This window comes from Hippocampus bargibanti, linkage group LG09, assembly GCF_051943395.1.
Source record: "Hippocampus bargibanti isolate YZ-2025 linkage group LG09, ASM5194339v1, whole genome shotgun sequence".
NCBI classification, from domain to species: domain Eukaryota; kingdom Metazoa; phylum Chordata; class Actinopteri; order Syngnathiformes; family Syngnathidae; genus Hippocampus; species Hippocampus bargibanti.
Window position 1 is genome coordinate 22,780,299 of NC_142742.1, and position 121,896 is coordinate 22,902,194.

The 121,896-nt window shown below is 42.7% G+C and overlaps 3 protein-coding genes and 1 pseudogene across 5 annotated transcripts; 3 read left to right on the forward strand and 1 right to left on the reverse strand.

Annotated features, from left to right (window-relative positions):
• The first annotated feature begins 2,596 nt into the window (after positions 1–2,596).
• LOC148893983 (cytochrome c oxidase subunit 8A, mitochondrial-like) lies at positions 2,597–14,095 on the forward strand. Its single transcript, XM_089005188.1, has 2 exons — positions 2,597–2,798; positions 13,780–14,095. The coding sequence occupies exons 1-2, from the start codon at positions 2,682–2,684 to the stop codon at positions 13,873–13,875; spliced, it is 213 nt and encodes a 70-aa protein (XP_088861314.1). The 5' UTR covers positions 2,597–2,681; the 3' UTR covers positions 13,876–14,095.
• A 22,642-nt stretch (positions 14,096–36,737) lies between these two features.
• On the forward strand, positions 36,738–114,667 carry LOC148893984 (calmin-like). Of its 3 annotated transcripts, none has more exons than XM_089004059.1 (7): positions 36,738–37,457; positions 61,919–61,980; positions 63,780–63,875; positions 63,980–64,063; positions 64,170–64,262; positions 108,214–108,392; positions 113,105–114,667. In XM_089004059.1, exons 1-7 carry the CDS (start codon positions 37,373–37,375, stop codon positions 113,226–113,228), a joined length of 723 nt encoding a protein of 240 aa, XP_088860185.1. In that variant the 5' UTR covers positions 36,738–37,372; the 3' UTR covers positions 113,229–114,667. The 3 variants fall into 3 exon arrangements, with proteins under 3 accessions (XP_088860185.1, XP_088860184.1, XP_088860183.1); XM_089004058.1 differs by lacking the exons at positions 108,214–108,392; positions 113,105–114,667 and adding exons at positions 83,407–83,597; positions 83,701–84,522; XM_089004057.1 differs by lacking the exons at positions 36,738–37,457; positions 61,919–61,980; positions 63,780–63,875; positions 63,980–64,063; positions 64,170–64,262 and adding an exon at positions 98,157–99,419.
• Positions 52,548–53,222, reverse strand: LOC148893985 (uncharacterized; annotated as a pseudogene).
• On the forward strand, positions 90,606–96,244 carry LOC148893986 (uncharacterized; the record flags this gene model as incomplete). The annotated part of the gene is made up of 3 exons (XM_089004915.1): positions 90,606–90,699; positions 94,719–94,801; positions 94,904–96,244. Coding segments are annotated over 3 exons (1,518 nt in total), but the record flags the coding sequence as incomplete, so codon positions are not given.
• Positions 114,668–121,896: the final 7,229 nt, after the last annotated feature.

Consider the following 121,896-nt stretch of genomic DNA (forward strand, 5'->3'; position numbering starts at 1 on the left):
ACGCTTCACGGGTCCCTTCCCCATCGAGGCCATCCTCAGCCCAGTCTCGGTGAGGCTCCGGCTGCCACCCACCATGAGGATCCACCCCGTTTTTCATGTTTCCCTCCTCAAGCCAGTGGAGACCAGCCCCTTAGCCCCCACGCCCGCCCCCCCACCTCCCCCCCGGATATTGGACGACGGACCAGTCTACACCGTGCGGGAGATACTGGACTCCAGGCGCAGGGGCAGAGGAGTGCAGTACCTGGTCGACTGGGAGGGCTGTGGACCTGAGGAACGTCAATGGGTCCCACGTTCCTGGATCCTCGACCCATCCCTCACCCGGGCCTTCCATGCGGCTCACCCATCCAAACCTGGGGGGCCGCCGAGAGGCGTCCCTTGAGGGGGGGGCACTGTCACATCTCGCTGCCATCCGGGGCGCGCCTCCTGTCACCTCCTCCGACATTCTTGGGAGACGGCCCCTCCAATCATCATTCACCTGGGTTCCCACAGCTGATTGTCATTCACTGATTGTGCCTTCTGCCTATATCTGTCTGCCGCTCACTACCGTCTTCTGTCGGAGTATTTTTGGACATTGCCTTTTCCACTTCCGTGTTGCCAGGTCTGCTGTCTTTTAGTTATCTTCCTCCACTCTTCCCTGTTTGTTATTTTTTCATGCGTGCCTCAGTAAAGACTTTTGTATCAGAGTATCTGTCTCGCCGTGTATTTTGGATCCGCACTCCCCGCTGTCCTTTCGTCACTCGAGCCCAGCCCTCGAGCCTCGAGTGACGTGTCAGTGTGTATTTTTCATTTAGTACTTTATACCTGTACTGTGTAGTGTGCTGCAGTTTCTGGGTAGTATGTTGTTGCACTTTGTTGCTTGTGTTATCACACAACATACAGGACACATTCCATAGTTGTTTCACTGTTCTCGTTACATAAGTACAGTGAAACCTCAACTTACAAACACCTTATCTTACAAACTTTTCGTCTTAAGAATGTCAAATTTATGAAAATTAAACCTTACAATAAGCACTATTTTCATAATACACACCCACCACGGCTGGCGGAGTGATCTTCGGCGGAAGCACGCGACCGAATAGCGCTCCAGCCGGCGCTACTTTCCTCACCCCCTCTCATTGAATGCACACGTTGATCGCCTACTTGGAGCTTTTTGCTGATAATTTTACTATGATGGGACCGAAAAAAAAAACACCACAGGCTCGTGTTCAGCCCAAGAAGACACAAAATAAAATCAGTCGCTGAGAAGAAGGAGATAATTGAAAAACACGAACGAGGTGTGCGTTTGTGTGATTTAGTAGCCGAGCACAGCTATGCTAAGTCAACCATTGCTCCCATTTTCCGGAACAGAGAAGCCATCAAAGGTGCGTCTGTTGCAAAAGGTGTTTCCGTGCTCTCAAAGCGACGGTCTCGGGCAATCGAAGAAGTTGAAAAACTTCTGTTAATTTGGATTCACGAAAAGCAGCTATCCAGCGTCAGCGTGAGTAAAGTTTTTTAAAAAAAAATTATGCAAGAAAGCACGGCTAATTCACGCCAATATCGCCATGCGCCAACCTGGAAGTTCGCCGCTTATTGAGGATTTTAAAGCCAGTAACGGATGGTTCGAGAACATCTGAGGGCGAGGAGGAGAAGGCAATGTTGGCAAAGTGGAATGATGTGCAGGCTTTTACCGAACAGTTCCATCCAGAAAAGACTGGCTATGACAATCATCAACATGATGAACGATAATGTGATGCATCAGCTTCGTAAGACCTTACAAGTCAGAAAGCAACAGGTGTCAATTAAGAGGTTTTTAATCAGCAAAAATGATGAGGAGTCTCCAAAAAAAACAAGAGAAGCCACACCAGAGGTTAAGTTACCAACAGTCCTTATGGAAGGTGACTGTCCTTCCATAAGCCATCAATGACCATCAAAAAGGTAAATAAAACTTTATTTTACAGCACAGTTTATTTCTTTAATTACAGTCCACATGTAATGTGCCTCTCTTCGTGACTTAATGATACAATGCAGTGTATTTCTTTCATTACAAAACAATAGCATATTTATTATACATAGAATAAGGTATGTTGTGTGTAGTTTTAAGGCTTATTTAGTTAAAAAACTATATTTTATGGAAACCCGAGAACGGATTATTCCCATTTTAATGCTTTCCTATGGGATTTTTTTTGAGATACACACTTTTCGCCTTAAACACTCTGTCTGGGAACCAATTAAGTTCGTAAGTTGAGGCCTCACTGTATGTTAATATATATATTTTTTTGACTTTTGTTCTGTTGGACTGTCACCATATGCATTTTTTATATGTACTATAACTTGCGCTGACTCAGCCCACCTGTCAAATTTGTAAAACCAATGTGGCCCCTGAGGCAAAGAGTTTGCCCAGCCTGGATATTATCGATGAAAAACGGTAACTATTTTGAAAACGAAAATGTGAGAGATACTTCCAGTTATTGAACTTTTGACTTATCGAGGTCCGCCTGAGGTATCCCCACTCAAGGCAGACCCGATCGTGCTGCTTTAATTGACCTCTATCGTCCTCCCGGACAGCAGACGGCGCTGAAGAAGTCATTTAGGGTTCCGGTGCGCCGGCAAATAAGGGAAGTGGCCTCAGCAGTCAGTTTAACACCACAACCAACAAATCCTTTGCAGATCAGAAGACGCGTGCGTCATTCGAGAAGACAAAGATGTCTGGGCTTCTGCGCACCATCACTTGCCGTGCCGCACCCGCACTGCGAGGACACATCGTTTGTCAGAAGGCAAATGTCTACACACGACCTGCCAAGGAAAAGATAGGCGCTGTGGTAAGTGAACTACGAGGGTGACATTCTGACCTAGCATGTAGTTGTCCTTGACCGGCGAGGTCATAATTAGTGCTTTATCACGGATATGTTTTAAATGTTATGGTATGTAATGTTTATTACGTCTCCATCTTTAAGCGAATCGCACCCATTAAATATAAATCGGCGTTGGTTATGTTATGAGCATATTGTAGCAACATTCAGATTGAAAGGAATTCAATCGAACTAAATAAAGGGCAGAGAAAAAGTTTTGGGCATCGAATTGAATTATGGGTAGAGGGGGACTTCTCTCGAGTACGGTATTTGACGTCCATCATTATGAATATAAACGGTTCCATTTCAAGCGTTGGTTGTTTCCCAAAAGATTGACATTACTAGACAGAATTTAACTTAAATCATAGAAATGCTAATTTACGTAATACTACTTGTTATTTACAGAATACGGAAAAAGCTGTGACTCTTTAAAACAGCCTTGAAAACATGCAGTCTGAGCCATCTAACTTCTGCAGTATTTACTCGTCCCAAGTCTTAAAGGACAACCGGAAAAGTTGCGTCCATAATTTGTGAAATCACTTTAAATGACTTCTACTGACCGCATTTTACAAAGATTCCACCACAGATATCTATATTTTACGTTTTAATACTTGCGCTAAATATTCATTAAGTTTTGTTTTCGCGTTGATGCCGATGCCAGAAGGGACGTCGCTGAAGGAACGCCTCTGACCGAGAATGCGATACACAATGCATTTTGGGTACTTTGTTTCGTCTGAAAATACCGTGTTGATCCCGAACTTGGAAGGAAAACTACATAAATAACGTGATGGTGAATTGTTGTGTGGCAGCCAATTGCGGTAACACGCATAACGAAGGTGTAAGATTACACAAATTCCCAGCGGAAAAACCAGCCATTTTTAACGAACCAGAGCAGTGTAGTGCCAGCCGGAGGCGAATGAGGAGCTCCCCAGAGTGCGCGAGTCCTTGCTTGGATAACCGTTGTCATCCTGTCAGCCTGACGATGGGTAGAAAGTTGCTTCCAATGGTGAAAGAGAGAAATCGTCATATCAGTGGAGCATAATTAAATAAATAAACCGTCCCTTTACATTACAGTTGTGTAAATGAGCACTTAAAATAATAACACTGTTCATTAAAGGACAATCGACGTCTCCGGACAAGTCCATAATTTGTAAAATGGCTTCAAATGACTTCTACTTAGTGTATTTTACAAAGATACCACCGCATATAGCTATATTTTACGTTTTAAGACTCACGCTGAATATTCCGGAAGTCTTGTGACGTCACTGAAGGAACGCCCCTGACCAAAATAAAGACACATTGTAGCAGTCCTTTCATCACGTCAATATATTTTGCTGTACTTGTTTAGTCTGAAAACGTCATGTTGCACCAGAAAGAGCCCGCAGAGGGTGACCAAGCTCCATGTAAGGAATTTATCAGCCTGTGGAAACGGGCTGATTAATTCCTCACACGGAGCTTGGTCGCCATTTTCTGCCTCTTTTTTGGTGATACATTTGCCTCAAAATGGCACGGAATAAATTATTTAATCAATTGCAAACATGTACGCTTTCCTCTTCAGAACTATTTGAATCATATTCATAACTGGATGTCTAACAAGAAAGCATATTCTCCGAATCTGAAGCCATTGTTTTGATTCACCAGCAATGCAAGACGTCTTGGCGTGACGTCACGAACTGGGGGCGGAACTTTCTGAAATTGCCCAATTCGCAGCTCAATTTTTTGCAGATTTTCGACACTTTAAGTCATTTTTATTGGTGTTTTGCATTTGAATAAAAAAATATACTGCGTGTTTTGGGTATTTTAGATGCTATAAAACGTTTTTTCTGATGTCAGTTAGGAAACAAAAAAGTGACGTCGGTTGTCCTATAAACAAAACAAAATATTGAAATATCCAAAAATCACATAAGTGAAAAATTAAGTTTAAATTTTTCAGTAATTCCTAAAACAATACATACAGTTGACTAAATCACAGCTACTGAATCAGCTATTAAAAATAAACTTTCCGATGTAGAGGCAGATGATCTTAGCATTAAAATATCAGCCCTTCTTAGAAGTGCCAAACCACCTCTGCCCAACATAACATTAGAAGAGAGAAAGGTGTTAACTACGCTCCAAAAAAATATTACTATTTTGCCAGCAGACAAGGGTAGGTATACAGTGCTTCTCAACACATCGGATTATGAAGACAAAACAAATAGGTTAATCAGTGATTCTTCCAGTGATTCTTCCAGTTATGAGCAACTAAAAAGGGACCCTTCCAATAGATACACGAAAGAAATGATAGACTGTCTCCAAAAGTTAGAGAAAGCAAAACATCTAGACAAACAGATGTATTTTACATTATACCCGGGGGAGGCCACACCATGTATCTATGGCCTGCCAAAAATACATAAAAAAGGGTTCCGCCTCAGACCCATTGTTTGTAGCATTGACTCCTCTACTTACAATGTAGCCAAATATTTAAAAACTATCAGTTGGTTGGTAACACTGAATATCACGTAGAGAACACCACAGGGCTTGTAGAGAGGATCAAAGACCTCATATTGCAACCTGAGGAAACATTGGCATCTTACGATGTGACCTCTCTCTTTACATCTGTCCCAACCCTAGCAGCAGTCTCAGTGGTGAGGACGAGACTGCTGACGGATGTTTATGCATGAAAGAACCAAACTTAAACCGGACCACATCTCCCCATTATTGGAAATCTGCCTTAATACTACGTATTTTCAATTTTGGGAGAAATCATGGTTGTGCTATGGGCTCACCAGTTTCAAACAGGCCCTCACATCCTTCCCGGGAACCAAACCTAGACACTGGTTTAGATATGTGGACGATACTTTTGTCATAATTAAAAAACAAAAAATTCAATCCTTCACAGATCACCTCAACTCGGTAGACATCAACATTAAATTTACTCGTGAGGACATCAAAGAGAACCAACTGGCCTTTTTGGATTGTAATTATAAAAGAGGACAGAGCGCTAAAAACAGAAGTCTTTAGGAAGGCTACGCACACTGACCAATACTAACTTTTCGATTCTAACCACCCTTTATAACATACAACATATCAGGAGAGCACTCCCAAACTGTTGGTACCCTCAGTGGTCATTTAACAAATGTCAGAAAGGAAGAATAGGGAATGAAACCAAAAATTCTCAAGATACAAAAAGGAGAGGAGTAGCAGTACCTTACATTGCAGGAGTTTCTGGAAAACTACAAAGAGTCCTTTGGCAACACAAAATTTCTATTTATTTCAAACTGCTAAACACTTTAAGGCAAAAACTAGTGCATCCAAAACATAGGCTGCCAATTGAAAAACAATGTAACGTAGTTTATTCAATACATTGTAAGAATGAAAATTGTAAAGAGCAGTACATTGGGGAAACTAAACAACTTCTCAAAAAAAGACTTTATCAACATCGCAGGGATAATACTAGTGGGCCTCAATCGGAAGTACATATACACCTAAAAGCTAGCAACTACACATTTGACGACAATGAGGTTAAAATTTTAGCGAAAGAGCATAAATGGTTTGAAAGGGGGGTAAAAGAAGCGATTCTTATAAAACAACAAAATCCTTCATTAAACCGGTCTGGTGGGGTGAGGTTCAATTTGGATCGCTCATACAATAGCCTGCATATATATATATATATGGCCTAAACTACCAGTAAGACTTTAGTTTGCTGACGAAGTTTCTTGGATACGAAGCAAAACGTCCGACACCTTCAAAGAAGTACAGATGACGGCTGTAGAAACCTTTTCATCGATGGACCACTCCTATATGACTGAGAGCTTATACAGACACTTTAACTGAAACAAACTCTCAATGACAAAAACAATCTTCTTTTCCTTTCGGCTTTTCCCTTTAGGGGTTGCCACAGCGAATCACTGTCCTCCAGCTAACCCAGTTTTGCGCATCCTCTTCTCTCACACCAGCTACCTTCATGTCCTCTTTGACAACATCCATAAACCTCCTCTTCGGGATTCCTCTCGGTCTCCTGCCTGGCAGTTCACGATTCAGCATACTTTTCTGGATATCGTGGCGCTCTCTCTCCTCTGGACATTTACAAACCATCTCAGTTTGGCCTCTCTGACTTTCTCTCCAAAGCCTCTAATATGAGTTGTTCCTCTAATGTACTCATTCCTGATCCTATCCAACCTGGTCACTCCCAAAGAAAACTTCAACATCTTCAGCTCTGCTACCTCCAGCTCTGCTTCCTGTCTTTTCTTCAGTGGCAGAATCAGAATCAGAATCAGAATCATCTTTATTGCCAAGTATGTAGAACACACAAGGAATTTGTTTCCGGTAGAACACGCTGCACTAGTATCGTTGTCAAAAAAAAACTGCTAAGTGGCACTATACAGTTCCATTTTGGCTACTGTTGAAAGAGTTCAAAGAGTTAATGGCTTGGGGGAAGAAGCTGTTTAAATGTCTGCTGGATTTGGTGCGCATGGATCGGTAGCGCCTGCCTGAGGGGAGTAGCTAGAAAAGGTGGTGGGCAGGGTGCGGAGGGTCCAGTAGGATTTTCCGCGCCCTAGTTTGGATTCTTGCAGTATGCAAGTCCTCGAGAGTGGGTAGGGCGGTGCCAATGATTTTTTCCGCCGTCCTAACTGTCCGTTGAAGTCGGATTTTGTCCATTTTTGTGGCGGCCCCGAACCAAACGGTGATGGAAGAACACAGGATGGATTCGATGACAGCCGTGTAGAAATGTTGCAGCACCTCCTGTGGCAGGCCATGCTTCTTTAGCAGCCTCAGGAAGTACATTCTCTGTTGGGCCTTTTTCAGGATAGAGTTGGTGTTGACCTCCCACTTCATGTCCTGGGAGACTGTGATTCCCAGGAACTTGAAGGTCTCAACGGTTGACACCAGGGAGTTGGATAGTGTGAGGGGTAGCTGTGGTGATGGATGTTTCCTGAAGTCCACGATCATCTCAACTGTCTTGAGCGTGTTCAGCTCCAGGTTGTGACGGCTGCACCAGAGCTCCAGCTGCTCCACTTGTTGTCGGTACGCAGACTCGTCGCCGTCTTTGATGAGACCGATGACCGTGGTGTCGTCTGCGAACTTTATGAATTTGACAGCTGGGTGCGTTGAGGTGCAGTCGTTCGTGTAGAGAGAGAAGAGCAATGGAGAGAGGACGCATCCCTGCGGGGCTCCAGTGCTCGTGGTTCGTGTTGTGGATGATATATTTCCCAGTCTGACCTGTTGTGTCCGTCCTGTCAGGAAGCTGAGGGTCCACTGGCAGATCGTGGGGGACACACCAAGCTGGAGAAGTTTGAGGATGAGGAGTTCTGGGATGATGGTATTGAACGCAGAGCCGTAGTCCACAAACAGGATCCTTGCGTAGGTTCCTGTGTTGTCAAGGTGGTCGAGGATGTGATGCAGTCCAATGTTGACCGCATCCTCCACAGACCTGTTTGCCCGGTAGGCAAACTGAAGAGGATCTAGCAGAGGTCCGGTGATGTTCTTTAGGTGGTTCAGCACGAGGCGTTCAAAGGACTTCATGACCACAGACGTCAGAGCGACAGGTCTATAGTCGTTCAATCCCGAGGGTGCTGGTTTCTTTGGAACTGGGACGATAGTAGACTGTTTGAAGCAGGATGGGACTTCACACTGCTCCAGGGATCTGTTGAAGATTTGTGTGAAGACCGGAGCCAGCTGGTCAGCGCAGACTCTCAGGCAGGAAGGGGACACTCTGTCAGGTCCTGCAGCTTTCTTGATCTTCTGCTGCTTGAAGAGCCGTCTAACGTCCAGTTCGTGGATCTGTAGGGCAGAGGGCGGAGATACGGTAGTTTCTGGTAATGGTGGGCAGACCGGGGAAATGGGGGTGTCCTTTTCAAATCGGCAAAAGTATGTATTTAACTCATCAGCCATACCATTGTTGTACACTGCTTGGGGGGAAGGTAAACGATAATTTGTTATTGCTTTCAGGCCATTCCACACCGATGCAGAGTCGTTAGCGGAGAACTGTTTGTTAAGCCTCTCCGCATAACGTTTCTTTGCGATGTTAATTTCCTTCGTCAGTCTGTTTCGGGCGAGTTTGTAAACTGCTCGATCACCGCTTTTAAATGCGGATTCTTTCTCTTTCCTAAGCTGTCTGAGTTTGGGAGTGAACCATGGCTTGTTGTTGTTGAATGAGCGGAAGGACTTTGTTGGTACACACATGTCCTCACAGAAACTGATGTATGATGTTAGTGTCTGTGTATTCATCCAATGTGCCCGTTGAAGTTTCAAAGACGCTCCAATCAGTGCAGTCTAAGCATTCTTGTAGCGATAACTTTGCTTCATCTGTCCATGTTTTAACTGTCTTGACTACCGGTTTTACACATTTGAGTTTCTGTTTGTATGTGGGAATTAAGTGGATTAAATAGTGGTCAGAAAGACCCAATGCTGCATGCGCAACAGACCGGTATGCGCCTTTGAGTGCTGTGTAACAATGATCTAGAATGCTTTCTCCTCTGGTAAAACAGTCAATATGCTGCTTATATTTGGGAAGTTCACGGTTTAAACGTGTTTGATTAAAATCGCCCAAAATGATCAGGGGTGATTCTGGATATTTCAGTTCGAGATGGTTTACATGGTCCACTAGCGTTTGTATACACGCGTTAGCATTAGCTTGTGGCGCGATGTACACGGCAACGAGAATAAAGGAAGCGAACTCACGTGGCGAGTAGAATGGCTTGCAGTTGAGAGACAGCGATTCCAAACCAGGGCTGCAGTGTGCGTCGAGCATCGTGACATCGGTGCACCATTCTTCGTTGATGTAGAAGCATAGTCCACCGCCTTTGGATTTCCCCGATTGCTCCGTATCACGGTCGCCCCGAAGGAGACGGAATCCGGGTAGGTGTAGCGCGGAGTCCGGGTGGCGGTCACTGAGCCAAGTCTCAATGAAGCACAGCGCAGCAGAGCGGGCGAACGTTTTATTGGTCTTTGTGAGAAGCAGAAGTTCGTCCATCTTGTTTGGTAGTGAGCGTAGATTAGCGAGGTGGATCGATGGGAGCGGCGTTCGAAATCCACGCTGCCGAAGCTTGACGAGAACGCCGGCTCGCTTGCCCCTCCTACGCCGGCGTCTCAAAGCTCCGTACAGAGCTGCTACGCCGCTCGCGAGCAGCCCCGAAAAACCTTGTAGATTTTGGTGTGTCGGTGAAAATAGTCCAAGAGTGGATTCCCCAATGCTCAGTAACTCTTCCCTCGTGTAACTGAGTCGCGTAGGATCGCAAAAAACAAATGAAAATGACAAAACCAGGAACAATACTAGGGAGCGTGTGACCGAGGCTGCCATCCGCGGCGCCATCTTGGATCGTATACTTGGATTGTCTCCAGTCCAAACATCATGGCTGGTCTCACCACTATTTTATACACCTTTCCTTTCATCCGAGCGGAAACCTTCCTGTCACACATCACACCTGACATTTTTCTCCAGCTGTTCCAGCCTGCCTGGACACGCTTCTTCACCTCTTTTCCACACTCTCCATTGCTTTGGACAGTTGTCCTCAAGTACTTAAAATCCTCCACCTTCTTTATCTCTTCTCCCTGTAGCATCACTCTTGCACTTGGATCCCTCTCATTCACACACATATATTCCGTCTCGCTGCGACTGATCTTTATTCCTCTCCTTTCCTGGGATTACCTCCACATCTCTAGTTTCTCCCCCACCTTTTCCCTGCGCTCACTACACATCATAATGTCATCTGCAAACATCATGGTCCAAGGAGATTCTTGTCTAACATCGTTTGTCAGCCTGTCCATTACCATAGCGAATAAGAAGGGGCTCAGTGCTGACCCCTGATGCAGTCCTACTTCCACCTTGAATTCCTCCATTACACCGACAGCACACCTCACAACTGTCTTACAGTCAACATACATGTTTTGCACCGCTCTGACATACTTTTCCTGTAACTCCAGACTTCCTCATGCAATACCACAGCTCTTCTCTGGGCACCCTGTCATACGCTTTCTCCAGATCTACAAAGATACAATACCATGTCATGCATATTAGCATATTTGACAATAAAGCTGACTTTGACTTTTTGACTTTGATACCAATTCTTTCTGACCTTCGTTCTTTCATAACTTTGCCACTTTGAATTGGGAATTTCTCCATTATAATAATAATAATACATTACATTTTAAGCGCCTTTCAAGCCGCAGAGCAGCTGAAGGCTCTGTCACCCATCGTGCTGAGATGGGCACAGGGGTCACACAGAGGCGGAGGGAGGAAGAGGATCTGAGGGAACGAGAGAGAATAGAAATTTGAAGAAGGTCAGATAGGTATGGGGGGGCAGAGTTATGGATCGCTTTAAATGTATAAAAAAGAATTTTAAAGTTGATTCTATATTTGACCGGGAGCCAGTGGAGCTCTTGGAGGACGGGGGGGTGATATGGTGAAGGATGAGACAATTGTGAGACCAATAAATCAGGATAATAAACTAAAGACGCTTCCCCACCTTATGAATGAGATGCATTCAGAGTGGTCGTTCGTGAGTAGAATTTGTTCGGAAGTGGCTGCAGTGCTATATTTTGTATGGAATGTATGTTTAAGTCAAACACTGAACGCGAAAGTATAAAACACGGACGCTCTAACAGTCGTAAAATAAATTAATACCTACTGTAATACAAAGACATATATCCTTGGGTCTTCAGTAAGCCAGACCTGAAGCTGATGTAATTACTGAATTATGTGCCCGCAGCCATTACTTTTTGTTATGCATCACATCTTCCTGGAGGGATTTTCGCCGCGCCCGCATACTCTACATAGCCAATCATAAGCGAGCTCGGCGCCTCCTCCTCAGAGCGTCAACTGGGAAGAGATGTTTCCTCCCTGCCACAGGAAACGCCCCAATATACAGTGATACCTCGGTTCTCGACCATAATTCGTTCCGGGACCCTGTTCAAAAAGCGACCCTGTTCGAAAAGCGATTTGTTCCGAAACCATCTCTTTGCTCCTGTCACTTTCAAGTTGACAGCGAGGGGGGGTGGGGGGGGGCTGCCTCTCCCGGCCGTTCTCCACCTGCTGTCAATTCTCTAATCACGGACACGGGGCATTTATACGGTTCGTGATCACCTCGCCAATGCCAGATGATTGACTCAACTCACCACCGTACCTGGACTCTTGCTTCGATGCGCGAGTGTATCCGGTCCGAGGTATTTTCCCTGCGTCCCGTAAATTTATGTCATCTTCCGGAATTGCGTAATTTTGCACCCTCGGGTGCCATTTGCTTTTTGGCGAAGTAAGCGGGTCGGATCACCCCCCTGCCTTCTTACTCGCTGTGTTTTCTTTTATTTGTGAATAAACATCCTGCTTGGGTCGTACGTCTCTGCTTTGGGATCCCAAACATTCCACTACGTTCCGACGAGTCAGCTGCCGTCACTCTCGCTCGGAACGTGACAGCTACGGATGATTCGGCTACAGGATGTTCTTTTCCCTTAAAATATCTATGACTACCCCAATGACACTTGCTCTCATTCCCACAGCCACATCACTAGATTTCACAGCCTCCTTATTCTTCAATATCGTACTGATCGTAGATTTGGCCATACTGTATTCCCTCGCCAGATCAGACACTCGCACACCTCCTTCATATTTTGCGATACACCCGTACGCCGCTCTGCACTCACCCTCGCGTACGCACTCACGTCGTATTGGCGTTCGAACACCGATTGGTGTTCGAACTACGAAGCAAGAATATCTCGAATATTTTGTTCGAACTCCGATTTGTTCGAACTGTGAGGCGTTCGAGAACCGAGGTACCACTGTATACAACTTTTGTTGCTCCCGTACTACATCACTCACATCCATCGAGAAGATATAAATAGCCAACCGAGAAGAATCATTAGACATCAAATCATCAAGTGTTAAGTTAGGGGACATCAAAATGAAAAAGCACACAAAATATCGCAGAAGTTGGGAGGGGGCATCAAGGGCATCCAGCCCTTGAAACCTCCAACTGTGTCTGTGTGCGTACGTGCGTGTGCGCGGAGCACAGTTCGCAGCGAATCGCAAGCGAGCTCGGACGGAAAAGGGCACACAATACAAAGTCTAACAAACAGCATCCCTGTCCGAACATTTTTCGACATACTGTACCTGCAAAAATGCCAAAAAAAAATACATACTGTTATTCGGAACTCGAATGTTTGTAAATTGGGAAGCGTCTATAATACATCTTATCTTATCACTGGCAAAGAATCACTGTTTATTGCTGTTTATTGTTATTGGGTCTTATTCTTGCTGTTGAGCTGTTGAGCTGGCTTGTTAGTATCTCAACCACTGGAGGCTGTCACCACTTTCCTTGTTTCCAGTTTGCACTGTGAGGTCGACGTGCTAACGACTCGGCTACTGCACTAACACACAGGGTCAGGCACCATGATGTGACACATTTTACTTGAATGTCAAAACTGTTTTTATTTTTATGCCATTGTTTCATTGCGTTTTAAACATTATGTGGAGTTCTGGCGCTGCAAAGTGACTTTTGTTTCATGCAAATCCAGGAGCTATAAAGTACAGTGACACCTTGGCTTACAAATTTAATTGGTTCACAGAAAGTTTGTGTATTCCAAGCATTAATTTCCCATAGGAAACCATTAAAATGAGAATAATCCATTCAGGTCCCCATAAAACATAAATTTCTGGTTGTATTCAGTTCATCCTGACTACTTGATATCTAACTTAAAACAGATTATTTTCTTACAGTGTATTTTAGGTGTTCAATTACCTGACATGTTTCGGCGTATACTCCGCGTATATTCCGCCTTCGTGAGAGTCACTCTGACAAAGGCGGAAGTATCCATAATTTTGATTCAGTGTTCATATTTTAATTGATATACTGATAGCCGAGAAAAAGTGAAACACAATTTTATACCGATTTTTTTTTTTTTAATTAAAAATTATGGGTGCGTGTTATACACGTGTGCGCGTTATACTCTAATAAATACGGTATGTCTTTTCGACACCCAGGAAACTGTCATTGGATTGGGTTTGTTCTCCTTGGCGATTCTGGGACCATCTGGATGGATCCTGGCCCACCTGGAGGACTACAAGAAGAAAGAGTGAATTGGCCACCCTCACAGTTGGCGTCCCGGGTCTGCTGTTTAAAGATTGAGGGTTGACCAACTTCTTCGCCAACAGCCAGTTTTCAGTCTTTAATCACAATCATTTGATATCTCCAGGCCTATGTCATGGCGAAAATAATGGTTGCAGAAACATCAACATGATACATTGAGTTCTGTGCATAATTTATTGTATGTGCAACATTAAAATTTAAAGACCCATATTTGCTTGGTTCAAAGATTTGTCTTGGATTTATGCTAAAATGCTTCCATCTCGTACACAGAATTACTTACTGTTAACTCCAAACTCATATATTAGGTTTCTAAATTTGTTTTCAGCTGTTCATAAAATATTGGACCCGTGGAAAATGCACGAGTTGACAGATGATACCAGACAATTTGTATTTGTTATTACACGAACTACACAATTTTTTTGGGTTTGTTTTATATCATATAGTTAACTTAAATATAAATGCATAAAACAAAAATTATTTTTTGTTTGTTAAATTAACTATAACTGTGGGTGACAAATGAATATTCAACACATTTCTTAAAAAAAACATGAGGTAAAATAATTTATACGAAAAGAAATTAATCTCCAATTATTTTGCTTTTTCATCCTGAAGATCATGAAGATGTCAGAGGGGGAAAAAAGACCCAACGCATGAGATAATGATTCCAGTAGTACAATAGCACTTGTGAAATGACCGTACTCTGAGGAAAAAAAGTTCTTTGTCGAGCTGGGGAAAGTTCTGAATGTTAACTGAGAATCAAGTCATTCAGTCTGAGCTCTGCCAGAAATCCTTAGAAGTGCTGCAATCGCATCCAAAGAACTGCCATTGATTGATTGAATAAATGCACGAACCACCAAAATGGATTTGACATTTATGAATGGGGGTTGCAGCAAAAAAATAATCTCTGTCCATTAGGGATATAGGGCAAGGGTTTCACCAGAGCAGGTATAGAACAATAGAGGGGGAGACACTCCCCACCTTATGAATGAGATACTACGTTCCTAGTGGTCCTTCATGAGGTGAATTTGTTCGTAAATTGCTGTAGTGCTTTATTTTGTATGTAATGTATGTTTAAGTCAAACACTGAACGGGGATGTGTCAAACACAGACGCTCTAACAGTCGTAAAATAAATTCACACCAACTGTAGTAAGGTCTATTCAGGGGTTTTCGAGGAGAGGGTTCGTCGGGAAGTCGAACCTCAGTTTGAGGAGGAGCAGTTGTGGTCTTCGTCGCAGCCGTGAAACAATGGACTAGCTCTACTCCCTGAGCAGGGTCCTGGAGGGTGCATGGGAATTCGCCCATGCAGTCTACATGTGCTTTGCGGACTTGGAGAAGGCGTTTGACCGTGTCCCTCGGGGAGTTCTGTGGCGGGTGCTTTGGGAATATGGGGTACAGGAACCCCTGATACAGGCCATTCGGTCCCTATACGGCTGATGTCAGAGTCTGCTTTGCATTGCAGGCAGTAAGTCGGAATCGTTTCCAGTGAGGGTTGGGCTCCGCCATGGCTGCCCTTTGTTACAGACTCTGTTCATAACCTTTATGGTCAGAATTTCTAGGCGCAGCCGAAGCGTTCGTTTTGTTGGGCTCAGTATAGGATCTCTGCTCTTCGCAGATAATGTTGTACTGTTGGGTCCTTCAAGTGGCGCTCTCCAAAACTCTGGAGCGTTTCGCAGCCGAATGTGAAGCGGATGGGTTGAGAATCAGCACCTCCAAATCTGAAACAATGGTTCTCAGTCGGAAAAGGGTGGAGTGCCCTCTCTAGGTCGGGGATGAGATCTTGACTCATGATGAAGGAATTTAAGTATCTGGGACTCTTGTTCACGAATGGGGGCACGAGGGAGCGAGAGCTCAACAGGCGGCTCGCCGCAGCGTCTGCTGTGATGCTCACTTTGTTCCGATCTGTTGTGGTGAAGAAGGAGCTGAGCCAAAAGGCGAAATTCGATTTGCCGGTCGATCTACGTCCCAACCCTCGATGGTCACGAGTTATGGGTCGTTACCGAAAGAACAACATCCCGCATACAAGCGGCCGAAATGAGCTCTGTAGGGTTTCTGGGCTCTCCCTTGGAGATAAGGTGAGAAGCTTGATCATCCAGGAGGGGCTCAGAGTCGGGCCGCTTCTCCACATAGTGGTGCAAGACATTTATCATGACTATAAGACAGTTGTGACGTATGCTGTTGGTGTGATGGAGGAATTCAAGGTGGAGGTGGGACTCCAACATGGGTCATCTCTGAGCCCCTTCTTATTCGCTATGGTCATGTACAGGCAGATGACGATGTTTGCAGATGACATGGTGATCTGTGGTGAGAGCAGAAAGCGGGTGGAGGAGAAACTAGAGAGGTGGAGGTTGGCCCTGGAAAGGAGAGGAATGAAGATCAGTCGCGGCAAGACGGAATATATGTGCGTGAATGAGAGTGATCCAAGTACAAGAGTGATGCGATGAGGAAGAAGAACTAAAGAAGGTGGCCGATTTTAAGTACTTGGGGTCAACTGTGCAGCACAAAGGAGACTGTGGAAAAGAGGTGAAGAAGTGTGTCCAGGCAGCCTGGAATGGCTGGAGTAAAAATGTCAGATGTGATGTGTGATAGAAGGATGTCAGTGAGGATAAATGGAAAAGTGTATAAAACGGTTGTGAGACCAGCCATGATGTTTGGACTGGATACAGTGCCACTGAAGAACTGACAAGAAGCAGAGGTGGAGGTAGCAGAGCTGAAGATGTCGAGGTTTTCTTTGGCAGTGACCAGTTTGGATAGGATCAGGATTTAGTATATTCGAGGGACAACTCATATTAGAAGCTTTAGAGAGAGAGTCAGAGAGGCCAGACTGAGATGGTTTGGACATGTCCAGAGGACAGAGAGCGACGATATCGGGAGAAGGATGCTGAGCCTTGAACTGCCAGGCAAGAGACTGAAAGGAAGACCTAAGGGGAGGTTTTTGGATGTTGTCAAAGAGGACATGAAGGTAGCTGGTGTGAGAGAAGAGCATGCACAAAACCGGGTTAGATGGGGAGACCGATTCGCTATGGCGACCCCTGAAGGGAAAAGCCGAAAGGAAAAGACAAGTAGTAATATTGGTATTTTTTCAGTATCTTTGGCATTAATCAATATTTGTATGGTGGTTTTGCCTCATTTTAAGTAGCTGTACTGTTAACAGTGGTTCGTCTTCAGGTGGGCTTCGTCCTGCAACAACCGGGGCTTGCGGCCCCTGAAGCCGGGAATATTACTAGGCTTTTCTGGTTTCAAGTTGGCAGCTATGAAAAATGTTTCTATGTACCATTATTTGTAACTCGAATGTTCGTAATTAGGGGAACGTCTGTCAACAGGCCTCAGGGAGTGGTCCACTGCTCCCCCAACAAGCAGGGACCTATCGGAGCAGGGGTCCAGCACAGGGACCTCTCAGAGCAAGGGATTGGATTGGATTTGCCTATATTAGTCTCGCAGTGGAGAAATTTACATTTCACAGCAGCAAAGTTATGAAAGAAATAAAAGTAGAAAAGCAAAATACAGGAGCTGCTGGAAAGGCAGCCACTCTCGCGGTGCCATCTTGAAGTCAAAAGAACAAAAAAACTAAATAACAAATAACATGACAACACAAAGCTTGGTCACAGGAATCTATCAGAGCAGATGTCTGACACAGCCACCTCTGTCTGTTAGGTATATAGGGCCAGGGTTACCAGCGCAACTTTAGTTTGCGCTCTTCGGATGTGGACCGAAGAGCTTCCAGTGTGTTCGTCTGCCTTCAATATGCTCTTCGGATGTGGACCGAAACGACCGACACCTTCAAAGAAGTACAGATGACGGCCGAAGAAACCTTTTCCTCAATTGACCACTCCTGTATAACAGAGCCTACACAGACATATTCTGTAATTTAGAGCAATTTAAAGACAACCGACGTCTCCGGACAAGTTGGGTCCATAATTTGTAAAATGGCTTCAAATAACTTCTACGGAGCGTATTTTACAAAGATTCCACCGCATATAGCTATATTTTACGTTTTAAGACTTGCGCTGAATATTCAGGAAGTCTTGTTTTTGAGTTGGTGACGAGTCCTCACCCTACATCACTGCTGGAATGCCCCTGACTGAAAAAAGGACGCATTGTAGCAGTCCTTCCATCACGTCAATGCATTTTGCTGTATTTGGTCTGAAAAATCCACCAAAGTGTAGAATTAATCCGCCAGTGGCAATTCCTTACACTGAGCTTTGTCGCCATTTTCTGCCACTTTTTTGTTGCTACATCCCCCCAGATGCTTCAAAATGGCACGGAATAAATTCTTTAACCGATTGCAAACATGTATGCTTTCCTCTTCTGAATCTGAAGCCATTGTTTTGATTCTCCAGCAAGGCAACACGACTTGGCATGACGTCACGAACAAGGGGGCGGGGCCTTCTGAAACTGGCCACTTCCGGGTTATTTTTTTTGCAGATTTTTGACACTTTAAGTCATTTTTATTGGTGTTTTGCATTTGACTAAAAATATCATACTGCGTGTTTTGGGTATTTTAGATGCTATAAAACGTTTTTCTGATGTCAGGAAACAAAAAAGTGATGTCTGTTGTCCTTGAAGTGTTGAGGGTCCGCATTGCAATGTACAAATACAATCGTGTTACTATCATTCTGATAGTAACATGATTGTTATTTAACAAGTGCTTAAAGGACAACCGACACCATGTCGTGCTGCGATACCGCAAGCAGGTGGAAAGTTGATAAAAGTTCACTCAGCCAGATGCAGGAAGGGTATTGTGAGTTTTCTTTATTTGAAGTTGATATCAGTTTTCGGCAGACCCCAGGTAACACTGCTCTCCAGGTTGTCCTTTGTCCCTCTTCTTCCTCCTCGAAGTGACTCGCTCAGTCTGGCTTTAAAGGTGCTTCACCTGAGCTTCTGGCCAATCAGGTCCCAGCGGCAATTGGCCATTCCCAGGTGGTTGCAATCACCTTCTCAGAGTCAATTAGTGGTCGCCCAACTCAACTGTTCCAAAATCCATGAAACACAAAATTATTTAACATTTCTTTTAGCATCATGACACACCATTTTTTGTTTCCTAACTGACATCAGAAAAACGTTTCATAGCATCTAAAATACCCAAAATGTGCAGGCTGATATTTTTAGTCATCTGAAAAACACCAATAAAAATTACTTGGTGTACAAAAACTACTATACCTACCGTGACGTCACGGTAGGTATCGTCACCAACTCAAAAACAATACTTCCTGAATAGTCAGCGCCAGTCTTTAAACAGAAAATATAGCTGTATGCTGTGGAATCTTTGTAAAATACGCCCAGGAGAAATCATTTGAAGTGATTTTACAAATTATGGACACAACTTGTCCCGAGGCGTCGGTTGTCCTTTAAGGGAAAAGCTGAAAGGAAAAGAAGATGATGTGAACACTTGTGGATTTACCAGGAGTACAGCTCAGTTTTGAAGTGGGCGGGGTAAAATTTTTGAATTTTGTGTGATGGTTGTGACAATGTTGTCTGCTTGATCCAACGATGGAGCCGCGAATGGCAGCCTCGGTCACACGCTCCCTAGTATTGTTCCTGGTTTTGTCATTTTCATTTGTTTTTTGCGACCCTACGCGACTCAGTTACACGAGGGAAGAGTTACTGAGGATTGGTGAATCCACTCTTGGCACACCAAAATCTACCAGGTTTTTCGGGGCTGCTCGCAAGCGTCGTAGCAGCTCTGTACGGAGCTTTGAGACGCCGACGTAGGAGGGGTAAGCGAGCCGGCATGCTCGTCAAGCTACGGCAGCGTGGATTTCGAACGCAGCTCCCATCGATCCACCTAGCTAATCTACGCTAACGACCAAACAAGATGGACGAACTTCTTCTCACAAAAACCAATAAAGCATTTGCACGCTCTGCTGCGCTGTGCTTCACTGAGACTTGGCTCAGTGACCGCCACCCAGATTCCGCGCTACACCTACCCGGATTCAGTCTCCTCAGAGCCGACCGCGACACGGAGCAATCGGGGTAATCCAAAGGTGGTGGAATATGCTTCTACATCAACGAAGAATTGTGCACCGATGTCACAATGCTCGACGCACACTGCAGCCCTGGCTTGGAATCGCCAGGTCTTTCAACTACAAGCCATTCTACTCGCCACGTGATTTCGCTTCCTTTATTCTCGTCGCCGTGTACTTCACGCCACAAGCTAATGCTGACGCGTGATACAAACGCTAGTGGACCATGTAAACCAACTCGAACTAAAATATCCAGAGTCACCCTGATAATTTTGGGCGATTTTAATCAAACGCGTCTAAACCGTGAACATCCCAAATATAAGCAGCATATTGACTGTTTCACCAGAGAAGGAAACATTCTAGATCACTCTTACACACCACTCAAAGGTGCATACCGGTCTGTTGCGCATGCAGCATTGTGTCTTTCTGACCACTATTTAATCCACTTAATTCCCACATACAGACAGAAACTCAAATGTCTAAAACCGGTAGTCAAGACAGTTAAAAAATGGACTGATGAAGCAAAGTTAGCGCTACAAGAATGCTTAGACTGCACTGTTTGGAACGTCTTTGAAACTTCAACGGGCACATTGGAGGAATACACAGACACTGTAACATCATACATTAGTTTCTGTGAGGACATGTGTGTGCCAACAAAGTCCTTCCGCTCATTCAACAACAACAAGCCATGGTTCACTCCCAAACTCAGGCAGTTTAGGAAAGAGAAAGAGTCCGCATTTAGAAGCGGCGATCGAGCGCTTTACAAACTTGCCCGAAACAGATTGACAAAGGAAATTAACATTGCAAAGAAGAGTTATGCGAAGAGGCTTAACAAACAATTCTCCGCGAACGACTCTGCATTGGTGTGGAATGGCCTGAAAGCAATAACAAATTATCGTTTACCATCACCCCAAGCAGTGTACAACAATGGTCTGGCTGATGACCTTAATACATTCTTTTGCCGTTTTGAAAAGGGAACCCCCATTTCCCTCATATGCCCACTATTACTAGAAACTACCGTATCCCCGCCCTCTGCCCTACAGATCCACGAACTGGACGTGAGACGGCTCTTCAAGCAGAATTAGATCAAGAAAGCTGCGGGACCTGACAAAATGTCCCCCTCCTGCCTGAAAGTCTGCGCTGACCAGCTGGCTCCAGTCTTCACACGAATCTTCAACAGATCCCTGGAGCAGTGTGAAGTCCCATCCTGCTTCAAACAGTCTACTATCGTCCCAGTTCCAAAGAAACCAGCACACTCGGGATTGAACGACTACAGACCTGTTGCTCTGATGTCTGTGGTCATGAAGTCCTTTGAACGCCTCGTGCTGAACCACCTAAAGAACATCACCGGACCTCTGCTAGATCCTCTTCAGTTTGCCTACCGGGCAAACAGGTCTGTGGAGGATGCAGTCAACATCGGACTGCACCACATACTCGACCACCTCGACAACACAGGAACCTACGCAAGGATCCTGTTTGTGGACTACAGCTCTGCGTTCAATACCATCATCCCCGAACTCCTCATCCCCACACTTCTCCAGCTTGGAGTGTCCCCTACGATCTGCCATTGGGTCCTCGCCTTCCTGACAGGACGGACACAACAGGTCAGACTGGGGAAAATATCATCCTCAACACGAACCAAGAGCACTGGAGCCCCGCATTGCTCTTCTCTCTCTACACGAACGACTGCACCTCAACGCACCCAGCTGTCAAATTCATAAAGTTTGCAGACTGTCATCGGTCCCATCAAAGACGGTGACGAGTCTGTGTACCGACAACAAGTGGAGCAGCTGGTGCTCTGTTGCAGCCGTCACAACCTGGAGCTCAACACGCTCAAGACAGTAGAGATGATCATGGACTTCAGGAAACATCCATCACCACAGCTACCCCTCACACTATCCAACTGCCTGGTGTCAACCGTTGAGACCTTCAAGTTCCTGGGAATCACAGTCTCCCAGGACATGAAGTGGGAGGTCAACACCAACTCTATCCTAAAAAAGGCCCAACAGAGAATGTACTTCCTGAGGCGGCTAAAGAAGCATGGCCTGCCACAGGAGGTGCTGCAACATTTCTACACGGCTGTCATTGAATCCATCCTGTGTTCTTCCATCACTGTTTAGTTCGGGGCCACCACAAAAATGGACAAAATCCGACTTCAACGGACAGTTAGGACGGCGGAAAAAAATTACCATCACCATAGCAAACAAGAATGGGCTCAGAGCTGACCCCTGGTGGAGTCCCACCTCCACCTTGAATTCCTCAGTCATACCGACAGCGCACCTCACAACTCTCTTACAGTCATGATACATGTCTTGTACCGCTCTGACATACTTTTGCGTCACTCCAGACTTCCTCATGCAATGCCACAGCTCTTCTCTGGGCACCCTGTCATACGCTTTCTCCAGATCTACAAAGACACAATGCAATTCCTTCTGACCTTCTCTGTACTTCTCTATCAGCATTCTTAAAGCAAACACTGCATCTGTCGTACTCTTTTTTGGCATGAAGCCATACTGCTGCTCACAAATGTTCACTTCTGCTCTTAGTCTAGCTTCAACTACTCTTTCCCAGAGTTTCATTGTATGGCTCATCAACTTTATTCCTCTGTAATTAGTACAACTCTGCACATCTCCTTTGTTCTTAAAAATGGGCAAGAGTACACTTCGTCTCCATTCTTTAGGCATCTGTTCACCATCTAAGATCTTGTTGAATAACCCAGTCAGGAACACCACCGCCACCTCTCCAAGACACTTCCATACCTTGATTGGTAAATCATCAGGCCCAAGTGCCTCCCCCCCCTTCATCCTCTTCAGCGCCCTCCTCACTTCATCCTTGCTAATGCTTGCTACGTCTTGGTCCACAACAGTCACGTCTTCTACTCTTTGTTCCTTCTCATTTTCCTCATTCATCAATTCTTCAAAGTACTCTTTCCATCTTGCCATCACACTACTGGCACCTGTTAATACATTGCCATCTTTATCCTTAATCACCCAAACCTGCTGCAGGTCCTTACCATCTTTGTCTCTCTGTCTCGCCAGCCTGTAAAGATCAGTCTCACCTTCCTTGCTGTCCAGCCGAGCATACAAATCATCATAGGCCTCTTGTTTGGCCTTTGCCACCTTTACTTTAACCGTGCGCTGCATCTCCTTGTACTGCTGTCTACTCTCGTCCGTCCTGTCACTGTCCCACTTCTTCTTTGCTAACCTCTTTCTCTGTATACACTCCTGCACCTCCCCATTCCACCACCAAGTCTCCTTATCTACCTTTCTTCCACTCGATACACAAAGTACTTTCCGACCTGTGTCTCTGATTATGTTCGCTGTAGTTTGCCAGTCATCTGGAAGGACCACTTGCCCACCCAGTGCTTGTCTAACCCCCTTCCTAAATATCATGCAACAGTCTTCCTTTTTCAACATCCACCATTTTGTCCTCACTTCAGCCTTTGGTTTCTTCATCTTCCTCACTGCCAGCGTCATCCTACACACCACCAACCTATGCTGTCTGGCTACACTCTCACCAACCACTACTTTGCAGTCACTGATTTCCTTTAGATGGTGCCGTTGACACAAAATGTAGACTACCTGTGTACTTCTGCCTCCACTCTTATAGGTCACCCTATGTTCCTGTCTCTTCTGAAAGAAAGTATTCACAATATCCATTTCCATTCTTTTAGCAAAGTCAACCACCATCTGTCCTTCAGCGTTCCTCATCTGGAGTCCAAACCTGCCCATCACCTCCTCATCATCTTTGTTTCCTGCGCCAACATGTCCATTGAAGTCTCCACCAATTACAACCCTCTCACTTCTCGGGATGTTCTGTATGACTTCATCAAAGTCCAACCAAAATTTATCCTTCTCCGCCAGCTCACATTCTACTTGTGGGGCGTACCCACAAACAACATTGAACATCACACCTTCAATTTCTAGCTTCAGACTCATCATTCTATCTGATAATCTTTTTACTTCTAAGATTATCAGATAGAATGATGAGAATGATTTTATTGCATTACATGCACAGATAATATTTCAGAAAAACTGTACACAGAGATATTAGCATGTATGCAACTTCAAAGAATAACTATATCCCCCCTCCCCCACACAGAAGTCACGCTATTGAATACGTTTTCTCCTCCGGACAGTAGTGATGGGAATTCCACCTCTTTTCAGAGAGCCGGTTCTTTTGGTTCGGCTCACTAAAAAGATCCGGCTCATTTGGCTCCCAAAAGGCTCCTCAATTTTTTTTGTTTGAATTAATTAACTACCAAAAATCATGTAAAATTATGTAAAAAAACGATATATCAAATATTTTTATCTATATGGCTTTATATGTGCACAGTTAGGCTGATCAGCTGTCACTAATTTGCTTTTCATATGAATAATGCTATAATCCAAACTAAAAAAAAATGATAATCCTGTAATTGAATAATAGTAACAGCATAATGCGCAAACATTTGTTCACTGTACCTGTCTACACTGATCTCCAGGGACCTGTTCAAATGGCTCCAAAACAGTGCATGCGTCCTGCAGTACCTCCCCAGATCCTCTGCTAAATTCTCAGAAATGTGTATTTCATTGAACTCAAAACAATCCAGCAGACGGGTCCCCACTTTGAAATTTTCAATAAAGTGGCACGTAACTGACATATAGTATGTTGTGGTTGGGGATGTCCAGCAGTCAGTTGTTAGACAAACAGCTGTGGCTTTTTTACCCGTTCTTAGACTCCAGCACATTCTTTGTTATAAGGGTTCGTTGAGAGTTTTGAAAGGCGCTTATAAATGAAATATATTATTATTATTATTATATATGAATCTGGTATGATTCTTTGAGAAAGTCTTTTCAGAATAAGAATCGGAAAGCCTGTAATAGCCCAACAATTGAGACCTTTCCTGTTTGGAATTGCACCCATTGGGTTGAGAGCATGAGAATATTTTCTAAATCATTTGGTATCCACAATTGAAAATAGCTAAAAATATTGGGGGGAAAGTCGGCTCCCATTTCCGGCTCCTTGTTAGGCAACGGCTCTCTTCGTTCGCTTCAGAGCTACGGCTCTAAGAATCGGCTCGCTCGCGAACGACACATCACTACAGGACACACATCCCCTCGCCATATCATTCATGCGCTGCATGACCTACTCTCCATTATGAGATTTACCGCTGCTTGCCATCAGTTCTGCAACACAAAAGCTAGCTCGAAAAGTTGAGTGGTCCAGCTGAGCTTGGCGACAAATGTATTTTCCTGAGCAAACATTCCACTTTCTAGTTTTGACAGTTTGCCCGCATTTGTCCTCGAAACGGGATTGAGTGTCTCCGCATATTGTATTGTGTGAATACCATCATCGACTCTTCACTGATGAGACATACACAAATTGGCATTGAACAAAAATTATGATTGCTCCTGAAATACCCTGCATTCTAACGCTATGTTTCTCTTACATCACCTTTTCCCCATGATCTCTTCGAGAGGGGCGGGGTTTATAATTTTGTCCCCTTGGGTTGCCTGAACGAACATGTTTAAACATCGCTTTCCAATCTTTGTTTACGTTTTGGACTTCCTGATACGTCATATCCTGCCTTCCCTTACATGATGTCGCTACTACATTACGTCACATTCTATCGCGTCGCACACTATGCGCCATATAATTGCTCTCCCATTCCGTCTATCTCTCTCTCTCTTCATGATTCCTCCTCAGCCGACACCACGATGTCTCTGCTGTCATCAAGGTTAAACTAACTTATTCTGTCCCACACCTGGCTTCCTGCTGATTTAACCATCATCTGCCATCAACGCCCGTAGAAGCAATGAACCAGGGACGAACGATCAAAATAAACCCATTATGTCATGTACAGGCGTTTATGAAATAATTACAAATTAATACTTAATGAAAATAGTCCACAGATAAGGAACATTTTATTGGGAAAACCCAAATTTATTATCAAATGCAAATCCATATTGATGAAAAATAAATTTAAGTACCTACTCTCAGAATTGTCAGAGGGGGCCCTAACCAATGCACAGACCTGTCGTTGGGGGACCACTCAGTCTTTATTGTCTTTAAAGCATGGTGTCAAAGTCAAGGCCCAAGGACAAAATCTAGCCCGCCACATCATTTTATTCAGCCTGCGAAAGCAAATCAAGCATGTCAAATGCCATGATGCTTGCTAAATCTGAACCAAAATTGCAAATTGTCGTATGTAAAGCACAGTAACAGTCATTATTGATTTCAGATTTCAAAACTAGTTATTCATTAATTAGTTTTGTGCTCTTTATGTAATGTGTGGAGGAGATGAAACATTCTAATCTCAAATCCTCAAATTCATAACGGCCCTTGAGAGGAAACCGTAACAACAATGTAGCCCGCAGCAAAAAATGAGTTTTAAACCCCTGCTTTAAGGACAACCGACGCCCCCGGACAAGGTGTGTCCATGATTTGTAAAATCACTTACAATTACTTCTACTGAGCGTATTTTACAAAGATTCCACCGCATATAGCTATAGTTTACGTTTTTAAGACTCGCACTGAATATTCAGGAAGTCTTGTTTTTGACTTGGTGAGTTGGATACCTACCGTGACACCTACCATGAAGTCACGGTAGGTATAATCACTGACCGAAAATTTGACACAATGCATTTTGGGTACTTTATTTGGTCTGAAAACTTTGTGTTTATCCGTGTTGATGGCGAAATTAGAAGGAAAACACATAAATCACGCGACGGTGAATCGTGTGTTGCGCCAAGACTACTATTTGATGCTAGTTGACACAAATTCCCAGCAGACAAATCAGCCCATTTCCAACGGAGCGTGGGCGCCATCTTGTGCATTTTTTGGGACGCTACAGTGGAGTCCTGACGGACTTCTCTCATCGATTGCAAACATTTATGCTTTCCTCTTCAGAACTATTTGAATCATATTCATAACTGGACGAGTAACAAGAAAGTATCTTCTCCGAATCTGAAGCCATTGTTTTGATTCTAGAGCAAGGCAAGACGTCCTGGCGTGACGTCACGAACAAGGGGTGGGACCTTCTGAAACTCACCATTTCCGGGGTCATTTTGAAGTAGTTTTGGGACACTTTAACTCGTTTTTATTGGTGTTTTGCATTTTACTAAAAATATCAGCCTGCATGTTATGGGTATTTTAGATGCGCTAAAACCTTTTTCTGATGTCAGTTAGGAAACAAAAATATGGTGTCGGTTGTCCTTTAAGTGAACATCTGTCTGACTGTCTAAGTAAAAGTGTTGTGAATGGCAATAGACTCATTGTAATTAAATATTTTTATTAAAAACTAGTTTCTCCAGCGTTTTCTTATTCAGTTTATTTCTTTTTTGAGGCAATTTCCCCCACCTTTAAGAAGATCCTCTCACAAGGCACTGAAGAGGCCGGTGTGCACAACACCTGTGTGGCCAATATAAATAAGTGAGGGAACGCTGCCCCCAAGGACTTCCAGTATAAGAGTGAGTCTTCCGTGCGTGCAGCGTGTCCCTCTGACACATAGCGCTGCACCTCTGAGTGCGCATCAACAGTGGGGTTGCGCACCTGTTGCGCTCTCCACTATGGTAAGGGAGATACAATGTTGTGGGATCCAGAAAAAAACCCACAAGACAAGCGGTGGAATACGTCTTGACTCAACAGTGGTTTACTTCGAATGCCCAGATGTAATGCAAATGTAAACGCACAACTTCCTGTCCAACGATCTAAATCGGTCCGACACGAAACAATAACCGAAGCAGGCGTTCCTTGTTTAAATAAACATTTTCGATATGTATCATTTGTAAACCAATGTAACTATGCGAATGTAACCAAAATCCGAAATAAGATCCGAAATAAAATACTTTACAACCTGTCACATACTCCCCCTCAAAATAGACGTTGTCCCCAACATATGTACTAGTAAATACATAAATGCGCTGGACGACATACCCAAAACAATTACCCATGGTATTATGAACTGCATCTAAATATGAACTATAATAATGAATATTTTACAGACTGGAACTCTTTTCATACATTCTGTTTACATTGTAATAACAGTTCACAGAAGTGTCGATTAACCATCTCTGTAGTACTCCGGAACATAATAAGGGTGTGCACCATGCATCCAAGGCATTGTCTGGTCACCATAACATGGTACTGTCCCTACATTATAACATGGTACTGTCCCTACATTGTAACAAGATGGTGAACCAAGGCTATCATACGTGAATACCTTGGGTCTCGTCGTGGTCGTTGATTTTCCCCAATATCAGAATTACTGAGGGGGTGGATGGGGCAAAGGGGTCACACTATCACAGGTGGATCAATTCCTGGCAGTGCATTCCGTGGTTGGTTGTCATCATGATAAGTTGTCTTCAGGAAGCTCACATCCCGCAGTTCTGGCGAGTCTGGTCGGGCGCTCTGGCGATGCAACGCTGGATAATACTCATCCTCCTCATCATCCTCTTCTGAATCCATCTCTGGCGTCTTGTTCGATCGTTGCCGAGTGGACTTTTTCTTTGACTGGGGCTGTAGTGAAGTCTCTAATGGCAACTGATCACATGGCAGCAAAAGATTGCGGTGGAGTATCCGAGGTCTGCCCTTCCCCCTCTCAGGTTTCAGTTCATAAACTGGAATGTCTTTGCTGACTTGACGAACCACTGTATGAACAACATCCTCCCAGTGGTTTCTCAGTCTGCCTGAACCTCCGCGTGGGGTTAAGTTTCGAACCAGAACACGATCACCGGGCAACAGGGTAGAATACTTCAGTTTACTGTCATATAGTCTCTTACTCCTGGCAGCAGCTTTGTTGTTATTTTCTTGCGTGATCGCATACGCTTCCTCCATGCCCTGTTTCCACTTCTTCACATAGTCCTTCTGGTTGGTGTCACCCTGGTGAGAGTCTGGATTCAAACTAAACAACATATCAACTGGCAAACGTGGTGAACGTCCCTAAAGTAAGTAAAAAGGTGAAAACCATGTCACCTCACTTTTGGTACAGTTGTAAGCATAAACGAGTTTGCTTAGTGAGTCTTTCCAGTTACTCTTTTGTTTCTCTGTGAGTGTCTTTAACATCTGGATCAGTGTTCGATTAAATCGTTCAACCTGTCCATTTCCCTGTGGGTGGTAGGGAGTTGTCCGTGAACCCGCAACCCCACAATATTCCTTCAGTTGAGCAAAAAGTTGGTTTTCGAATTCACCACCCTGGTCATGGTGAATCTGAAGGTGAAACCCAAACTTTAAGGCATAGTCATTAAAGATTTTGTTTGCCGCCGTTTTGCCAGATTTGGGCGTTGTAGCATAAACTTGAGCAAAACGTGTAAAATGATCTACTATCACAAGCACATATTCATAACCACCCTTACATTTGTCAAGATGCAAAAAGTCAACAGAGACAAGTCCAAAAGGCTGAGTAGTCACAATATTAGTGAGACGGGCTCTAATGTCACGGTTGGGCTTTTTGTGTTTTAGACACACACACTCTCTCAGTACATAGTCCTCTATTTCTTTATGCATAAAGGGCCAGTAAAAACAATCGCTTACAAGGGAAAGAGTCCTTTCTACACCATGGTGGCCCATTTCATCATGCAGCTCTTTTAACACTATCCCCTTGTGTTTTTCAGGAAGTAGTAGTTGGGTTCTGTTTGCTGTTTTTCTGTACAAAACACCTCTGTCATTAAAGTGTAGCTTGTCCCATTCCCTCACAAGACAAACAACTTGAGGACAATGTTTTCTTAGTTCAGTACCTAGCGGCTTCGTCTCTGACAGTTTGTATCTAATAATATGTCCTATAATGGGGTCAGTCTCTTGATCTAGCTTGATCCGTCCAACAGTCAATGGAGCTATTGGTGTGTTTAGTGACACCTTGGCACACGTAGCTGAGATTCCCATAGACCAAGTTGCACTAGACTCGTTCTGTTGGTCAACTGCTTGTACGGCAGCACTCACAGCATCATATGACATTTCTTTTGTACATCCTTCCATACATGTTACCATATCAAGGGGTATCCTAGATAAACTCTGCATCAACATTTTCTTTACCAGGACGATATTTAACAGTAAAATGAAAATCAGAAAGTTCTGCAACCCACCTACACCCAGTTGCATTTAACTTAGCAGTCGACAGTACATAAGTGAGTGGATTATTGTCACTAAACACAGTGAAGAATGGTGCCTAGTACAAATAATCACGAAACTTGTCTGTGATTGCCCACTTAAGCGCCAAAAATTCCAACTTGCCCGAGTGTAAGTTATCATTCTTCTCAGCTGCCGTTAAAGTCCGAGAGCCATAGGCTATCGCGTGAAGTTGCCATTTTGTCTTTGGTACAACACAGCACCTAACCCCGGTTGGAGGCATCTGTATGCAAAATCAAAGGCTGTGTGAAGTCAGGAAAACCTAAAACTCGTGGTTGAAGTAAACAGTCTATTAGCTGCTCTAACGCTGAATGATGCTCATCACTCCACTCAATACATGTGTTGGAATGCACACTGTATGTCTCACTTTCCATTTTTTTCCTTGGTGCTGCTGAATCTCAACATTCAGAGGGGCTTTAAGCAAATCATACAAGGGACTAGCAATACAAGAGAAATCTTTGATGTATTGCCTATAATAGCTTAATAGTCCCAAAATGGCTCGAAGCTCACCGACAGTACCAGGCTGCCTGTTTTTCAGGGCACGCACTGCTGCTGTATCTGCCGGGTCCATTCTGCTTCCCTCGGCAGAGACACACTTCCGGTTTGAAGAGGTCACACTTTCGGGATTTGAGTTTTATTCCATTTTCTCTGAGACGTTGCAACACTCGCCTGACGTCCTCAAGGTGGTTGTCAAATGTCCCGCTGAAAAAAAGAATATCATCAAGATAGGGGACACATATTTGATGCCTTAACCCCACCAGACATTGTTCCATACCCCGCTGGAACACTGCTGGAGCATTCATGAGCCCAAAAGGGATTCAAATCCATTCATAAAGGCCCCAGGCGGTCAGGTGTCGGCTCCCTTTGGACATGAACCCCTGGTGGTATGCTGTGCCTTGGTCCAGGAGCGAGAAGATGGTGTTACTCCCAAGGCTGTCCACCACGTCCTGTGCCCGTGGGATGGTGTGCCGGTCAGGGTGTGTTTTTCGATTCCGCTCTCTGTAGTCAATACATAAGTACAGTGTACCATCTTTTTTCCTAACACAGACGACAGGGGATGATTAGGAGGAAGTGGACTTTTCCACCCACCCCTGCGCTATCAAGTCCTGTAAATAGTCTTTCACCTCTCTGTACAGTGGCTTTGGTACAGACATATATGTCTTTGAAACGGGTTCTGTGTCTTTTAACAAAATGTCCATTTGTAGGTTTTCCACACACCCTATGTCGTTGTCCGATTTTGAAAATGATGCCGATTCCTCTCTCAACATCTGCTGAACGGTCTTTCTTTGATCTTCATCCAGATGAGAAAGGTCAATTGGGAGGTCCCACGGCTCACTGAGAGGGATGGTGGTATCCGGGACATGGACCTCATTGACAACCGTTGAAGGAAGGTCTCTTTTAAATAGGTTAGCTGGGTAGACAGACCCTACTGATTGCACTGTACCAATAACAGTCTTTACTGGCAACCTAATGTCATGGTTAGTAGGTTTCTGGACACTAACAACTATCTTAGGGATAGAACCTGCCTTTACTGAGACCAACGAGTCACAAAACTCTAGGCCAGGGGTGCTCATTACGTCGATCGCGATCTACTGGTCGATCGCGGTGTGACAGTAAAAAAAAACATTTGTCAGCCTATCAAATATCCCGTCACTTGATTGACATACAGGGCAACCATTCAACAACTGAATTTTTACCTTTAGGTCGCCGTGCATGCGTAAACAACGGTGCTAAACGCAGCAAAATTTACAAGCTAGTCAGCCCTTGCTAAAACATATGGTGATCAAAATGAGTGAGAAAGCGGGACCAAGTAAGGGGGCAAAACATATTACAGTAAAGTCTCGTTATATCGATATCGGATATATCGATAGTCCCGGTTATATCGATACTATTTCTATGCACGCACGGAGAAAATTACATGCAAACAGGGTCGGATATATCGATAGTCCCGGTTATATCGATATTTTTCGGACTCCCTTGAATATCGATATAACGAGACTTTACTGTACTTTCATACGGAATGGGAAAATGTGGAGCGCCATTTTCGGACTGTTCATGGAAAATACGACATTGACTTCACACCGAAAAGCCAGCTGAGAAAGAGAACGGTGGACGAACTAAAATCCCAGTTGTCCGGACAGCAGTCATTTTTCACTCAACATACTTCAAAAGCGAAAGTCGCCACCTAAGCATCTTTCCGGGTGAGTCACGCCATCGTTAAAAACAATAAGTCCTTCCAAGACGGAGAGATGGTAAAAGAAGCATTCGTTGAAGCAGCAGAGACTTGGACAGTTCTGTAACTTACTCACACAGGAAAAGTACCCCAACTTGAGGAAATGTACTTGAGTCTGGCTGTCAGCAGCTCCTGTCCGGACTATGCATCCCTGGCTGATTCAATTCAGTGCAAGTCATCAAAGTAAACTCAGGTAATTACAAAAAAATGTTAAGTTTTTTATTATGTTATGTACATGTAGTTATTATGTGTGTTGTGCAATATTGGCTTATTCAGTTATGCAAGGTACATCAACATACATTGTACATACAAAGAATCCTTAATACATTTGAAAATAATTGTCTTGCATTTTTGTCGCGGGTAGATCATTTTGACTTGGGGACTTTGAGTTTTTGTAAGTAGCTCGTATGCTGAAAAATTGTGAGCACCCCTGCTCTAGGCCATCTGGCCACTGTGGGTTTTCACTTCAGAATCAGAATCAGAATCATCTTTATTGCCAAGTATGTAGAACACACAAGGAATTTGTTTCTGGTAGAACACGCTGCACTAGTATCGTTGTCAAAAAAACTGCTAAGTGGCACTATACAGTTCCATTTTGGCTACTGTTGAAAGAGTTCAAAGAGTTAATGACTTGGGGGAAGAAGCTGTTTAAATGTCTGCTGGATTTGGTGCGCATGGATCGGTAGCGCCTGCCTGAGGGGAGTAGCTGTAAAAGGTGGTGGGCAGGGTGCGGAGGGTCCAGTAGGATTTTCCGTGCCCTAGTTTGGATTCTTGCAGTGTGCAAGTCCTCGAGAGTGGGTAGGGCGGTGCCAATGATTTTTTCCGCCGTCCTAACTGTCCGTTGAGGTTGGATTTTGTCCACTTTTGTGGCGGCCCCGAACCAAACGGTGATGGAAGAACACAGGATGGATTCGATGACACTTGGCTCAAAAACCAATGTAACATCTTCCTTAAAGGGCTTAGCCTGTACTTTGCATGGAATAAAAAGTGAGCTATGCCTAGCCATAGTAAATCTCTCATTTGTTGTTTTTACACGGTACTCATGTGCTTGTCCCACACTAACTGCTTTTATGAAAGTGGCTGCTTTATTGCGCTTAAGGTGGGGAAAAGCTAGTCTAACCGATCTCAAGAGCTTTTCTGTATCCCCTTTTTGTGTCTCATTAGAGAGGCTATCTAACACAAGACGCTCAATGACATTAAACCTTATTATAGGACACTGTTGCTGATTACCTTTTAGTACTAAAACTGGTACAAGTAGCCCTGGATCATTAGCACCAAGTTTAAATGGAATCTCAAGCCAATCCTACATAAGGCATATCTGTTCCATTAGCTGCCACAATATTGACAGTATTATCAGGGTCATTCACATTTTTCAATGACACGTCAGGTAAGTTAGTTTGTTTCCATAACTCTTCTACAGCACACAACTGTGACCCCGAATACCAGAGTGCTTCAACCCTTTTGTTACCCAAAAAACACAGAATAAGACATTTCTTTCCCACTAACTCTGACCGAAGGTAGTTTGCCACACTGTTTCTTATCTGTACGCTCGACAAATGACTGCTTATGTCTCTTCTGAACGGGGCCACATGTGTGGGACTTACATTCCATTTTCATAGCACCACTGTAACACTGGGTCCTATCTGTCTCTGTGGTCACACGATGTCCCACTGGGGTAACCCTTTCTAGTTTAAAGCGTGGCTCCTGACTGGGTTCTGTGCTTTGCAGCCTGCTCTGAAATGTTCACTGCTTCCACATTTAAAACAGTGCTGACAATATTCTTCACCTGTCTGAATACAAGAATAACACCTGGGCTGAGGGCGACGGGGCATGTAGGACTGCTGAGGGGTGAACCGCTGCTGGAACTGTGCTGCCCCCCTCATCGGCCTTGGACCTGGTGCAGGGTGGTACTGATGAAGAGCTGATGGGGAGTGCTGGGTGTAGTAGTGCCTGGCTGGTGGATCAACCCGATATGGAGTGAAGACGACCTGTTCAGGGTAGTGGTCAGGCAGGTGTTCAGGTCCTCCGCTGGTGGGCTGAGAAGTGGCTGTTGGTTTCTGAATAGTCCCTTTGATCCCGCAGCTCCTTTAAAAGCATAATCTCTGACCTCATCTCTTTGATCTCTGAAAGGAGTTCATTCGGCACAGTAACAGTACTCTGCTTTAAGACTGTCTTCTTCCCAATCGGGGCTGGTGTGTCAAATAACTGGACAGTGTTTACCGTGGTCACCCGCGGAGCAGCATTTTTCTTTTTTTCCTGTCGCTCTTTTTCATTTGCACATGCTATGTTTAATTTTTCTAACAGTACTTCATCTGATGTGGTGGTTAGCAGGAGGAAAGGTTGCATGTCACTCTTTACATTGTCACTCTGTAACCCCGTCAGAACTGTGTGCAGGAATAAACTCTGGACCAATGTGGGATCATACTTCAAACTTGATTCGGCCTCTTGAGATGCAAAAAGAATCCTTTGACGAAGATCCATTGCTCTCAGTAGGAAATTCTGCTGCAACTCTTTATTGGTCTGCACTTCCGATGAGAGCTGCGTGTACAATTCAGTGGCCCCTCTCTCCTGATAGTGAGAACGAAGAATCCTTCGTAAAGAAGGTAGGGTGAGGTTCCTTTTCCCTTCGAGGTAGCTTCTCAACTGCAGACCCGGTGTTATGGCACGAACCACTGCCTCGATGATCTCGTCCCCGTGGGGTAGCCTTTACTGAGCCCACTTTTCTATCTGTCTCATCAAACTAGGAAATGTGAATATCTTTTTTTCCGAGCTCACCTATTTGTCCAGATATCTTAAAATCTTTGCGCCAGGGGCCAGTGTCTGGGTGCACTATGCTTCTCTTTCGCACTGCATCGTCACCTTTTTCCACTTGGTTTGGCTATTCCTAGTTCAAATCTTTTATACTTTCAATCAAGTCCTTTACACGTAGCAAATCAAACATTTCCCCATCTTCTACCTCTAATTCAGCTCTTTCAATGTAGTTTGACACAATATTAATTAGTTGGCCTCGAGTCATGCCTGTAAATTGCTCAGTTTTCAGTCCAGATATTTGGATTTCAGCACATAACTGGGACAACTGTTGAAAATTCAGTCCAAATAACTTGCCTCTGACGTCCAACTGTAATTCCTCAAGCTCCATTTTCCAGAGGGGACACGCAGTTCAACTGGCCGGATTCACTTCATAGACTCCCAGTGCCCTCTAGTGGTGGATGTACGCACAGAGATGCAACCAGATCACAGGTAGAAAAAAAAAACAGTGAACGGCGATGCCACTCCGACTGGGTTGATTGGGGATATTCGGCGTGAGCTTCTATCCACGGCGAATAGACAACACTCGAACGCAAACATCCCAGCAGTGCCTCCAAAATGTTCCGGTCTCCACTATGGTAAGGGAGTTACGATGTGGGATCCAGAAAAAAAAACACAAGACAAGCAGTGGAATACATCTTGACTCAACAGTGGTTTACTTCGAATGCCCAGATGTAATGCAAACGTAAACGCGCAACAAGTTCCTGTCCAACGATCTAAATCGGTCCCACACAAAACAATAACCGAAGCATGCGTTCCTTGTTTAAATAAACATTTTTGATATACAGTGAGACCTCAACTTACAAACACCTCAACTTACTCAAATTTATGAAAATTAAACCTTATAATAAGCACTATTTTCATAATACACACCCACCACGGCTGGCGGAGTGATCTTCGGCGGAAGCACACGACCGAACAGCACCAGAGGTTAAGTTACCAACAGTCCTTAAGGAAGGTGACTCTCCTTCCATAAGCCATCAACGACAATCAAAAAGGTAAATAAAACATTATTTTACAGCACAGTTTATTTCTTTAATTACATTCGTCATGTAATGCGCCTCTCTTTCCAAACAGCAATTCCCTTTGACCTTCGACCTCCAACGCCATTCTATCAAGCCATAAATGACCATCACAAATGTAAAGTGACTTTATGATACAATGCAGTGTATTTCTTTCATTACAATACAATAGCACACTTATTATACATAGAATAAGGTATGTTGTGTGTAGTTTTAAGGCTTATTTAGTTGAAAAGTATATTTTATGGAAACCCGGGAACGGATTATTCCCATTTTAATGGTTTCCTATGGGATTTTTTTTTGAGATACACACTTTTCGCCTTACACACTGTCTGGGAACCAATTAAGTTTGTAAGTTGAGGTCTCACTGTATATCATTTGTAAACCAATGTAACTATGCGAATGTAATCAAAATACGAAATAAGATCCGAAATAAGATAATTTATAACCTGTCACACACCATCTGGCCAACTTCATGGTCGAGGTGCTGCCACAGGTCGTCTGAAAAAAAAATGAAAAAGGAATTTTAGCGCATTTTCCAGAAATAAATATTACATAATGATAATGAACCAGATGGTGTCGGAGTCAGCAGTGAATAAGGTTCTGACTGGGCCTTCTCGGTGAACGCAGCATCGTGACTGTCACGTGACTTAGTGTTCACGTGACTTTTTCTTAAAGCGGTGCGCGCATTGACACGGGGTTTGCCCTGGAAGCTCGGCGCACGCATCGATGCCTCTGTGTCGCTGGACCCATCACTATTTTGTAAAATAAAGCATAAATGATTCGTTAGATAGCTGGCTTGATAGCTAGCTAGCTCGATAAATATATAAAACAGTCAGAAAATAAAAAAGAAAAACGTAAAAGATGGAGTCTTTATGCAATGATAGATACAGTGTAGTTTCAGAGTCATAATGATCTTCCAGGGAAACTAATACGGACATAAATTTGACATTCATGGTTAAACTTCTCCATGTACTAAGACGATGGCAGTGGGTGTACTTCGGTTCTTGTCGGAATCGGTTTTGGGTTTTGGGGTGGGGTATTTCTTGGAATGATAGATTTATCCCTCCTCGGAGCTTTAGGTTCGGTTTCCCTACTACTCTGTCGTCTCCATGGGGACACCCCCACGCAGAGAGCTTGCAACGACCTCTCTGCCAGGAGGCAAAACAGGGAAACACACACGATCACTCTTCCTCGGCGACCATGTCTGTTTTCTGAGTGAAATTTATTCCGCCATCTCAACCTCTGCATCAAGGATTGCACTTTTGGCTCCCTGTCGACTGACTGGTCAATAAACCGCCGGTCCGCTTTTCTCTCGGTGTATTCCTTTCTGGTTGTAGGAACTTGCCACCGATCTTGATGGCTGGACTCGGGCGCGATGACTGGTTCGAGAGGGAGGAATTCATCGGACACATAAGTGACATGCGAGTGCAGAACCTCCAAGGTAAAAGATATCCCGCAGTTTACCATTGCGCTCTGGACAATCGCCTTAGATTCCGGTAAATCATTTTATAACTATAACGGTAAAAGTGATTATTGAAGCTGTCGTTTTATCTTGTCAATACAATCGTCAAATAAAGCAATTTACGGACCCTACTATCGCGGACATGTACATGCTAGTGTAAGTTTTGGACTTCGAAGAAATAGCTGCAATATAAATATATTTTATTGTTTCGTGGTTCAATAATTGACCAAAAAGCGACCCCGCGTGGTTTATCACTTTCTCTCATGTCGCACTACAATTGTTTGCAGCACTGTATCAAATGAAAACTAACACAGTTATTTTCAAAAACTTGAAATGTTGGGTGTTTTTAACTCATTCACTGCCAGACGTGCAAACATTTGTCCACTCCGGTGCCAGGGCATTTTCGTAATTTTTACTCCAAATGCCGGACCCACAAAATGTTGACTTCGAGAACTACATAAACATTCAACACAGCATTAGAAACCTTAGACTCTCTTTCATCAGAAAAAAAGTTTATTTCTACATTATTTCGTTCTGGAAATAACGGCTGTTAAAATCTTGCCTAATGCCCGATTTTTCACACAAAGCCGAGAAAATGAGCGTTTTCTGTGGAGAAGCAAATTCAAGTTGAAAGGTAAAAATATGGTCCTTAATCAAGGACCATAGTTTTAACTTCGAGTGACACCTCAAACACATGGACAGTTCTTTACCTCTATGAAACAACAAAAGAAAAAGACTTTTGATAACAAAACTACATTTCTTTTGATTTATAACAGGTTCAGAACCAGAAACACAGAACAAAAATAATCAATAATAAACAGATGTGTGCATGTGTTTGAACGATTACAAGTGTGTGTGTGATATACAGCTATATACAAGTGCGCATGCGCGCACACTCTTGTGTGTGTGTGTGTGTGTGTGTGTGTGTGTGTGTGTGTGTGTGTGTGTGTGTGTGTGTGTGTGTGTGTGTGTGTGTGTGTGTGTGTGTATGAGTGCAATACTGTAGTCATTTTCCATCGCTGTGGGAGTTGGGGCATACTCCATTCGGACCAGGCTCTGTAGAAATATTTAGTAACATCATACTGTATATGGTAATCAAACCTCTGAAGATGGAGGACACTGATTCGCTGCGGCGACCCCTTGAAGGGAAAAGCCTAAAGAAAAAGAAGATACTGTACCATTTTCATCTCAAAACATCAAAGAAATCAATAATTGCATCGGCAATGCGCAAGAGACATAACAGTAGCATCACGTGCCCTTGTGATGTCACAGGATGAACGTAAGGGTACATAACTCAACGAACTGGGCTTTTTAATAATAATCAGTGACGTGCAGTCAGGGGAGGCAGGTGAGGCTGTGCCTCGCCTGTCATCATGGAAATATCAAATGAAAAAATAAATTAAACAGTTATATTTATTGAGTGATTTGTACGCGCACACACACGCAAACACCGGTCCAGAGGCAAAGTTACTACTAGCTAGCCTGCACACGGCTCATAAGCTACAACATCTGCAATCTACTTCTCGCAGAAGTATGTTGATGCTAACCTTAACATGGGGCTTGTTAAAATGTCACTGACATTCGACTGTTTCATCGATGGTATTGTTTCATTGCAAATTAAAATCAGAACCTTTTCTCTGCACCAAGGCAAATGAATCCTCCGGTGCATTCAAGCTGAAGTGCACTCGTTGGGCTCATTGAAAGGGGCGTCTACCTGTTTCAACATGACGGCCAATATCATCCAATCCAAATGGCGCTTTCGGCCAACTGCAGCCCCAACGGGAAATGAACGGTGAAAAAAACGAGAATATGTATTTAGTTTTATCGGCGAGCCATATGCAATCATCAAAAGAGCCATATATGTCTCGCGAGCCATAGGTTCCCGACCCCTGCTTTACTGTATATAGAATGCTGACATGACATTTTAAACAAAACAAATTAACGGTTGCCAATCAAATGGTGAATAAGCTACTTTGTAGGGTTCATATGATTGTAAATCTGACTGATGACGTCAGTGCCTCACCAGCCATGAACCTGACCGCACGTCACTGATAATAATACATTTGATTTATAAGCGCCTTTCAAAACTCTCAAGCTCACTTTACAGTCGCAGGGTAAGTTTTTTCTGTGGGTGAGCAGAGGCAGCAACACGTGCCAGCGTTCACTCAACCCGGAAGTAACTCAAATAGCTAGAAAGCTAGCTAGTTAATAGGCGGCTAATATCTCGCTAGCCATTTAGCTATCCAGCTAAACAGCTAATAGATAGCGAGCTGGATAACCAGCTAGCTACATCATCTAAACCAGTGGTTCTTAAACTGGGGTCGATCAAACCCGAGGGGTTCGGTGAGTCGGTCTCAGTGGTTCAGTGGATCCTCCGCCGCAGAGGTCCACCCCTCAGTCGAGTATGCAGTTAGTGTCTGTCTGCAGTTAGTTGGCTGCATGTAATTGTGACGAAAATGCTTCACCATGATCGCTGCTCTGCCCTTTATGAGAACTTGTAAAAGAAGGCCCACCTCCTTCATGCACTTCATGGGGCGATTGGAGGCTGCATTTTTTTTAGCAATATGCAACTGTTGCCCCCTCGTGGGAGGGAAATTCATTACATACAGTTCTGAAATTCACACACAAGATAGACTTGATCTTCACTCTCACACAAAAAAAAAAAAATATATATATATATATATATATATATATATATATATATATATATATATATATATATATATATATATATATATATATATATATATATATAAAACTAAAACCGAATAAATTCTGTAATGGCATTCTAAGTGTATTTGTTAATGGTAGCAAATGAGTTAATCGTGGATTAAGGTTTGGTCCAGTCCCAGCAAAATCGATCGATCTGTCTGTCTGTCTGTCTGTCTGTCTGTCTGTCTGTCTGTCTGTCTTGCACACCAATAATGTGTGTGATGTGGATGAAATGGGGGTGAGGTTTGAAGCTATTTTTTTCTCTTTCAACCTATTAGATCACAGGTGTCAAAGTCAAGGCCCGGGGGCCAAATCCGGCCCGCCACATCATTTTTTTCGGCCCTCGAAAGTATATCAAACTTGTGAAATTTCATGATGCTTGCTAAAATCCTAACCAAAATTTAATATTTTTAGATGTAAACCATAATAACAGTCATTATTCTTGACTTCAGATTTGAAAACTTGTTATTTATTAATTCGTTGTGCGCTCTAAATGTAATATGTGGAGGGGATTAAACATTCTAATGCCTTCCCTAAATTCATAATGGCAAAGGCATCACCACAATGTGGCCTGCAGCAAAAAATGACTTTGACGCCCCTGTATTACATGAACTTAATAGCAAACAAACAGTCTTTATTTTATGGATAAATAAAGTATCTATTTGGGGTGGCAGGGTGATAGACTGGTTAGAAAGACTGCTCTTCAGAACTATTTTACTCAGTGCAGAAGTCTCAGATTCGAATCCCGCCCTATGTTTGCATGTTCTCTCTTTGCGTATTTGGGGTTCCTCAGGGTGCTCCCTTTTTCTCCCACATTTCAAACACATGCATAGTAGGTTGATCGAATATTTAGAATTTCAGTTAGGTGTGTTTAAGAACGCAGATGTTCGTTTTTGTGTCTGTCTTGCCTGCTGCCCGAAGACCGCTGGGATAGGCTTCAGCACCCCTCATGGGCCATTCATCCATCATCCATCCATCCATCCATCCATCCATCCATCCATCCACCCATCCACCCATCCATCCATCCATCCATCCATCCATCCATCCATCCATCCATCCATCCATCCATCCATCTTCTGCACGCTTATCCGGGGTCAAGTCACGGGGAAACAGCTTCAGTAGGGAAGCCCAGACTTCCCTCTCCCCAGCCACCTCTTCCAGCTCGTCCTGGCGGATCCTGAGGCGTTCCCAGGCCAGCTGGGAGGCATAGTCTCTCCAGCATAGTCTCTCTGGCTCCTCTTGATGTGGAGGCGTAGCGGCTCGACTTTGAGCCCCTCCCGGATGACCATGCTTCTCACGGACCCATAGCTCATGACCATAGATGAGGGTTGGGACGTAGATCGACCGGTGAATTGAGAACTTCGCCTTTTGGCTCCCCTCCTTCTTCACCACGACAGATCGGTATAAAGTACGCATCACAGCAGACGGCACAACGATCAGCCTGTCAATCTCTCGCTCCCTCATACCCTCATTCGTGAACAAGGCTCCCAGATACTTAACTCTTCCACTTGAGGCAAGATCTCCTCCCTGACCCCAAGGTGACACTCCATTGTCTCAGATTTGGAGGTGCTTATTCTCATCCCAACACATTCGGCTGCAAAACAGTGTTGGAGAGCCCCGCCTTAAGTCCACAACAGTACCACATCATCTGCAAAAAGCAGTGAGGCCACCAAAACAGAAACCTTCAACGCTTTGGCTGCACCTAGAAATTATGTCCATAAAGGTAATGAACAGAATCAGTGACAAAGGGAAGCCTTGGTGAAGCCAACTGGAAATGATTCCGACCTGCTGCCGGCAATGCAAACCAGACTCTGACATCGGTCAGATAGGGACCGAACGGCCCGTATCAGGCGTTTCTGTACCCCATACTCCCGAAGCACCCTCCACAGAACTCCCCGAGGGACACGATCAAACGCCTTCTCCAAGTCTACAAAGCAAATCTAGAGTGGTTGGGAGAATTCCTGTGCACCCTCGAGGACCCTGCTAAGGGTGTAGAGCTGGTCCACGGTTCCACGGCAGGGACGAAAACCACACTGCTTCTCCGTAAAATTCGGCTCGACTTCCTGGCAGACCCTCCACTCGAGAACCCCTGAATAGACCTTACCAAGTAGGCTGAGGAGTGATCCCTCTCTAGTTGGAACACACCCTGCGGTACCCCTTTTTAAAAAGGTGGTAGTGGTACCCCTTTTTAAAAAGGGGTACCACTATCCCGGTCTGCCAATCCAGAGGCACTCTCCCCGTTGACCACGTGATGTTGCAGAGGCGTGTCAGCCAAGACAGCCCCACAACATCCAGAGCTTTGAGGATCTCCGGGCGGGTTTCATCCACCCCTGGGGCCTTGCTATCGAGGAGCTCTTTAACCACATCGGTGACTTAAACCACAGTGATCGGCCCGTCTCAGAGTCCGCAGACTCTGCTTTCTCCAAGGAAGGCATGTTGGTGGAGTTGAGGTTTTCAAAGTACACTGCACACCGGCTCACATCGTCCAGGGTCGAGGTCAGCAGCGCCCCATACTGACTGTACACAGTGTTAGTGGTGTACTGCTTTCCCCTCCTGAGACGCCGGATGGTGGATCAGAATTTCCTCGAAGCGGTCCTGACGTCAGCTTCCATGGCCTCACCAAACTCTTCCCATGTTCGAGTTTTTCCTTCAGTGACCACCGATGCTGAATTTCGCTTGGCGAATCGATACCTGTCAGTTGTCTCAGGGGTCACACAGGCCATATAGCCCCGATAGGACTCCTTCAGCTTGACGGCAACCCTTACTATTGGTGTTCTGCCTGAGGTGAGAGTTGATACTTCTTCTGTCAGGACATTCCGCGAGACGTTCCCAACAAACCCTCACGACACGTTTGGGTTTGCCAGGTCGGACTGGCATCTTCCCCCAACAACGGAGCGTACTCAGTTGACAGCCCCACCCCTCTCTTCACCCGAGTGTCCAAAAGCGGTCGCAAATCCGATAATACAACTACAAAGTCAATCATCGAACTGCGGCCAAGGGTGTCCTGGTGCCACGTGCACATATGAACACCCTTATGTTTGAACAAAGTGTTCGTTATAGACAATCCTGTGTCAAGCACAGTAATCCAATAACGAAACACAGATCGGGGGAGCCATTCCTCCCAAACACGCCCCTCCAGTTTTCACTGTCATTTCCCACATTAGCACTCACCAGCGGGAGTGCAGTACAACACACCCTCTAAGTCTCCAAAAAGGATGTGTACACTGAACTGCTGTTGGTTGCATATGCACAAACAACAGTCGGAACCTGTCCCCCCACCCAAAGGCGAAGGGAAGCAACACTCTCTGTCTACCGGGGTGAATCCCAATGTATAGACGGCAAGCCGGGGGGCAATAGGTATGCCGAAACCTGCTCCATGCCTCTCACCGTGGGCAACTCCAGAGTGGAAGACAGTCCAACCCCTCTCGAGAGGGCTGGTACCAGAACCTAGGCTGTGTGTGGAGGCAAGTCCAACTATATCTAATCGGAACTTATCGACCTCGAACACCAGCTTGGGCTTCAGCTCTGCAAGAGTCCCCGCCTTTGGCTGCCTCCCAGCTCACACTGCCGGGCCCCATGGGTGTAGGTCCGGCGACCAGGCGCTCGCCAACGAGCCCCATCTCCAGGCCTGGCTCCAGAGAGGGGCCCCGGTAACCGGGCAAATCCATTCATGTTTTTCTTCATCAGGGGTCTTTTGAGTGGTACTTTGTCTGGTCCCTCACCTAGGACTTTACAGTGGCATCGCCGGCAGCAACAATAACCACTGTCCAATACCCCACATAAGAATGGAAGCGCTCTCATCTTCGACTTTGATGGACTGCCAAGACAGAGAGAGAGACCTAGGACCTGTTTGCTATGGGTGACCCTGCCAGGGGCATAAATCCCCAGACAACTTAGCTCCTAGGATAATCGGGACACAGAAACCCCTCTATCACGGTAAGGTGACGGCTCACGGATGGGCCTTGTGAGCATAAAGCGGATTACGTCTGTGTAAATTCTCAGTCGTACAGGAGTGGTCCATCCAATATGATACCATGATATGATACCATCATGATACCAGAGCAAATGGGGTAATCCTCATACTCAGGCAGGACAATAGAAGTAATCAGTCAGGACAATAGAAGTAATCAGTGGAGCCGCAGGGAGTAGTCCTCTGCTCCCAACCTGAGAGCAGGGACCAATCATAGCAGAGTCCGGCACTGCCACATCTGGACAGTAGGGATATATATATAGGGCCGCAACTACCAGCAAGACTTTACTTCGCTGAAGAAGCATCTTGGATAATAAGAAAAACGTCCGACACCTTCAAAGAAGTACAGATGACGGCTGAACGTCTGTGTAAGCTCTCAGTCGTACAGGAGTGGTCCATCGATGAGAAGGTTTCTTCAGCCGTCATCTGTACAATTGTAACACAATTGTACAGATGACGGCTGAAGAAGCAGTGAGTCACAATTGTGTTACAATTGTACAGATGACGGCTGAAGAAACCTTCTCATCGATGACGGCTGAAGAAACCTTTTCATCCATAAAGCGGATTATTTAAAGAGTACTGCTGAATCATTGTGTTCCAACCTCTTAATTTCTTTGATCACAAACCTTTCTTGCCTAATGAAGATGTTGACGTTTTCTGACTGTTACCAGTCCGTGCAAAATTCTTGGAAAGTCCTGAAGTATCTGATAAGTGGCTGGGAGAGTTGAAGGGTGCGAGAGCCATGAGCCCTTTAAAGCAGTGAGTCACAGGCTCTTGCGTAACATGATGAGCCAGAGAAAGTAGGTGTGTGTTTCCCTCTGTTTTACTGAGCTCACACTCTTCATGCTTCATGTTCCCACATCCCACACAACACAGTTTTGTCCTTCTCTCACAGTGCACACACGCACGTCCATATACATGCACAAACACAATCTCGTGCCTCAAAGGGATATGTGTGTGTGTGTGTGTGTGTGTGTGTGTGTGTGTGTGCGTGTGTGTGTGTGTCTGTAAAAAATATATCTCCCGCTCTCCATCTATCTATTGTTGGCGGAGATTGGCTTTTCCTCTGCGTATTCGCTAATATCGGATTCTTGTCATCCAAATAAATGCTGGAGTCGATGAACAGTACCTTCGAAGGGTTTATTTGTAGAATATTCCGGACACACATGATTTACAGACAATGGCTGCATGATCACAAGTGTGTTCACATCATGGACACACAACATACAGTAAAGTCTCGTTATATCGATATTCAAGGGAGTCCGAAAAAATATCGATATAACCGGGACTATCGATATATCCGACCCTGTTTGCATGTAATTTTCTCCGTGCGTGCATAGAAATAGTATCGATATAACCGGGACTATCGATATATCCGATATCGATATAACGAGACTTTACTGTATTTATTTAATCAGCGTCTGATCTATCTGTCGAAATTGATTGATTTGCAATGTGTTGCAGATTTGAAGGGCAAATTTACCCCCAGAGGTCCGGACAAATATTAGCAGTATCTACTACCAGGGTACCCCAAATCAACAGCCCCGGCTGCTAAAGTTTTGCGCATGTTTGGAACAGCTTACCTTTGTGAACAAATCTTCTCAGTCATGAATATCGATAAAACAAAAAAATGCGTTCAAAGCTCACGAACAAGTACTTAAAGGACAACCGACGTCACTTTTGTTTCTTAACTGACATCAGAAAAACGTTTTATAGCATTTAAAATACCCAAAACATGCAGTATGATATTATTATTTATATGCAAAACACCAATAAAAATGACTTAACGTGTCCAAAATCTGCAAAAAATTGAGCTGCGAATTGGGCATTTTCAGAAAGTCCCGCACCCAGTTTGTGACGTCACGCCAAGACGTCTTGCATTGCTTGAGAATCCAAACAATGGCTTCAGATTCGGAGAATATGCTTTCTTGTTACACCTCCAGTTATGAATATGATTCAAAATAGTTCTGAAGAGGAAAGCATACATGTTTGCAATTGATTAAAGAATTTATTCCGTGCCATAATGAGGCAACATTGAGTGGAGATGTCTCAACGAAAAAGAGGCACGAAATGGCTACCTCCGGTGGCCACCTCCGTTTCTACAGGCTGATGAATTCCTTATATGGAGCTTGGACACCATCTTCTGGCGGCTTTTGGGTGCAACACAAGGTTTTCAGACCAAACAATACAGCAAAATATATTGACGTGATGGCAGGACTGCTACAATGTGTCTTTTTTTGTGTGGGGCGTTCCTTTAGTGATGTCACGTGACCAACTCAAAAACAAGACTTCCTGAATATTCAGCGCGAGTCTTAAAATGTAAAATATAGCTATATACGGTGGAATCTTTTAAAATACGCTCAGTAGAAGTCATTTGAAGCCATTTTACAAATTATGGACACAACCTGTCCGGAGACGTCGGTTGTCCTTTAAATGACATTCTGAAAGTGTCAGCCAGTCAGGACGCGACACCTGTTGTTGATGCACTTGTACAGGCCAAAAGATGCCAAATATCAGGAACAAAAACAAATTGCACATTTGTTCATGAAATGAAATGTGTAAAAGGAATTGTATCTACCCCGGTCAAGGATGACGCTTCGTACTGATGTCACAACGTTTATTGTGAAACACTTGAACACTGTGAAAACTAAAAAGGTCATTGAAACGACAACATTGCAATAAGTTCGACAAAACATTCAGTCAATAAGGAAATTAATAACGTACTGTGTGCACCTTATTGACCAAAAGTAGATAAACGTTGACGTAGACTTGAGACTGTCGTTCTCTATCTAGCAGTTGCTCTGCTTCTGTCTCTCTCCCGCATTAGTCTCGTTCCGTCTGTCTCGCCTTACTCGCTTTTATCGAAACACATGACACGGAAGCGGAAGTGATAATGACAAAACACTATAAATAAAGTATCGAAGTCGATTTTATGAAAAACACACATAAAGGTTCGCGTAGAATCATTAAACACATTTACAGAACAAGTCCAAATAAATTATATTTTTGTTGTCATGGCAACCAAGCAATGACAAGATACCCGCCAGTTACAGAAATGCTCATTAAATGTCATAGTTTTCCTAATGTTGTTGTGCTTCTTTACACCAAAACTAATGAAAGACATGATATTTTGGTTATTCATAGCATGTATGGTATAATTTTAATGGTCCGGCCCACTTGACATCTACCGAGGCCATATGTGGCCCACGATGTGAAATGAGTTTGACACCCCTGGTATAGAGGTTAACAGATGGCTCCAAGAATGAATTTGGTTCACTCTGCGTATCAGAAGGTTATACAAGTTACAGTAAATATGGCGTAAGACACACATCATGACATTATTTATGACGCACATCAACGCACGTTATGACGTACATCATTATATATCTTGAGAAAAGTCAAATACCAAGGCGTAGGCTTAACTAAACAAAATAGAATCAGCAATAATCATTATCTATCTATCTATCTATCTATCTATCTATCTATCTATCTATCTATCTATCTATCTATCTATCTATCTATCTATCTATCTATCTATCTATCTATCTATCTATCTATCTATCTATCTATCTATCTATCTATCTATCATTCTCTCTCTCTCTCTCTCTCTCTCTCTCTCTCTCTCTCTCTCTCTCTCTCTTTATCTGTCTGTCTAGCTGTCTGTCTGTCTCGTCTCTGTCTGTCTGTCTGTCTGTCTGTGTATGGGCCCCAAGACCCACACCTAAGACTCCAGGTCCCCCGAGACCACCTCCCCACACACACATACACATACTGCCTCGTATTTTCCTTGTATTTGTCATTTTCGTTTCTCTTTTGGTGACAATATGTATTGTATTGTATTGTATTGGATTGGATTGTATTGTATTGTACTTACATGAGGGTATAGTTGCTTCAAACACACACCCACACACCCACACACCTATATCCACACCCACACACCTACATCCACACACACATGCACGCACACATGCAAACAAACAATTGTTTTGGGCGACCCTATGCGATTTACACAAAGGAATGGTTGCCACGAGGGAATGGTTGCTTTGCGCACACACACACACACACACACACACACGCACACACACGCACACACAAATATCAGCAGGTGGCGCTGGTACACGTGCCAGCCTCGGTTATGCACGGCCTACTATTTTTCTTGTATTTGTCTTTTTTGTTCGTTTTGGGGGACCCTACGAAACTTACACGTTGGAATAGTTGCTTAGCAATCAGGAGTCGGCGCTTGGACTTTTTTCACAAACACGAAAAAACAATATTTTTCGGAGCGAGTGAAGCGGCTGCGCTGTACGGAGCATGGAAACGTCGTCATAGAAGGGGGAAGCGAGCCGGCGTGCTAGCCAGTTGATTTTGAACTCCCGCTCCCATGTGCCTCCCTGCTTGTAACACACCCGCTGCCAATCTACTCATTATTCACTGAGTATTTAAGGAGTGTCATTCGGACATTGGATTGCTATTTTGTGATCTTGTCAAAGTCTTTCTAGTTGCTCTTCATTCCGTTCTTGCGTGAATTGAGTATTTCCAATTTTGTTTTGTAGTCCTGTGATTGATTTTTCTCCTTGCCTTTCGTGAAAGTGTTTGTTGTTAACTTGAAGTTTGTATTTCCTTATTTGAACAGCTTTGAGTTTGATTGGGAGAACATGCAAACTCCACACAGGGAGGCCGGACCGGGACGCGAACCGGTGACCTCTGTACTGTGAAGCCGTTGTGCTAACCACTCGACTACCGGGCCGCCCCACGGTTATCTTTAAAATTGTAAATATTATGAACGGAATTAAATATTTACCTTATTGCGCAACGTTGTAACCTAACAATTGGCATGTTCGTTGTGAGAGAGATCACCAAAGAAGCTGATGAAGCAGATGATTTATAATCCGATCCATGCGCACCAAATCGAGCAGACATTTAAACAGCTTCTTCCCCCAAGCCATTAACTCTTTGAACTCTTCAACAGTAGCCAAAATGGAACTGTATAGTGCCACTTAGCAGTTTTTTTGACGACGATACTAGTGCAGCGTGTTCTACCGGAAACAAATTCCTTGTGTGTTCTACATACTTGGCAATAAAGATGATTCTGATTCTGATTTATTCCTAACAATTTGATCTAATGCAGAATTCTGGGTCTCAGCTCCCTGACACAGAAAATATTTGTGTGCCCCAAATCAGTAAGAGAGACGAAAGACAAAGACTTCGACCGAGCAGCCCAGATTTAAAGGTGTACCACATGCATATTCAAATTTGGCTCAAACAAAGAAATCAGGAGTTGATTGGATCCCTCTCCTCTGATATCATCATCCTTTTGGCGGGATGTCGTGGAGACATCTCGAGTTGCTCCTGCCAGGTCAGCGTTTGGTCAGGTCGTAACTTTTCACCTCCTTTGTGCAGTGTTGGCTAAGTTGTAACTTTTCCTCTCCTTTGGTTGATATGAATCAGCTGACCCCTTGACCTCCTGGTACCTGAACAAACACAACTCCGACACACATTCCACATCTGCTGTCTCACCCATCCACTGAAACCAGAGCACCATTAATACTGATTAACTCACTATTTTAATGTTCATTCTACAATGTTTAAAATGGCTAACTAAATGTATTTATTTCTTCATTATGTACTTAGATGAGGGTAGAGTTGCTTAAAGGACAACCAATTTTTTTTTTGTTTCCTATCTGACATCAGAAAAATGTTTTATAGCATCTAAAACACCCAAAACATGCAGGCTGATATTTTTAGTCAAATAAAAATACCAATAAAAATGACTTACTGTCCCAAAACTACTTCAAAATGACCTCATAAAGTTTCAGTTTCAGAAGGTCCCGCCCCCTTGTTCGTGACGTCACACCAGGATGTCTTGCCTTCCTCGAGAATCAAAACAATGGCTTCAGATTAGGAGAAGATGCTTCCTTGTTATTCATCCAGTTATGAATATGACCCAAATAGTTCTGAAGAGGAAAGCATAAATGTTTGCAATCGATTAAAGAAATCGATGTGTTTTCCTTCTAATTTCGCCATCAACATGAAGTTTTCAAACCAAACAAAGTGCCCACAATGCATTGTGTGTCCCTTTCTCGGTCAGGGGCATTCCTGACGTGACGTGATGTCAGGAATCGTCACCAACTCGAAAACAAGACTTTCTGAATAGTCAGCGCGAGTGTTAAAACTTAAAATATAGCTATATGCGGTGGAATCTTTGTAAAATACCCTCAGTAGAAGTCATTTGAAGTGATTTTACAAATTATGGACACAACTTGTCCAGAGGCGTCGGTTGTCCTTTAAAACACACACCCACATATGGACACACCGACATCCGCACATACGCACACACACACACAAATGCAAACGAACAATTGTTTTGGGCGACCCTATGCGATTTACACAAGGGAATGGTTGCCACGAGGGAATGGTTGCTTTGCGCACACACACATGCACACACACGCACTCACCCACACAAATATCATCAGGTGGCACTGCTATGTGTTAGCCTCGGTTATGCACGCCCTGCTATTTTCCTTGTACAGTAAAGTCTCGTTATATTGATATCGGATATATCGATAGTCCCGGTTATATCGATACTATTTCTATGCACGCACTGAGAAAATTACATGCAAACAGGGCCGGATATATCGATAGTCCCGGTTATATCGATATTTTTTCGGACTCCCTTGAATATCGATATAACGAGACTTTACTGTATTTGTCTTTTTCGGTGAGCGCGGCTTCTTCTGTTGCTGCAACCGCTTTAGTGTTGCCCAAGCTGATCACATTTGCAACTTTCGTGTGGGCTACACATTTGCACGTCGTCACATTCTTTGGGCGGAGGCCAGCCTGCAATAATTATTTTCACGAGTTGGCATGTTCAGCAGTCTCTCCTGTTGATGTGGCTATCCCCTGGTTCCACTGGATTGTGTGGAGTGTGGAGAAAACATTTTGGCAATCTGTTAAAATTGTTGTCGTACACGCCGTTTGTCATCGATGTGGAATGCAACATTATTTGTCACTCGCTCTGTCGGATCATGAGACATGCCTGCTCAGGATATCCAACAGGCTCTTCCTGTTGATGATGTGTCTTCCCCATCAGTTACTCTTGGTCAGGATGTCCATGGCATCACGACTGGGACGTGCAATCACACTTCACCTCATCAGTTTCGTCTTTGGCCCCTCCGGTTGATGTTGGTGCTCAGAAGTTCTCCTCCTCTAGAGAATCCCCCTCTTCTTCTTCATTTCCTTTCGGCTTTTCCCCTCAGTGGTCGCCACAGCGAATCAATGTCCTCCATCTATCTGGTGTTGTGCATCCTCTTCTCTCACACCAGCTACCTTCATGTCCTCTTTGACCACATCCATAAACCTCTTCGGTCTTCCTCTCGGTCTCCTGCCTGGCAGTTCAAGGCTCAGCATCCTTCTCCCGATATAGTCACTCTCTCTCCTCTGGACATGTCCAAACCATCTCAGTCTGGCCTCTCTTACTTTCTCTCCAAAGCCTCTAATATGAGTTGTCCCTCTAATGTACTCATTCCTGATCCGATCTAACCTGGTCACTCCCAAAGAAAACCTCAACATCTTCAGCTCTGCTACCTCCAGCTCTGCTTCCTGTCTTTTCTTCAGTGGCACTGTCTCCAGTCCAAACATCATGGCTGGTCTCACCACGGTTTTATACACGTTTCCTTTAATCCTAGCTGAAACCCTTCTATCACACATCACACCTGACATTTTTCTCCAGCCGCTCCAGCCTGCCTGGACACGCTTCTTCACCTCTTTTCCACACTCTCCATTGCTCTGGACAGTTGACCCCAAGTACTTAACATCCTCCACCTTCTTTATCTCTTCTCCCTGTAGCATCACTCTTGCACTTGGATCCCTCTCATTTACACACATATATTCCGTCTTGCTGCAACTGATCTTCATTCCTCTCCTTTCCAGGGCATATCTCCACAGCTCTAGTTTCACCGCCACCTGTTCCCTGTTCTCGCTACAGATCACAATGTCATCTGCAAACATCATGGTCCAAAGAGATTCTTGTCTAATATCGTCTGTCAGCCTGTCCATCACCATAGCAAACAAGAAGGGGCTCAGAGCTGACCCCTGGTGGAGTCCCACCTCCACCTTGAATTCCTCAGTCATACCGACAGCACACCTCACAACTGTCTTACAGTGATGATGCATGTCTTGTACCGCTCTCACATACTTTTTCGTCACTCCAGACTTCCTCATGCAATGGCACAGCTCTTCTCTGGCCACCCTGTCATACGCTCCAGATCTACAAAGACACAATGCAATTCCTTCTCACCTCTGTACTTCTCTATCAGCATTCTTAAAGCAAACACTGCATCTATCGTACTCTTTTTTTGGCATGAAGCCATACTGCTGCTCACAAATGTTCACTTCTGCTCTGCCCTCCTCACTTACAACTTGGTAATGCTTGCTATGTCTTGGTCCACAACAGGCATATCTTCTACCCTTTGTTCCTTCTCATTTTTCTCATTCATCACTTCTTCATAGTACTCTTTCCAACTTGTCATCACACTACTGGCAAATGGTAATACATTGCCATCTCTATCCTTAATCACCCGAACCTACTGCAGGTCCTTACCATTTTTGTCTCTCTGTCTCGCCAGCCTGTAAAGATCAGTCTCACCTTCCTTGCTGTCCAGCCGAGCATACAAGTCATCATAGGCCTCTTGTTTGGCCTTTGCCATCTTTACTTTAACCGTGCGCTGCATTTCCTTGTACTGCTGTCTACTCTTGTCCATCCTCTCAGTGTCCCACTTCTTCTTTGCTAACCTCTTTCTCTGTATACACTCCTGCACCTCCCCATTCCACCACCAAGTCTCCTTATCTACCTTTCTTCCACTCGATACACCAAGTACTTTCCAACCTGTGTCTCTGATTATGTTCCCTGTAGTTTGCCAGTCATCTGGAAGGACCTATTGCCCACCCAGTGCTTGTCTTACCTCCTTCCTAAATGTCATGCAACACTCTTCCTTTTTCAAATTCCACCATTTTGTCCTCACTTCAGCCTATGGTTTCTTCATCTTCCTCACTGCCAGCGTCATCGAATCCATCCTGTGTTCCATCCTGTGTTCTTCCATCACCGTTTGGTTCGGGGCCGCCACAAAAATGGACAAAATCCAACTTCAACGGACAGTTAGGACGGCGAAAAAATCATTGGCACCGCCCTGCCCACTCTCGAGGACTTGCACACTGCAAGAATCCGAACAAGGGCGCGGAAAATCCTACTGGACCCTCCGCACCCTGCCCACCACCTTTTCCAGCTACTCCCCTCAGGCAGGCGCTACCGATCCATGCGCACCAAATCCAGCAGACATTTAAACAGCTTCTTCCCCCAAGCCATTAACTCTTTGAACTCTTCAACAGTAGCCAAAATGGAACTGTATAGTGCCACTTAGCAGTTTTTTTGACGACGATACTAGTGCAGCGTGTTCTACCGGAAACAAATTCCTTGTGTGTTCTACATACTTGGCAATAAAGATGATTCTGATTCTGATTCTGATCTGATCCTACACAGCACCAACCTATGCTGTCTGGCTACACTCTCACCAACCACTACTTTGGAGTCACTGATTTCCTTTAGATGGCGCAGTTGACACAAAATGTAGTCTACCTGTGTACTTCTGCCTCCACTATTATAGGTCACCCTATGTTCCTGGTCACCCTATGTTCCTGTCTCTTCTGAAAGAAAGTATTCACAATAGCTATTTCCATTCTCTTAGCAAAGTCAACCACCATCTGTCCTTCAGCGTTCCTTATCTGGAGTTGAAACCTGCCCATCACCTCCTCATCATCTTTGTTTCCTGCACCAACATGTCCATTGAAGTCTTCTCGGGATGTTCTGGATGACTTCATCAAAGTCCAACCAAAATTTATCCTTCTCTGCCAGCTCACATCCTACTTGTGGGGCATACCCACAAACAACATTGAACATCACACCTTCAATTTCTAGCTTCAGACTCATCATTCTATCTGATACTCTTTTTACTTCTAAGACATTCGTAACAAACTCCTCTTTTAAGATAACCCCAACCCCATTTCTCTTTCTGTCTTCACCATGATAGAACAACTTAAACCCTGACCCTAAGCTTCTAGCCTTGCTCCCTTTCCACCTGGTCTCCTGGACACACAGTATGTGCGGCCTCACTTCGACCACATGACTAAAAATGCGGCCTCACTTCGACCAACAGTAGTCAATTTTCCACTTGCACCCTGAAGGTCAACAGTACCAATGGCGGCCGTTGTTAACCCGGGCCTCGACCGATCCAGTATGGGATTCAGAGGTTTGATTTGCATATTTGTTTTGGTAATTTTTTTTATGTCGGATGCCCTTCCTGACACAACCCTCTGTATTTATCCAGGCTTGAGACTGGCACAATAAGACACTGGCTTGTGCCTCCCTGTGGCTACATACGAGAATCCCCCTCTCTTGATTCTAAAAAACGCTGGTTAGCGCGGAACCCTTAAACGAACGAATTTATAATCCCTCTCGAATGACTGACTGACTCAGGTGCCTATTGAACGTCCTTGCCAATTACACAATTTCTGACTTGAATGTCGAGAAATTCCTCATGTGCATTGTATTTAAAGAAGAAGAATAACTATAATAAAAAATAATCACAATAAGTTACACGCCATTTTTTTTAACTATAAACTTGAACCGACAAATGTCACCACTGTTCGTTGCTCGCGCGGATGTTAGAGGTGTGTGATGAAAAGCGAGTGAGAGAGCTGTTTGGGAGAGATTTTGTGATGTATAATAAAAACGGAAGTCTGAGAAAATAAAACGATGTTTAAAATGTGTTTGTATCGCGAATCGTCTTAACATATCCCCTTGACAAACATATTTAATAGGTGAATAAAGAAGAATAAAAAAAATAAAATCACAAAATTAAACTATACAATCAAAATGGAAACACAATCTCATTAAAGTCATGTCATTCACTACATGTCATGGAATCCTAGGTGACTGAATTTATAATTCCGCTTGAATTACTAACTGACTCATTTCATGTCCTTGCCAATTACACAATTTCTGACTTGAATTCCTCTAATGTGCATTGCATTTAAAGGACAACCGACGTCTCCGGACAAGTTGTGTCCATAATTTGTAAAATGGCTTCAAATGACTTCTACTGAGCGTATTTTACAAAGATTCCACCGCATATAGCTATATTTTACGTTTTAAGACTCGCGCTGAATATTCAGGAAGTCTTGTTTTTGAGTTGGTGACGAGTCCTCACGTTACGTCATAAAAGGACCCCCCCCCCCTGACTGACAAAAAGACACATTGTAGGTAGTCCTTCATCACGTCAATGTATTTTGCTGTACTGTTTATCTGAAAACGTTGATGTTGCACCCAAAAGCCGCCAGAAGAGGGCGTCAGAGCTCCATGGAAGGAATTTATCAGCCTGTGGAAACGGGCTGATTCATTCCTCACGGGAGCTGGTCGCCATTTTTGGGTGCGACATTCCCCCCCACCCGTTTGCCTCAAAATGACACGGAAAAAATTCTTTAATCGACTGCAAACTTGTATGCTTTCCTCTTCAGAACTATTTGAATCATATTCATAACGGGATGTGTAACAAGAAAGCATATTCTCCGAATCTGAAGCTATTGTTTTGATTTTCAAGCAATGCAAGACGTCTTGGCGTGACATCACGAACTGAGGGTGGGACTTTCTGAAAATACCCAATTCGCAGCTCAATTTTTTTGCAGATTTTGGACACTTTAAGTCATTTTTATTGGTGTTTTGCATTTGAATAAAAATATCATACTGCGTGTTTTGGGTATTTTAGATGCTATAAAACGTTTTTCTGATGTCAGTTAAGAAACAAAAAAGTGATATCGGTTGTCCTTTAAATAATAACTATAATAAAAAATAATCACCACAAGTTATACCCCCTTTCGTTTAACTATAAACTTGAACCGACAAATGTCACCACTGTTTCCAAAAGACAGCTAGAAGATACTTTAACATATGGCTATAACACTCGTTTAACATTATCACATCTCCAAAATGTTTAATATTTTTTGTTTAATCAAGCTCAATTGCATCGGAATTTTTTGTCTGCTTCTCTGCCGTTCACATTTTTCGCGAAAAGGGGCCATCAAGTGGCCCATAACCAGCAAAAAGAATCATCAGCATACTGAATGAATACATGGCCATGGAGTGTTCGTAAAAAAGAATTGCAGCTGTCCAAACTACCGATCAAAATAAAAATTCTAGATGACACAATACTTGGTGCAATTAAGGACAATTTAAATCTGGAGTGATTGGATGAGAAATGTTCCTCCAGCATTTTGAATGTGTAGAGTCAAACATGTGTCTGAAATTTTCAGCGGAAAACAATGTGTGCAAATAAAATTGTGGCACATTTGAATAAACGGCAAAAACTATACTTTTGGAAACAAACTATTGTCAATATGTGATCTTATCTGTCCTTATCATGTTCCCAAAACATCAGCTGGGTGAGCCAAACTCTAGATGTTTGCAGTGATCATGTTAGTAGCATTTCACCAGCTGATGAGTCTTTTCGTGTCGAATCCCCTATGAAAATTGGAATATATGTAGCCTGCTTAGGCAACATAGGATCAGTAATACTGATGAGGTGATACCGGTCGAAGTGGGGCAATCAGGCCAGTCGTTAGTCAGAACAATAGGAACTATCAGTGGAGCAGCTGCATGAGAGTAGGGATATATATATAGGGCCTAAACTACCAGTAAGACTTTAGTTTGCTGACGAAGTTTCTTGGATAAGAAGTGAAACATTCGACACCTTCAAAGAAGTACAGATGACGGCTGAAGAAACCTTTTCATCGATGGACCACTCCTGTACGACTGAGAGCTTACACAGACCTATCTTGTAAGAAGTTGTTCTGTAGCTTGGATATTTTCTCAACCATCATTTTGTTTTTGGAATTTGCATGACCTTTTCTTCTTCTTCTTGAGTAAATTGGTAACCTTACACGCAGCGCTGGGCGGGTGTTATAAAATAATTAATTCCCCTCACCCTTTTCTTTGAAGGAATGCTGCCCACAAGAGCCTGTGATAACGGGTGGCTGAAACAACTCTGGGTTATCTTAAATGCAGACAGCTATGGTCAAACCGCATATACAACACCATTTTGCTCAATTCGAATACCAATAATCCAATAATTTCAAAGTTCATCTTTCAGCTGAAAAAGAAGTACGTTATATCGTGCATGCACCCCAGGTCCAATCATTGGCACCCTTTTGGACTTCATCATCACAAGACAACGGGACCAAAATGCCGTCTGCATTACCCGGGCCATGTGTGGGGCTGAATGCTGGACTGATCATCGACTGATCAAGTCCAGGCTCAAGCTGAGAATTTGACCTCCTCATAAGAAACAGGAACCCCAAAGGTGTCTCAACACCAGCACTCTGCACTCCCTAGGATTTCTAGGCAGCTACCGCAGCAGAGGGACTTGCCAACCTGGATCAGGACACTAGTAACGGTGACCTTGATGTGGAGAGCAGGTGGGGAAAATTGAGGACAAAAATTCATCATGCTGCCTCTGAGACAATCGGCTTTACCCAGAAGCGAAAGCAAGACATACAGGAGCTTCTGGAAGCCAAGCGCAAAGCCCATACCACACCACACTTCACTCCAACCCTCACTCTCCACTTCTCCTCTCTTACTATAAGGCCATCCGTGGCAGTGACGTGCGGTGAGGTTCATGGCTGGTGAGGCACTGACGTCATCACAGTCAGATTTACAAACATATGAACTCCACAGAGTAGCTTATTCACCATTTGATTAGCAACAGTTAATGTGTTATGTTTAAAATGTCATGTCAGCATTCTTTATATATTGCATACAAACTGTAGCATAGAAAAAAGAATTAACAAAAATTAGTGTTACATTTATTTATAAATGAAGTCCAAGTCTATGTCTCAATGGAGATCACTGCCAGTGTAGAAAGTCGTCCTTGATCAGTCCTGTTCCGTCTGTATGTTTTCAGTCTTTTGTGCTTAGAATGACCGCTCCACTGATGCTGTAGTAGCTGGAACAGTGAGCACGAGCTGGAGCAACTTTGTCGCTTTAGGAATAGTTTTAATGAGACCCTTCTTGGCCAAAAAGCTGAGACGCTGTCCAGGAGATTTACATTCATCCCTCACCGTTTGTGAGCTATATAGTCCGGTGTTGGTCTTCCTTTAATTACTATCTCCTGCTTTGATTGAAAGTCCAGTTTAGAAAATTCTTTCAATTTAGATATGTAATCCTCCATTCTGAAAATAAGGCCAAGCAACACGAAAAAATGACTGGATGGCTGCACTTAACTTGCTAACTATTGTGATATCATGAGAGAATAGCTCTCATCGGGACAGGACAAGAAGTGCAATGGACGACAGGTTTGGATACAAACAAAAGGTTTTAATCAAGGGTTCCAGGGGGAATTCACAAGCAACAAAGGTTTGAATAGTGTCTCCCAATACCTATCAAAATAAAGTCTCTTCTGATACTTAAATCCAAATAAAGTCTCTTCTGATACTTAAATCCAAATAAAGTCTCTTCTGAGGTAAAACTGAAGACGGAGTTCTTTTCCAAGAGTCTCTAGGCCTCACCCCTCTTGACATCCTCCTCATGTAGCCTAGCCACCTTAGCTAGGTTCAAATCCAGTGTCCAGTCGTGTGGTCCCAACTGGCAATGAGTTCCACGCAGCAATCAACTTCTTCACAGAGCACAGCAATCGAGCTTGTCTTTCCCCAAGCTCCACACTCAGAGGCTCAGTTAGCAAAGTGATAGCGCAATCCATGGTGAGGCTCAGCGGTAAATGTGGAAATGTAAATGTGAAAATTCAGCGATTGTGAAAAAAAATCAAAAAATGGTGAAGTTCAATGGAAAAGAATGTTAAAGTACAAATCACTAAATAAATATAATCGTGTAATTTATTTTGTCATTTGATATTTCCATGATGACAGGTGAGGCAGAGCCTCACCTGCCTCCCCTGATTGCACGTCACTGATCCGTGGTGAAGCACAGAAATAGCTGAGGATTATGGAAAACAAGGGGTTGCTGATCAAGGCCCAAGAAATCCACAGGCATGCAGACAACAACAACACACACACCTTCTGTGATGCTGTGAAATCCCTGCATGGTCCACAAAGACAACATGTTGTCCCGATCTCTCGACGGTTCTGTGCTCCTGAATGACAAACAGTGAATACTTGAGCGCTGGGCAAAGCACTTTGACTCCCTGCTCATCCAAGTAAACCCTTCCGATCCATCCTTGATGAACCTCCTCAGTTCACAGAGGTCCTCTCTGCAAGCCGGAGCCTTAAAAACAACAAAAGCCCTGGCCGTGATGGACTTCTTGCTAAGGTTCTCAGTAATGGTGGTTACCTCCTAATACGGCAACTATACCACCTCATTGGCAACAGCTGGCAAAACGGGACATTTCCTCAGGAATGGAAATACAGCAACATCGTCACAATTTCTAAAAGGAAGCGAGACAAGTCAGTCTGTGGCAACAGCCGTGGCATATCCCTGCTCTCTGTTGCTGGCAAGGTTCGAAAATAATGCTGTTAATAATGCACATCACACATTACTGAAGACATCCTCCCTGAGACAAAAATGCGGTTTCAGAAAGGACTGAAGCACTCTGGACATGATCTTCACTGTGCGACAAATTCAAGACAAATGCAAAGAACAAAGCAAGGACCTCTATATCACCTTCATCAACCTTACCAAGGCCTTTGACACAGTTAGCCGTGACATTCCTTGCACCATACCGCAGAAATTTGGCGTGCCCTGCAAATTCCTCGGCGTCCTTAAGCAGTTCCACAGGGGCATGCAGGCAACTGTACTTGTTGGCAGGCAGCAATCATCCGTTTTCCCTGTGGAAGTCGGGGTGAGGCAGGGTTGTGTACTGGCCCCTGTTATATTCAATCTGTTACTGATGGAAGCGACACTCCTTTGGTAGGACTTGGGCTTGTCTAGGGTGGATTTTGTACTGACAAAGAGAAGTTCATTTTTTCTGCTGTTGAGTTTGAGGAAGTCATGGGAAAACCAGGATTTAATTTCTGAGAGGCAAAGTGAAAGGGATGAAGGTGGAAGAGAGGCGTCGGGTTTGCTGGAGAGGTAGAGTTGGGTGTCATCCCCGAAGCAGTGAAAGTGAATGCCAAAATTGCGGAAAATATTGCCAAGGAGAAGAAGGTAGGTCATAAAGAGAAGGGGCCCCGGTACAGACCCTTGGGGCACACCAGAAGACACAGGAAAGACCCGTGAAGTAAAAGAGTTGATTTGGATAAACAGTGAGCGGCCAGTGAGATAGGAGTGAAACCAGCAAAGTGGAGTGTGAGTAATGCCTAAAGTAAAAAGTGTGTTGAGCAGGATGGGGTGAGAAATGGTGTCAAAAGCTGCGGTCATGTCGAGTAGGGTGAGAATAGAGAGTGAACCGGCATCTGCTGCCATGAGAAGATCGTTAGTGATTTTTATGAGAGCTGATTCTGTACTGTGGTCGGGGCGGAAACCAGAAGAGAGTTGTTAGTAGAGGTTATTGTGAGTGATGTGAGAGTGAAGCTGGGAGGCACCCAGAATTTCAAGAATTTTAGCAATGAATGGAAAATGACAAATTTGATGTAAATTATTGAAATCGTTGGGATCTTAACCAGGTTCTTTTAGAATTGGAGTGACTGCTACGGTTTTGAGTGGGACAGGAACAAACCCAGTGGACGAGGAGTGAATAATGGCTGAAATAAAAGAGAGCAGAGAGGGTAAGCAGGATTTGATCAGGATTGTAGGCAGGGGGTCGAGCTGACAGGAAGAATTCTTGGATTTTGTGACCAAGTCTTGAAGGATGAGGGAGTTCAAATGAAGATAACGGTTGACAAGGAGTAAGAAGGTTGTGGAAGGGCAGGGGTACAGAGGATTTGGGACGAGAATTGTGAGCAAGGTTAATAATCTGACAGCAAGTTGTAGTGTGACAGTCTTTAAGTAGTCAATTGATGATAACGCATGACAGACACTGAAAACCATGACACATTGGAGCGATCATAGGTAGATTTTACACACACTGGCAGCGAGGCGATCGCATGGTCCATCTCACAGTGAAGAGGTGCAGAGTTTGTTTCCGGGCCCAGTAGTCTACAGAGGGCACATCAACTATGCATCATACGTAGGGTGTTCTCGAGTTTACTTTGCCAAAGAGATTTTTTATTTCTCATGGTATCGGTGCTAACATTTGCTGTGGCTGCACTCACGATTGGGTGCTTTGCATTGATGTGGAGGCTCAATTTTAGCTGGTTCGGTGCGAACACCTTACAAATTAAGGACAACACTACCATTATCATTTGTTTCGTCAGAGCCTTTTGGGGATGTTCTATTCATTGTACCGAGAACTCTCACATGCTCCCCGTTGCTTACTTTTTCTTTGGAGAATTATATTTTTCATTTCATTGCTTATGTTGTTACACATGTATTTTGTTCACATAAGTGCATGTTCATAAAATACATGCACAGTATTAGTCTGTTTCCACATACGGAACTTATGTTATAAGGGCAGATTGTACAGCACAAATATGATTTCGAATACTGTGTTTTATGCAACTTTCAATATCGCCCTTGGAAAAAATAAAATAAAATCCAATATTGGCCCAATGTTTATCATGTATTGTTCATATTTATTGTAAGGTAATTACTGTCTCTTATTCCAGTCGTTATGAAAACGTTTGGTTTTCATAAAAATCTTTGGTCTTCATGTCATTGCTGCAGTTGAGAGAGAAGTGGTTCAGAAGAGGACCTTTACTCGATGGATGAATCTACATTTAGAAAAGGTTTGTTCGTGTCGTTGACCTCACCGCAGCTTTTGACACTATTTCTCACCCCATCCTACTTAATAGACTTTCTTCCATCGGTATCACCCACATACCCCTTCGCTTGTTCCATTCTTATCTCTCTGGCCACTTGCAGCTCATCCAAATCCACTCCTTCACTTCGCAGTCCTCACCTGTGTCTTCTGGTGTGCCCCAAGGCTACGGGGATCCGACCCTCCTCTTTATTAGTCAAAGTCAAAGTCAGCTTTATTGTCAAATATGCTAATGTGCATGACATACAGCACAGATGAAATTAATATCCTCTCGGACCCAGCGTGCAAGGCACTTATAATGTGGCTAAAAAAGACAGACAATTGACAACAGACAATACATGTAATTTCTGAATGTAAAGTGAGGTATTGTCGTATGTAAACTGAGGTAGTGTCGAATGTAAAGTGACATAATGCAAAAAACAAACAAAAAAAAAGGTTGAAGTGAGGTCTTGCAGAAAAAAAACGAAAAAAATAGAGTTCAGGATGATAGTACACTGTGTAGCGTGTACTCACTTTGGTGAGTGTGGCAGTGTACATTCTTCCCCTTGGCAATATTTTCTGTAAATTCGGTATTCACTTTCATTGCTTTGCAGATGACACCCAACTCTACATTTCCAGTAAACTGCACACCTCTCTTCCATCGTCATCCCTTTCACTCTGCCTCTCACAAATGAAATCACGGTTTACCCACAACTTTCTCAAACACTGTACCAAATCCACCTTAAAATCATATTGACAGTTCAACCGTGTACCTGTTCCTTCAAGTCAAGAGCCTGGGTGTCATCTTTAATAGCCCATTGTATTTCAATTTCAATATAAAAAACATAACCCCATCCGCTTACTTTCACCTACGCAATATAAATACTCTCTGACCGTCTCTCGCCCCTTACTTCACTGCTATCCTTGTCCAGTCTCGTCACGTCCCGCATTGATTATTGCAATTCACTTCTCCTTGGTGTCCCACACAAATTTCTCAAGAAACTACAACTAGTCCAGAATTCCGCAGCCCGGAGCATCACTCCACCCTCCAACAGCTCCACTGCCTCCCGGTCAAACTTAGAATTGACTTCAAAATACTTCTTTATACATTGAGCGCCATCCAGAACCTTGCCCCCTATATCTGTCTGACCTTTTTCAAATTTCCGTTCCCTCTCGGTCCCTCAGATCTGTATCCTCCCTCCACATCTGTGTGCCCCCTACCCATCTCAGAATGATTGGGGACAGGGCTTTCAGCCGCTCTGCCCCCAAACTCCGGAACGCTCTTCCTCCCAACATCCATAATATTGATTCTCTCTCCACCTTCAAATCCCATATCAAAATCCACCTATTTAAAATCACATTTTCTTTAGTTTTATCTCTTGTTCTTATTTATAATTTTATCTGTGGTTTTATTTATGTCCCTGTTTTTTGATTGTAAAGTGTCCTTGAGAGCTTTGAAAGGCGCTTATAAATCAAATGTATTATTATTATTATTATTATTTATTATTACAGTAAAGTCTCGTTATATCGATATTCAAGGGAGACCGAAAAAATATCGATATAAACGGGACTATCGATATATCCGACCCTGTTTGCATGTAATTTTCTCAGTGCGTGCATAGAAATAGTATCGATATAACCGGGACTATCGATATATCCGATATCGATATAACGAGACTTTACTGTATTTATTATTATTTTCTGTCTCTGTGAAACGCCGAATGGTGGAAATGTTGAATACATTTAGGTACCCATTTTGTCTTTTTTGATGTTTTCATCCACTTTTAGTGTGATCCACCTACTGAAGTGGAAGACCTATTCCAAGATATTCAGGATGGACGTATCCTCATGGCTCTTCTGGAGGAACTCTCTGGGTGCAAGCTGGTCAGACCCTCAGTCTGTCTTTGTTCCTGGCATTATCCGAACAATGAATATTGCCATTAAATAATACTTGTTCCTTGCTGTCAATATTTGACATGATTGTCTAGCTTCAGGGGTTCAAGAAGTCATCACATCGAATCTTCAGACTTAACAATGTTACCCGAGTTTTGTCATTTCTTGAGGAGCGAAATGTGAGTGCCGCAACAAATTTTATCCCATATATGTGAGAATCTTACTTTGAATAATTTCTGAAGTGTTGATCCATGGCAAATATAATGCCCTGTTTATACTCAACAGGTAAGGCTCGTCAGCATTGACGCTGCTGATGTTGTCGATGGAAACTCATCCGTCATTCTGGGACTAATCTGGAACATCATTCTCTTCTTTCAGGTTGTTATACTTTTTTAATCCTCCTATTTACAACCTCCCTCATTTGTACTTCATTCCCCCTCGCTCCCATTTTATTTTATGCATTTATTTTTATACAACTGTCATTGTCCTTGAAAAAGAGTTTAGAGTGAACAAAATTGTCTCAAGGCCTGATCATTTTTATTCAAATAAGTCCATTGTCATATAGCGCAGAGGAATTTTCAAGCATGGGTCAGCAATTTTTTTGAAAATGGGAGCTACTTCTCGGGTACTGATAAACAAGCTTTACAAGCCTTACAAATTGGATTCATTCATTCATTCATTGTCCGGACCGCTTTATCCTCACTCGGGTCGCTAAGGGTTCTGGAGCCTAGCCTAGCTGTCTTTGGGCACTAGGTAGGGGCAACCCTGAACTGGTTGCCAGCCGATCGCAGGGCACACAGAAACAAACAACCATCTGCTCCCACACTCATACCAACTGACATTTTAGAGCAGAAGTGCCCATTACATCGATTGCTTTCAGACCAAACAAACTACCCAAAATGCATTGTGTGTCGCATTCTCATTCAGGGGGATTGCAGATGTGAAATCACGTCAGGCATCGTCATCAACTCGAAAACAAAACTTACTGAATATTCAGCGCGAGTCTTAAAACGTAAAATATAGCTATATGCCGTGGAATTTTGTTTTTCTACTTTCATTCCTTTCATCACTTTGCTGCTGTGAAATGTAAATTTCTCCACTGCGAGACTAATAAAGGCAAATCAGAATCAGAAAACCTTTATTCGTCCCACAATGGTGAAATTTGCAGTACACAGCAGCAATTTGAAAGGGTATGGGATGGGGGGGGGGGGTGAAAGGATAGAAATCAATATACAGTGAGACCTCAACTTACGAACTTAATTGGTTCCCAGACAGAGTGTGTAAGGCGAAAAGTGTGTATCTAAAAAAAAATACCCATAGGAAACCATTAAAATGGGAATAATCCGTTCCCAGGTTTCCGTAAAATATACTTTTCAACTAAATAAGCCTTAAAACTACACACAACATACCTTATTCTATGTATAATAAATGTGCTATTGTATTGTAATGAAAGAAATAAGTCCAAGATGGCGCCCGAGTAGGCAGCCTCAACAAGTGCTCTCATGAGCCTTGCTTTTTTTGGTTGTTTTTGTCTTGTTTTGTGTTTTCTTTTGTCACTTTGTGTTGTTGTGCATCGTGTGGAACGGATACAGATTGTTTTTCAGCATTTTTGACCACGACATTCATCAAGGAGGAGACTGTGCTGAGCAGTTGCGCCTTTTCGGCAGCATGAATATGCCAGTACTGTTTTTGAATGGGAGGAATGTCGGAGCCATTCGACTGCCATCGCTGGACACCAAAGGGGCCATTGTGCTTTTTTTGCGCCTGTAATGGGCAGCATCTTCACAGCCCCGCTTTGTTCAGTGGAAGGTCAGTGCTGTTGGCAGTCAGCGGCTGGGTGGATGCATGGCTTGAGGAACCCGCGATAAGAAGAAAGGAGCATCATACGCATCAGCGCAGAGCGCCGATGCGTATGTGGAACTGTTGCGGCTTGGAATTGAAGCAGATTTATGTGGAACAGGGGATGTGAGATAATCTCTTTTCGTCAATGGATGCTACAGCTGCGTGTTTGCTTTCAACATTTAGCTTGTAGTCGACGTGCACATTCCACCATGATGTCCCTGATCCACTGGTGGAAAGACGCTTTGATCCTCTCCTCTTTCATCTAGAACTGCTTCATGTCATCACAAAGAGGGTACAGCCAGTCCTGAAGAATGAATGTCTCTCTGTGTCTTTGTTTTGTCATATTGTCTCTATGCTGTCATATTATTTGTTATTTAGTTTTTTTTTTGTTATTTTGACTTCAAGACGGCGCCGCGAGAGTGGCTGCCTTTCCAGCAGCTCATGTATTTTGTTTTTCTACTTTCATTCCTTTCATCACTTTGCTGCTGTGAAATGTAAATTTCTCCACTGTGAGACTAATGAAGGCATATCCAATCCAAATACACTGCATTGTATCATAAAGTCACTTTATTTACATTTGTGATGGTCATTTATGTCTTGATGGAATGGCGTTGAAGGTCAAAGGGAATTGCTGTTTGGAAAGAGAGGCGCATTACATGAGGACTGTAATTAAAGAAATAAACTGTGCTGTCAAATAAAGTTTTATTCACCTTTTTGATGGTCGTTGATGGCTTATGGAAGGAGAGTCACCTTCCATAAGGACTGTTGGTAACTTAACCTCTGGTGCTGTTCGGTTGTGTGCTTCCGCCGAAGATCACTCCGCCAGCCGTGGTGGGTGTGTATTATGAAAATAGTGCTTATTACAAGGTTTAATTTTCAGAAATTTGACGTTTGTAAGACGAAAAGTTTGTAAGATAAGGTGTTTGTAAGTTGAGGTCTCACTGTATTCTAAGCTTAGCAAAATAAAAATGTCAACTGTATACTGTGAAAATGTAAATGTGCAATACAGTTTCATAAAACAACAGAACATAGTGCAAGTATCAAGAAAGGCATATTGATACTATATGTAGCTGTATTGCATCATCAACTCAGTGTCCAGTTTTTTTTTTTGTTTTACAAATTATGGACACAACTTGTCTGGAGGTGCCGGTTGTCCTTTAATGTTTCCTTTTACCTTAGGGCTCGTGATGGCCGTTGCCCGTCATGTCGCGCTTGTGGAAATGCGGGCGTGCTCGAAACGGCTCAATCGCGCGAGGATGGTTGGGCTAAAAGTGGATCTTCGTTCAAAAAGTTTGAGCACGCCTGATTTAGAATGTTCAATCAGCACGCCATGCATGTTTTTTTGGAATGTGGGAGGAAACTGGAGGACCAAGAGAAAACCCACATAGTGGCCATTATATTCGGAATAATTAATGCCTTTCCTGTAGATCAGGGGTCGGGAAATTTTTGACTAAGATAGTTGCTCAGTTAGTTAGTTTGGTTAGTTTTGGTGTAAAGAAGCACAAGAACATGATAAAAACGATGACATTTGATGAGCATTCCTTTTACACAACATTTCGTTTCATGAACACATGTGCAATTTACTTTTATCATTCACGCATATGCATTGCAACTGATCCCAATGATTCTACAACAGCAAAAAACTATAACAATAAATTGGTATGTCTGTGTAAGCTCTCAGTCGTACAGGAGTGGTCCATCGATGAGAAGGTTTTTTTCAGCCGTCATCTGTACAAAAGTGAAGGTTTCGGACGTTTCGCCTCCTATCCAAGAGGCTTCGTCAGCGAACTAAAGTCTGACTGGTCGTATCGGCCCCATTTATATATCCCTAATATCCAGACCTGGTGGCGCCGGACACAGCTACGATAGGTCCCTACTCTCAGGTTGGGGGGGGGGCGCGGGACCCCCCCTGTGGCCCCACTGATTGTTCCTACATTCCTGACTAACGATTGGCCTATTACCCCCACTCCCCCCGGTATCACCTCATCAGCATAACGACCCTCATCAGCATTGCGAAAGTTGCCTAACCTGTTTTGCCTGAGCAGGCTATTGTATGAACGATCCAAATTGAACCTCACACCACCAGACCGGTTTAATGAAGGATTTTGTTGTTTTATAAGAATCGCCTCTTTTACCCCCCTTTCAAACCATCTATGTTCTTTCGCTAAGATTTTAACCTCATTGTCGTCAAATGAGTGGTTGCTAGCTTTTAGGTGCAAATGTACTGCCGATTGAGGCCCACTAGTACTATAAGCCTCTTGGATAGGAGGCGAAACGTCCGAAACCTTCACTTTTGTACAGATGACGGCTGAAAAAACCTTCTCATCAATAAATTGGTATCTAAAAATATAATAATGCACTTTAAGATTAAATGATATTTTTGAAATTTCATTGAAACCATTGTTTTTGTTCCTGATATTTGGCATCATTTGGCCTGTACAAGTGTATCAATACCAGGTGTCGCGTCCTGACTAGCTGACACTTTCAGAATGTCATTTAAGTGCTTGTGCGTGAGCTTTGAACACATATTTGTTTTATTGATATTCATTACTGATAAGATTTGTTCACAAAGGTAGGTTGTTCCAACCATGCACAAAACCTAACAGCGAGGGCTGTTAATTTGGGGTACCCTGGTAGTAGATACTGCTAAAAATGCTAAAAACAGACCTACGGAGGCAAATTTGCCCTTCAAATCTGCATCACATTGCAAATCAATTATTCCTAGCTGGATTTCGACCGCGAGATCAGAAGGTTTAACTGTGAAATATGAGCGAAAAACTGAAAATTCTTTCTCAAGTTCACCAAATACCTGAAAAAGTTTCTCAAACTCCCACAGTAATCCTGCATCAGGATTACTGCATCTTGTCTTTGTACCGCCTCATGTCCGCATTAGGTCTGGTCACACAAACACACACATCTCTCAGATGGGGGAAATGAGCGGGGTTGCCACTTGCCAGTTGTGTGTTGAAACCGTGGTTGAAAAAAAACGCTGTTTTCTTCTACGTTGATCGAAACGGGACCACTCTGCCACATAGTGGACAAACCTCGAACTGCACCTAATTGAAAATATGAATTCCATGCCGTGTGTGCATTTTTCCCACTTTTAAAATCCTGCAGGCCCGATTAAACCTCCTTTAGAGACGGTTCCGGCCCGCGGGCCGTATGTTTGACAACCCTCCTCTAGAATCAAAACAATAGCTTCAGATTCGGAGAAGATGCTTTCTTGTTACTCATCCAGTTATGAATATGATTCAAATAGTTCTGAAGAGAAAGCATAAATATTTGCAATCAATTCGTCCTCCCGTTTCAATTCGAGCCATCAGAACTCCAATATAGCATCCCAGAAAATGCACAAGATGGCGCCCAAGCTCTGTTGGAAATGGGCTGATTTGTCTGCTGGTAATTTGTGTCAACTAGAATCAAATAGTAGTCTTCATGCAACACACGATTCACCATCGCGTTATGTGTTTTCCTTCTAATTTCGCCATCAACACGGATCAACACAAAGTTTTCAGACCAAACAAAGTACCCAAAATGCATTGTGTGTCGCTTTCTTGGTCAGGAGCGTTCCAGACGTGACATCACGTCAAGCATTGTCATCAACTTGAAAACAAGACTTCCTGAATATTCAGCGTGAGTCTTAAAACGTTAAACATAGCTATATGCTGTGGAATCTTTGTCAAATACGCTCAGTAGAAGTCATTTGAAGTGATTTTACAAATTATGGACACAACTTGTCCGGAGGTGTCGGTTTTCCCTCCCAAGAGAAACGTGCTTGATTTAAATCATCAGGTCTTTAAGAGCTGGTTGATGAGCGAGCTGATCATCTTAATCAGGTTTGTTACAGCCGGGTTAGATGGAAAATAGGACATTGGCTCTTTTTTTTTGTAACTTGCATCTTTAACATTTAATAACATTTGAAATTGAACAATTGAATACAGAATGCCTCGTGGCCAAATTGTATAACAACATCCTAACTGCAAACTATTCAACAATATAAACAACCAATCAACAAAAGTAAAACACAGCAATAACAATAAAGCAAAGAAAAAAAGTGATCGATAATGACAAGTTTCCCTTTTTTTTTTTTTTATATTTGTTACCTATCTTGACTGTCTGGTTTGTGGTGTCGTTCGTTCATTCATTTGTTTGATTGTTTTTTATATTCATCCAATGTTTCCCATCTTGTTTTAAACTTCCCTGCTTGGACCCTCAATATGTGTGTGAACCTATGCAGCTCAAATATCTCTTCCACTATTGTGATCCATTGGTTCTTTGTTGGTGGGTCGGTTTTAAATCATTTTCTTGCTGGCTATCAGCAACACTTTTATCAAGTACTCATCTCTTGTTTGCACGTTTTCTTGATTTAGGTCAGCTAGATACATCACCAAGTCGGTCTTTGGTATTTCATAGCCAATTATCTTTTTCAGTTCCCTCCAAACTTCTTCCCAATAACCTTTCAACTTTTGACATTTCCAAAATATATGCGCATGATCTACATTTCTTTCCTGTCCGCATAGCCGCCAGCACTCGTACTGTCCCGATTTATATTATTTCCCGGTCATCTCCGGGGTTGTAAAAAATCTCACGATATTCTTCCACCCAAATTCTCTCCAATGTCTCAAAGTGGTTGTTGGTTGTTGTATTTTGCACATATTTGACCATTCTTCCTCCGTTATGTTGGTTTGAAGTTCCTTTTCCCATTTCTTTTTAATGTATAGGGTTGAGTTCCCTCTGTTCAACAGGAGCCCTTTGTAAAGAGATGAGATTACTTTGTTTTTCCCTCCTTTATACGCATCCATCATTATCTGTATTATGTCATTTCTTTTAATTGGCGCATCCATTTTTATTGCTTTTGTATAGTAATCCCTTACTTGTAGATATCGGAAGTGGTCGCTCCTTTCTAAGTTAAACCTCTGTTTTATTTTTTGGAAGGTTGGTATTTCCCCTTTTTCTATTATCGTACTCATTGCTGTGATACCTCTCCTTTCCCAACTCTTGAAGCCCTCGTTTTTTTCCTGGTTGAAAGTCCTCGTTATATGATAGCCACCTCAGAATTGTTGCCTCTTTTTCTAGTTTATTTTCTTTTATGATGGTATACTAGATATTCAATGTGAATTTTGTTAATGGGTCAATCGAGTCCTCCATTTTCCGGAACAGTCGTCTGTCTCCCAGCAGTGTTTGAATTGGGTAAGCCTCTTTTGTTACCTCCATTTCTTTCCATTTAGCTTGATACTCGCCATCACACCAACATGTCACTGCTCTGAGCTGTGCTGCCCGGAAGTAATCTTTATTAAAAATTTGGTATCCCCAATCCACCCTTTCCCTTTCCCCAGATAAATCTTGTGATCAATTTGTCCCATTCCACAAATTGTTTTTGTGGTATGGGTATTGGTAGCGACTCGTAGAGGTATAGCAACCTCGGAAGAATATTCATTTTCACTATTTCAATCCCGGACCTTAAATCTAGGATGGGTGTTGCCCCCCCCCCCCCCCCCCCCCCCCCCCCCCGTGTCTGCTTCACTGTAAAACCCAACAAGTTGAAAGTACTCAAATTTTTTATGGCAACTGATTACGTCAACATTTTTTAGTACAGTTTACTCAAAAGTTTTGAGTAACCTGTACAGGTTACTCAAAACAGGTTACAGGTTACTCAAAACTTTTGAGTAAACTGTACTCAAAAATTTTGACGTAATCAGTTGCCATAAAAAAATTGAGTACTTTCAACTTGTTGGGTTTTACAGTGTTTGATGGCTTGGTTAATCTTTGTATAGTTTGGTTCAAACAGTTTGTGCTTTGTGATGTACACGCCGAGATACTTTTTCAGCATCCCACCTTAATTTGTATTTTCCCTTAATTGATTTTGATGGAGTGTAATTTAGTGCTAAGATTTGTGTTTTAGTCACATTCAGTCTATATCCTGAGTAATGTTCATATTCCTCTAGTTGTTGCATCAGTATCGGGAGGCTATCTTCCGGTTGTGTCAAATATATTATCAGATCATCAGCAAACAGGCTGAGCTTATGTTCCGAGTCTCTCATCTCCACGCCCTTGATGTTGTGGTACTGTCTGATTGCTTGGGCTAGGCCGCTAGGGGTTCAATGAAGATATTGAATAATGCTGGTGAGAGGCAACATCCTTGTTTTGTCAATATTTCTAGTATTATTAAGGCTGCCATTCACTTCGCCCAGCGTACACAAATGCCTTTTCTGCATCCGTGCTCACCAACATTGCACTTGTTCCCGCCTTATGGATCGCCTCCACTATGTGTATAGTTTTTCTTATATTATCCTGGGCCTGTCTATTTTTAATAAAACCCGTCTGTTTTCTATTGATAATATCGGGCATGACTGACTCATATATTTGTGACATAATCAAATATGTTTTATAGTCGACATTAAGTATGGGGATTGGTCTGAAGCTATTACATGACTCTTTATTTTTACCCTCTTTTGGTATTATACAGATGATTGCCTCTTTCCATGATGGGGAAATTTTACCCTCCTTCATGGTATATCTGAGTTAAGATAACAAAAGTGGGCCTAGTTCTTGTCTAAATATCTTGTAGAACTCTGAGGGGAAGCCATCGCTACCCGCAGCTTTGCCATTTTTTGTTCCATTGATCGCCACCTTCAATTCTTTTTCCGTTATCTCAGAGTTCAGGAATTCATTATCTTCTTCCTTTATCGATGGTAATTTCAGACCATCCAAAAATTTTGCAATTCTCTCCTCATCTGCTGCCTTCGGTTGTGTATATAAAGTTTTATAATATTGCTCAAATGCTTGTTCTATTTCATTTGGTTCTTTTAATATTGTATTAGTTTTGGGGCACCGTATCTTGTGTATTGTGTTTACTGCTTGTTGTGTCCTCAACCTTCTTGACAGTAATTTATTTGCTTTGGGTCCTCCGTCATAGTAAATCTGTTTTACAAAACATGCTCTTTTTTCCACTTCTGTTAATAATATTCGATTTATTTCCCTTTTGGTTTCTGTAATCTTTGTTAACATCTCTATTATTTGTTGTTTTATGTTGGTCTTGTAGTTCTTTCAATTGTCTTGTTAAGGTTTTATATAATTTTTCTCTTGTCTTTTTATGATGATGTATTGCATGTGCTATATATATTTCCCTCTTATAACTGCTTTCAGCGCATCCCACACAATATTTGGATTCACTTCTCCATTGTCATTTTCTTCCTTATATTTGATTATGTCCCCCTTTAGTTCCTGTACTAGTTCCTTGTTATTCAATAACCCTGTGTTCAATCTCCAAATTGTGTTTTTCCTTCTACTGTTCAATTTCATATAAACGGCACTGTGGTCTGAAAATCTGTGACACCAATCCTACATTCTTCCACGCCGTGTTTGTCTTCGAACTTCATGAAAAAATAGTCGATTCTAGCATATATTGCGTGTGGATGGGAGTAATGTGTGTAATCTCTATGCAACGTGTGTGAGTCCGTCTATTTTGGATCCAACCTCCCCGCTTTCCATCGTCACTTGCGTCCTGCCCTCAAGCCTCAAGTGACATTGCACCATACATCTATTATCCCCAGTTGTTTTATTTGCGTGTTAATCTATTTGGTTATGTGTAATCTAGATTTCTTTGTACTTGTTGTATCTAAGTCATGGTTGAGCACCACATTGAAGTCTCCTCCACATATCACGATCCCATCCATTTCCACTGCTATAATTCTATAGTTCTTTGTCAATTTCAAATTTCACTGTATTTTTTTCACCCCTCTCCTGTGGCTTTCTTTAAATGAACTAAAGAATGTATTAATGTATCCATATCTGTCACATCTCGTCGCCGTCCTGGGCGCGCCCCGCCCCTCCTGTCACCTCCTCCGCTGCTCCCTGGAGACGGCCCCCCCCATCATTACTCACCTGGGCTCCCACAGCTGTTTGACATTTACTGATTGTGCCTTCTGACTATATAGACCGATCGCATGTTACCGTCTCTGTCGGAGTATTCAGAAAGCTACCCTGGCGACTACCCTACCGTCAGGTCTGCATTTTCCGTTTATCTTCACTCATCTCCTCCTGTTGTTATTTTGGCATATGTGTCTCAGTAAAGACTTTTTGTTCCTGAGTTTCTGTCTCGCCGTGTATTTTGGATCCAACCTCTCCGCTTTCCATCGTCACTTGCGTCCTGCCCTCAAGCCTCAAGTGACATTGCACAATACTCCGACCACCCATGGATCCCGCCAGCGAAGACAGATTGCTCGCCGCCCTCACCATGCAGGCGGAGCGTTCCAGCCAGATGGCGCGAGCCATCGCGGAACTCCGCCAAGTTACCACTTCTCTGGCTCAACGCTTCGAGACGGTCGAGACACGCCTTGCAGCCCTCACAACCCAGTCTTCCCCGCCCGTGGGCAGGCGCACTCTACAGCTACCTAACCCCTCACGCTATGCAGGCGAAACCAGGCGCTGCGCTCAGTTCTTAATGCAGTGCACGCTCGTGTTTGAACAACAACCGGACAACTACGTCAGCGATGAGGCTAAGGTAGCCTTCATCACCAGCCTGCTCACGGGAGACGCCGAGACATGGGTGCTGGCCGTCCGGGAGTCCCGACCGGAGCTGTGCGCCTCGTACCAGGACTTTGTGGCCGAGATACGCCGGGTCTTCCATCATCCGGTCACGGAAGTCGAGGCTGAGGGGAGACTCCTCGGCTGCGTCCAAGGGTCCCGCTCTGCCTCGCAATAGTCCGTCGCCTTCCGAATCCAGGCCGCTGGCAGCGGCTACAGCGACCGAGCGTTGAGGGGGGTGTTTCGTCGCGGTCTGAACGCCGATCTCAAAGACGAATTGGCTACCCATGACGCTGGCACCACCTTCGACGACCTGGTCGACATAGTCATCGGCCTGGATCACCGCCTTCGGGAGCGACGGAGGGAGCAGAGCGGTCGGCGGCCCGACGAGCCACGAAGTCGGTCAAGGACAACCACCCCCGGCAGCGAGTGCGTGCGACGACTGGGTAAATTTGTGAGATGTATCTGATTCTTTGATTTATCACTAGAATAACTGATTCAAAAAATATTTGATGGTGACAGCCTGAGATAACTTTCGATGTGCAACAATTTATAAAAATGACTCGAAACTTGTTTTGTAGGGGGGTATCTGGTGCCTGCTAGACCCACGTTAGAAACTGGTCCCCAACCTTTTTAGCCTCATAGACCAATTCAATGTCAGACAATATTTTCATGGACTGGGATTTAAGATAATAATAATAATAATAATAATAATAATAATAATAATAATAATAATAATAATAATAATATTACATTTTAAGCACCTTTCAAAGCTTACAAGGACACTTTACAGTCACAGACAAGCATAGGTACTACAATAAATAAAATACAATCACAAATAGAATGCAATAAATAAAATACAATTATAAATAGAAACAAGAGAGAGCTACACAGAAAATGCAATTTTAAAGAGGTGGGGTTTGAGATGGGACTTGAAGGTGGGAAGAGAATCGAGGTTACGAATGTTGAGAGGAAGTGGGTTCCAAAGTCTTGGGGCAGAGCAGCTGAAGGCTCTGTCACCCATCGTGCTGAGACGGGCAGAGGGAGGGGGCACACAGAGGCGGAGGGAGGAAGAAGATCTGAGGGAACGAGAGGGAATAGAAATTTGAATAAGGTCAGATAGGTATGGGGGGCAAGGTGATGGATAGCTTCAAATGTATAAAGAAGAATTTTAAAGTTGATTCTATATTTGACCGGGAGCCAGTGGAGCTCTTGGATGACGCGGGTGATGTGGTGAAAGGATGAGGTTCTGGCGATGATCCGAGCTGGACCAGTGGAAGTTTGTGGAGACGTTTCTGAGGGACACCAAAGAGAAGTGAATTGCAATAGTCAATCCGGGTGGTGACAAGACTATGAACGGGGATAGTAGTGGTGTGAGGAGTGAGAGACGGGCGAAGACGATTGATATTGCGTAGGTGGAAGTACGCAGACTGGGTTAAGTTATTTACCTTATTTTCACGACCAAAGGGTGCACCATGTGAAAAGGCGCAGTCTCATTTATGCTTTCCTCACAGTCAGTATGCTTTCCTCACAGTCAGTCACTTTCTGTGCTGTGCGGCTCCTCGGAAATTATGCCGGCTTTTCCGAAAGCTCGAACCACCGTGCCAGCAGACACGTTACCCCAAGCATCCACAATCCATTGGCAAACTGTGGTGTAACATCCAGCCCTTTTCATTTGCCTTAATAATGACGCCTGCTAGAAATGTCTCTATAGGCAAAGTCCTTCTTTTAAAAATCACCATTGGCGGGAGTTTCTCTCCGTTAGCATGGCAGCCAAGCACAACAGGAAATGAAGCCTTTTTGCCAGCTTTTCAGAATAATTCGCTGGACGTTGCTGCGCTGCCGTAGTCCTGGCCTGGATGGAAAAAGCACAATGGCACAGTTTCATAAAAACCAGCACCAAGATGGACCTCCTTGGAAAGCCTTCAGTTTAAACTGAGCTTCATAACCATGTCTCTTTGCCATTTTCCGAGTTGTTAAAACAGCAATGTTCTGCATAATGTTCAGCACATACCTGTTCTTGTATACACCTGTTCTTGTATACACAAACCACGCCCACACATCCCCCCTCATTTTCTCTACCACGTCCTCCTCATGGTGGCCTCTAATACGTCCACACTACAGGGCGCACCGAACATTTTGAAAAAAATCTGAGATGTTTATGTGTGCCTTATGGTCGTGAAAATACGGTATAAGGGAGTGGAAAGATAGTGTGCTGTCATGAATGAGTGACAGTTAAATACTGCAAAATAACACAGTATGATATGCAAGAAAACTGTTTTTTTTTTTTCCAAAACATAATAAACACAAATTATGACACCAAGAACGCCCTATTTAGCCACAAAACTCTCTGGCGCGAGGATAACATTCAGATGTGTGAAATAAGATATAATGCAAACATAAAGTGCATGAAAAATACAACTCGTCACCGCTGCATATTATTCAGATTGCGCTCGCTGCATGGGTATCTCCCGTTAAAATAAATCCACATTTTAACAGTGTCTGAAACTTATGACAAAAAGTTAGCGGTGACCAGGGCAGACAAGTCTGAAAAGTTGCCTGCCCAGCCATAAAGTTGCCTGCCCCATTTTTCACAACTTGAAACACAATAAAATCGCAAAAAATAAAAACATTGTTGCGAAGTATAAAGGATGTTTTTCATTAAGGAAGTACCTACCACAAATGCTCCCTTGCTTAATTTATAGTAAATATCCCTTGCTGAAGATTTTGCTCCAGTTGTCATTTGTCGTCGTGGTGCACAATTAAATGTTTGCGTTGTCCGCGAAAAGCCACGTGGAGTCCTCTTTCTAAGCGCCTTTCAAAACTTTCAAGTAAACTTTACAGGGTTCTGATTGGCTGCCGTGGGTTCATTTGGCAATTTGCATACTCGGCACGGCAGCCAATCAGAAGACTGTTTCGTGCTTCGGAAAAATGAGGACTTCCTGATATCTTGCCTTCCTTTACATGATGTCACATCCTATTATGTTCCGTCTTATAAATTCGTCCTCATTCCTCTTTCCTCTTTTCTTTCTGTCCCTTCTCGGCCGACACCCCACGATGCCCCTGCTGTCTACAAGATTAAATTAATTTATTCTGTTCAACACCTGGCTTCCTGCTGATTTAACCATCCTGTGCTATCAACACCCTGAGCAGCCATGAACCAGGAACGAAGGATCACTTTCAACTCATTATATTTGGTGCCGACAAAACTCCGGGTCCTAGCGGATGGGGTAGAAGGAGGGGGGTGGAGTGGCCCCCGCGTTTCTTCCAGAGGACGAAGCCTTTTTTCCTTTGAGTGTGTTCGAGTGGGCTGCCCCTCCCTTCTTGGTGCTAGTCGCTCAGGATTGCTTTCACGGGTGAGTGGCACCGCTAGCATGCAGCTATGTTGAATGAATGGATTGATAAGATTTTGTTCGGCCAAAGGAATTCTAATTACGCAACCGTAACGTATATGTATTAAAAATATTAATCATCGGACTTTTTGTCTATGTGTGGTGGCTGTGCTTTGTTCTATGTTGGGTTGAATGACTGGAACCATGGGGAGGCCATTTTCTGCGCATCGGTGGGCTTGTAGGGCAGATGAAATTGTTCAAGTGGACGGTTTCTAGCCGGGCCCAGGCACGTGTGACTCATTAAGGCCTCTACGTATTACGACGTCTGCTGTCGCGCGCCTGGCGGACAGGAGTTCTTAAGACCGGGATTCACGTGCGAGGGCTATTGGAAATAGAAATTAAAGTGTTATTTTTTTGTTTAATTGCAGCTGCAATATATTGTGGATTTTCCGTAACATTAATGCATTCATCAACATTAGCGCATTATCAGAATTGCTAGGCATGTGGTGCTACGGGGTTTCCTAGGGAGTTTCATTGTCCAGAGGACAGTTCCTGGTCAGGGGGGGGGGGGTCGGCTGAGGGGGAGGGGGCATTTCGTAGAAGCCGTTTGTGTTTGTCCCTTTGTGTGTCATTGTGACCTTCTATGTGCATGTACGTGTATATATGTCTATGTGTGGTGGCTGTGCTTTGTGTGTGTTGGACTGAATGACTGGAACCATGGGGAGGCCATTTTTAAAAGACAAAAGTCCAGCCTGTTAAACGAGGGGCGTGGGGGAGACCCTCCCCACGGGCACCCCCACTCCCACAGGCAGCACCCCTCTGGGGAGACACAGTCATTTCAACTTGAGTCAGCAAATCAAATCACCAAGTGATATTGACAGCGTTGGTTCAAGATTCACAGGAGCAAATCAGGACCTTTTGCTTTATTGTCTCCATCTAATCATCTTTTGTGGACACCTCGAAAACAATGTTTTCAAGATTCACAGCCGCATTCTAGGATCGGCTAATTGATTCGTTCGCCGAATGGGTGAATAAACGGAAATAAAAGGAATTAGGCGGTTGCGTTAACAGTCACAAACGTATTGTGCTAAAAACATTGTTCCTGCCTACATGTAATCTGCCGCACAGTTCTCTTTTTCTTCTTTTACAGGACGAGAGGATGTGCCCTGGGGAAGGAGCCATGTCATTGCAGGTGGACGCGTGGGAGCAGTCCAGATGACTATCCCGTCACATCGAAACACCTGCCTGACCAGGCCACATCCCGCGGTCAGGAAGCTTTCGTCTCCGCTCGACATAACACTATTTTTCCCATAGTTCTTTGATGACTACCGTCCAGTTGAAACAAAAAAAAAACAAGTACATTAAATAGGCAGGCAACTTAGACTGATTGATGAACATCCATATCAAACTGGAAAGGTGTGTAATGCACAACCCATAAAGGAATAGGTGTGAGAATGATAGAGGACAAAATGAAGACAAATCAACTGGTGAGTGATGACATACGTCTGAATTCTGCGCCCTTCTGCCAAGCTATTTATTAAGAATACATGCAAGTTAAAGTGATACATTAGTAAAACAGTTTTCTTGATTGGCATACCACACATCTGAGCGTTCTGAGCAACAACAGATGTAAGCAATAAAAACATGACTGACTGATAAGTTTGTATCCTGGCTGAAGACCTCTCTGTGGCTGTATCCTGGCTGAAGACCTCTCCGTGAAAAGTTTTGAGTTTGAAGTCCTTAATTACCCCTATGATAAAATACTCCCCCAGGTCGTAAATGACTACTGTGAGGCTGGCTGTTTACATTCCCGTGTCCGTTGACCCGATTGACCCCAGGTTGCCCGTCCCACGCTTGTGTATTGAGTCAGAAGTGTTGACGAAGGATACAACAGCATGAAACTTTTAAATATGATAACGTCTTATTCTCTGATCTCTATCAAATAAATAGACAGATGACTGAATGAACAAATAAATAAGCCAACAATAATAAATAAATGAATAAACAGAGGCAAAACTTGAGTGAATTTGAAGGCACAAAATTAAAGTATTTTTATTAGATTGGATAAAGTGTTTTCACTAAGAGAATTGAACACCTTGAAGTCAGGACTTCAATATTTTTGTCTGCGATCAGGACAAATAATTTTGTGATCTGACTTCAAGCGAATACAAAATTGAATGAAAATGTGCGCTTGTGTGTGTCTGTGGGTGCTGATTTGGTGAGGGAGAATGTGTGAAATAACTTAGAGGAATGTATGTGTGCCCATGTTTAGAGGTTCACGACCTCTTTTTAAAGCATTGCTGAATAAGAATTCAGATTTATAATTATAGTTGAAAGAGTTAGGTCTGATAAAAAGACATGAACAAATTTGGATGTGAAGTTCCCTGAGAACTAATGTCCTCTTGTTGATAAGACAATTAAGGAGATATATATAATAAAATTTTATAATTTGATTTTTTCTGGCCAGCTTAGAGAATAAGAATATGTAAAACAGTTACCCGCAAGGTTACAATGGAATTATATGTAATTGTGATAATGATAGCCGAATGATTAGACAGAGATGTTTTTGTGAATTTAATTTTGTGAGTTTGTTTTTGAGGTATAGGAACGCAGAAGGAGCAATGGAGTGGAGTCTGTGTATGTGACGCACTTGTGTCAGTGTCCTCTTCCAAGGGCCCCCCTGCTGAGTGAGTGCCCGAAGACGGCTGGGATGGGCTCCAGCACCACTCATGACTCTCATGAGGACAGAGCAGCATGGAACATGAATGAATGAAATAGAAATTGTATGAAACGACAGAGTGAAAGAGTGAACTTAAAATACCTCTTATCAGGGTTTTTACCGGTACAAAATTTCAAAGAGGGGTTTAACACGCTGAGGCAATTCTGGGGGCCACACCACATTCCACTGTGTTGAACTGTCGTAAATGACAGTTCAATTGGAAAAAGTAAATAAATTAGTCAGGAAAATTAGATTAAATATAGGAACATTTATGTTGAATTGGATGGAATTGGCAATTCAGAATCGGAAAGCCTTTAGTAGTCCAAAAAATGGGTAAATTGACATTGTCTTCTTCTTCTCCTTTCGGCTGTTCCCATCATGGGTAAATGTCGCTAAATTCGCTGGTGATGAATTACTTAATAGAGGTTCACCAGTTGATATCGTGGGACTTTTCATAAAAGAAAAGATTATAGATTTATTAAAATAATGATCGTGACATGATCATTACACTTGTTTTGACCTGACAATTGTCATTCCCCTGAAGTCATAGAACAGATGATTTGATTCATATATACGATATACATATTGAATTTGATGACGATAACAAATTGGATTTGATTGGATTCACCTTTATTAGTTGCCCAGCGGGGAAATTGATTTGAAGAGTACAAGGTTGATTTGTAAAATATGATGACTAACTTTTTTTCATTGTGCTTTTTATGTAGACAATGTGAGCCGCAACAATTCGCAAACAGAGCCAGGATGGTGGTTGAGAAATTATTCCTTTTGCAGGACGACTTTAAACAGTTTTAAGAAGACAAGATAAGAATTATTTTTAATTGCATCATTGGGAAATTTGTAAAAATGTCTAATGTGGAAAATCTGGCCAAGAGCACCGAGGCAGGAATACTCTGAGGTTGTTGATTGGGTAAGGTGGTCATGTGCAGAGAGGTCATTTGGTGCCTGGCTGGCTGTTCAATTTGGTGAGACGAATTAATGGACTGTGAGATGCACAAGCCACTTGCATCCACTCATCCTGTGATCTTCTCGGCACATACGCTGCTGAATCACAATTGTAGCATCCAAACTGAATTTTGATTCTTGATGTCTTTGGAAACAAAATTTATTCTCTGCTTCAATTGTCATAAGAGATTCGACACGAGAAGCCTCAACAGCCTGTGAAATACACCTACACATCTAGAGTTTGGCACACTGAACAAAATCAACTGAACAGAAAAAATACAAAGTATCCAAAGAAAACCAAGTGTAAAAGTCCGCCAAGGTTAAACAAACACATGCACAGCATACAATGCATGCGATTGCAGACAAAGCATGCAACAAACAATGTACCGACACCGGATGGTCGTGCCGGGAGTCCTTTTAAGTGTCACTGATTAAAACGACCAGCACCTGCGAGGCTGCAGGCAGGGCTGACGTCGCTACCCGTTGGTCGCCAATCCAAACGTGGCAGTCCGCCACTGATCGGGACGAGCAGCACCTGTGCAGGTGCAGGCGGGGCCGACAGCGCCACCCGTTGGTCGCCAACCAGATCATGACATGAATATTGTTGTGTAACTTTGAAATCACAACCTGGTCACTCCCAAAGAAAAACTCAACATCTTCATCTCTGCTACCTCCAGCTTCCTGTCATTTTTGACATTTTTCTCCAGCCGTTCCAGCCGCCTGGACACGCTTCTTCTCCTCTTTTTCACACTCTCCATTGCTCTGGACAGTTAACCCCAAATATTTGAAATCCTACACCTTCTTTATCTCTTCTTCCTGTAGGATCACCTGTTCCCTGTTCTCGCTACAGATCACAATGTCATCTAAAAACATCATGGTCCAATGAGATTCTTTTCTAACATTGTCTGTCAACCTGTCCATCACCATAGCGAATAAGAAGGGGCTCAGAGCTGACCCCTGGTGGAGTAGTACCTCCACCTTGAATTCCTCCGTCATACCGACAGCACACCTCACAACTGTCTTACAGTCATGATACGTCTTGTCCTGCTTTGACATACTTTTCTGTCACTCCAGACTTCCTCATGCAATACCACAGCTCTTCTCTGGGCACACTGTCATACGCTTTCTCCAGATCTACAAAGACAATGCAATTCCTTCCTACCTTCTCTGTACTTCTAAATGTGCTATGGTATTATTTTTAAAGAAATAAACTGTACTGTATAATAAAGTCGTTTTATTTACCTTTGTGATGGTCGCTGATGGCTTAATGGAATGGAGTGGCCGGTTTCATCAGCATTAAACACTTGATGAGGAGCGTAGCCTTCTTCTTTCACCATCTTGAGGAATGATCCCTTTTAGGTGCTTTCTCTGCAATAATTTTACCTTGTTCCTCATCTATTGTGTTATGTTTAGCTGGGTTGATAGCTTTTTGCATCAAGTGTACAGATGGCTTGTGCGGGTTATTTGTGGAGCCTGATTGATGGGAATTTTAACCTTGTCGTCTACACTCTGCCTTTGAACTATCAAAGTTGAAACGAGTCCAAATGTCACTGTTTTCAATCCATTTTGTCACTCTCCCAGTCGTCTGCCTGTCTCTTTCATCTTTAAACCACCTCCCCTCACTGCTGCATTCTTGACCAATCATGTGGCTTTAAACGAAGACTAGGGGCGGGGAATAGAGGACAAAAAAAATGTCGGCTGCCATTTTCTGTTTTGGAGAATGGCTTTACTCTCTCTCTTTCTGTAACCCCCCCCCCACCTCACTGTAGTGTTCTTCACCAATCATGTGGCTTTAACCGACAACTGGGGGTGGGGAATATAGGTCCAAAATAAGCCGGGTGCCATTTTCTTGTTCGGAGAACGGGCTCGTTCGCGAACGACACCTCACTCATTGTGGCAGCTCCGTGTGTATCCTGAAAAATAGTTTGTATGCTAAGGTAAAATTTTCATAAATTTAACGTTCGTAAACCGAAAGGTTCTTAAGCCAAGGGGCACGTAAACCGAGGTATCACTGTATATTCCATACCGGTTTTTATTCATTTCTTCCATTGTAATTAAAGATGAATATATACAGAAATAACCAGTTAAGCTATCAAATCTCTTGTTAAATGCAATCCATAACGCTGTCTTATCATGTCAGATTAAGGAGTTGGCAAGCAACATGCGGAGCCAGTACCCCTCAACCTCCACCTTGTCGTCCACACCTACCAGCTCTGACCTATCCAACAGCAACACATCATTGGCCGGAAGGCACACGGCAGTCACAACCACAAGAGAATATGGAAAATCCTTAAAAAAACTGCTGCAGTGGGTACAGAAACAAACACGCAAGTGAGTGTGAGCTTTCAATGCAAATTGTTTGTTTTTTTATTTTTTTCATTTCTTTGTTCGGAGTAACATTCAGTTAGTTTGTATTTCCACTTTCGTTCCCAAGGTATGGTGTGGCAATTCATGATTTTGGGAAGAGCTGGACAAGTGGTCTTGCTTTCCTTGCAGTAATCAAGTCCATCGACCCCAGCGTGGTAGATATGAGGAGGGCCTTACTGAGAAGTGCACAAGAAAATCTGGAAGATGCATTCAGGATTTCCCATTACTGTTTGGGTATCCCACGCCTCCTTGAGCCTGAAGGTGTGCTCCATTTTTTTCTGTCAGTCTACTTATAATATACTGCAATATCGTATAATTACAATTCCTGAGGCTGAGGTCTTTTGAGTGACAGAAGAAACTTTTCTAAACTCCATGGATATGCGATGCTGACAGGTAGCGAAGCAGCTACTCTTGAAAAATAGGAGGTAAACTGTTATAACTCATATCCTATTTACTTGAATCTATATTTTTATGTCATCTAAAAAATGCTGAGAAATGTCGCGATTTGCAAAGTAGTGGTAGTGGTGGGCCCCATAAATGCAGGCAGTGTGTATCTGAAGAATTGCATAAAATAAAATCAGCAGGAACAAAATCTCAAACAACAAAGTGATCAGAACAAAAACGTCCAAAGTAGCAAAAAAAAACATGACTCACAAAGTCATGACGGGAGACCTTTTAAATTTCACTAATTAAAACGACCAACACCTGTTCAGCTGCAGCCCCGCTTTGTTTAGCGGAAAGGTCAGTGCTGTTGGACAGTCTGCGGCTGGATGGATGTATGGCTTGAGGAATCCGCGATAAGAAGGAGCGTCAGCGCAGAGCGCCAATGCGTATGTGGAACTGTTGCGGCTTGGAATTGAAGCAGATTTATGTGGAACAGGAGATGTGAGACAATCTCTTTTTGTCAATGGATGCTACAGCTGCGTGTTTGCTTTCAACATTTAGCTTGTAGTCGACATGCACATTCCACCATTATTTTTAAAGAAATAAACTGTACTGTATAATAAAGTCGTTTTATTTACCTTTGTGATGGTCGCTGATGGCTTAATGGAATGGAGTGGCCGGTTTCATCAGCATTAAACACTTGATGAGGAGCGTAGCCTTCTTCTTTCACCATCTTGAGGAATGATCCCTTTTAGGTGCTTTCTCTGCAATAATTTTACCTTGTTCCTCATCTATTGTGTTATGTTTAGCTGGGTTGATAGCTTTTTGCATCAAGTGTACAGATGGCTTGTGCGGGTTATTTGTGGAGCCTGATTGATGGGAATTTTAACCTTGCCGTCTACACTCTGCCTTTGAACTATCAAAGTTGAAACGAGTCCAAATGTCACTGTTTTCAATCCATTTTGTCACTCTCCCTGTCGTCTGCCTGTCTCTTTCATCTTTAAACCACCTCCCCTCACTGCTGCATTCTTGACCAATCATGTGGCTTTAAACGAAGACTAGGGGCGGGGAATAGAGGACAAAAAAAATGTCGGCTGCCATTTTCTGTTTTGGAGAATGGCTTTACTCTCTCTCTTTCTGTAACCCCCCCCCCCCCCCCACCTCACTGTAGTGTTCTTCACCAATCATGTGGCTTTAACCGACAACTGGGGGTGGGGAATATAGGTCCAAAATAAGCCGGGTGCCATTTTCTTGTTCGGAGAACGGGCTCGTTCGCGAACGACACCTCACTCATTGTGGCAGCTCCGTGTGTATCCTGAAAAATAGTTTGTATGCTAAGGTAAAATTTTCATAAATTTAACGTTCGTAAACCGAAAGGTTCTTAAGCCAAGGGGCACGTAAACCGAGGTATCACTGTATATTCCATACCGGTTTTTATTCATTTCTTCCATTGTAATTAAAGATGAATATATACAGAAATAACCAGTTAAGCTATCAAATCTCTTGTTAAATGCAATCCATAACGCTGTCTTATCATGTCAGATTAAGGAGTTGGCAAGCAACATGCGGAGCCAGTACCCCTCAACCTCCACCTTGTCGTCCACACCTACCAGCTCTGACCTATCCAACAGCAACACATCATTGGCCGGAAGGCACACGGCAGTCACAACCACAAGAGAATATGGAAAATCCTTAAAAAAACTGCTGCAGTGGGTACAGAAACAAACACGCAAGTGAGTGTGAGCTTTCAATGCAAATTGTTTGTTTTTTTATTTTTTTCATTTCTTTGTTCGGAGTAACATTCAGTTAGTTTGTATTTCCACTTTCGTTCCCAAGGTATGGTGTGGCAATTCATGATTTTGGGAAGAGCTGGACAAGTGGTCTTGCTTTCCTTGCAGTAATCAAGTCCATCGACCCCAGCGTGGTAGATATGAGGAGGGCCTTACTGAGAAGTGCACAAGAAAATCTGGAAGATGCATTCAGGATTTCCCATTACTGTTTGGGTATCCCACGCCTCCTTGAGCCTGAAGGTGTGCTCCATTTTTTTCTGTCAGTCTACTTATAATATACTGCAATATCGTATAATTACAATTCCTGAGGCTGAGGTCTTTTGAGTGACAGAAGAAACTTTTCTAAACTCCATGGATATGCGATGCTGACAGGTAGCGAAGCAGCTACTCTTGAAAAATAGGAGGTAAACTGTTATAACTCATATCCTATTTACTTGAATCTATATTTTTATGTCATCTAAAAAATGCTGAGAAATGTCGCGATTTGCAAAGTAGTGGTAGTGGTGGGCCCCATAAATGCAGGCAGTGTGTATCTGAAGAATTGCATAAAATAAAATCAGCAGGAACAAAATCTCAAACAACAAAGTGATCAGAACAAAAACGTCCAAAGTAGCAAAAAAAAACATGACTCACAAAGTCATGACGGGAGACCTTTTAAATTTCACTAATTAAAACGACCAACACCTGTTCAGCTGCAGCCCCGCTTTGTTTAGCGGAAAGGTCAGTGCTGTTGGACAGTCTGCGGCTGGATGGATGTATGGCTTGAGGAATCCGCGATAAGAAGGAGCGTCAGCGCAGAGCGCCAATGCGTATGTGGAACTGTTGCGGCTTGGAATTGAAGCAGATTTATGTGGAACAGGAGATGTGAGACAATCTCTTTTTGTCAATGGATGCTACAGCTGCGTGTTTGCTTTCAACATTTAGCTTGTAGTCGACATGCACATTCCACCATGATGTCCCTGATCCACTGGTGGAAAGACGCTTTGATCCTCTCCTCTTTCATCTAGAACTGCTTAATGTCATCACAAAGAGGGTAGAGCAAGTCCTGAAGAATGAATGTCTCTCTGTGTCTTTGTTTTGTCATATTGTCTCTATCCTGTCATATTATTTGTTATTTAGTTTTTTTTGTTCTTTTGACTTCAAGACGGCGCCGCGAGAGTGGCTGCCTTTCCAGCAGCTCATGTATTTCGTTTTTCTACTTTCATTCCTTTCATCACTTTGCTGCTGTGAAATGTAAATTTTTCCACTGTGAGACTAATAAAGGCATATCCAATCCAATCCTCACCAATGAACGGGAACGTGAAGGAGACAGCAACCCTAGCCTGTCCAAACAACAGGTATATTGCGGCGATAGCAACACTTGCCTCGCCAGGGAACTGGAACAAGAAGGCGGCGACAGTCGTTTCGCCAAAGCATAGGCACGAGAAGGCAACGCCAACCTTTGCCTCGCCACGGAACAGGAAATAAAAGGCGACAGATACCCTTGCTTCGCCAGGGAACAGGGATGGGAAGGTGACGGCAATCCTTGCCTAAACGGACATTTTGTCATAATTTGCAAGGTAGTGGTGGTGGTGGACCCCAAAAATGCAGGCAGGAGGAAGGAGCAGGGTGTATTTGACAAATTGTGATAATTAAAGTCAGCAAGAATAAAATCTCAACAGTCATCAGAACAAAAAGGACCATAGTAGCAAAACAAAATCATGACTAAAAACAAAGCAAACCAGACAAGACGAAACAAACCTGACAGGATGAAACAAACAATGACCCGACACTGACTGCTCGTGCCGGGAGTCCTTTTAACTGCCACTGATTAAAATGACCAACGCCAGTAGAGCTTCAGGCAAGGCCCGACACTGCCACCCGTTGGTCGCAACTGAAACGTCTGCCTTTGAACTATCAAAGTTGAAACGAGTCCAAATGTCACTGTTTTCAATCCATTTTGTCACTCTCCCTGTCGTCTGCCTGTCTCTTTCATCTTTAAACCACCTCCCCTCACTGCTGCATTCTTGACCAATCATGTGGCTTTAAACGAAGACTAGGGGCGGGGAATAGAGGACAAAAAAAATGTCGGCTGCCATTTTCTGTTTTGGAGAATGGCTTTACTCTCTCTCTTTCTGTAACCCCCCCCCCCCCCCCACCTCACTGTAGTGTTCTTCACCAATCATGTGGCTTTAACCGACAACTGGGGGTGGGGAATATAGGTCCAAAATAAGCCGGGTGCCATTTTCTTGTTCGGAGAACGGGCTCGTTCGCGAACGACACCTCACTCATTGTGGCAGCTCCGTGTGTATCCTGAAAAATAGTTTGTATGCTAAGGTAAAATTTTCATAAATTTAACGTTCGTAAACCGAAAGGTTCTTAAGCCAAGGGGCACGTAAACCGAGGTATCACTGTATATTCCATACCGGTTTTTATTCATTTCTTCCATTGTAATTAAAGATGAATATATACAGAAATAACCAGTTAAGCTATCAAATCTCTTGTTAAATGCAATCCATAACGCTGTCTTATCATGTCAGATTAAGGAGTTGGCAAGCAACATGCGGAGCCAGTACCCCTCAACCTCCACCTTGTCGTCCACACCTACCAGCTCTGACCTATCCAACAGCAACACATCATTGGCCGGAAGGCACACGGCAGTCACAACCACAAGAGAATATGGAAAATCCTTAAAAAAACTGCTGCAGTGGGTACAGAAACAAACACGCAAGTGAGTGTGAGCTTTCAATGCAAATTGTTTGTTTTTTTTATTTTTTTCATTTCTTTGTTCGGAGTAACATTCAGTTAGTTTGTATTTCCACTTTCGTTCCCAAGGTATGGTGTGGCAATTCATGATTTTGGGAAGAGCTGGACAAGTGGTCTTGCTTTCCTTGCAGTAATCAAGTCCATCGACCCCAGCGTGGTAGATATGAGGAGGGCCTTACTGAGAAGTGCACAAGAAAATCTGGAAGATGCATTCAGGATTTCCCATTACTGTTTGGGTATCCCACGCCTCCTTGAGCCTGAAGGTGTGCTCCATTTTTTTCTGTCAGTCTACTTATAATATACTGCAATATCGTATAATTACAATTCCTGAGGCTGAGGTCTTTTGAGTGACAGAAGAAACTTTTCTAAACTCCATGGATATGCGATGCTGACAGGTAGCGAAGCAGCTACTCTTGAAAAATAGGAGGTAAACTGTTATAACTCATATCCTATTTACTTGAATCTATATTTTTATGTCATCTAAAAAATGCTGAGAAATGTCGCGATTTGCAAAGTAGTGGTAGTGGTGGGCCCCATAAATGCAGGCAGTGTGTATCTGAAGAATTGCATAAAATAAAATCAGCAGGAACAAAATCTCAAACAACAAAGTGATCAGAACAAAAACGTCCAAAGTAGCAAAAAAAAACATGACTCACAAAGTCATGACGGGAGACCTTTTAAATTTCACTAATTAAAACGACCAACACCTGTTCAGCTGCAGCCCCGCTTTGTTTAGCGGAAAGGTCAGTGCTGTTGGACAGTCTGCGGCTGGATGGATGTATGGCTTGAGGAATCCGCGATAAGAAGGAGCGTCAGCGCAGAGCGCCAATGCGTATGTGGAACTGTTGCGGCTTGGAATTGAAGCAGATTTATGTGGAACAGGAGATGTGAGACAATCTCTTTTTGTCAATGGATGCTACAGCTGCGTGTTTGCTTTCAACATTTAGCTTGTAGTCGACATGCACATTCCACCATGATGTCCCTGATCCACTGGTGGAAAGACGCTTTGATCCTCTCCTCTTTCATCTAGAACTGCTTCATGTCATCACAAAGAGGGTACAGCCAGTCCTGAAGAATGAATGTCTCTCTGTGTCTTTGTTTTGTCATATTGTCTCTATCCTGTCATATTATTTGTTATTTAGTTTTTTTTGTTCTTTTGACTTCAAGACGGCGCCGCGAGAGTGGCTGCCTTTCCAGCAGCTCATGTATTTCGTTTTTCTACTTTCATTCCTTTCATCACTTTGCTGCTGTGAAATGTAAATTTCTCCACTGTGAGACTAATAAAGGCATATCCAATCCAATCCTCACCAATGAACGGGAACGTGAAGGAGACAGCAACCCTAGCCTGTCCAAACAACAGGTATATTGCGGCGATAGCAACACTTGCCTCGCCAGGGAACTGGAACAAGAAGGCGGCGACAGTCGTTTCGCCAAAGCATAGGCACGAGAAGGCAACGCCAACCTTTGCCTCGCCACGGAACAGGAAATAAAAGGCGACAGATACCCTTGCTTCGCCAGGGAACAGGGATGGGAAGGTGACGGCAATCCTTGCCTAAACGGACATTTTGTCATAATTTGCAAGGTAGTGGTGGTGGTGGACCCCAAAAATGCAGGCAGGAGGAAGGAGCAGGGTGTATTTGACAAATTGTGATAATTAAAGTCAGCAAGAATAAAATCTCAACAGTCATCAGAACAAAAAGGACCATAGTAGCAAAACAAAATCATGACTAAAAACAAAGCAAACCAGACAAGACGAAACAAACCTGACAGGATGAAACAAACAATGACCCGACACTGACTGCTCGTGCCGGGAGTCCTTTTAACTGCCACTGATTAAAATGACCAACGCCAGTAGAGCTTCAGGCAAGGCCCGACACTGCCACCCGTTGGTCGCGAACTGAAACGTGACAAGAGAAGCCCTATTTTCATTTGCAACTCATTGCATTGCAGTGGCATTACGTATTAATGCAACTGCAAACATAAGTATTTTATTGTTCTTCAACAGACTTGATCAGTCTGGCAATGAAAAAAAAACATTGATCGCCATTTACTTTGGGCCTTACTGAGAAGTGCACAAGAAAATCTGGAAGATGCATTCAGGATTTCCCATTACTGTTTGGGTATCCCACGCCTCCTTGAGCCTGAAGGTGTGCTCCATTTTTTTCTGTCAGTCTACTTATAATATACTGCAATATCGTATAATTACAATTCCTGAGGCTGAGGTCTTTTGAGTGACAGAAGAAACTTTTCTAAACTCCATGGATATGCGATGCTGACAGGTAGCGAAGCAGCTACTCTTGAAAAATAGGAGGTAAACTGTTATAACTCATATCCTATTTACTTGAATCTATATTTTTATGTCATCTAAAAAATGCTGAGAAATGTCGCGATTTGCAAAGTAGTGGTAGTGGTGGGCCCCATAAATGCAGGCAGTGTGTATCTGAAGAATTGCATAAAATAAAATCAGCAGGAACAAAATCTCAAACAACAAAGTGATCAGAACAAAAACGTCCAAAGTAGCAAAAAAAAACATGACTCACAAAGTCATGACGGGAGACCTTTTAAATTTCACTAATTAAAACGACCAACACCTGTTCAGCTGCAGCCCCGCTTTGTTTAGCGGAAAGGTCAGTGCTGTTGGACAGTCTGCGGCTGGATGGATGTATGGCTTGAGGAATCCGCGATAAGAAGGAGCGTCAGCGCAGAGCGCCAATGCGTATGTGGAACTGTTGCGGCTTGGAATTGAAGCAGATTTATGTGGAACAGGAGATGTGAGACAATCTCTTTTTGTCAATGGATGCTACAGCTGCGTGTTTGCTTTCAACATTTAGCTTGTAGTCGACATGCACATTCCACCATGATGTCCCTGATCCACTGGTGGAAAGACGCTTTGATCCTCTCCTCTTTCATCTAGAACTGCTTCATGTCATCACAAAGAGGGTACAGCCAGTCCTGAAGAATGAATGTCTCTCTGTGTCTTTGTTTTGTCATATTGTCTCTATCCTGTCATATTATTTGTTATTTAGTTTTTTTTGTTCTTTTGACTTCAAGACGGCGCCGCGAGAGTGGCTGCCTTTCCAGCAGCTCATGTATTTCGTTTTTCTACTTTCATTCCTTTCATCACTTTGCTGCTGTGAAATGTAAATTTCTCCACTGTGAGACTAATAAAGGCATATCCAATCCAATCCTCACCAATGAACGGGAACGTGAAGGAGACAGCAACCCTAGCCTGTCCAAACAACAGGTATATTGCGGCGATAGCAACACTTGCCTCGCCAGGGAACTGGAACAAGAAGGCGGCGACAGTCGTTTCGCCAAAGCATAGGCACGAGAAGGCAACGCCAACCTTTGCCTCGCCACGGAACAGGAAATAAAAGGCGACAGATACCCTTGCTTCGCCAGGGAACAGGGATGGGAAGGTGACGGCAATCCTTGCCTAAACGGACATTTTGTCATAATTTGCAAGGTAGTGGTGGTGGTGGACCCCAAAAATGCAGGCAGGAGGAAGGAGCAGGGTGTATTTGACAAATTGTGATAATTAAAGTCAGCAAGAATAAAATCTCAACAGTCATCAGAACAAAAAGGACCATAGTAGCAAAACAAAAACATGACTAAAAACAAAGCAAACCAGACAAGACGAAACAAACCTGACAGGATGAAACAAACAATGACCCGACACTGACTGCTCGTGCCGGGAGTCCTTTTAACTGCCACTGATTAAAATGACCAACGCCAGTAGAGCTTCAGGCAAGGCCCGACACTGCCACCCGTTGGTCGCAAACTGAAACGTGACAAGAAAAGCCCTATTTTCATTTGCAACTCATTGCATTGCAGTGGCATTACGTATTAATGCAACTGCAAACATAAGTATTTTATTGTTCTTCAACAGACTTGATCAGTCTGGCAATGAAAAAAAAACATTGATCGCCATTTACTTTCTGCTTTATTTGAGACAAGTCCCACGTCCTCCCTGCAATCTTTAGTTTGGACTATAAATCTCCAAAGAATTACAGAATAAAAATTAAATAGAACACCAGGTCCTTAAAATCTGCAAAGGTTAACCGTTAACCTATCAAAAACATCAACATTAAAGGACAACCGACGCCCCCGGACAAGTTGTGTCCATAATTTGTAAAAACACTTCAAATGACTTCTACTGAGCGTATTTAACGAAGATTCCACAACATATAGCTATATTTTACGTTTTAAGACTCACACTGATTATTCAGGAAGTGTTGTTTTCGAGTTGATGACAATGCCTGACGTGACGTCACGTCTGGAACGCCCCTGACTGAGAAAACGACACACAATGCATTTTGGGTACTTTGTTTGGTCTGAAAACTTCGTGTTGATCGGTGTTGATGGCGAAATTAGGACGGAAACACATATATAACCAAATGGTGAATCGTTGTATGTTGCGCCAAGACTACTATTTGATACGAGTTGACACAAATTCCCAGCAAACGAATCATCCCATTTCCAACGAAGCTTGGGCGCCATCTTGTGCATTATCTGGTATGCTACATTGGCGTCCTGACGGCTCGAATTGATATGGGAGGACTTCTTTAATCGATTGCAAACATTTATGCTTTCCTCTTCAGAACTATTTGAATCATATTCATAACTGGATGACGTCTGTGTAAGCTCTCAGTCGTACAGGAGTGGTCCATCGATGAAAAGGTTTCTTCAGCTGTCATCTGTACTTCTATGATGGTGTCGGACGTTTCGCTTCTTATCCAAGAAACTTCGTCAGCAAACTAAAGTCTTCCTGGTAGTTTAGGCCCTACTGTCCAGACATGGCGGTGCCGGACTCTGCTATGATAGGTCCCTGCTCTCAGGTTGGGGGGAGCAGAGGACTACTCCCTGCAGCTGCTCCACTGATAGTTCCTATCATTCTGACTAACGACTGGCCTGATTGCCCCACTTTCACCGGTATCACCTCATCAGTATTACTAATCATATGTTGCCTAATCAGGCTATTGTAAGAACGATCCAAATTGAACCTCACCCCACCAAACCGGTTTAATGAAGGATTTAGTTGTTTCATGAAAATCGCTTCTTTTACTCCCCTTTCAAACCATCTATGTTCTTTCACTAAGATTGTAACCTCATTGTCGTCAAATGAGTGGTTGCTTACTTTTAGGTGCATATGTACTGCCGATTGAGGCCTACTAGTATTATCCCTGCGATGTTGATAAAGTCTTTTTTTGAGAATTTGTTTAGTCTCCTCACTAATTTTTGCCTTAAAGTGTTTATCGGTTTGAAATAAGTAGGAAGTTGGTGTTGCCAAAGGACTCTGTAGTTTTTCAGAAACTCCTGCAATGTAAGGTACTGGTACTCCTCTCCATTTTGTATCGTCAGAATTTTTGGTTTCATTCCCTATTCTTTCTTTCTTACATTAAATGACCACTGAGGGTACCCACAGTTTGTGAATGCTCTTCTGATATGTTTTGACTCCTTTTCTCTACCTTCAACGCTTGTTGGTATTAGTTTAGCCCTATGCTGTATGGTTCTGATAACTCCTAGTTTGTGTTGTAAAGGGTGGTTAGAATCGAAAAGTAAGTATTGGTCAGTGTGCGTAGCCTTCCTAAAGACTTCTGTTTTTACCGCTCTGTCCTTTTTTATAATTACTTTACAATTCAAAAAGGCTAGTTGGTTCTCTTTAATGTCCTCACGAGTAAATTTAATTGTAATGTCTACCGCATTGAGGTTTTGAATTTATTGTTTTTTTTTAATTATGACAAAACTGTATGAGTAACTAGAAAGCATCTTCTCCCAATCTGAAGCCATTGTTTTGATTCTAGAGCTAGGCAAGACATCCTGGCGTGACGTCACGAACAAGGGGGCGAGACCTCCTGAAACTCGTTATCTCTGAGGTCATTTTGAAGTAGTTTTGGGACACTTTAACTCATTTTTATTGGTGTTTTGCATTTGACTAAACATATCAGCCTATGTGTTTTGGGTATTTTAAATGCTATAAACGTTTTTCTGATGTCAGTTCGGAAACAAAAAAAATGGTGTCGGTTGTCCTTTAATAATGCAGCAGAGTGCAAAGTCTAAAATCATGTTGATCATTTTGGTAGTGGTTAATTGAGTCAAACTGATATATCTTCCGTGTATTTAGGAAACTGTCTTTTTCGTAAATGTCTTGCTTTCTCTCTCACAGATGTGAATACCAACGCACCAGACGAACAGTCCATCATAACATATGTATCACAGTTCCTTGAACACTTCCCTGGCAAAGAGGAGGTAAAAATCACTTGTGCATGGATTTTATTTTCTGTCCATTGTGTGGAGAAACGAATCCAATTAGGAATACTGGACTGACTCATTACATTTTGACTTCCTTAGCTAAAGGAGCCTTACCCTTCCACAGAAAGAACTATCTCCATGGATCGACTCACCTTCTGTAACACTGAACGTATGAGCTTGACTTGTAGCAGTGTGAAAGAGAGATGCCTCATGTTCCAGACGAACCGTGCACAACGCCCACCCCAAATCTTATGTTCTTTTGTGCCAGAAGACGAAGAGAGCAGTTCACCATCCATTCATCCAGCAATATCTTGTACGTGGTTTAGTGAAGACGCTGATTCCACCTGCATTAAAGACAACTTAAAAAGGACAGAAGAAAATGCTGAACCCTCAGAAGAAATCTTCACCGAGATAACCCCTAACTCACTACAATTAACCAAAAGTCACTCTGACTCTGTGCCGTTTGAGTTGAAGAAAATTGAATTTGTAATGGACAATTCTACTATCAGCTCTCCAGATTTATGGGTAGAGAGTGAGGATGGAGTAGTTCCAGTGAAATGTTGTCAGAGTCTAAGTCGGAGTTCATCCTGTGATTGGAATATGGGCTGTGCTACCCCTTTGCACACTATGTCTTTTAATGCAGGAATTGTTCCCATTACATGTGAACTATCAGATGACCAGTTCGTGACAGAATTGAGTATCGATGAAGGTATTTTTTCACATACCTCTAATGATACACAAGAAAACATCATTGGAAAGAAAATTGAACATCAGAAGTTAGATTGCAAAGTAGTTGTAGAAAAGATGGAAGGAGATTTCAAGAACCATACCGAAATATTTTTCTCAAAAGTTGTATTGGAAATTTCACCTGAGAACAAAGATTGGCAGGGTCGACAGACTGATGCTTATCATTTGATTCAAGATGAAGCATCCACAGAGGAAAATCTGGTGGAAGGACTGTCATTATTTCGATCTGACTGTCAAGAAACCCCTAATGCTCCTCTGTTCAATGCATTTTCACAAACTAAACCACAACTTTGTTCTAATGAAGAGCTTTCAGAGTCATTTAGTGTGTCAAAATGTGCTTGTGAAGATCAGAGATCTTTGAAGCAAGCTGGGGACCCTATGACGGATTCACTTATTGATAAAACAATTGATTATCAAACTGACAAAGGTGTTGAAATGGAAAACGAAGGTTCCAAAACAGATTGTCAGTCAAAACTAATGGGTCTAAATTCTTTTGTTAAAGATAAAGATGATGATAAGCCCTTCGCTGTCCACTGTGACACAGATAAATGCATGTCCTCTGGATTTTCCCATCAATTGGAAAGTGATAAAACTCACCAAGCCCAGTGCAGCAACAAAACTGACCTGGAATCATACTCTCACCAGCAACTTCATCAGCAGTCTAGTGGTATGACATACACCGATGAAACATGAAAGGAAGAGGCCACAGAAAAAACAAATAAATCATTTGATGTGGATAAAGTCTTTTTTTGAGAATTTGTTTAGTCTCCTCACTAATTTTTGCCTTAAAGTGTTTATCGGTTTGAAATAAGTAGGAAGTTGGTGTTGCCAAAGGACTCTAGTTTTTCAGAAACTCCTGCAATGTAAGGTACTGGTACTCCTCTCCATTGCGTATCGTCAGAATTTTTGGTTTCATTCCCTATTCTTTCTTTCTGACATTTGTTGAATGACCACTGAGGGTACCCACAGTTTGTGAATGCTCTCCTGATATGTTTTGACTCCTTTTCTCTACCTTCAACGCTTGTTGGTATTAGTTTAGCCCTATGCTGTATGGTTCTGATAACTCCTAGTTTGTGTTGTAAAGGGTGGTTAGAATCGAAAAGTAAATATTGGTCAGTGTGCGTAGCCTTCTTAAAGACTTCTGTTTTTACCGCTCTGTCCTTTTTTATAATTACTTTACAATTCAAAAAGGCTAGTTGGTTCTCTTTAATGTCCTCACGAGTAAATTTAATTGTAATGTCTACCCCATTGAGGTTTTGAATTTATTGTTTTTTTTAATTATGACAAAACTGTATGAGTAACTAGAAAGCATCTTCTCCCAATCTGAAGCCATTGTTTTGATTCTAGAGCTAGGCAAGACATCCTGGCGTGACGTCACGAACAAGGGGGCGAGACCTCCTGAAACTCGTCATCTCTGAGGTCATTTTGAAGTAGTTTTGGGACACTTTAACTCATTTTTATTGGTGTTTTGCATTTGACTAAACATATCAGCCTATGTGTTTTGGGTATTTTAAATGCTATAAACGTTTTTCTGATGTCAGTTCGGAAACAAAAAAAATGGTGTCGGTTGTCCTTTAATAATGCAGCAGAGTGCAAAGTCTAAAATCATGTTGATCATTTTGGTAGTGGTTAATTGAGTCAAACTGATATATCTTCCGTGTATTTAGGAAACTGTCTTTTTCGTAAATGTCTTGCTTTCTCTCTCACAGATGTGAATACCAACGCACCAGACGAACAGTCCATCATAACATATGTATCACAGTTCCTTGAACACTTCCCTGGCAAAGAGGAGGTAAAAATCACTTGTGCATGGATTTTATTTTCTGTCCATTGTGTGGAGAAACGAATCCAATTAGGAATACTGGACTGACTCATTACATTTTGACTTCCTTAGCTAAAGGAGCCTTACCCTTCCACAGAAAGAACTATCTCCATGGATCGACTCACCTTCTGTAACACTGAACGTATGAGCTTGACTTGTAGCAGTGTGAAAGAGAGATGCCTCATGTTCCAGACGAACTGTGCACAACGCCCACCCCAAATCTTATGTTCTTTTGTGCCAGAAGACGAAGAGAGCAGTTCACCATCCATTCATCCAGCAATATCTTGTATGTGGTTTAGTGAAGACGCTAATTCCACCTGCATTAAAGACAACTTAAAAAGGACAGAAGAAAATGCTGAACCCTCAGAAGAAATCTTCACTGAGATAACCCCTAACTCACTACAATTAACCAAAAGTCACTCTGACTCTGTGCCGTTTGAGTTGAAGAAAATTGAATTTGTAATGGACAATTCTACTATCAGCTCTCCAGATTTATGGGTAGAGAGTGAGGATGGAGTAGTTCCAGTGAAATGTTGTCAGAGTCTAAGTCGGAGTTCATCCTGTGATTGGAATATGGGCTGTGCTACCCCTTTGCACACTATGTCTTTTAATGCAGGAATTGTTCCCATTACATGTGAACTATCAGATGACCAGTTTGTGACAGAATTGAGTATCGATGAAGGTATTTTTTCACATACCTCTAATTGATACACAAGAAAAACATCATTGGAAAGAAAATTGAACATCAGAAGTTAGATTGCAAAGTAGTTGTAGAAAAGATGGAAGGATATTTCAAGAACCATACCGAAATATTTTTCTCAAAAGTTGTATTGGAAATTTCACCTGAGAACAAAGATTGGCAGGGTCGACAGACTGATGCTTATCATTTGATTCAAGATGAAGCATCCACAGAGGAAAATCTGGTGGAAGGACTGTCATTATTTCGATCTGACTGTCAAGAAACCCCTAATGCTCCTCTGTTCAATGCATTTTCACAAACTAAACCACAACTTTGTTCTAATGAAGAGCTTTCAGAGTCATTTAGTGTGTCAAAATGTGCTTGTGAAGATCAGAGATCTTTGAAGCAAGCTGGGGACCCTATGACGGATTCACTTATTGATAAAACAATTGATTATCAAACTGACAAAGGTGTTGAAATGGAAAACGAAGGTTCCAAAACAGATTGTCAGTCAAAACTAATGGGTCTAAATTCTTTTGTTAAAGATAAAGATGATGATAAGCCCTTCGCTGTCCACTGTGACACAGATAAATGCATGTCCTCTGGATTTTCCCATCAATTGGAAAGTGATAAAACTCACCAAGCCCAGTGCAGCAACAAAACTGACCTGGAATCATACTCTCACCAGCAACTTCATCAGCAGTCTAGTGGTATGACATACACTGATGAAACGGTTTTTTTTAAAGAAAACTACAGACCATGCAACAGATTCTCAACTTATTGAAAGGCAGTTTGAGTGTCAGAAAAGTCTTGGAGGGATAAAGGTTAATGAAGTGATTCTGTTGGAAAAAGAATGTGAGAAAACAGTGTGTTCATTGTGGGACAAAAGAAAGGAACAGGCCACAGAAAAAACAAATAAATCATTTGATGTGGATGAAAGACATTGGCCAGATCCTCAAGTGAAGTTGGAATCAAACATGCTGGATGGAAACCCAGGAATAAGAACGGACCTCATTCTAAATTGTCCCGTGAATACAAAAGACATGTGCTCAACTTCTCAAGGAGCTGAACTCCAAGATAAACAAAATAAGGCTCTTGATCCACTTGGGACAGCCAAGGAAATCAATGTTTGCTTCACAGACCCCAACCAAATCTGTGACTCCATCAAGCCTTTAGATTGTTTTTACCCAAACAGAGAGGAAGACCTGTTCACAGAGCCTCTTAATACTGAAATGCAGAGCTGGCCATTTGTTTTGAGTTTATCACCGCTTGAACCAGCTCCAGCTTCTGAGACAGTGCCTCAAGATCAGCCACTTTTTTGGATGGATGAAGATTTGGTTGCAAAGTTGTTGAACGAAGACAGCAAGGTATGTAAAAATACAGTGAGACCTCAACTTACGAACTTAATTGGTTCCCATACAGAGTGTGTAAGGCGAAAAGTGTGTATCTCAAAAACAAATTTCCCATAGGAAACCATTAAAATGGGAATAATCCGTTCCCGGGTTTCCATAAAATATACTTTTTAACTAAATAAGCCTTAAAACTACACACAACCTACCTTATCCTATCTGTAATAAATGTGCAATTGTATTGTAATGAAAGAAATACACTGCATTGTATCATATAGTCACTTTATTTACATTTGTGATGGTCATGATGGAATGGCGTTGGAGGTCGAAGGTCAAAGGGACTTGCTGTTTGGAAAGAGAGGCACATTACATGATGACTGTATCGATGAGAAGGTTTCTTCAGCCGTCATCTGTACAAAAGTGAAGGTTTCGGACGTTTCGCCTCCTATCCAAGAGGCTTCGTCAGCGAACTAAAGTCTGACTGGTTGTATCGGCCCCATTTATATATCCCTAATGTCCAGACATGGTGGCGCCGGACACAGCTATGATAGGTCCCTACTCTCAGGTTGGGGGGGGCAAGGGACCCCTCCCTGTGGCCCCACTGATTGTTCCTACATTCCTGACTAACGACTGGCCTATTACCCCCACTCCCCCCGGTATCACCTCATCAGCATAACGACCCTCATCAGCATTGCGAAAGTTGCCTAACCTGTTTTGCCTAAGCAGGCTATTGTATGAACGATCCAAATTGAACCTCACCCCACCAGACCGGTTTATATGAAGGATTTTGTTGTTTTATAAGAATCGCCTCTTTTACCCCCCTTTCAAACCATCTATGTTCTTTCGCTAAGATTTTAACCTCATTGTCCGTCAAATGAGTGGTTGCTAGCTTTTAGGTGCAAATGTACTGCCGATTGAGGCCCACTAGTATTATCCCTGCGATGTTGATAAAGTCATTTTTTTGAGAATTTGTTGAGTCTCCCCAATGTACTGCTCTTTACAATTTTCATTCTTACAATGTATGGAATAAACTACATTACTTTGTTTTTCATTTGGTAGCCTATCTTTTGGATGCACTAATTTTTGCCTTAACGTGTTTTATCGGTTTGAAAAAAGTAGGAATTTTATGATGCCAAAGGACTCTTTGTAATTTTTTCAGAAACCCCTGCAATGTACGGTACTGCTACTCCTCTCCTTTTAGAATCTTGAGAATTAATATTGGTTTTGTTCGCTATTCTTTCTTTCTGACATTTGTTGAATGACCACTGAGGGTACCCACAGTTAGTGAGTGCTCTCCTGATATGTTTTGACTCCTTTTCTCTACCTTCAGTGCTAGTTGGTATTAGTTTAGCCCTATGCTGGAGGGTTCTGATAACTCCTAGTTTATGTTGTAAAGGGTGGTTAGAGTCAAAAAGTAAGTATTGGTCAGTGTGCGTAGCCTTCCTAAAGACTTCTGTTTTTAGCGCTCTGTCCTCTTTTATAATTACTTTACACTCCAAGAAGGCTAGTTGTTCCTCTTGAATGTCCTCACGAGTAAATATAATGTTGAAGTCTACAGAGTTGAGGTGATCTGTGAAGGATTGAATTTCTTGTTTCTTAATTATGACAAAAGTATCGTCCACATATCTAAACCAGTGTCTAGGTTTTGTCCCCGGGAAGGATGCGAGGGCCTGTTTCTCCATCTCTTCCATGTAAAGATTAGCCACTATGGGTGAAACTGGTGAGCCCATAGCGCAACCATGAATTTGTTTATAATTTTTTTCCCGAAATTGAAAATACGTAGTGTTAAGGCAGATTTCTCATAATTGGCAGATGTGATCCGGTTTAAGTTTGGTTCTTTCATGAAACATCCGCCAGCAGCCTCGTCCTCACCACTGAGACTGCTGCTGGGGTTGGGACAGATGTAAAGAGAGAAGTCACATCGTATGATGCCAAAGTTTCCTCAGGTTCCAATATGAGGTCTTTGATCCTCTCTACAAACCCTGTGGTGTTTGTAGAGACACACAATATCTCTACGTAATATTGTGTGTTACCAACCAACGGAGCTAAAATAGTTTTTAAATATTTTAGACAGACGTAATGATGACTGTAATTAAAGAAATAAACTGTGCTGTAAAATAAAGTTTTATTTACCTTTTTGATGGTCGTTGATGGCTTATGGAAAGAGAGTCAACTTCCATAAGGACTATTGGTAACTTAACCTCTGGTGTGGCTTCTCTTCTTTGCTTCTTTGGAGACTCCTCATCATTTTTGCTGATTAAAAAACCTCTTAATTGACACCTGTTGCTTTCTGACTTGTAAGGTCTTATGAAGCTGATTGTCATAGTCACAGTCTTTTCTGGATTGAACTGTTCGGTAAAAGCCTGCACATCATTACACTTTGCCAACATTGCCTTTATGAGCTCAATTGATGCTGCAGCCATCTCCTCCTCGCCCTCAGATGTTCTGGAAAAATCCGTTGCCGGCTTTAAAATCCTCAATAAGTGTCGAACTTCCAGGTTGGCGCATGGTGATATCGGCGTGAATTAGCCATGCTTTCTCGCATAAAATAGCTTTACTCACGCTGTCGCCGGATAGCTGCTTTTCGTTAATCCAAATGAACAGAAGTTTTTCAACCTCTTCTATTGCCCCAGACCATTGCTTTGACAGCACGGAAACACCTTTAGCAACACACGCACCTTTAATGGATTTTTTCTTGCGAAGGATGGTAGCAATGGTGGACTTAGCATAGCCGTGCTCGGCCACTAAATCACACAAATGCACACCTCGTTCGTGTTTTTCAATTATCTCCTTCTTCTCAGCGACGGTGATTTTATTTTGTGTCTTCTTGGGCTGAACACGAGCCTGTGGTGTTTTTTTTTCAGTCACATCATAGTAAAATTATCAGCAAAAAGCTCCAAGGAGGCGATCGGCGTGTGCATTCAATGAGAGGGGGTGTGGAAAGTAGCGCTTGAGCGCTGTTCAGTCGTGTGCTTCCGCCAAAGTTCACTCCGCCAGCCGTGGTGGGTGTGTATTATGAAAATAGTGCTTATTATAAGGTTTAATTTTCATAAATTTGACGTTCTTAAGACGAAAAGTTTGTAATATAAGGTGTTTGTAAGTTGAGGTCTCACTGTACCCACAATTAAAAAAATATATGTCATTTGACTGATCCATCCATAAGAATAGAATGACATGCATTTTCAATTTATTGATAATGATACAGTGATACCTTGGCTTAGAAACTTAATTCCCCATCGGAAACCATTAAAATTAGAATAATCCGTTCCCAGGTCTCCATAAAACAGAATGTTGTACTTTCTCATTTTCTAAGCCTTAAAACTACACAAAATATACTTTATTTTATGTATAATAAATGTGCTATGATAATATAATTAAAGAAATAAACTGTACTATATAATAAAGTCGTTTTATTTAACTTTGTGATGGTCGCTGATGGCTTAATGGAAAGGAGTGGCCGGTTTCATCAGCATTAAACACTTGATGAGGAACGTAGCCTACTTTTTTCACCATTTAGAGAAATGATCCCTTGTAGGTTCTTTCTCTGCGATAATTTTACCTTGTTCCTCATCTATTGTGTTATGTTTAGCTGGGTTGATAGCTTTTTGCATCAAGTGTACAGATGGCTTGTGCGGGTTATTTGTGGAGCCTGATTGATGGGAATGGCCCGGCGGACGAGTGGTTTGCGTGTCAACCTCACAAAGCAGAGGCACAAATTCTAGCTCCAGCCTTCCTGTGTAGCGTTTGTATGTTCTCTCTGTGTCTGCTAGGATTTTATCCGGGACCTCAGGTTTCCTCCAACATTCCAAAAACATCCTTGGAAGGCTTATTGAACACTCCAAATTGTCCCGAGGTATGTACATCTGCACTCACGTGTAGATGAGTGTTCGTTTCTGTGTGCCCCGCGATTGGATGGCAAGTGATTAAGGGTATGGCCCGCCTACTGCCCGAGGACAGCTGGGATAGGCTCCAGCACCCCCTGGCCTCCCGACCCTAGTGAGTAGTAAGTGATTTGGAAGATCAATTTTCCGATCCACTTTAAAATCACAATCATCAGGTGGGGTACTGGAGCCTATCCCAGCTGACTTAGGGTAATGAGTAAGAAACATCCTGAATCTGTTGCCAGCCAATTGCAGGGCACACAAAGAGGAACAACCGCTCACACCCGCAGTCACACTGAGGAACAATTTACTGTAGACCGGGAGTGTCCAAAGTCGGTCCTCAAGGGCCGCTGTTCTGCCTGTTTTCCAGTTCTCCCAGGAAAAACGCCCCTGATTCAAATCATCAGGACTGTTATGATGTTGCTTCAGAGCTGGCGGATGAGCTGATCATCTGAATCAGGTGTGTTGCAACTGGGTCAGATGGAAAACAGGCAGGACTTTGGCCCTCCAGGCCTGGAGCTGGACATGTCTGCTATAGAGTGATGTAATAACCTGCTATACATGCTATTGGAATGTGGAAGAAACCCAAGCAGACTGGAGAAAACACACAAGCAGAACATGGAAACTCTACACAAGAATGGCTGAAGCCGGCATCAAATCCACGACCACGAGATCACTGAACCACCGTATTTATACCCCATCTAGCAAAGTTTAATGATATACATTATATCAAGCACATATGAAGCAGATTTATGTGGGACAGGAGATGTGAGACAATCTCTTTTCGTCAATGGATGCTACAGCTGCGTGTTTGCTTTCAACATTTAGCTTGTAGTCGACATGCACGTTCCACCATGATGTCCCTGATCCACTGGTGGAAAGATGCTTTGAACCTCTCCTCTTTCATCTAGAACTGCTTCATGTAACAAAGAGGGTACAGAAAGTGCTTAAGAATGAATGACTCTCTGTGTCTTTGTGTTGTCATATTGTCTTTGTGCTGTAATATTATTTGTTATTTAGTTTGCTATTTTGTTCTTTTGATTTCAAGACAGCGCCGCGAGAGTGGCTGCCTTTGCAGCAGTAATTTGTTTTTCTACTTTCATTCCTTTCATCACTTTGTTGCTGTGAAATGTAAATTTCTCCACTGTGAGACTAATAAAGGCAAATCCAATCCAATCACCCACTTACACGTCAGGACTCCAAAGTGCGAATGCACTTCATGGCTGAGTGCTGAGTGTAGTTGGACAAATTACACGATAAACTGACACACGCCTTTGCCAAATGTTTGTTATTGTTTTTTTTACACTTGCATCTCTTAAGTCTTTAATCCTCGCACTACTCACCAGTTCTTCTATGCCTTTAATAAACTTTGGATTGGATTGGATTGGATTGATTATGCCTTTATTTGCGTAAGACCATCTAACACAGAGGAACTCACCTCTTGGTTTAACTCATCATGCCGTACCATACTATATTCAGTGGCTCCTTCTAAATCTGTGCTCCCAAAACCTATGCCCAAGCTTTAATGACAAAACTCGCAGAGCTAGACAGGCAAGCTGAACATAAGTGGAAAAAAGACAAATTGCAGAACTCTTATCAATTATGAAAAGACTGCTGATCTAACTAACAAATCACAGTAAACGGGCGAAAAGTGAATATTTGTCGGACCTTATTCAGTCATTATTCACAACTCTCATATTTAAAACCATCAATTCCGTACTGAAACCCACTCTGCCGACTTGCTTGAAACCTTCATCCGAGATGTGCAACAGATTCCTTCAGTTTTTCTTTGAAAGGTTTCTACTAAGAGGACTCTTGCTTCAAATACCACATTTGACCCTTCTGTCAATGTTCCGTGTTCAGCTGTGCTAAATTCCTTTGAAGCTGTGTCCTTGACCGTTTTAAAGAATGTGACTCGCCAGTTTAAGCTGTGACTCCCTTCCTCCACATTTCTTTGAGGAGGTTCTCCTGAGTATTGGCACATCGGTCTTAGCTATTATCAACTGTCATTGTCTCCAACAGTTTAAACATGCTGTTGTCCAAATCTTGATCAAGAAACCTGGTCTGGACGTACTGTCAAATTTTAGGCCTATTTCCAAATCGCCCTTAATTTCCCAATTGCTTGAAAAGGTGGTGCACATGTGGTTGAAATCTTTCTTGGATGAACATAACATCTTGGAGGTCTTCCAGTCATGTTTCAAAATGATGCATAGCACAGAGCCAGCCTTATTATGGGTTTCTAATGACATCCTCCTGACCACTTGGAGATTATGTGTATCTGGTTTTATTAGATCTGACTGCAGCATTTGATACAGTGGATCACAATATTCTACTGTCTCGTTTGAGACGCTGGTTGGTCAGCGCTATGCTGAAGTGTTGCCTACGAGCTCCTGTATTTATTACCTGTCCATGTTAAGTGCCTTGCTGCGGCTTCAGCTGTTGTTAAAGCGCTATATACATCAATATGTATGTATGTATGTATGTATGTATGTATGTATGTATGTATGTATGTATGTATGTATGTATGTATGTATGTATGTATGTATGTATGTATGTATGTGTCAGATATGTTCAGTCGGACACTGTGAACAAAGGCTCGAACACAGGAAGATTGTCTTTTACTGCCGGCAGGGGACGTAGCCGTTTATGACTTCTGCAGCCCACTGCCAATCTATTTATTGAGAGTACATGCAAATTTAAGTGACACATGAGTAAAACATGAGTCTTCTTGATTTGAATACCACACCCATGGACGTCCCAAGCACCAACAAATATAAAACAACAGAACAAAGACATTTTAATTGGGTCTCCATTCCATGAACTGATAAATTTGTAACCTGGCTAATGACCTCTTTCTGTGAAGAAGTTGACCAAGTCGCAAATACGTCCAAGGTCAGGTCTTCGACATGAAGATGACAGTTTAACAGGTTGTGTCTGTTCACCTCAGGTTGACCCCAGATTTTCTTGTGTGCTTCAATTGTGGGCCTTGGAAGCATCCAACTTTTAAATATGATAGCTTCTTTTCTGTCTATTCTCTATCATTCTCACCTCGTTATCATATATTTCAAAGTTGCATTTACAGACCATTAGTCTGATTATATGACTGGGGTGTCGTTTTAAATTACTGTTCAACAATTCGCTCATTCATGACAATTTTAAATCACGCTGCACTCGGAAACAGTTCAACTCATTTTGAAGACACATAAATTACAATAGTATACCACAAGAATATTTTTTCAAGAAATCTGGAAGTTATTGCATGTGCTCTGCTCGACTTTAAGCATTGACTCCTCATCATGGGACTGTAATTAATTAACTATTAAGACAGTAATAATGGATGGGAGAAAAAAAATCTGTGTTGCGGTCGTTTCAAGTGCACGATACCAATCAATGAGCTTCCCCAATAGGTCCATCCTGGCTGTCACATCCTCGAAACCTATGAAAATTAGAATAGGGATCAATCTTGTTTTCAAATGTGTCAAAGGCATTGTGAAGTGGGGTGATTGTAATGGGGTCGGTTGGGTTGTATGGAGGAAATCAAAGGACACCAAAGCCAATACTGTTGCAAGACAGAGTTCGGGGGTGGGCTTGAGGAATAGTCAGCTTTGTGTCAACAGTCATTGTGAGATGCAATCTTGGAGTTTGTTCATTCAGAGTCCATTTCTGCAGCAAATCGTGGTTCATCTTTCTCAGGTTCAGTGGACAATGTCTCTGTGAGGCCAGCAGCGAGCCCTTCAGTTGAGGTGGTGCACACGTGGTGGTGTGTGTTTATGCCTGTGATTGTGTATCACCACAAGTGGACTGAATAATTCAGACAACTGGTACCATATAACAGGCAGATGCTTGTAACTGAATTTTTCATATGGTTTATAATTTACTTTTTTGCACCCAAGCCTAAAATTCCCCTGATCCATCTGAAGTTTCCATTCAACAGAATTTCCACAAGACATTTTTTATTTCAGAATAAGAATCAGAACCAGACTCAGAATCATCTTTATTGCCAAGTATGCATAACACATAAGGGATTTGTCTCCGGTAGAACACACTGCACTCATATATCATCATTAGAAAAATTGAGGCACTATACTTTTATTGTCAATATTTGGGTTACTGTTTAGAGAGTTAATGGCTTGGGGGAAGAAGCAGCTTAAGTGTCTGCTGGATTTGGTGCGCATGGACCGGTAGCGCCTGCCTGAGGGGAGTAGCTGGAAAAGGTGGTGGGCAGGGTCCTCTACATGGTGCGGAGGGTCCAGTAGGATTTTCCGCGCCCTTGTTTAGATTTTTGCAGTGTGCAAGTCCTCAAGAGTGGGTAGGGCGGTGTCAATGATTTTTTCCGCCGTCCTAACTGTCCCGAACCAAACGGTGATGGAAGAACTCAGAATTGATTCAATGACTTTTGTGGTAAGCGCTGCTTTTTTAGCAGGCTCAGGAAGTACATCCTCTGTTGTGCCTTTCTCAGGATAGAGTTGGCGTTGACCTCCCACTTTATGTCCTGGGAGATTGCGATTCCCAGGAACTTGAAGGTGTCAACGGTTGATGTGAGGCAGTTAGATAGTGTGAGGGAAAAATGTGGGAATGGATGTTTCCTGAAGTCCACAATCATCTCTACCGTCTTGAGCGTGTTCAGCTCTCGGTTGTGACGGCAGCACCAGAGCTCCAGCTGCTCCACTTGTTGTCGGTACGCAGACTCGTTGCCGTCTTTGATGAGACCGATGACCGTGGTGTCGTCTGCAAACTTTATGAATTAGACAGCTGGGTGCGTTGATGTCCTTTTTGCTAATTTTAGCTCTGCTATTTTTTTCTTTTTTCAGTCGACCTCGATCATACTATCTCACACTGTGTAACATACAAGTACAGAAAATCATTCCATTGTACGTTATTATATTTGAACATCTCTAACACAACCCCTGTTTTTGTGTTGCTCTCATTAGGTGATGACCGTGATCAAAAATAAGACTTGCAGTACATCTGAATTCAAAGGACTGTGCCTTATGACCAAGGAGCACATCAGAGACCTTACAGAAAGTGTTTTCCCACCCATGTGCAGTGATCTAAGTGAGGCTCAGCAAGATATTCAAGACCATTCCGGGGAACACACAGAGCCTATCAGGTAGGCTTCTTAGTCTTCTTAGATTCCTGGCGGATTTAAAAGGTAACCACAACTAGAGTACGTCTGTGTAAGCTCTCAGTCGTACAGGAGTGGTCCATCGATGAGAAGGTTTCTTCAGCCGTCATCTGTACAAAAGTGAAGGTTTCGGACGTTTCGCCTCCTATCCAAGAGGCTTCGTCAGCGAACTAAAGTCTGACTGGTCGTATCGGCCCCATTTATATATCCCTAATGTCCAGACATGGTGGCGCCGGACACCGCTATGATAGGTCCCTACTCTCAGGTTGGGGGGGCAGACGACCCCTCCCTGTGGCCCCACTGATTGTTTCTACATTCCTGACTAACGACTGGCCTATTTGCCCCACTCCCACCGGCATCACCTCATCAGCATAACGACCCTCATCAGCATTACGAAAGTTGCCTAACCTGTTTTGCCTAAGCAGGCTATTGTATGAACGATCCAAATTGAACCTCACCCCACCAGACCGGTTTAATGAAGGATTTTGTTGTTTTATAAGAATCGCTTCTTTTACCCCCCTTTCAAACCATCTATGTTCTTTCGCTAAGATTTTAACCTCACTGTCATCAAATGAGTGGTTGCTAGCTTTTAGGTGCAAATGTACTGCCGATTGAGGTCCACTTATATTATCCCTGCGATGTTGATAAAGTCTTTTTTTGAGAATTTGTTGAGTCTCCCCAATGTACTGCTCTTTACAATTTTCATTCTTACAATGTATGGAATAAACTACATTACTTTGTTTTTCATTTGGTAGCCTATCTTTTGGATGCACTAATTTTTGCCTTAACGTGTTTATCGGTTTGAAATAAGTAGGAATTTTATGTTGCCAAAGGACTCTTTGTAATTTTTCAGAAACTCCTGCAATGTACGGTACTGCTACTCCTCTCCTTTTTGTATCTTGAGAATTATTGGTTTCATTCCCTATTCTTTCTTTCTGACATTTGTTGAATGACCACTGAGGGTACCCACAGTTAGTGAGTGCTCTCCTGATATGTTTCGACTCCTTTTCTCTACCTTCAGTGCAGGGAGGGGTCATCTGCCCCCCCAACCTGAGAGTAGGGACCTATCATAGCGGTGTCCGGCGCCACCATGTCTGGACATTAGGGATATATAAATGGGGCCGATACGACCAGTCAGACTTTAGTTCGCTGACGAAGCCTCTTGGATAGGAGGCGAAACGTCCGAAACCTTCACTTTTGTACAGATGACGGCTGAAGAAACCTTCTCATCACAACTAGAGTAGTGACAATGGGCAGCTTATGACTTGACCCACTCTGGCATTTCCTTAAATGTAGTGAGCCAACACCTAAGGATAAATAAGGACTAACTTAGTGAGAATTCAGAGAGGGTGCCAAAAATTGAGGCCATTTGGATTATATACTGCGATTGCTGAATAAATAACTAAAGTAACAACTCGTCTGTGCCATCTCAAGATGGTGCCGACGTGTGTGACAGCCTCGGTCACCCACTCCCTAGTATCATCCTTGTCATCTGGTGGGAATGATGAAGGATAGAGATGGCAATGTATTAACAGGTACCAGTGGTGTGATGGCAAGATGGAAATAGTACTTTGGAGATTTGATGAATGAGGAAAACCAGACATACAACATAATATCCAGTGTCAGTGGTCAGGAGGATGTCATGTCTTGATACCTGACTTGAAGACTTCCAATAAAGATTTCAACTGCATGTGCACCACTTTTTCAAGCAATTTGGAGATGAAAGGCAGTTTGGAAATGGGGCTAAAATTTGACAGTACATCTTGATCAAGACCAGGTTTCTTGATCAAGGGTTGGACAATAACATGTTTAAACTGTTGGGGGATAATGCCAATAGAGGCTGCTGTTGATAATGGCTAAGACTGATGTGCCAATACTCGGGAGAACTTCCTTAAAGAAATGTGGAGGAAGACAGTCACAGGAAGCCACATCCTTTAAAAGGCCCAAAAACACAGCTTCTAATACAGCTAAACACAGAATATTGACAGAAGGGTCGAATATGGCATTTGAAGCAACAGTCAACGTCAAGTCAACGTCAAGTCAAAGTCAAGTCAAAGTCAAGTCAAACTCAGCTTTATTGTCAAATATGCTAATATGCATGACATACAGCACAGATGAAATTACTGTATAACAAATAGCATGATTGATAACTTTTAAATACTTCATCCACCCGTTATTTGAACTTTTTACAAAGGTACTCACCTTTTTAAAGGTACTCAATGGGTAGTGGAGCTGATCCTCGCTGTCTTTGGGAGGTGGGGGGCACCCAGAACTGGTTGCCAGCCAATGGCAGGACACACACAGACAAACGACCACTCACACTCACACTTAGGGACAATTTTTGTGCTCCGTTAACCTGTAACGCATGGTTTTGGATTGTGGGAGGAAACCGTAGTACCTGGAGAAAACCAACGCATGCACGGGAACAAATGCAAAGTCTATATAGGAAGGCAGAGGCCTGGAATCGAACTCTGCACTTTTTGGCGGACATGCCAGCCAATCAACACCGTGCCACCCTAAATATTTCGTACTATATGAATATACCTATAACCTTTTTTACACTAAAATGAGGGGTGGGCTCGCCATTTTGGTGCAATTTTGGGAAAATATATTCTTCCTCAATCAGGTCCTTGCCATCACGGTACCTTTCAGATTACAAAAGAACACGTTTAACCAATTAAGTTGAGGACTTTTCATTGCACATTAACTCATTCACTACCATTCCCGAATTAATTCAGGAATTGAAAAGCATGACGTGGAGCACCATTCCCATATTTGTTCAGTTTTTTTTTTTTCTTGTGGGGAATTTTTTTTCTTGCGAATTAACCTGGTCAAATCTCCGGCAAGGTTTTTCCCTCCCACGCGGGGTCAACATTTGCCTTTGACACTATTTCCATTGCAGATAACTCTAGAGCAGTGGTGTCAAAGTCATTATTTGCCGCGGGCCACATTGTCGTTATGGTTTCCTCTCGAGGGCCGTTATGAATTTAATTCCCTCCACATATGACATATAGAGCGCATAATAAATTAATGAATAACTATTTTTTTAATCTAAAATCAACAATAATGACTATGATTGTGGTTTACATCCAAAAATATGACATTTTGATGAGGATTTTAGCAAGCATCATGGAATTTTTTGGAAGTTTTTATTGTAAAGTGTCCTTGGGTGTTTTGAAAGGCGCTTGAAATAAAATGTATTATTATTTCACAAGTTATATTTGCTTTCGCGGGCTGAAAAAAAAATTGATGTGGCAGGCCAGATTTGTCCCTGACTTTGACACCAGTGCTCGAGAGCCAAATAAAATTGACAAACTTTTTTTTCACATAAAAGAAGAGACTCTAAGGTTTATTACATTGCATTGAATGTTTATGTAGTCATAAAACTCAACATTCTGTGGGTCATGCAATTTGAGTGAAAAGGACAAAAACACACATTTTTGCACATCATCAGGCAGTGAATGAGTTAAGTTGAAATTTGAGGTTTCACTCTATTTTCTTACCCATATCCTGCGAAATTTTACATGTACACCTTCCAATGAGGCAACAGAGTTTTCCAAGGTAGACTCTCCTATCATCTGGGCTGATGGTCATTAAAAATCTCCCTGTTGCAACGCACATAGGGTGTCATCCCCATAGGTCATCCGGGACTTGACTGGTGTAATTCTCCAACACTACATGTAGAGTGCCCCTGGATTGGGTGTGTTGCAGTTGTAAGATGAGTGTGATGAGGCATCTTCCCCACTATGACAGCACCATGGATATTGGAGAACGAATCATTGTTCCTTCCATGTTTTCATTCTGACGTTATTGTCGCAAGTTCCTTGGTACTGAACCGTTATATCATGACTGTGTGTAGACTATATGTACTGTATTTAAAAATGGAACAGTAAGAACTTTTTGGTTCAAACAAACTATTTACGTCTGTGTAAGCTCTCAGTCGTACTGGAATGGTCCATCGATGAAAAGGTTTCTTCAGCTGTCATCTGTACTTCTCGGAAGGTGTCGGACGTTTTGCTTCTTATCCAAGATGCTTCTTCAGCGAACTAAAGTCTTGCTGGTAGTTTCGGCCCTATATATATCCAGACGTGGCGGTGCCAGACCTCTGCTATGATCAGTGACGTGCGGTGAGGTTCATGGCTGGTGAGGCACTGACGTCATCAATGACGTCACCGCTCGTCTCTACTTCGTATTTGAACGGTAAATGTGAAAATTCAGCGATTTTGAAAAAAATCCTAAAACGGTGAAGTTAAATGGAAAAGAACTTTAAAGTACAAATCACTAAATACATCTAACTGTTTCATTTATTTTTTCATTTGATATTTCCATGACAGCTTTCCATGATGACAGGTGAGGCACTGCCTCACCTGCCTCCACTGACTGCACGTCACTGGCTATGATAGGTCCCCGCTCTCGGGTTGGGGGAGCAGTAGACTATTCCCTGAGGCTACACTGATTACTTCCATTGTCTTGACTGATTACTTCTATTGTCGTGCCTGAGTATGGGTTCTACGATTGGCCTGATTGCCCCATTTGATCTGGTATCACCTCATCAGCATAACTAAGCGTATGTGGTCTAAGAGTCTATTGTAATAATGATCCAAATTAAACCTCACCCCACCAGGGCGATTTAGTGAAGGGTTATGCTGTATGCGCAACTTTCTGATTTTATGTTTTGTTTTTTTACATTTGCGTAGCTGGAATTGGAGCTGGGAACTTTATCTGCTGTTTTTTCTCTGGCTGCTGCTCTACTGCTTATGGCTGTTGCCGCAAATGGACCTGAAGTCTTTGACGAGTCTTCTGTTCAACATCAACGACTGAAGACTCAACTCAACCCTCACATGCATGTGTGGCCAAACACACACACACACACACACACGGACACACACGCACGCATCCACACACACACACACACGCACGCACGCACACACACACGCAAACTTTGGATGTTGAAAAAAAAATCTATGTAATGCACATGTTTTGTATCCTTACTGTGCCAATTGAATGCATTTGACAAGCTTTTTTTCTCTGTTGACTTTTAAGATGTCACAAAATTAATCAATTTACATTTATTACTACAACCTTTGTTCTGAAATAATAACTAGTCCTGTATATAGTCCTACTCCCATTCAATGATTGTTATTCAATTATTATTATTTTTCCACAGAATATTAACAACTGTGTTTTATCCTTCAAGGCTTGGTGGACCGTAGAACGACTTTACAATGTTTAATGATCATTTACAATGATCACTTAATGATCATTACAATGATACCTTCTAATATTATGAGAGCATGCTGGGTTTTCCTGCCAATTTTTACAAGCTGTTTTACAAAATGAGATTGTAAATAGAAATATAACTTTCCAAATGCCATCGATATTTTGATTACAAAGTATATATAAAATCTAGAGCAACATAGAAATATGTTTAATTTATTTGTTAAGTTAGAATAAGTGTGAAACAGTCGATGTTGAGCCATAGAATAAAACGTCTGATTGCACACTGTTCACTACACTATACACTATGCGAAATGTAATCTCTTTACCTGCCATGGCAACACCAAACCACTTCATTGATTGATTTAGAATATTGACGTTTTATCATTACTTTTACGTCTTGTGCGGGCATTGGCACTAACACAAAGCTGTGTGGTGGTGTTAAATTCTATGTGCTACTGCATACTTCAAAGATCAGTCAGTAAGATTAGTGAGTGTAGTTATTCTATTAATTACTTTTGTTTATACCGACACATGTATCTGTTGACTTTGGAGTCAGCGAACGAAGTGGATGTTTAATTCTCTAAATTTGTATTCACCACAGTGGCTTTGAAGCAAATTACAATGGTACTGGCGCATGTAGCATGCATGGATGGATGTGTCATGGATGGACGGATTCATTTATAAATTTACTCATTTACTCATTTATTGATATATATTGTTCCCCACCCACACCAAAAAGTGTTTGGACCTTAAAAGAATCACAGTTCACTCTTATTTTGCTTTCGGGAGTCGACACATTCACTGCCCAGTTGTTGTGCATCAGCGTCACCATTCTCGACTGCACTGTTATTGTTATGGGGCAGAGAACTTGCACAGAGTATTCTCAATCATGTGATTGGCTGCATAGTGTCATTGCAGCACATCGTGTGATTGGTTGGGTAGAATGGTAAATATTTTCATTGCAACATTAAATAGTGAAAATTCTTAATAGAAGTTAGAGAGATTTTGCATTACGTCAACACCCAAACTGTGCCTTGAGGAAATTAAGGTGGTGGGTGAAATTTATGAAATGGAAAAGATTACTTTCATAGTCCGAGGCGAGCGAGAGAAATTTGAGAGACTATGGGATACCTGGAAAAAATTTACAGCAACCTAAGTGCTCATAAAGATATTTAAGTTAACCTATGAACCCCAATGCACTCAAGATCAAAATTGTTAATTATTGCTACTCTAATTACTATTATTTTATTTGTATTATTATTTTTTTCTCTTATCTTTTCATCTATTTCTTTCAGTTTTTTTGTATATGGCGTATACAGTGAACAGGACATTGCACCAGCAGAATTGAAAAGAAATGTAAAACTTTTTATTTTGATGTTGATTATGTGATCTATGTTTTGTTTTGATGTCTGGACCAGATGATGCTCAATGTGACCATATTTTCCTTTTCTAATTGTTCTAAAAATTTTCAATACAAAAATAAATAAGTAAAAAAACACAACTGTTATCATAATGCTAATAAATAAATGTGACACAAGTGACACAACGACTGCATGCATGGTTTGGTCTTGGCCTTATTTTCAAAATGGAGAATTACATATCTAAATTGAAAGAAATATAGATACTTTTAAAACTGAAGAAAGATAGGTAAGGCTACTACAAAGAAGGTATCGATGCCTTTCTTCAGGAGGAGCGGCGCATGGACTTCATTTATAAGTAAAGGTAACACGATAATAGCGTTTTTTAATTCTTTTTTTCTATGCTACAGTTTGTATATATGAAGAAAAACACGTGAATCCTTGCCAATCAAATGGTGAATAAGTTACTCTTGTAAAGTTCATACGTTTGTGAATATGACTGTGATGACGTCACCAGCCATGAACCTCACTGCACGTCACTGAACCAAATATGTCAAACAAGCGATTTCTTTGCTGTTAGGTACGGATCATGTTCACCCAGAAAGAATAACTCTCAGAACAGTGCCAAGAAGCACTCCCAAGTGGAGATAGAAAAAGTAGTTGTTGTAGTCATAGTTGTCATGCGAACATGTTGATATTTTTTGTCAATTTTTAAAAACCTTTCAAAGTAAAAGTCTTTATTATCCCTCGAACAGACTAACACTCAGGAAAACTACAGCACCCCAGCTATCTAACCAGACCACTCTGACACAAATCGGATGTTGTATTTTAGAATAAAAGGCCTCTGAAAAGTGACAGTGACCTCTTTACTTACTTGAGTACATGTGAACATGTTGATACTTTCCATCAATTTTGAAAAACCTCTAAATTTAAGAGTCTTTGTCATCCCTCGACCATATGAATATCTGGGAAAACTAAAGTCGGAGGCTGGACGAAGGCATCATGGCTGTGGGGTGGTGAGATGGGGAGGTGGGCGTGTGCAAGTAAATCTTTGGTACCAAACTGGCTGTTCAATTTGTGATGACATGAATCAATGGAGTGTGGGATGCACGCGCCACTTGCATCCACGCTTTCAGTAATCAGGCTCTGATCAACAAGCACTGACTCCTCCACAAAAAAACAAAATGTGATCTATGTTTTGTTTTGATGTCTGGACCAGATGATGCTCAATGTGACCATATTTTCCTTTTCTAATTGTTCTAAAAATTTTCAATACAAAAATAAATAAGTAAAAAAACACAACTGTTATCATAATGCTAATAAATAAATGTGACACAAGTGACACAACGACTGCATGCAGTGGTTTGGATGAAAATAAACCAAATCAGTGACGTGCAGTCAGGTGAGGCTGTGCCTCACCTGTCATGGAAATATCAAATAAAAAAATAAATTAAATACTCTGATGTCTGTGGCCATGAAGTCCTTTGAATGCCTCGTGCTGAACCACCTAAACAACATCACTGGTCTGTGCAGGACGCAGTCAACATCGGGCTGCACCATGTCCTTGGGCACCTCGGTAGTTATATTTATTGAATATAAGTTATTTTCCATTTAACTTCACCATTTTTGGATTTTTTTTTCAAAATACAGTAAAGTCTCGTTATATCGATATTCAAGGGAGTCCGAAAAAATATCGATATAACCGGGACTATCGATATATCCGACCCTGTTTGCATGTAATTTTCTCCGTGCGTGCATAGAAATAGTATCGATATAACCGGGACTATCGATATATCCGATATCGATATAACGAGACTTTACTGTATTTTATTTTTATCAAAACTGTGTGCATAGGTGAGGCACACAGTTCTCCTGCCTCATGACAGGGGGCGCTGGTGATTACAGAGATTCTTCTTGCCCCTCCTCAGCTGCAGAATACAATTAGTGAGAGCAAGCTGCAGTCAACAGTTAGCAAGTTAAGTGCAACCATCCAGTCATTTTTTTGTGTTGCTTGGCCTTATTTTCAAAATGGAGAATTACATATCTAAATTGAAAGAAATATAGATACTTTTAAAACTGAAGAAAGATAGGTAAGGCTACTACAAAGAAGGTATCGATGCCTTTCTTCAGGAGGAGCGGCGCATGGACTTCATTTATAAGTAAAGGTAACACGATAATAGCGTTTTTTAATTCTTTTTTTCTATGCTACAGTTTGTATATATGAAGAAAAACACGTGAATCCTTGCCAATCAAATGGTGAATAAGTTACTCTTGTAAAGTTCATACGTTTGTGAATATGACTGTGATGACGTCACCAGCCATGAACCTCACTGCACGTCACTGAACCAAATATGTCAAACAAGCGATTTCTTTGCTGTTAGGTACGGATCATGTTCACCCAGAAAGAATAACTCTCAGAACAGTGCCAAGAAGCACTCCCAAGTGGAGATAGAAAAAGTAGTTGTTGTAGTCATAGTTGTCATGCGAACATGTTGATATTTTTTGTCAATTTTTAAAAACCTTTCAAAGTAAAAGTCTTTATTATCCCTCGAACAGACTAACACTCAGGAAAACTACAGCACCCCAGCTATCTAACCAGACCACTCTGACACAAATCGGATGTTGTATTTTAGAATAAAAGGCCTCTGAAAAGTGACAGTGACCTCTTTACTTACTTGAGTACATGTGAACATGTTGATACTTTCCATCAATTTTGAAAAACCTCTAAATTTAAGAGTCTTTGTCATCCCTCGACCATATGAATATCTGGGAAAACTAAAGTCGGAGGCTGGACGAAGGCATCATGGCTGTGGGGTGGTGAGATGGGGAGGTGGGCGTGTGCAAGTAAATCTTTGGTACCAAACTGGCTGTTCAATTTGTGATGACATGAATCAATGGAGTGTGGGATGCACGCGCCACTTGCATCCACGCTTTCAGTAATCAGGCTCTGATCAACAAGCACTGACTCCTCCACAAAAAAACAAAAAAAAGCCCTGAAGGTGCACGACCCCCCGACTGAAGGGGTCACTACTGGCCACACAAAGAGATCGTCGACTGAACCTGAGAAAGCTGAACCACGATTGCCTGCAATGCCAATGAACAATCACCCAGATTGCAGCTTCCAATGACTTTTGACACAAGGCTGACTATTGCTCAAGTCAGTTAATGGCCAAACTCTTGCAACAGTATTGGCTTTGGTGTCCTCTGATTTCCTCCAAACATCCCTCCCCATCACAGTGACTGTTCGGTTCTAATTCTTGTTTCTCATCTGGTTCGGTGTTCAACGAAGTTCTGTGATGAAATATCAGCGGGAACGATAGATGGTGAACAAAAAGCTACTTTATTCTAGTGAAACAAAAGGAGCACATCTCTCGTCGGAGGGAGGAGCCAAAAGCACACGAACACAAGAAGAACAAAAAGCACAAAAAAGCACAAGCCCGCCCGCTCAGACTAGTTTTAAAAATACACAGCAGCGATCTGTTGTCCAATCAGCTACGGACAAGTATTTTGGGAGGACATCAGACTGAAAGTTGATACTTGTTACATTCTGCTTTCACAACTATACAACTAATAAGCTTCATAATTCCATGTAGTCTAAATTAAACATGCAATAACATAATATGTACTGATCTAAATATAAAATAACATATGTAGTAAGCTAAACATGGAATAACATAATGTTTACGAATGTGCATAAAAACACTATCAGTGACAACCGCCATGAGGTGATACCAGAGCAAATGGGGCAATCAGGCCAGTCGTAGACCTCATACTCAGGCAGGACAATAGAAGTAATCAGTGGAGCCACAGGGAGTTGGCCTCTGCTCCCCCCAACCTGAGAGCAGGGACCAATGATAGCAGAGTCCGGCACCGCCATGTCTGGACGTTTCTGTTCAGATGACTTTGATGTTTTAAATTTTGTTCCTGCTGACTTTATTTTAATACAATTTGTCGAATACGACCTTGCTGCTCCCTCCTGCCTGCTTATTTGGGATCCACAACCATCACCACCTCGCAAACCGTGACAAATATGGCTTCATCAAACAAATAATATTCAACAATGACGTGCAGTAATGGGAGGCAGGTGAGGCTGTGCCTCACCTGTCATCATGGAAATATCAAATGACAAAATAAATTATACAGTTATATTTATTTAGTGAATTGTACTTTAACGTTCTTTTCCATTTAACTTCACTATTTTTTTATTTTTTTTTCAAAATCGCTGAAATTTCACATTTACCGTTCAAATACTAAGTGGAGATGAGCGGTGAGGCAGCAGCCGGCTGTGCCTCACCATGGATTGCGCAATCACTATGCTAACTGTGCTGGCTTGCTCTGCAGTGAGACCGCATTGCTGTCCCTCTGCATAAAGTGTTCAAAAGCTTTTCGTATATGAACTAAATTTCTACAGTTTAGCAGGTGTATATAATGTACAGTCACTGTACATTATAAACAAAGAACTACAGTGTTTATTTTATTTTTATCAAAACTGTGTGCATCAGTTCTCCTGCCTCATGACAGGGGGCGCTGGTGATTAGATTCTTCTTGCGACTCCTCGGCTGCAGAATAATATAATTTGTGACAGCTAGCAACAGTAAACAGTTAGCAAGTTAAGTGCAACCATCCACTCATTTTTTCGTGTTGCTTGGTCTTATTTTCAGAACGGTGGATTATATATCTAAATTGAAAGAATTTTCCAAAGTGGACTTTCAATCGAAGCAGGAGATAATAATTAAAGGAAGACGAACACCGGACTGTATAGCTCACAAACAGTGAGGGATGAATGGAAATCTCCTGGACAGCTTCTCGGCTTTTTGGCCAAGAAGGATCTTATTGAAACTATTCCTGAAGCGACAAAGTTGCTCCAGCTCGTGCTCACTGTTCCAGCTACTACAGCATCAGTGGAGCGATCATTCTCAGCACAAAAGACCGAAAACAAGTATACAGTCGGAACATAACTGATCAAGGACGACATTCTTCACCGGCAGTGATCTCCATTGAGACAGAGACTTGGACTTCATTTATAAGTAAAGGTAACATGATAATAAAGTTTTTTTTATTCTATTTTCTATACTACAGTTTGTGTACAGTATATAATGAATGCTGACATGACATTTCAAACAAAACACGTTAACTATTGCCAATCAAATGGTGTATAAGCTACTCTGTGGAGTTCATATGTTTGTGACGTCAGTGCCTCACCAGCCATGAACCTTACCGCACGTCACTGATATTCAACATGTTGGAGACACGTTAATATTAAACGAGTGTTAATAGAAGTAGCGACATGTTGAAATATCTCCTGACTGTCTTTCACGAACAGTGGTGACATTTATGAGAAGGTTTCTTCAGCCGTGATCTGTACTTTTTTGAAGGTGTCGGACGTTTCGCCTCCTATCCAATAGGCTTTGTCAGCGAACTAAAGTCTTACTGGTCGTATCGGCCCTATTTATATATCCCTAATGTCCAGGCATGGCGGCGCCGGACACAGCTATGATAGGTCCCTACTCTCAGGTTGGCGGGAGCAGAGGACCACTCCCTGTGGCCCCACTGATTGTTCCTACATTCCTGACTAACGACTGGCCTGTTCGCCCCACTCCCTCCGGTATCACCTCATCAGCATTACGAATGTTGCCTAACCTGTGTTGCCTAAGCAGGATATTGTATGAACGATCCAAATTGAACCTCACCCCACCAGACCGGTTTAAAGAAGGCTTTTGTTGTTTTATAAGAATCGCTTCTTTTCCCCCCCTTTCAAACCATCTATGTTCTTTCGCTAAGATTTTAAGAAAGAACATAGATTAGGTTAGGCAACCTTCAAAATTGTACAGATGACGGCTGAAGAAACATTCTCATCGATGGACCACTCCTGTACGACTGAGAGTTTACACAGACGTGTTTAATCCAAGGTTTAATTTTCATAAATGTAATGTTCGTAAACCGAAAAGTTCTTAAACCGAGGCTCGGTAAAACAACATAAGTCAGCCTTGATTACCACACAACAAATCCTAAATTAAAATTTGTAAAACAAAAAGAAAAAAGCAGCATTGAGGCAAAAAATGTTGCTCGTCTTCAGCAAAGACTGGCATTAAGAAATATCAAGTGCCTCAGCTTTGAGGGAGTTGTATTTTTCCTATCAATCATTCGAATTGAAACGAGTCCAAATTTCACTTTGTTACCTATTGGTTTCCACTATGTCATTTGTTTCTCTGTAGTGCTATCGAGCTCTCTTTCGTCTCACTGTCTCTCCTGTTCGTGTGCTGCTTAAAGTGTGCTGCTTAAAGTGTGCTGCTGCGTGTCTAACCCCTTTCCTTCTCCTCACTGAAGGGTGTTTTGCGTGTGTGTGTGTGCGTGTGTGTGTGTGTGTTGCCTCGACTGGGATCACCACCTTATCATGGCAAGGCACTTTGCGCGTCTCCATTACCCCATGAGCTACAGTATGTCACCCTGAGTTTTGTACTCCTGGCAGGGTCAGGTTGTCAGAGATGTGACAGTCAGACACTGTGTACAGAGTACCAGAAAGATTGTATTTTACTTCCGGCACGAAATGCAGTCTTCATGACAGACGTCTGAATTCTGTAGCCTTCTGCCAAGCTATTCATTGAGAGTACATGCAAATTAAAGTGATACATTAGTAAAACATAGTTTTACTAATGACAACACATAGTTTACTAATGACAAACATAGTTTTCTTGATTAGAATACCACACCTCTTGAGTTGGGACACGGACAGCTGTAGGCAATAAATCATTGTGTTTTCGACAAAGTGATACATTTGGAACCTGGCTAATGACCTCTTCCTGTGAAGGAGTTTAAAGCCCTACTTCTGTGATAAGGAGTTTCCCAAGTACTAAATTCTGTGCCAGGCCAGATCTCCTAGACGAAGCTGACAGTTTAACCTGCTGTGTCTG

Bases quoted from the DNA above. Each gene is read 5' to 3' on its own strand.
- LOC148893983 (XM_089005188.1), top strand. From the start codon at position 2,682: ATGTCTGGGCTTCTGCGCACCATCACTTGCCGTGCCGCACCCGCACTG. The intron at 2,799-13,779 runs GTAAGTGAACTA...TTCGACACCCAG, and splicing joins AGGAAAAGATAGGCGCTGTG to GAAACTGTCATTGGATTGGG.
- LOC148893984 (XM_089004057.1), top strand. From the start codon at position 98,778: ATGAAACGGTTTTTTTTAAAGAAAACTACAGACCATGCAACAGATTCT. The intron at 99,420-108,213 runs GTATGTAAAAAT...TGCTCTCATTAG, and splicing joins TGTTGAACGAAGACAGCAAG to GTGATGACCGTGATCAAAAA. The intron at 108,393-113,104 runs GTAGGCTTCTTA...ACATTTGCGTAG, and splicing joins GAACACACAGAGCCTATCAG to CTGGAATTGGAGCTGGGAAC.